This window comes from Cucurbita pepo, chromosome 11, assembly GCF_057944985.1.
Source record: "Cucurbita pepo subsp. pepo isolate OVF chromosome 11, ASM5794498v1, whole genome shotgun sequence".
NCBI lineage: Eukaryota > Viridiplantae > Streptophyta > Magnoliopsida > Cucurbitales > Cucurbitaceae > Cucurbita > Cucurbita pepo.
The window spans coordinates 15,578,110-15,697,605 of record NC_141808.1 but is presented as its reverse complement, the minus strand read 5'-3'; the positions used below and the strand labels follow the sequence as shown (position 1 = coordinate 15,697,605).

At 37.4% G+C, this 119,496-nt stretch overlaps 22 protein-coding genes across 29 annotated transcripts in view; 12 read left to right on the top strand and 10 right to left on the bottom strand.

Moving 5' to 3' along the window:
• The first annotated feature begins 6,927 nt into the window (after nucleotides 1-6,927).
• CNI1 (carbon/nitrogen insensitive 1) lies at nucleotides 6,928-8,365 on the top strand. The gene has a single exon (XM_023689812.2). It carries the CDS (start codon nucleotides 7,177-7,179, stop codon nucleotides 8,308-8,310), a length of 1,134 nt encoding a protein of 377 aa, XP_023545580.2. The 5' UTR covers nucleotides 6,928-7,176; the 3' UTR covers nucleotides 8,311-8,365.
• Nucleotides 8,366-11,545: 3,180 nt separating this feature from the next.
• On the top strand, nucleotides 11,546-15,756 carry LOC111805149 (Signal peptidase subunit). Its single transcript, XM_023690066.2, has 6 exons — nucleotides 11,546-11,824; nucleotides 11,957-12,004; nucleotides 13,966-14,028; nucleotides 15,123-15,176; nucleotides 15,265-15,351; nucleotides 15,442-15,756. The coding sequence occupies exons 1-6, from the start codon at nucleotides 11,699-11,701 to the stop codon at nucleotides 15,565-15,567; spliced, it is 504 nt and encodes a 167-aa protein (XP_023545834.1). The 5' UTR covers nucleotides 11,546-11,698; the 3' UTR covers nucleotides 15,568-15,756.
• A 1,307-nt stretch (nucleotides 15,757-17,063) lies between these two features.
• On the top strand, nucleotides 17,064-21,462 carry LOC111805148 (alpha-crystallin domain-containing protein 22.3). Of its 2 annotated transcripts, none has more exons than XM_023690064.2 (3): nucleotides 17,064-17,211; nucleotides 20,247-20,608; nucleotides 20,796-21,462. In XM_023690064.2, exons 1-3 carry the CDS (start codon nucleotides 17,195-17,197, stop codon nucleotides 21,029-21,031), a joined length of 615 nt encoding a protein of 204 aa, XP_023545832.1. In that variant the 5' UTR covers nucleotides 17,064-17,194; the 3' UTR covers nucleotides 21,032-21,462. The 2 variants fall into 2 exon arrangements, with proteins under 2 accessions (XP_023545832.1, XP_023545831.1); XM_023690063.2 differs by having other exon boundaries at nucleotides 20,793-21,462.
• A 328-nt stretch (nucleotides 21,463-21,790) lies between these two features.
• MEF19 (mitochondrial editing factor 19) lies at nucleotides 21,791-23,599 on the bottom strand. The gene has a single exon (XM_023690058.2). It carries the CDS (start codon nucleotides 23,597-23,599, stop codon nucleotides 21,902-21,904), a length of 1,698 nt encoding a protein of 565 aa, XP_023545826.2. The 3' UTR covers nucleotides 21,791-21,901.
• Nucleotides 23,600-23,767: 168 nt separating this feature from the next.
• On the bottom strand, nucleotides 23,768-24,933 carry LOC111805147 (uncharacterized). Its single transcript, XM_023690061.2, has 2 exons — nucleotides 24,183-24,933; nucleotides 23,768-23,905 (listed from the first exon to the last, which is right to left on the bottom strand). The coding sequence occupies exons 1-2, from the start codon at nucleotides 24,841-24,843 to the stop codon at nucleotides 23,898-23,900; spliced, it is 669 nt and encodes a 222-aa protein (XP_023545829.2). The 5' UTR covers nucleotides 24,844-24,933; the 3' UTR covers nucleotides 23,768-23,897.
• A 720-nt stretch (nucleotides 24,934-25,653) lies between these two features.
• LOC111805146 (RING/U-box superfamily protein) lies at nucleotides 25,654-29,788 on the top strand. The gene is made up of 7 exons (XM_023690059.2): nucleotides 25,654-25,825; nucleotides 27,149-27,243; nucleotides 27,335-27,414; nucleotides 27,510-27,565; nucleotides 27,639-27,751; nucleotides 28,742-28,803; nucleotides 29,415-29,788. The coding sequence occupies exons 1-7, from the start codon at nucleotides 25,702-25,704 to the stop codon at nucleotides 29,704-29,706; spliced, it is 822 nt and encodes a 273-aa protein (XP_023545827.2). The 5' UTR covers nucleotides 25,654-25,701; the 3' UTR covers nucleotides 29,707-29,788.
• Nucleotides 29,789-29,909: 121 nt separating this feature from the next.
• MK (mevalonate kinase) lies at nucleotides 29,910-34,305 on the top strand. The gene is made up of 5 exons (XM_023690057.2): nucleotides 29,910-30,368; nucleotides 31,522-31,765; nucleotides 31,849-32,102; nucleotides 33,046-33,459; nucleotides 34,092-34,305. Exons 1-5 carry the CDS (start codon nucleotides 30,131-30,133, stop codon nucleotides 34,208-34,210), a joined length of 1,269 nt encoding a protein of 422 aa, XP_023545825.2. The 5' UTR covers nucleotides 29,910-30,130; the 3' UTR covers nucleotides 34,211-34,305.
• Nucleotides 34,306-37,213: 2,908 nt separating this feature from the next.
• LOC147790426 (uncharacterized) lies at nucleotides 37,214-41,028 on the bottom strand. The gene is made up of 7 exons (XM_087128684.1): nucleotides 40,847-41,028; nucleotides 40,084-40,711; nucleotides 39,829-39,974; nucleotides 39,223-39,490; nucleotides 38,567-38,809; nucleotides 38,242-38,419; nucleotides 37,214-37,641 (listed from the first exon to the last, which is right to left on the bottom strand). The coding sequence occupies exons 1-7, from the start codon at nucleotides 41,026-41,028 to the stop codon at nucleotides 37,214-37,216; spliced, it is 2,073 nt and encodes a 690-aa protein (XP_086984810.1).
• Nucleotides 41,029-41,924: 896 nt separating this feature from the next.
• LOC111804813 (Glycoprotein membrane precursor GPI-anchored) lies at nucleotides 41,925-44,032 on the top strand. The gene is made up of 2 exons (XM_087128119.1): nucleotides 41,925-42,079; nucleotides 43,387-44,032. Exons 1-2 carry the CDS (start codon nucleotides 41,998-42,000, stop codon nucleotides 43,896-43,898), a joined length of 594 nt encoding a protein of 197 aa, XP_086984245.1. The 5' UTR covers nucleotides 41,925-41,997; the 3' UTR covers nucleotides 43,899-44,032.
• A 1,103-nt stretch (nucleotides 44,033-45,135) lies between these two features.
• LOC111804804 (uncharacterized) lies at nucleotides 45,136-51,105 on the top strand. 2 transcript variants are annotated; one of them, XM_087128743.1, is made up of 10 exons: nucleotides 45,136-45,968; nucleotides 46,522-46,836; nucleotides 46,928-47,236; nucleotides 47,332-47,397; nucleotides 47,746-48,237; nucleotides 48,321-48,389; nucleotides 48,659-48,820; nucleotides 49,241-49,457; nucleotides 49,541-49,867; nucleotides 50,968-51,105. In XM_087128743.1, the coding sequence occupies exons 1-10, from the start codon at nucleotides 45,300-45,302 to the stop codon at nucleotides 51,045-51,047; spliced, it is 2,706 nt and encodes a 901-aa protein (XP_086984869.1). In that variant the 5' UTR covers nucleotides 45,136-45,299; the 3' UTR covers nucleotides 51,048-51,105. The 2 variants fall into 2 exon arrangements, with proteins under 2 accessions (XP_086984869.1, XP_086984868.1); XM_087128742.1 differs by lacking the exon at nucleotides 50,968-51,105 and adding an exon at nucleotides 50,365-50,964.
• On the bottom strand, nucleotides 51,100-55,010 carry LOC111804805 (peroxisomal adenine nucleotide carrier 1). The gene is made up of 5 exons (XM_023689599.2): nucleotides 54,597-55,010; nucleotides 53,174-53,405; nucleotides 52,483-52,629; nucleotides 51,732-51,889; nucleotides 51,100-51,653 (listed from the first exon to the last, which is right to left on the bottom strand). The coding sequence occupies exons 1-5, from the start codon at nucleotides 54,737-54,739 to the stop codon at nucleotides 51,380-51,382; spliced, it is 954 nt and encodes a 317-aa protein (XP_023545367.1). The 5' UTR covers nucleotides 54,740-55,010; the 3' UTR covers nucleotides 51,100-51,379.
• A 913-nt stretch (nucleotides 55,011-55,923) lies between these two features.
• On the top strand, nucleotides 55,924-65,501 carry LOC111805412 (mitochondrial Rho GTPase 1). The gene is made up of 15 exons (XM_087128744.1): nucleotides 55,924-56,141; nucleotides 56,445-56,676; nucleotides 56,942-57,074; nucleotides 57,279-57,428; nucleotides 57,766-57,942; nucleotides 58,126-58,377; nucleotides 58,925-58,993; nucleotides 59,214-59,269; nucleotides 60,736-60,817; nucleotides 61,023-61,234; nucleotides 61,335-61,404; nucleotides 61,954-62,066; nucleotides 63,007-63,157; nucleotides 63,716-63,902; nucleotides 65,074-65,501. The coding sequence occupies exons 2-15, from the start codon at nucleotides 56,459-56,461 to the stop codon at nucleotides 65,145-65,147; spliced, it is 1,944 nt and encodes a 647-aa protein (XP_086984870.1). The 5' UTR covers nucleotides 55,924-56,141; nucleotides 56,445-56,458; the 3' UTR covers nucleotides 65,148-65,501.
• A 975-nt stretch (nucleotides 65,502-66,476) lies between these two features.
• On the bottom strand, nucleotides 66,477-70,106 carry LOC111805046 (cyclin-P3-1). 2 transcript variants are annotated; one of them, XM_023689908.2, is made up of 4 exons: nucleotides 69,864-70,106; nucleotides 68,876-68,984; nucleotides 67,711-68,123; nucleotides 66,477-66,835 (listed from the first exon to the last, which is right to left on the bottom strand). In XM_023689908.2, the coding sequence occupies exons 3-4, from the start codon at nucleotides 68,109-68,111 to the stop codon at nucleotides 66,589-66,591; spliced, it is 648 nt and encodes a 215-aa protein (XP_023545676.2). In that variant the 5' UTR covers nucleotides 68,112-68,123; nucleotides 68,876-68,984; nucleotides 69,864-70,106; the 3' UTR covers nucleotides 66,477-66,588. The 2 variants fall into 2 exon arrangements, with proteins under 2 accessions (XP_023545676.2, XP_023545675.2); XM_023689907.2 differs by lacking the exon at nucleotides 69,864-70,106 and having other exon boundaries at nucleotides 68,876-69,795.
• Nucleotides 70,107-73,010: 2,904 nt separating this feature from the next.
• LOC111805674 (putative UDP-glucuronate:xylan alpha-glucuronosyltransferase 5) lies at nucleotides 73,011-77,559 on the top strand. Its single transcript, XM_023690838.2, has 3 exons — nucleotides 73,011-73,854; nucleotides 75,444-76,088; nucleotides 77,051-77,559. Exons 1-3 carry the CDS (start codon nucleotides 73,011-73,013, stop codon nucleotides 77,344-77,346), a joined length of 1,785 nt encoding a protein of 594 aa, XP_023546606.2. The 3' UTR covers nucleotides 77,347-77,559.
• Nucleotides 77,560-78,620: 1,061 nt separating this feature from the next.
• LOC111806153 (mitogen-activated protein kinase kinase kinase NPK1) lies at nucleotides 78,621-83,730 on the top strand. 3 transcript variants are annotated; one of them, XM_023691522.2, is made up of 19 exons: nucleotides 78,622-79,090; nucleotides 79,204-79,245; nucleotides 79,767-79,832; nucleotides 79,912-80,022; nucleotides 80,104-80,184; nucleotides 80,275-80,352; nucleotides 80,427-80,509; nucleotides 80,718-80,799; nucleotides 80,881-80,981; nucleotides 81,140-81,179; nucleotides 81,360-81,419; nucleotides 81,500-81,549; nucleotides 81,633-81,834; nucleotides 81,941-82,165; nucleotides 82,283-82,584; nucleotides 82,681-82,751; nucleotides 82,891-82,990; nucleotides 83,076-83,449; nucleotides 83,626-83,730. In XM_023691522.2, the coding sequence occupies exons 1-18, from the start codon at nucleotides 78,791-78,793 to the stop codon at nucleotides 83,125-83,127; spliced, it is 2,046 nt and encodes a 681-aa protein (XP_023547290.2). In that variant the 5' UTR covers nucleotides 78,622-78,790; the 3' UTR covers nucleotides 83,128-83,449; nucleotides 83,626-83,730. The 3 variants fall into 3 exon arrangements, with proteins under 3 accessions (XP_086984866.1, XP_023547290.2, XP_023547291.2); XM_023691523.2 differs by having other exon boundaries at nucleotides 82,684-82,751; nucleotides 83,626-83,729; XM_087128740.1 differs by lacking the exons at nucleotides 83,076-83,449; nucleotides 83,626-83,730 and having other exon boundaries at nucleotides 78,621-79,090; nucleotides 82,684-82,751; nucleotides 82,891-82,994.
• On the bottom strand, nucleotides 83,585-86,111 carry ATN (cyclin family). Its single transcript, XM_023691524.2, has 4 exons — nucleotides 85,861-86,111; nucleotides 84,963-85,105; nucleotides 84,801-84,865; nucleotides 83,585-84,607 (listed from the first exon to the last, which is right to left on the bottom strand). Exons 1-4 carry the CDS (start codon nucleotides 85,954-85,956, stop codon nucleotides 83,721-83,723), a joined length of 1,191 nt encoding a protein of 396 aa, XP_023547292.1. The 5' UTR covers nucleotides 85,957-86,111; the 3' UTR covers nucleotides 83,585-83,720.
• A 668-nt stretch (nucleotides 86,112-86,779) lies between these two features.
• On the bottom strand, nucleotides 86,780-91,825 carry LOC111804984 (kinesin-like protein KIN-14S). Its single transcript, XM_023689834.2, has 12 exons — nucleotides 91,659-91,825; nucleotides 91,459-91,542; nucleotides 90,979-91,118; nucleotides 90,693-90,789; nucleotides 90,334-90,597; nucleotides 89,977-90,256; nucleotides 89,541-89,702; nucleotides 89,131-89,346; nucleotides 89,008-89,045; nucleotides 88,758-88,921; nucleotides 88,505-88,618; nucleotides 86,780-87,930 (listed from the first exon to the last, which is right to left on the bottom strand). The coding sequence occupies exons 1-12, from the start codon at nucleotides 91,663-91,665 to the stop codon at nucleotides 87,097-87,099; spliced, it is 2,400 nt and encodes a 799-aa protein (XP_023545602.2). The 5' UTR covers nucleotides 91,666-91,825; the 3' UTR covers nucleotides 86,780-87,096.
• Nucleotides 91,826-92,770: 945 nt separating this feature from the next.
• LOC111804812 (DUF1995 domain protein, putative (DUF1995)) lies at nucleotides 92,771-97,969 on the top strand. The gene is made up of 9 exons (XM_087128741.1): nucleotides 92,771-93,151; nucleotides 94,431-94,518; nucleotides 94,980-95,093; nucleotides 95,283-95,365; nucleotides 95,471-95,585; nucleotides 95,825-95,916; nucleotides 96,125-96,190; nucleotides 96,853-96,946; nucleotides 97,626-97,969. The coding sequence occupies exons 1-9, from the start codon at nucleotides 92,862-92,864 to the stop codon at nucleotides 97,728-97,730; spliced, it is 1,047 nt and encodes a 348-aa protein (XP_086984867.1). The 5' UTR covers nucleotides 92,771-92,861; the 3' UTR covers nucleotides 97,731-97,969.
• On the bottom strand, nucleotides 96,816-100,747 carry LOC111804718 (Tetratricopeptide repeat (TPR)-like superfamily protein). Of its 3 annotated transcripts, none has more exons than XM_087128739.1 (3): nucleotides 98,626-100,747; nucleotides 98,489-98,549; nucleotides 96,816-96,955 (listed from the first exon to the last, which is right to left on the bottom strand). In XM_087128739.1, the coding sequence occupies exons 1-3, from the start codon at nucleotides 100,636-100,638 to the stop codon at nucleotides 96,948-96,950; spliced, it is 2,082 nt and encodes a 693-aa protein (XP_086984865.1). In that variant the 5' UTR covers nucleotides 100,639-100,747; the 3' UTR covers nucleotides 96,816-96,947. The 3 variants fall into 3 exon arrangements, with proteins under 3 accessions (XP_086984865.1, XP_086984864.1, XP_023545246.2); XM_087128738.1 differs by having other exon boundaries at nucleotides 98,489-98,545; XM_023689478.2 differs by lacking the exon at nucleotides 96,816-96,955 and adding an exon at nucleotides 97,665-97,803 and having other exon boundaries at nucleotides 98,489-98,545.
• A 1,544-nt stretch (nucleotides 100,748-102,291) lies between these two features.
• On the top strand, nucleotides 102,292-109,411 carry LOC111805573 (putative linoleate 9S-lipoxygenase 5). Its single transcript, XM_087128737.1, has 9 exons — nucleotides 102,292-102,491; nucleotides 103,356-103,648; nucleotides 106,555-106,795; nucleotides 106,888-107,226; nucleotides 107,309-107,394; nucleotides 107,502-107,609; nucleotides 107,714-108,018; nucleotides 108,104-108,367; nucleotides 108,496-109,411. The coding sequence occupies exons 1-9, from the start codon at nucleotides 102,332-102,334 to the stop codon at nucleotides 109,247-109,249; spliced, it is 2,550 nt and encodes an 849-aa protein (XP_086984863.1). The 5' UTR covers nucleotides 102,292-102,331; the 3' UTR covers nucleotides 109,250-109,411.
• A 461-nt stretch (nucleotides 109,412-109,872) lies between these two features.
• LOC111805572 (linoleate 9S-lipoxygenase 6-like) lies at nucleotides 109,873-112,725 on the bottom strand. The gene is made up of 7 exons (XM_087128683.1): nucleotides 112,524-112,725; nucleotides 112,280-112,405; nucleotides 111,716-111,801; nucleotides 111,520-111,627; nucleotides 111,130-111,434; nucleotides 110,777-111,040; nucleotides 109,873-110,695 (listed from the first exon to the last, which is right to left on the bottom strand). The coding sequence occupies exons 1-7, from the start codon at nucleotides 112,723-112,725 to the stop codon at nucleotides 109,933-109,935; spliced, it is 1,854 nt and encodes a 617-aa protein (XP_086984809.1). The 3' UTR covers nucleotides 109,873-109,932.
• Nucleotides 112,726-116,938: 4,213 nt separating this feature from the next.
• Nucleotides 116,939-119,496, bottom strand: part of LOC111805571 ((R)-mandelonitrile lyase 1-like) — a 3,475-nt gene continuing 917 nt past the window's right edge. Inside the window, exons 2-4 of the mRNA XM_023690686.2 lie at nucleotides 119,296-119,496; nucleotides 117,204-118,050; nucleotides 116,939-117,133 (exon numbers count right to left, since the gene is read on the bottom strand). The exon at nucleotides 119,296-119,496 is cut by the window's right edge and continues 447 nt beyond it. Coding sequence (XP_023546454.2) covers nucleotides 117,094-117,133; nucleotides 117,204-118,050; nucleotides 119,296-119,496 — 1,088 coding nt within the window. The 3' untranslated portion in view covers nucleotides 116,939-117,093. The remainder of the gene's footprint in view (nucleotides 117,134-117,203; nucleotides 118,051-119,295) is intronic.

Here is a 119,496-nt window from a genome sequence, read left to right as displayed (position 1 = left end):
AAGCTCCATGTTTGTCCAAGGTAGAACCACCCGACCCAACATTCATTGAATATATTATATTAAACTAAAATATAATTTCATTTTTATTGAATCCATTTTTTATTATTTATGTTTCCAAAATAACTATTAAATAGGTTCTATTTTGGTTATTTTTTATTATTTCATTTAAAAAATTAAATTAATTTTCACTAATTTTGAAAAAAAAAAAATTAGAGGGGTGTGGGCTTTGTTGCATGCATGCAAAAAAATGGTGGTGAAAGAGTGGGACCTCTCCTTGCCTGATTAAGGTTCGCCATACTGTGACTGTTTGATTCGTCACAAAGTGATTTGTCATTTTCTTATTGGAAGTCTATCATCTCTCATCTATTATCCTCCGTACACGTGGCTGCTTTTCGTCACCGTAAGGTCTGCTTAAAAAAACTCCGGACTGCCCTCCCTCTGCCACCTCAGTTGGGACCCACCTGGATTTGAACCAATCAAATGATTTCCTGCCACCTGGGTCCCCCGTTATCGAAATTAAAATAGGGAAATATCATTTTTTTTTTAATTTTTTTTATAATATATTCTCTTTTATATTACTTTAATTAGAGATGCCCATTTTAACGGTGGGCTCGTGCCCAGCTTGAACGGAGAGCCGTTACTAGTTTAAATAATAAATAGAGAAAGAAGTGAGAAACATCTTTTTCGGTTAGATAAATGGGACCAAAGACAGGATTATGTTCTCCATTCTAGTTGCTTTCAATCAGCTATATTCTCGGTTCATTTATGTACCTTTCATTTACTCGGGTGTCACAAATACTATTATACGTGATATTTTAATTATTGAACGAATATTCACTTAAAAGTAATTTTTCAAAAAAATAAAAAATAAAAAATCTTGCTTTTTCAAGTTTTCAATTGAATCCCACTTTTTCTAATGGAGCCTCTTGTTAGGTAAGCTTTGAAAAAGAATTTAACCTTATCATCATTATTTATGTACCTTAGCCCGCTTTTACGTAATATTTTAAACGTGAAAAAAAAAACGTTTTAAATATTTATCGTAGGTTACTGAAAATGAAAGTATATTATTGAGAATCCGATGATTAACAAAGCTCGATGGTTCGTATGCAAGGTTAGTTGAAGAAGAGTGTCAAGTCAATGGTATATCGATGAACAATGTGATAACCATCCAACATATCGATTGAAGACTAAAAATTTAAACGAGTAAGTTTCATCTTTTAAAATGTCTGAAATGCATCGAAAAACCCTAAATTGAGTATGAACGGAATTTGCTTGGTGTAGCAATCTAGATTGGATGTATTCACACCATAGGGCTATTGAATTCATTTAATCATTGGGATTATTTAGAATTGGGTTCGTCAAATTGAGGTCATGTTCTTTGTACAGGTTGTACTTCATATGACAACAACGAGTTGAGCCTCTAGAGATGTGTGACCTAGTGACTCACGCGTTTCTTTAGCTTTCGACGTGTCGAGTAGCAGCATTATTCCGAATGACACGATGCTTGTGAGATTCCACATTGGTTGGAGATGAGAACGAATCATTCCTTATAAAGGTAAGGAAACCTCTCCCTAGAAGCGTTTTAAAATCATGAGGTTGACAGCAATACGTAACATGCTGAAATGGACAAAATGTACTAGCAGTGGACTTGGGCTATTACAAATGATATCAGAGCCAAATATCTGGTGTGCTATCAAAGACACTGAGTCATCAAGGAAAGTGGAATATGAGATCCCACATCAGTTGGAGAGAGAAACGAAACATTCTTTATAAGGGTATGGAAACGTCTTTCTAACAAACACGTTTTAAAATCGTGAAGCTGATAGCGATATATAATGAATCAAAACAAACAATATCGGTGAACATTTCTAGTAGGAGATTGTCGTTTAGTAGATGGTCGGGTTTTCTCTTATGACATAAGTTTGAAGGTTTTGTTGTTGTCTCTATTACAATGAGGTTTTAGATATGAACCAAAAGCTTTTACCCGTGGACATGAATGTCTCCATGATATTCACAGCAGGAAAGTGGGTAAGAATGGTATAGCAGCCGTCAAACATGACGACAGGGTCGAGTGGCCTGACATGATGATTCATGTAACGCTCCATGTCTAAGATTTAGACAAGGATTTGAGTGTGGTTAGCTCGAAGCAATTTTAGGTTAGTTGACCTCATCGAAATTTTTCTCGAAAGTACGTGAATGAGGATAAAGTATGTTGAAAGAACCCGAAAATTCTTCAAGACAAATAGATAACGTAGTTATGTCGCAAGGGATGCAAGGAAAAGTTGAGATAACCATGTGTCGATCGTGGTTCGAATCTTAGACATAGGATGTTACAAGCCGCAAATATTCCTAATGGTTTTGGTTGGTCCGGCTTTGATCAAAGCAGATTATAAATTATTTGCTAACTCACTAATATGATCAACGGAGCTTAGTTGAACTTTTTACGATAATTAATATTCGGTGGTAGCCAAGACTAGTAGCACGGTCTTCTCTTAGGTTTTCTGACAATGGAAATATTAGTTCATTTTCGAGTCAAGTCATTGTAAAACGAAAAAAAAAAAAAAACGATCATTTCTCTTCACTAGTCAAACATGGACTCGTTCATAGATCTTGAGTTTCGACACCAAAAATAAAATCATTAAATATTAACGTTGAAAAAAAAAACTGACATAAAAGTCAAAGCATGTTAAACTCATGAAAGTCAAAGCATGGTAATTCTCCAATAAATGTTGAAAAAGTCAAAGTCAATGCTCATTGGGTAGGTCACCACCATCCAATCCATTTTCCAAATTTAATGGGGATTTGATTATTACCACAAATCTTTAAATGGACTTTTTCTTTAATATTTTTTTTTTTTAATTATTCATGAGATCAAAATTATGTCAATTTCACTATGTAAGTACTCAAAACCATCATTAGTAGATATTGTTCACTTTAGCACGTTACGTATCGTCGTCAACCTCATGACTTTAAAACATGTCAGCTAGGGAGAGGGTTTCACTCGAAATGTTTCATTCCTCTCTCTAGAACCTCAAAATCTACCTCCCTTGGGAGCCTAGCGTCCTCGCTGGCACACATCCTGGAACCTGCTCTGATACTATGTGTAACAGCTCAAGTCCACCACTAGCAGATATTATCCACTTTGACCCGTTACATATCGTTGTCATCCTCACGGTTTTAAAACATGTCTGCTAAGGAGAAGTTTTCATACCCTTATAAGGAATACTTGGTTCTCATCTCCAATCAACGAGGGACTTCACAACACCATTCCAAATTCCAATATTTTTCCATTATTTTAACAAATTTCTACTCCAATAGCAATTTTTCAAATAAATTGAAAAATTCAGTACTTTTTTAATTTAGCCAAAAAAAAAAAAAAAAATTGCTCGTAGTATTACTTTAGGAAGGGACTTGACGTACTCCAATAACCAGCTTCAAGAAACATCGAGAATTGATCACCAGACCTAACAAAAATTTCTCGAGCATTCCAAACTTAACCCTAGGATTACTCCTCGAGGTCGGTTTTAGTTTTGAACTTCTAAATGAAAAACAAAAGGAAAATTCTAAGCAAGTTCAAAAGTTTTTTTTTGGGTATAAAATAACCTTATCTAGTATAAAAGGAATTTTTAATTTTTCCATTTTTCTTAGAATTTGTCTTTATCTTCAAATCTTTGAATGGAATATAATCATATCAATCCAATAATTTAATTTTTATTCTTTTTCTCTTTATTTTCTTTTTAATAATTTTAAATCCACTTCTTGGAAAGAACCTATAAATATAATATAAATTATTTTATTTGGTTTGGTCAAACTTTGGTTGCTTGGTCAACGGCATAATTCAAAACACTCTCCCAACTTTGGGCGCCTAATGCTTACAACCAAACACACCTTTATTTTAATGTCTTTAGTCAAACCCTAATTTATTTAATTCTATTAAAAAAAAATTTGGTCTTTTTAAGTTTTTTTTAATAAATAAATAAATTTTAATTTGGTCCCATTGACATTATCTAAGAGAATATAAAATTTATTTTAATTAATTAGGATAATAAATAATTCTTAAGATTTTTATAATATTATGGACACATTATTCATCACTTAAATGTTCATAAAGTTAAAAACATTGATTTTTTTTTAGTATTTTTAATATTATAAATATGAGCTATAAAAATTACCTTTATTTAAAAAGAATTAAAAATAATTATTACATAAACTCAAGTAAATTTATAATTATTACATAAACTCAAGTAAATTTATTTTTTTAAATCGGAATATTATTTAATTTCTTATTGATGAAATATATTGAATAAAATTTTTAATTTTATATCTAATAAATCTCTAAATTTTTTATTTTACGTCAAACGAGCATATAAAAAATTAATTTTTTAAAAATTAAAACTTTCATATTTTTAAATTATATATTTTTAAAAAAAAAAAATTAGAGTGTGTGGCAAGGGAAGCGTGGAATTAAAATTTAAAATATATATATATTTAATGGTTCATAGGGGAGGTGGGACCAGGCAAGAGGGGGGCAAAAAAGTCAAAGGGAAATTTAAAAAAATTAGTGAATTAAATAAATAAAAATAAGCGGCAGAATTGGCTTACTCTACTTGTACATTCCGCCACCTTTAGCTGAGCAATTTTTTGAATTTACATTTTTATTATTATTATTATTATTATTATTATTATTTAAATGGAATTTATATTTATTTTTCTTCTATTCTTCTAGAAGCTTATCCTGTGCTTTCTTTCTCACTTGCAACCTCCATTTCATCACCAATGATCTAATCATGTTGACTTTCTCAAGTCCCTATATTTCATCGAACCCCTAACGAATATGTAAATATCATGATCGTCTCAATTCGGTAATGTCTGACGTGGCTTCCTCAGACCTTTTGCTGTATTAAATTACTCAAATTTACCTCACGTGCTTGTGTTGAGAAGTTTCTTGATCTCACTTCTGATTGCAGAAGCGTACATAAGTTGGGTTCGGTTGGGTTAGAGAAATCTTTTGGATCAACTTGAAATTTTAGGTTAGTTTGGCTGGTGACCCGAGCAATCTGAATAGAGTTCCCATCCTAACCCTATATTTAAAAAGAAAATGTCACTTATCTAATGCACGTTACATTAATAACTAAAATTTCATACGGCTCAAATATTAGACATTCAGATGTCACAACAAATCCCTAACATCAATTACAAAAACTAATTTTCATAATTATCTTCAAATTAGGGTTGAGTTGTAACTCTATTTTCAAGTTGGTCAGGCTGACTTGGAAAAAAAATTTCAACTTGCGAATCGACCCAAATTTTTCGATTTTCCAAAAATTCAACCTAACCAATCCAACTTTTATCGTTTGGGTTGGGTAATTTGAGTTGGTCGGGTTCTTGGATCATATGAACGTTCCTATTGGATTGTACTCTTTAGAGCTAGCGTATACATCGATAGAGTTAGGGTGACACTTGTGTGATATCAGTCAAAAAACACTTTTATGACTATGTTAATTCGAGACAAAAATACCTGCAGAACAATAGATTCAACCTAGACTTTAACATAAATTAGTTCAACATGACACATTTTCTTTGAAAAGTCAATAAACTATGGAAGATTGGCCCGGTTAGGTTTCTAATGAGTACCTTTAATTTAAAACGAAACTTACTCTCGTAGAACAAATTCAAGAATGTTCGATAAGTAAAATGATGTAGAACTCGTAAGTTAGGTATTCTCATTTAATTGGCCTATAGTATGTCTCAAAATTATTGAGTAGGTGACCTAACTAAAAAGAGGAATGCATTAAAAAAATCATAAAAAAGTTAAGCTTTTTGTAGAAAGATTAGTGTTTAGAGAAAGCAATCAACTTTTGAGATATTACATTTATTTATGAAAAAAAAAAAAAAAAACCCCGATTGTTTTCCTAGTTGCTCACAGTCCACTTCTCCACTTCTTTAGGGGTCAGCGTCCTCACTACTGATCCGTGTCTAACTTTGATACTATTTGTAACAGCTCAAGCCCACCATATATAGTCTACTATGACCGGTTACGTATCGTTGTCAGTCTCACGATTTCAAAACGTGTTTACTATAAAGAGGTTCACACATTTATACGGAATATTTTGTTCTCCTCTCTAATCGATATAAGATCCCACGCTAAAAAAAATCGAAACAACTAAAAAGAAATAAATAAATAAAAAGTGAAATTCGTGTATAAGAATTCCACCACATGGAACGCCATCCACGACAATTGGCCACCATTCCAAGTTGTCACTCTTTCACCACCGCCACCCACTCCCCATCTTGTCGTATCACATTCATTCTCTTATTTATTTATTTTTTTAATATATATTTAATACATTTAAATCTTCTAATTTAAATATAATTCAACTAGTTGAGATCATAAATTCGATCATAATTTGAATTTTTTTAATTTTATATCGGTGCAAAACAAAATTATTTTAATCGTTAAAAAATATTTTCCATGAATGTGATGAAAAATCTAATCAAAATTTAAGGTTAATTTTAATTATTTAATAAAAAAAATTTATGCTTTATAAAAAGTTGTATAATAATATTTTTCATGAAAAATACTGAATTGTTTCTCGAACTAAATTGTTATAATTTTATAAATTAAACTAAAATCTTGAATTTTGCTAATATTAATAATTTAGAGAAATAATAATTTATATTCTCGAAAATTAATAAATTAGAAGGACCCAAATCTAATTAATGTAAATTAGTGAGTAATAAAAATTTGAGTGGGTTTTTTTTTTTTAAAAAAATAATTTTATTTAAGTGATTTTATTCTAATTTTAAAAAATAAATTATCTAAATTAAAAAATTTATAGAGGAAAATTAGAAAATTTGCAATAAATAATAGAGATATAAAATAGAATTGAAAAGAAAAATACAGATAAAAAAAAAATAGGTATTTTTCTCCCTCATACGTGGGGCCCACAATTGAAGTCCAAATCACCCTCGACTTTTTCTTGTTCAACACGACACCGTTTCCAGCGTCTTCCTACTTCCTCCTCCCCCACACTGATTCCTCTCTCTGTTTTTAAACCTTCTACCTTCCCTTGACTTTCCTCCGCCGTGGCTTCCTCCTCCACCAACCTCCACTTTCTCCCATAATAACCCGCTCCTCCTCTTCACCCTCCCTCCAATTTACGAGCAAACGAAACCATGGCCTCTTTCAGCGCCGTCCACGCCGCCCTCTTCTTCCTCCTCTCCGTCTCCGTCTCCGCCCAGTCCCAATTCTCCCCTGACCCCAGATCCGACCCCTACCAGTATCGCCTCAGCGGTTCCATGGCTGTCATCATCGTAATCCTCATCGCCGCCCTCTTCTTCGTCGCTTTCTTCTCCGTTTACTTACGTCACTGCAACGATTCCCAATCCAACTCCATCCGCCCTGTCACCGCCGCTGCTCGGTCCCGTCGCGCCGCTCGTGGTCTCGATCCGGCCGTGATTGAAACATTCCCGACGCTAATTTACTCCGATGTGAAACAGCATAAAATCGGTAAGAGTACCCTAGAATGCGCCGTTTGCTTGAATGAATTCGAAGATGATGAAACGCTGCGTTTAATCCCTAAATGTGACCATGTGTTTCATCCTGAGTGTATTGATGCTTGGTTGGCTTCTCATACTACTTGCCCTGTTTGTCGCGCTAATTTATCGCCTCAACTCACTGAGTCCGTCCACCGAGTTGAAGATTCCGCCGCCGTAGTCGACTCGGATGAGAACAGAGGAGATATTGAATCGCAGAACAACGACGTCGTTTCTGAGACTAATCCAACTGCGGCTCCACCGCCGATTCAAATACCAGTTGAATCGGAGTTGAATACGACGACGGCGGCTAACAAGTCGTTGAATCGTAACCGTACACGTGGATCCCGCTCCAATAGATTGCGGTGGTTATTCCCCCGGTCTCACTCAACTGGCCACTCCTTGGTTCAGCCCGGGGAGGACACCGAGCGGTTTACTCTCCGGTTGCCACTTGAAATAAGGAAGCAAGTAGTGAACCGGAAACTGAACCGGGCGACGAGTATGGTAATTCTGGCAAGGCAAAGCAGCTCAATGAGAGGATACCGGTTCGGTTCAGGCGAAGGGAGTAGTCGAGGGAAGTATTACCGAAGACTTGAACGGTTGGACCGGACATCGAAGTCAGACCGGTGGGTGTTGTCAATTACACCGCCGTTTTTTACTCGTATGTCATCGATGAAGACTCCCCGGGGAGGGAGTATCCATGGTGAACCGGGTTTGGGTCGAGAACTTGGACAAGGAAGTTCCACGGCCGAGTCGAGTAGGCTTCCGGTCTGAAATGGTTTATTTTTTTTTGCCACAATTCATATATACCAAAAAAAAAAAAAAATAATACTTAAGAATTCTCCAAGGGAAATTTGTTTTTTGCTTCATATAAATTCATATACACCAAAAATGTGTATAAAATTAAATTTCTTGTTTATTAGTATTCTTTGTATGGTTAGCATATAGTTTTAGTTGTGTCAAATGTGTATCATAAATAATGTAATAATTATTTTTTAATTAAAATTAATAAAATTTTAATTTTTTATTGCGTAGATATGAAAATGTTAATTGGGATTAGGAAATTATTTAAATTATTTTCAAAAAGGTTAATTAATTATTGGATAATTAATGAATAGGTTGTCACTTTAATCCAGTGTTTGGCAATAGTATTATCTGTAGAACACGGAACTATGTTCACAAAGACATACTGAAATCAGATCAGTTTCGAGTGTTTTTGCAGATTTAATAGCTAGTCGTGATTGACTCCTCATCATCGCATGTTGTGTCCCTCTCAATTCCAATGCAATATTAGAAAGGTCACCAACCCAGCTTTACGAAACAAAGGACAAACCCAGACCTTGTTGTGTCCTTCTATTCTCGTTTAGCCTGTAAGAAATTCTCCACACCCTCCCCAAACCCAAAATGACCTAATTCAACGTAATATTTCGATTCATTGATTGGACGTGCACTCTATTCCATACCAATTTAGTTGAATTTTCATAAAAAAAGAAAAAAAAAATATATATATTGAAACGACTTTCCAAAACTCAAATATTAAATCTTTATTTTAGGGTTAGAATTTAGGGTTTAGAGCATTAATTAATTAATTAATATCTACACTAGAAGACACGTTACATTTAAGCGACAGTAACAAAGTCATAAATTTTATTTTCCCACAAATTAAAGTTATAATTTTTTGTATTATTTGAATAATGGAGAATACAAAGAAAATCCAGCTGTCACCTTTTGACAGTTTTCTTATAAGAATATATTCTAAAAATCTCTTCTTCTATGAAATTTCCTCTTTATCAATCATCATACTTTTTTTTTTATTATTATTATTAATTTTAATATTAAAAAAAATATTATTCCAAAATTTTTAATTTTCTAGCCATGTCAAATTCACGAAAAAAAAATTAATTTTTATTCGACTTTAATTCAACTTAAAATTTTTAATTTCGTGACTTCGAACTCTGAATATAAATAATTTAATTTTTCTAATGTAAAAAAAATTATAAATTCATTAATTTTAATAAAAATAAAATTTTGCACAAAAAAAATAATAAAAAACAAAATTCATAATTTTCAAAAAAAAAAAATCTCCAATTGATATTTAAATATATATTTTATACTGAACGTAAAAAAATTATGATATTTTCAAGCGAGAATTTACGAAGGGTTAAAATTAATAAGTTTATGTTAAAATTGCAATATTTATCTAAGTTTGTGATGAATTATAGAAAATTGAAAGTTAATCCTTAAATACGAAAAAAAAATTTATATATATATATATATATATTTTATTGGATAAATGCATAATTATTATTTTTTGTAACCTAAAAAGGAATCAGAATCTTTAATTTAGAATTAGAGAGGATTAAAGATTTATTTGATAAAAAAATATAAGAAAATTTAAATATATAATCCTATAGAGAATAATCTTTAAAAAAAATAATTGTATAAATGGAGAGATATTATTATTTATAAAAACTTTGGAAAAGTTAAATAAAGTGTGCATTATGTAAAGTGTGCAACTAATATATCTTTTTAGAAATTAATTTTTAAAAATAATATTATAATTTAACCATAAAAGAAAATCATTTGATTATGAAATATTGTAAATGAAGAATGTTTTTATATCTAAATTAATTGCGACACCCGAGTAAATGAAGGATACATAAATGAACCGAATCCACATTCGAATGAGCGGTGGTTATGTATTGCTGTTAGCCTCAATTTTTTAGTTTTAAAACGCATTTGATGCCCTTGTAACCCTCTCTAACCAATGTGAGATCTCACAATCCACCTCTTTTAGGGACCAACGTCCTCTTTGGCACACACCCCAAGCCCATCGTTAGCAAATATTGTTCGCTTTGGTCAATTATATATTGTCGTCAGCCTCACGATTTTAAAATGCATATGCTAGGGAGAGGTTTCCACACCGTTATAAGCAATGCTTCGTTCCCCTCTTCAACCATGTGAAATCTCATAATGTGAGTGAGAAGAAAGTATGTTGAAAGGATCTGTATTAGTGTGTGGGGATAATCTTCACTATATCATAGGAGATGTTCTCTCGAGATCGAATGTTTCAATTTTCATACTCCACATTTTAAAAAAAATATATATCGTAAATTGAAAACATTGATAATACCGAACGTGGGTTTATAAACAAGAGGTCAAAATTTTGAACTTTTGAGGGGTCTTTTGAGGGGTTGAGTACATGCCAATTGTCGTTGAGTTACGCTTATTTTGCCCCAATACTAAATTTTACTGAAATAATATATTGAAAACATGAGTATAGTTCAATAGTAATTAACATATTTTTCCGTGCGAGCATTACTTACTTTTTCGCTTCTAAGAGTGAAGACTATCCCCACGAATCAACACGAGTTCATCCAATATGTTTTGTCCTCACTCACATGCATCTTAAGAAAATCGTGTAGAGGAATTCTTTTAAGCATTTCTTAGTTATCATATCCTCATGATATCTCTTATTCAAATGTGATATCAATTCATTTATATACCTTCTTTTACTCTCTTAGCCTAGGCACAACGACGCAATTATCAAAGGTGCGCTCTACCACTGAGCTAATAGCCCGTCGTGCGGGCCTCCTGCTGGGACCCGCTATGCCAGAAGCAAGAGAAACCCCATCCCAAAAGGGATCCTATCAACTTATTCGGACCTAGGATAATCAGCTCATGAGCTTAGTCTTACTACACCGTCAAGAACACAAAAGAAAACTTCCATCTCCAAGTTTAACTCAGACGTAGTTCGCTTCTTTTTGGGTGTGTAGCAATATCAAACCGAATATTACAATTTAACTTTTTGATAGAGTCGAGTTACACGTTAGGTTATAAACCTAATAGGTTCATTCAAGTAGCAAATTTAATCGAAGAAATTTTGGGTTGAAAAAAATAGGTTACCCAAGAAAAAATGAAAAATTTTCTTCCTTGGAGTGGGTACCACCATTGATTCAACGTATTTCCTCCAATCAAAGATCTCAAAATTGCCAGATCATGCGACCCCTCTCTTTCTCTCTGCCCTGTTCGAGCGAGACTCCATTTCCTTTCCAAGTCTCGCATTGTTTCTTCTCCTTTCTTTTCCCTCCCATTGCAAGTTCATAGAATTTCGAGACGGCTGAGTAATTGGGTGAAGGAGAATCAAAGAAACCAATTCAAAATGCATTCATTTGGGTACAGAGCCAACGCTTTGCTGACCTTTGCGGCTACAATACTCGCCGTCATTTGTGCTATAGCTTCCTTCTCCGATACCCTCAATTCGCCTTCACCCACAGCACAAGTTCAGGTCTCTCTTCTTGTTCCCCTTCTTTCTGGGTTTTCCCCCTTTAGATCTGTGCTTGAATTCTCTTGGATTTTTGGTTCGATTGCGAGACCCATTTGGTGATTTGATTTGGTTTTCTTGTTTTTTGGGTCTTAGGTTTTGAGCATCAACTGGTTTCAAAGCCAACCCAATGGAAACGATGAGGTATGATCGATTACGCCTGTTTCTTGTCTCTTGAGTTTGTGAAATATTGTGTGTGAAGAGGGATTTTTAGGTTAATTATGTAGGGCATTCCAGTTTCCTAACGTGTTGAGTTTTATGACCCTTTTCTTTATCTTGTGTACTATATGATTTGCTATTTGATCTGATGAACTGGGACAGTTGTGTCTTTAAAAATTATGTAGAAGAACCAATTTGGTTATTGGAGACAGGTAGGGCATGTAGCTTAGAATGAGCAATGATGTGGTATTTCCTTGTTCGAATCCTCTCTCGACCACAGCGAGCCAAAAACGGTAGATTTTTCCCTTGGGTGTATGAAAATCATGGTTGGGGAAACTTTTCTGAGCTTCCTTGACATGAAATGTTTACGAAATGGTTAGGATATGGGAACGATGTATGTAGTTATACGTTGTAATATAATATGAGAATGATATGATATAAGTTATGGTACGATAGGTTTGATGAATTGATATAGCTATGATAAGATATGTTGAAGACACGTTTGGGATATGCTATGTGACTGTTTATGATATGATATGATATGTGCATGATGTGGAGTGTTATGTCTGAAATTATGTAAAATGATATGATATGATATGGATGCAAATGGTTTAATGGAGTCTCAAAGCTTGTCAAGGCTGATCATCTCCTCTTTGAAGACCCTCTAGCTCCTCTCAAGCCAAAACTTCCATAGCCTTGCCATAGTATCATTAGGCCAAATAACTATGGCCTAACTCCTTACTCCTTAAAGAAGTACAAAAAACGTGAGATCCCACATCGGTTGGGGAGGAGAACGAAGCATTCTTTATAAGGGTGTGGAAACCTCTCCCTAGCAGACGCGTTTTAAAATCTTCAGGAGAAACCCGAAAGGAAAAGCCCAAAAAGGGCAATATCTGCTAGCAGTGGGCTTGGGTTATTACAAATGGTATAAGAGCCAGACACCAGGCGATGTGTCAGCGAGGAGGCTGAGCCTTGAAGGGGGGTGAACACGAGGCGGTGTGCTAACAAGGACGTTGGATCCCGAAGGGGAGTGGATTGGGGGATTCCACATTGATTGGAGAAGGGAACGAGTGCCAACGAGGACGCGGAATCCTCGAATGGGGGTAGATTGTGAGATCTCACATTGGTTGGGAAGGAGAACGAAACATTCTTTATAAGGGTGTGGAAACTTCTCCCTAGCAGACGCGTTTTAAAACCTTGAGAGGAAAATCCAAAAGGGAAAGCCCAAAGATGACAATATCTACTAGCGGTGGGCTTGGGCTGTTACAACTCTTCGTCCTATAAAATTTTAAATACCTTTAGATACACAAATCATGAATTTTAAAGTATATGAAGAGCAATTTATTAAATACCTTAAGGTACATGAAAGTAAAGATCTTATGGGATAGTATAATAAAGGGGTCTTTTTCACTCATTCGTAAGCAAGTAAGTAAAGATCAAGGAAGGCTTAAACTAAAAGAGGATTCTTTTTTCTTGACCTTTTTTGAAAGAACAGGCTACTTTTAACGAATGTGTCGGTACGAGATTGAGTACGAATACTTTTTTCGTGGAGTCGATAAACTTCCAGCAAAATTCCCCCATAAGCTAGACTTCCATGACTCCATCATCTTCATGAACCAGTCAATTTTCAAGGCTTTTGATGAATATGTATGCAATTTTATCTCCTACCTTGTACAGTTACTGAGTAATTACTAGATTCATGATCAGATCTCTAAAGAGATGATATATGATTCTTGTGTTCTTATTTCATTCATGAAACGGTGGACTCTGTGCGAGAGCGATCGATAGCTAATTATCCCGAAACAATGTAATCCTTTTTTCTTGAGGATACTTTAGTTCTTCGCTGCACTTTTTTCAACCAAAGTGCTTGATAATGAGATGATAATCATAAAACAATGCAAGCACCTTTTGTTGATTATTTGAAAGAACGTGCCTTCTTTTTGCAGGTTAGCATGACTTTGAACATATCAGCTGACTTGCAGTCATTATTTACATGGAATACAAAGCAGGTGCACTGGCAACTAATTTTCCTCTTTTATTCTCTAATAAGCCTTCGCATAGAGTATTGTTGGTTATTTATGATAGTTATAAATAATGAATTGATATAACTTGTTTGTTTATTCACACGATACATAGTTGAGGACGAATTCGATCTAAAACTTCACTCAGATAGTGTAATGGTCCAAGCCCACCGCTAGCAGATATTGTCCTCTTCGGGCTTTCCTTTTGGGCATCTCTTCAAGGTTTTTAAAATGCCTTTGCTAGGGAGAGGTTTCCACACCCTTATAAAGAATGTTTTGTTTTCCTCCCCAACCGATATGGGATCTCACAATTCACTCCCTTTAGGGCCCAACGTCCTTGCTGGCACTCGTTCCCCTCTCCAATCGATGTTGTTCACCTCTCCAATCAATGTGGGATCTCACTATCCACCCCCCATTTGGACCCAGCGTCCTCGCTGGCACACCGCCCGGTGTCTGGCTCTGCTACCATTTGTAACGGCCCAAGCCCACCGTTAGTAAATAGTATCCTCTTTGGGCTTTTCCTTTCGGGCTTCACCTCAAAGTTTTTAAAACGCGTGTGCTAGGGAGAAGTTTCCACACCTTTATAAATAATGCTTCGTCCTTCTCCTCAACTGATGTGGGATCTGACAGATAGTATCCTCTCTATCATAATCATTCTTTTTGCTACATACTCTCTGACTTGAGCCCTCCCACCAATCTAACTCACTAGTTACATTAAAGCCCACCCCTTATGTTCAAGCTAAATGCTAAGTCATTCTCCCTTCACTCTCTTCTAATTACTACCATCGGGGTCTTTTATCAGCCTCGAACAAACTTTCGTCACGCCTGAAGTTAATAGCATTTCTAATAGCCAGACGTCCATTCTACAGAGGGCGGTCATCGTGGCTTCTTGCCAATATTTGTGTATTCTGTGAACTCCGTCGTTCAAGTCAATAATAGTGTCGGGAATCGCATTGGTTTGATCTGTTTCCATTCATATTTCGTAAACTATAATGAAACCTTTCCTTGTTGAGATTTGTCAGTGTTATATTTTACCAAGCAGTGAACTGATTGCATAATCTTCATTCTAATATGTGGAACAGGTTTTTGTGTTTCTTGCTGCTGAATATGAAACCCCAGCAAACTCCTTGAATCAGGTGAGTTTCTGTTTCTTTTTAAGTTTCATCTCTTTTGGCAACTCAAACTTCCCATCAATTTAATCCCTTCCTGAAATATCCTCTGCAGATCTCACTTTGGGACGGTATCATACCTTCCAAAGAGATAGCCAAATTTCAGATCCATACTTCCAACAAGTATCGTTTCGTTGATCAGGTGCGTCGCCTCCGACCCTTTTGCAAAACTTCTCCAACCAATTTAGTTTAGCCAAGAGTGACTAAGTTGGATATCTATCTCCTTATGCAGGGAAGCAATCTGAGAGGCAAAGAGTTTAACTTGACATTGCATTGGCATGTGATGCCAAAGACAGGCAAGATGTTTGCAGACAAATTGGTGATGTCTGGATACCACTTGCCAAAGGAATATAGATGAGGAGATTTCTCCATTCATTGTAATTTCTGAACTAAACTTTTACATAGGCTTTAGCATATCACCTTATTAATCAACAACGTTACAAACACTGAACATTTCCTGAAGGGAACAGGAAGAGGAGGAATTGAAGTGTGGCGTTTTCCAAGGCCATTATGAATTGATATAACACAGTTTGGTTCTTTTTTCCCCCCTCCATGTCTCAATTACATAGTCTTTGTGGTGGCAGATGGCCCTAAATTTAGTTACTGATCTACATGAACTCCAAATATGACTCATCTCTTCTTAAGATTTGAGTATTTATAATTACACCACCATAACTGAAGCAATGGAGGAGTAAATCTTGTACTTGTAGCAGCTACTATTTCTTTTCCACAATATTAGAGTCAGATGAGTATTATGTGAAACACTGTGAACAGATGTTTGTAACAGTTGAGTTGTAGATCATCAGGAGAGAACGGTTTATTTGATGTTTTGTCTGTAGGTTCAAAACCATTGAGTGAATGTACCAGCTTAAGTCCACCGCTAGTAGATATTGTCCTTTTTTATTTTTCCCTTCCAGGTGGTTAGCATCTTGGTTTCGTTGTGTGCAATCAATCGCTTTGTAGTCGGCTGGCGACATTTGAAACATATTCCTGTTTCCATCAAGCACTCGCCCCTGTGCTTGAGGCTGCACCTATGGCACATAGGTACACCTTCACCTTCCTGCTCACGGTTACCTGAGTGTCCACGAAGGTTTCGTTTCGTTCTAGCGGTATTCCTATCTGATCTCTTTCCTTGCTTTGGAGTGTCGGGGCATTTTGGAGTGTCGGGGCATTTTGGGTAATCTCTGTCTGTTTCCCCTTTCTGTTTATGCATGTCCATCAAAATGATAATATGCAGTGCTTCTGCGTATACAGAGGAAGCTTGGGCTATGACAAAGCTCTGTAACTCATATGAGACTGTCTATGAAGCGATTCGTCTCCATCTTCTCTGTACTAACAAACTCTTGAGCGATCATGTTGTAGGGCAATATTTGACCATCAAATGACCAATCCAAATTATCCTAATTTAAATCTTGGGTATGAGATAGTCTTATCGAGGTGTAGAGGAATGTCGGGGACCATCAAATGTCTAAGCCGAATAGAGCGGACAGTGAAAAAAATTATCTTATAGTTTAGATATAAAGTCAAATGTTTGAATCTCTTCGATATAAAGTCAAATGTTTGAATCTGTTCGATATAAAGTTAAATGTTTGAATCTCTTCCAAAGTTTACTTTCATTAATTAAATTATTAATTTAAGAATTTAATTAAGATATTTTCCATTTTCTGTGTTAGTTTCAACTTAACTAAGTGAACGTTACAACAAATCGGTAAATTTAAAATTTAAAATTTAAAATTTGGATATTGAATGGATAATGCGATTTAAAATCCAAATTTAGAAATTAGTCGTATTTTTTTTTTAATGAAACTAAAAAATAAAATAAAATAAAAAACCGACGTGGCCATCTCAGCCCTATTCAATGCTGCTTATAAATTGAACATCCACGATCACTTCTCTGTCAGTGTTACTCGATACGTTGACGAAATCGGAACTTCCTCTTCCACCTGCTACTGCCACAAGCTTTCAAACTCTCCGGCAGCTCTCCGATGACTTCTCCGGCTAGGTATATTCTTCTCTTGATGTTTGATGTGACTATCGTATCTTTGTCTCTGTATCTGTCTGTTCTCTTTTAAATCATCGGTTAATGTAGCGAAGGGGGGAATATCTCTTCTCTGATTAATTATGGCCTTCTTGTTATTTGTACTTGAACATTATATTTATGAAGAAGATGAGTATTCGGGTAAAGGTTTTTGGTGATAATGAGAAATGAACTGTAGTTTCAGATTTTTACGAAGAATTGATGGAAATTTTTGCGTTCTGTTCGTTTGGAAGTGAATGTAGGTATATGTAGGGATCGTTTTTATGTGTTTTTCTTCTGAATTAGTGCTTAATGGTGAGTGAGAACTATTGGTTTTGGGTTTGCTTAAGAGGGGAACGTGGTGAGATCTTAACGTGGTGAGATGAAAATCTGGGAGAGCTTTGTTTAGTATCTGAAGCATTCCTTATAAGGGTGTGGAAATCTCTCCCTAGTAAGACACGTTTTAAAACTTTGAGGGGAAGCTTGGAAGGGAAAGCTCAAAGAGGACAATATCTGCTAGCGGTGGGCTTGGGTTGTTACAAATGATATTAGAGGCAGACACCGAATGGTGTGTCAGCGAGGACGCTAGCCCCCAAGGGGGGTGGATTGTGAGATTTCACATTGGTTGGAGAGGGGAACGAAACATTCCTTATAAGGGTGTGGAAACCTCTCCCTAGTAAACGTGTTTTAAAACCTTGAGGGGAAGCTCGGAAGGGAAAACTCAAAGAGGACAATATCTACTAGCGGTGGGCTTGGGCTTGGGCTGTTACATCTATAGTAGATGTCCGGGGATGAGCCATAAGTGCTCTCATGTATGGTTCTGTTCATATTTTGGGACGAGTTATGCTATTTGGTTGACATGGAATCGAATCGATGGTAAGACGACCCTATTCAATACACTTATTACCAAAGGGAATGAGAACCTTCCAACCAGGCAGAATGGAAAATTCTTCCAAGTGGAAATAAGATCAGTGAGATTCTGAGAATATAGTCCTTTAAAGAATTTGTACATTTGCACCGACTAAAAGCAGTAAAAAGCACCTAGTCTAAGAAGTAGTCAAAAGGCTTAGCTTTGTCATTGAAAAGGCGGTCGTTTCTTTCTCTCCATAGAATCCAGCCAAAAGCTTTGTCCGAAAGATTCAGTTCATGGGTTCATGAGTTCTTTAGTGTGCCCGTTTTAAAAAGACTCGGACCGGGGAATACTGTAATTTCTCATTTGGAAAGTATATTTTCAGACTTCCCTTAAATTTTGCCTTAGCGGGTCAGGTCAAATAAATTAGTGTTGAACCATGAGGTTTTGCATAAAAGCATAGAGGTATGTTTATTGAGATGCATTCTAATTCGTTTGGTCCATATCCAACTTTTAAGAAACTTTCATATATTCTGGAATTTTCACTGCTTCTAGATGGTGTTTAGAGAACTTATATGCTTTTTGAGACACGTTCTAATTCGTTTGGTCCATATCGATGTTTTTAATTGCCTGTCCTTGTTGAATTTTGTAGGCTTATGTCCATTTGACAACAGATTTTAAAATCTAGTTGAGTTTTTTTTTTTTTTTTTGCTTGACATGTCTCAGGTTCAGAAGCCAAATTAGGCATTATAATCTTAACCCTTACCCCAAATGTCACCCTAAATGTGAGATGTTTGAATCTTTATCCACATCTTGACCTAAGAAAAAGGTCGACTCGGGGCAAATTATCACTAATAATCTTAAATTTTAAGATATTTTCTTCTTAACCTTTTCTTAATCATAAACGACAAGCTTCATATATTCTGTATTACAGCATAAAGTAAACGAGTGTTAGTTTCTTAAAAGTCGGCTATGATACAAGGGAATTGCAAATGCATGTACATTGTAATGAAACATGTATTGTTCTGATTATCTGTTTTCTGAGGACATCCTATATAGGGAATGTTAACAACTTATTATTCAAATTAACTGTTATAACAGTTAACCAAATTTGATAAATTTTGTTCTTTGTTCACTTGCAACCCCAGTATGCACCTCTTTCTTATGGAAACTCACACCTTTCTCTATTTTAAGAATTTCTATTTGTTTGTCTCGTTCTCTCTCATGCTCATGAATACTCACCCAGACATCCAAATTCACATAATATCTACTGATAGCATAGGCCATCGTTACAGTATTTGATAGTCCAAGCATATCATTAACCTCGTGCCATTTTTCGTAGCGTTGGCATACTCATTTATATCTGTATCTGTCCCTGTAGCTTAGCCTCCAGGCATTCGCCTTTGTCTTCTTATGTAGTAACGTGAATACAACGCTGGCTTTGGAAAGAAACAAGTACATTAAGTGAATCCTCTCCGTGACATTTTGGCCGCTGTTTGAGAAAAAGTCATTTGTGCTTGAGAAATTTATTTTTTCTAAGAGACTGTGTAAGGAGAAATTGTTGGAGGTGGGTGTCGCAATCTGCTTGTATTTCTTTCACAGCCCATCTTCCATCTGTTGTTTCAACCATATCAGCTTCAAGACTAAAATATCCTTTCTTTTTCCCACAAATTTTCTCTTGACCAAATTGAAAGCTTAGGCCGAATTATATATTTTTGTTATGCTATCATACTTTCCTATCTTTTACTTTCTACTTATGATTATGCCTTTGTTCATTATGTCATGTGTCTCATATCATGCTGGTGACATCTTTTATGTTCTTCTCCCTACTCTGCGAACAAGATACTATATCACATGCACACAAGAGGATAGAAATTTCTAACACAACTTTTGCTTTTGGCAACGACTGTGTATTAATCTCAGACCTCTTATATTGAGATTGTATTCGATGTCTATGTTTCCCTCCTCACATTACCATTAAAACACTTCCAGGGCGATTTTTTACTTATGAGTTAATTGTTCTTATTGGACTTGAATGGTGATTGAACATCCTGATGTGAGGGAGATCCTTCTGTTTTTTTTTTTTTTTCGTCCTTTATGTTTGTTCAATGAATGGTATGACAGAGAGCCAGCAGACTATGTTGAGATCATATTGCTCCTTGTATTGCAGGGTTGAGGAAACAAGAAAAAATGAGGCAGAATCATTAAATATTCGACACCGCATACTCAATGTGGCTCCCATCAATAGCATGCCATATATTGGTCCACCTCTACCACACAGCTACGTTCCTTCTTCTCCACGAGTTGAAGATCCGGAGGCTATAGTGAAGGTTGGACCAGCTATGGTATATTGTCCTCTCACGACCAGTAAAAAATGGGATCATATTGTATCTGCCTCCAAAACTGGGGTCTCTCTCACTGGGACTGCAGCCATGGGACAAGTTGGTCCAGTCATTGGACGTGTGGACATTGGCGAGAACGAGAATTCGTACTTCTTCCGTGTTTCTCTTCCAGGGGTGGCTAGAGATCAAAGTGAGTGTTTGTTGAAACTGATCAATTTTCTCACTTCGCCACCATAATGTGCAATGTTTCGTGTTATTTGTAATATGGGCACAAGATTAGTTCTCTTTTCTGTTTTTCATTGTCGCAATCACATCGAGTTCTGTTCGGTGCACATGAAAATTATCTATCTGACCAGACTATTGTTTCATGGCAGCAGACAGCTTCAGTTGTGACATGGAGCCGGATGGGAATGTCAAAATAAAAGGAGTAACAACAACAGGGGAGAGCATAGTATGTAAGAATTCACAAGTATTTCGGATGCAATCTAAAAATCTATGCCCACCAGGTCATTTCTCTATCACTTTCCAGCTACCTGGTCCTGTCAATAACCTACAATTTTCAGGTGCTTTTGGTGCTGATGGGATTTTAGAAGGCACTGTACCTAAAAGGTGATAACAGGCTTAAATGATTTTGGGGTGGAGGGTGTGGTAGTGGGTTATAATACAGAGATGATTTAGGCTCATTTTGGTATGTTGTTTAGGAAAAGGCCTTTCTGTAGAAGACAGTCATTCATTAAGAAACATGGCCTATTAGGAAGGAAGTTAGATCATTTTCTCCCTCACAGTTCATAGAAGGAGATGCTTTGAAAGGACCAGCTTAGTTTTCTCGTCCAATCTCCCAGAAATTCATCACAATGCTATGGAATTTGTGATTTTGTTAAAAGATCTGATGTATAGATAACAAGCGACTAGTTCATTTTACTATCCAGTTTCATGATCTCTGGATCTCTCTCTCCATCTGTGACTGAAACTGTGTAACAGGTCACATAGCTGAAAGAACCTCACTTTTGTTACAAGCATCAAGTAAATCTGGTTTCGTTTTTACTCTGAGAAAACGAAACAATTGAAATCGTAGCAGAAGTAGAACGATTCTGGATTCAAGTCGATTTCAAGTAAACCTTATGATCCAATTAAAAATGGTTGAATGATTCTAATCCTTACCTGCAACTGTGTTGTCCATTCTGGCACTTTTGACATGCTCATGACTAGCTTTAAGAAGAATTCAAGTCCTATATATATTTTTTGCTCGGGTTTGTGTCTCCGGCGGATCTTAAGCGAGATTTGTCTTTGCCAACCGAACATCGCTTGTGTGGAATTCAAGCTGGTTCGACAACACACGCATTGAAATTGGATATTTAAAAACAATCAGTACTTGCTATGTTGAAGATTGATCGATTTGACTTGCCCGATTTGATTGTTTTTTCAGTTTCTTAGTTTCGACACGGTAATATGGAACTATTGATGGGTGCAATACTAGCATTAGCTATGAAGGCAGCAACTTTACTTCAACAAAACTGTGCCCAAGAGTTTTTCCTATTCTTTTATGCTTTAACATATCTCTAGCCAGCTTCATTTCCTGCCAATTACTGGCTCTAGCATATATATTTGATAGAAGTACATAAACACCACTGCTGGAATGCTTTAGCTCTGCTATGTGACTTTTCACTCTGTTGGCAAGGCCTACATTTCCATACATTTCACAGCCATTCAGAATAGAACTCCATATTGTTGCATTAGGCTGCATTGGCATTTTCTTCAGGAACTCCTGGGCCTCTTCGAACTGACCTGCTCGACTCAAGAGATCGATCATGATGCCATAATGCTCCATAGTAGGCTCGATACCGTAAACCTCAGTCATGGAGACGAACTGTTGCTGACCTTCTTCAACCAGCCCGAGATGGCTACATGCCCATAGAACTCCAATGTAGGTGACCCGGTCGGGAGCAACGTCAGCTTCTGCTTTCATTCTTCTGAACATATGCAGTGCTTCTTCGCCTTTGCCGTTGATTGCTAAGCCCAGTATCATCGTCGTCCAGGCCATTACGTCTTTCTTCTGCAACTTGCTGAAGATCTTCAACGCAGTATCTGCATCTCCAGCTTTGGCGTACATGTCCATAAGAGCAGTTACAATGGCAATGGATTCACCAAAGCTCGTTTTTAACACACGAGCATGTAGACTTCGCCCTGTTGATTGAAACCCCAGCTGGGTGCAAGCACTTATCACACTCAGAAATGTTGCTTTATCAGGAACAAACCCAGCCAATCCCATGTCATTAAAAAGACCTAACGCCTCCACACCTCGACCATATTGACTATAAGCACCGATCATCGAATTCCAAACGACCAAGTTCCTTTGAGGCATTTTGTCAAACAGATTCCGAGCAGTCCCCAACTTGCCACATTTTGCATACATGTCCATGATTGCAGTTGCAAGTATTACATTGAAGCAAGAGTTTGTTTCGAATGGATCGTAACCAAGTTGGCAGAGACGATTGTGAACAAATTTTCCAGCGTCGATATCCCTGCAACGAGCGGCTGCAGCCAAGGCAGTGGCCATGGTGATTTCATTAGGCTCCACACCTTCATTCTCCATATCTTGGAACAATCTCAAAGCTTCACTAGCCTGATCATTATTCACAAACCCTGCAATTAATGAAGTCCAAGCGACCACATTCCACTTGGGAATAAACTCAAACACCTTCAGCCCAGAACTCAAATCTCCACAAGAAACATACATATTAAGCAAACAAGAACAAGTATACGAATCTAATTCAAACCCAGTTTTCACAATTCGACTGTGAACGCCTTGCCCGTATCGAAGAAGATTGATTATGGAGCACACTTTCAACACAAAAGGGAAGGTGAAATGGTCTGGGGAGAAGCCTTTACGCTGCATTTCTTCATACATAAACAGAGCTTCAAACTTGTCACTGCCATTGCAGTAGCCTTTGATCATCGAGTTCCATATGTATACACTGCGCTGATCAATGCCATCGAAAACTGATCTTGCGTATTCGATGTCACCCAGTTCGGAATTTGCGCAAAAATCAATCAGTCTGCTGCAGGGGATTATGTTCTTGATGAATGAAGTTGTAACCATCAGGCTGTGTATTTGCTTCAACTCCTTCATGGTTTTGCATTTCTCCAAGAAACTTATAATACTGTAATAACTCTGCTTCATTATCTTCGTTTCTCAAGCAGATGGGCAAAGATTGAAGATCATAGAAATGGACTAGAAGTGAAAATTGGATTTTTTTCTTCACTCGAAGAAGGGGAGCATTGAAAATGGAAATCGAACAAAAAGGTTCCTTAAGTAGGACCTACCGGTCTTTACTTGCAACTCTAGTCGAGGTTCTTCTATCACTATAGTTTACTGCTCTTCAGTGCTATAGAAAAAAGGGGACGGGTTGCCGGACTCGTTGAACATATACCCTTCAAAGAGCAGGAGTTTCGTTCTTTCAACACTCGAACAAGACCTGTTAGCTGCCTGTTCGAGAAGGAAATCACAAATGACTCTCTAGATAGAGTGCATTGGTTGCAGCAGCAGTGTTCTTGGCTGCTTGAAAACTTGGCTTTATCACACTTGATAGCGGGAAACTTTATAATCACTTTTAAAACTAGTAAGAAAACTAAGGAGAACAGAGGTTTCTATCTATCAATTACGGGTAGGTACACCCAGTCCCAATCATTTCATTTGAGAAGAAAAAAATTGCTTATATATATAATATGTAGGTAATCGAAGAGCTATCAGAAAATTTTCTTACCTTCAATTTTTCTTCTCAAACTCTTGATCTTTGGACGGTAAAACCCTAATTTTCCAGCCCATTTTTGCACCTCAGATCTTCTCAATCCCAAGGCAATCAAAATGCCGAAAAGGCCAAATCCCCAAACGAAATGTTTCGAAATCCCACTTCTCTGCCACAATTGAATCAATGCAACGCTAAACAGAGCAAATCCAAGAGCTCCACAAATCGCATGGAGCTCAAAATCAGTGAAAACGCACAAAGCAAGACCACAAAGAATCAAAAACCCAATCAACAATGGGGTTTTCTTCCTCTTACCTCTCCATCCATCATAGCCGCCTCCACCAAATCTCCTCCACAACCGCGAACCACCTCCATTCCCATTTCCGCCGCTCAATTCCGCAACGACCAAATCCAGAGGCGGCGGTAAGATCTTAAGATTGGAGGCTAAGAGAGACGCCAATTCAAGCACTAATTTGGTCGATCTCAGAAACACGGGTCTCCTCCTCTTCTTCCTGGCGCAAATGATCGATGTTTGAGCCCGAAATCCATCGGAAACTGCAACAAGGGTCGAGAGAAATGGCGAGTTGGATGGAATTAAGGGATTTGAAATGGTGAAATTGAGAAGTGGGTTGAAGAAAATGGAGGGATTTGAAGAAGGAGCTATGGCTGTGGTCTGCATTTTACTCTGATGCTTTGCCTCTCGGCCGAAGGGATCCAGGAAATGACCAATGAGAATGACCGTTGGGATCCACTCTTCGGAGGACACAAATTTTTTAAAATTTTTTTACCCTAAATTTGATATATATATATATATATATATAATTTAAAAATCTAATAAAATGAATTTTACCATTTTATTTATATTTAGATGCACATTAACCCATATAAAATTAACTTTTTTATTTATTTATTTTTTTTATTTTTAACGAGTTAAATTACCCGACTGTATTTGTATTTAATCTCGACGTTGGATCTTAGCACGCCAAAAGTCTCGTCGGTACAAATGATTTAGGCTTGTAATCAATTTGAAAAGCTACGGAACTATCGAACACAAAAGGTTAAAGACTTATCCAGTGTGAAATATCACAGTGTTCGAGGGACTACTGGGGTATCTGATCTCATCCACTCCCCTCGTGTTCGTCTCTCAATGTCAGGTTGGCCAAGCATTTGGGATTTTTATGAATTCGGTAAGATGGAGTTGATTGTTGCTCGTAACAAGGAAGGTCTAGTAAATTCTTTTTATTTTGTATTTTATAAATCTTTAATATATTCTTTTTTTTTTATTTTAAATTAGTTACAAATATAAACATACCAAATTTTATTATTATATAAATTTTAATTTATATATAATATTAAATTATTTTTGTAAAAAATTTGGGTTATATAAAAAATATAATTCTAAAAACTAAAAAAATCTAGAGTTATTAGTTGAAATTTACGTTATAATTATAATTTAATCTAATTTATATAAATTGTGAGTCGGCATGTCGTTCAATCGAATTGTCGTTCTCATTGTAAATCCTTGTCGGAAAGGGCCATGGAATTGCAGGGCACTGCGCCATTGGAGATGGAGACAAGCAGTTCCTCTTCCGACGATACGAACCCTTGCCCGATCTGCCTCGGACCCATAATTCAACCTTCCTATCTCGACAAATGCTTCCGTACGTCCTTTTCTCTCTCAATCTGATTGTTCTTTCGTATTTCTTGAATTTTCCGGACATCTGAACGGATAATTAATTTAGAAAATTTGTTTGTTTGTATGAATTAGGGTTTTTTTTTTCGTGTTCTTATGGTGATTGACTTGGAAATTATCCCTTTATGTGTTACTGTATCATCAAAAGAACCACTCTGTTGTCCTTTTAGGGGATTTCGGCTTTTAGCTCTCCCCAGTTATTGAGGTTTCCGCTACTGTTCTTTATATTCAATGGAAGAAACTGATGATTATATTATCATGAATGATAGAATTAACTGGTTTCATTGGTGATGAAGATAAATTAGCTAATTCTTTAGCTTTGGAGTGGACATAAAGTTTTTCTGGAGATGCTCTATTCGATCCAATATTCAGTTCTTTAGTGATGTACGTTTTAGGCAAGCAATTTGGAGTGTATATTATGACATCTTCCTGTTCGGGAAAAACAGAAACAGCTGCGAGAGTGCTATGGATTTGAGAGATCCCATATCGGTTGGAGAGGGGAACGAAACATTCTTTATAATGGTGTGGAAACCTCTCCCTAGTAGACGCATTTTAAAAACCTTGGGGGGAAAGCCCAAAGAGGACAAAGTATCTGCTAGCGGTGTGCTTGGATTGTTACAAACAGTGTAAGAGCCAGACACCGGACGGTGTGCCAACGAGGACACTAGGCCCCAAAGGGAGGTGGATTATGAAATACCACATCGATTGGAGAGGGGAACGAGTGCCAGCGAGGACGTTGGGCTCCGAGGGGGGAGGGGGTGAATTGTGAGATCCCACATCGGTTGGAGAGGGCAACGAAGCATTCTTTATAAGGGTGTGGAAACCTTTCCCTAGCATATGCGTTTTAAAAACCTTGAGGGGAAGCTGAAAGGGGAAAACCCAAAGAGGACAATATCTGTTAACTGTAAGCTTGGGTTAAGATGATGAATGTACTCAAAGATAAACTCCATTAACGTCTTTGAGATGAATATCTTCATTTAATTTACTTTTAATGTACTTCCTTTTGTCTGGGCTTGAATATTACTTTCTGTTATGTTGTTCAATGCATGGAGTATCAAAATGAAAGAGGAAATATCACATAGCTTCAGATTTTGCATTTGGCATCAGGTTGATTACCAGTAATTTCAAAAGTTTAAGCCATAAAGTTTGGGTGAACTTGATCATTTAATTCGCTCTAACGAAATTATTCGATCATTCATGTTAAGTACGATATACTATTTAGCAAAAAGGAACGTCAACAAACTTTGCTAAGGAGTTCGAAAGCTTTTAATTCTATTTCTCTGTCTTGTAGATAAATTTTGTTACAATTGCATTGTGCAATGGACTAAAGTGGTTTCTGGAAAGCACTCCTGCACACTTTCATCCATTAAGTGCCCTTTATGCAAGGTACTATTTTCTTCCCCTATTAATCTTGTTTCAGTTTAGCATTCCATACTTCATTGTATAGCATTTCTTATTTTTTACATTTAATCAACAGACAGAGAGTCCTTCTATAATACATGGATTAGATGGACATTGTTTCCAAAGACACTATGTTAATCAGGATTTTCAGGATAGGTATCTTCCTGTTGATACTTCCCCTAGGTTTTCCTGTTCTATTCTTATTTTCTGTGTTTTAATTGACTATGGATTATAATTGATGTTATTTGCAGCTTTATCTTATCAAAAGCTCAAAAGTATAGATTACAGTGCTATTATACTGAACCAGGTTCGTTTCGGCGTTGATGCTCCTACATTTACATCAGGATTACTTGGATTAATGAATTTCGCTGTACGTGTAGGTTTCTTGGATGACATATTCAATGTACAGAAGTATTGGAAGTTACGGAAGTATCTCCAGGCAAACCAGTGGCTTGAAGTTTGGTTGAAAAGGGAACTTCAAGCTTTGATTCAGGTTCCTGACTGAGTTTCTTACATTGCATTTGTACTTTTCTATGGGTGCTGCGTCCTTTGCCCCCTTCTTTTTCCTGGAGAATGTTTTACACCCAATGTCAAACATTCTCAAGACTAAAGAGGCGGGTGGAAAGGGAAAAAGCTTTCTTTTCCTCGTTCCTAGGTTATCCTATGGTCGGATTCTTGGGGAAAAGGATTCTATCACTGCGCCAGTAGTTAATGAAATTCTTAATTACAAAACGGGTCGTGGGCATGTAAAAAGGTAGGAGAGGGATGGTGTTTGTAACGGCCCAAACCCACCGCTAGCAGATATTATCGTCTTTAGGCTTCCCCTCAAGGTTCTTAAATTGTGTCTGCTAGGAAGAGGTTTCCACACCCTTATAAAGAATGTTCCGTTCTCCTCCCCTATCGATGTGTGATCTCACAATCCATTCCCCTTCGAGACCCAGCGTCCTTGCTGGCACACTGCCTTGTGTCTGGCTCTAATACCATTTGTAACGGCCCAAGCCCACCACTAGCAAATATTGGCCTTTTTGGCCTTTCCCTTTTGGGCTTCCCCTCTAGATTTTTAAAACGTGTCTATTAGGGAGAGGTTTCAACATCCTTATAATGAATGTTTCGTTCTCCTCTCCAACCGATATGGGATCTAATAGTGTTTCTCTCATTCGTGGCACAATAACCCTTAGCAGGTTTCACTCCCTCTATGGAGGATTTATCTGTTGACTGAGGATTTGAGAACTCTGTTTTATTTCAATGCTTGAGAAAAACTATGTGTATTGTGGACGTGGGTGTTGTGGCTGTCGAAAGTAGGCAAGATGAGGTAAAGATATGTCTGTAGACTGTGGGGATGGATTACTGTAGACTAAACAGGATAGCAATAGCAGATGTATGATACCGTTTCTATGCCATAGCTTCTTGATTGATCCATTCTGTTCATATGTATTACAGTTCCTTGTGGGTGATGACTGATAGTCTCCTTCCCTTTTTACAGGAAGAAGATGTTGACATAATTATGCACCACCTACTTGGTTCAATTCATTCATTTTTTAGTAGGTAATAACCATCCGCTATTGCATTTCTACACTTTGATGCATAGCTGGCAGCAACGCCGCTCCACCACCATACCCTGCTCCCATATATACCTATCATTAAACGTCATTTTTATGCTTTTCATTTGGGTTTGGCTTGTAGAGTATCCATTTTCGTTCATCTATCTCACATCCTCAGCCCACCGCCAGTAGATATTGTCCATTTTGGCCCGTTACGTATTGTCGTTAGCCTCACAATTTTAAAACCCGTTTTATGAAAACCGTGAGGCTGACATGAGCCATAATATCTATTAGCGGTGGGTTTGGGCTGTTACAAATGGTATGAGAGCTAGACACCAGGCCGTGTGCTAGCAAGGACGCTGGGCTCCCAAGGGAGGTGGATTGTGAGATCTCACATCGGTTGGAGAGGGGAACGAAACATTCTTTATAAGAGTGTGGAAACATCTCCCTAGTAGACGCATTTTAAAATCGTGAGACTGATGGTAAGGCCAAAGCGAACAATATCTGCTAGCGGTGGGCTTGAGCTGTTACAATCACCTATCCACACGAATGTAAATATGCATGGTACCTGATTACACTCTGAAACCTGCTTCTTGTCTTTGTTTTTCCTCAAAGAAATGAACCTAGGTATCAAACAGAAACTCCTCAGCTGAAGAGGGAAAGGTTTAGCAGCATGATCCTTGATGCAGCAAAGCCATTCCTGTCAGAAAGAGCGGACCGGTTCGTGCTCGAGTTGGAGCTGTTTCTTGCTTCAGGTTTAAACATCGAAGCCTATGATTCGGTTTACTTGCAACGGCTGGGTTGGAACAAGCCTGTCGGGCCCAGCATGGCGGTCGAAGATCTTGGACTCGAACCTGTAACTCCATACTTGTTTATCTTTGACTATGACCCTGATGATGGTGATTAAACAAGTTCTTATGAAATTGAATTGTTTTTTTTGTGATAATAACTCCTGTGTTATCTCCCGGTAGCTCTTTGCACTTGAATCTCTCAAGTTGTTTGTTGAAACTTTCAACTTTTTATTCGATTATCGGTTGACTGCGTATTAACATTTCGCTCGTTAGAGCGGCTGCTTACCAGACCCATCAGACACAAATAGGGAAATGATTGGTTCGGATTCTTAGGCAATATGTCTGTTAGGGTTATTCATGGGTCGAGTCGGGTTGTGTTGTATTAAAACATTTTGTAGACTCAAACCCACGTTGTGAAAACTACCAATTTTTTGGGAAACAAACAAAACAAGGAAGCAGTATTTTGGCATTTTGTGGAAGCTGGTGTTGGGCTAGAAAGTCACATGAAACACGAGGAATAAACAAAGCCTTTTGGTTTCAATGATTAACGAATCAGCGCCAACGATTTGTTTCGTTCGCTGTGGTGGACAGTGCAGAGGCACCCCAGAAAGGCTAGAAGCTTTTGTGGAACTTCATTACAAAATAATGGAAGTTAAAGCCAGAGCTCCTGGGAAAATCATACTCGCCGGTGAACACGCCGTCGTCCATGGATCCACCGCCGTCGCTGCTTCCGTCAACCTCTACACTACTGCTTCAGTTCGATTGCCATGTTCTTCAGGTGCTCATTCTATCTCTCTCACTCTCATTTGAGGTTGACTTTTATTTGGGTGTTTGGAACTGAAGCGTATGATTTGGAAGGTGAATTTGAAGATTATTAGTTTCCTTCATGTGCCTGTTCTAATTGCTTGATTCCCATTTGAATTTTGATGATATTTCTATGTCATTTTTATGGGTTGTTATTAATGCTTCATTTTGTAGATATTACATCTCGGTTAGGTATCATATTTGACCCTCTGGTATGATATTTAGTCTTCGATTACGATTTACCATAGGTACCATATTTAACCTTGTATGATATTTAGTCTTCCATTTCAGTTTACCATAGACATCATATTTGACCTTGTATGATATTTAGCCTTCCATTACGGTTTACCATAAGTATCATATTTGATCTTGTATGATATTCAGCCTTCCTACAGTTTACCATGGTATCATATTTGACCTATATTTAACCTTTCATTACGGTTTACCATATCATATTGGACACACGGTATGATATTCAGTCTTCCATTATGGTTTACCATAGGTATTATATTTGACCATTTATGATATTTAGCCTTCCATTATGGTTTATCATAGACATCATATTTGACCCTTCATGAGATTTAGTCTTCCATTACGGTTTACTATAGACATTATATTTGACCCTTTATGATATTCAGTCTTTCATTATGGTTTACCATAGGTATCATATTTGACCCTTGTATCATATTTAGCCTTCCATTACGGTTTACCATAGGCATCATATTTGACCCTTCATGATATTCAGCCTTCCATTACGCTTTACCATAGGTATCATATTTGACCCTTGTATCATATTTAGCCTTCCATTACGGTTTACATATGTATCATATTTGACCCCTATTTGATATTTAGTCTTCCATTACAGTTTACCATAGGTATCGTATTTGACCCTTGTATGATATTTATCCTCCATTACAGTTTACCATAGGTATCGTAAAAGACAAATATCTTGTATCCATTTATTGTTCTTTCTATTTCCATTTCCTTTATAACTTATTTGATTATGTAAATGATTATAAACAGAGGACTTTCATCACCGTTTAGGTACGGTGATTTTAGCAAATATTCTCACCCCCACAACTCTTTACCCGCACTTTTCCTCATCAAACTACATGCTTTCTTATCAGACAAGGATGATGATATTGTGAAACTCCAACTGAAGGACCTGGCACTTGAGTTTGCATGGCCAGTTAGTAGAATCAAGGAAGCTTTGGGTGGATTCGTTGGTCCCATCTCGACACCCACGTCATGCCCTGCAGAGTGCTTGAAAACAATTGCATCTCTTGTTGAGTATCAAAACATTCCGGAGGCGAAAATTAAGCTTGCCTCTGGAGTGTCAGCATTCCTTTGGCTCTATTCTTCCATTCTAAGGTTTGTATTTCATTCATGAAAGGTTTGAAAGATTGTAACCTGTGCATCCTCCATTTCACTTTTTCTGCTCTCTTGTCTTTCAGATTTGTGCCTGTTGATGTAGCCATCACGTCTGAGCTTCCTCTTGGATCAGGCTTGGGCTCATCTGCTGCATTTTGTGTTGCCATTTCAGCTGCTCTGCTTGCTTTATCAGGCTCTGTGCATGTCGATCAGGAGCAGTGTGGATGGATGGTATGTGAAGAAGATGAGCTAGTTTTGTTGAACAAGTGGGCCTTTGAGGGTGAAAAGATAATCCATGGAAAACCTTCTGGAATTGACAATACTGTGAGCACATATGGTATGCAAAATCCATTTTCTTCTTACCATAATCCTCCCACTATTAGCATCCCACGTTAGTTGGAGAAGGGAACGAACCATTCCTTATATATAAGGGTGTGGAAACCTCTCCCTAGTAGATGCGTTTTAAAACCGTGAGGCTGACGGCGATATGTAACGGGTCAAAGTGGATAATATCTGCTAGTGGTAAGCTTGGACTATTACAAATGGTATCAGAGCTAGATACTGGGTGGTGTGCCAGAAAGGACGCTGGACCCACAAGGGGGGGTGGATTGTGAGATTCCAAATCGGTTGGAAGGGGGAACGAAGCATTCCTTATAAGGGTGTAGAAACCTCTCCCTAGTGGATGCTTTTTAAAATCGTGAGGCTGACGGCGAAATGTAACGGGTCAAAGCGGACAATATTTGTCAACGGTGGGCTTGGGCTGTTACAAATGGTATCAGAGGCAGACACTAGACAGTGTGCCAGTGAGAACACTGGACCCTCAAGAGGGGTGGATTGTGGGATCCCAATCAGTTGGAGAGGGGAACAAACCATTTATAAAGGTGTGAAAACCTCTCCCTAGCAAACGCGTTTTAAAACCATGAGGTTGACAGCAATACGTAATAGGTCAAAGCAAACAATATCTGCTAGCAGTGGACTTGGACTGTTACAAATGGTATCAGAGCCAGACACCAGGCGGTGTGCTAGTGAGGATGCTGGACCCCTAAAGGAAGTGGATTGTGAGATCTTACGTCGGTTGGAGAGTGGAATGAAGCATTCCTTATAAGGGTGTGAACACCTCTCCCTAATAGACGCGTTTTAAACCTGTGAGGCTGACGGCGATACGTAACGGGTCAAAGCGGACAATATCTATTAGCGGTGGGCTTGGGCTATTACATTTTCAAATCTCAATTCGTATCGATGTTCTTGTCTATCTCATACAAGAAAACCCTATGTATCAGGCAGCATGATCAAGTTCAGGTCAGGCAGTTTGGATCTCATTAAATCCAATATGCCATTGAAAATGCTTGTTACAAACACAAAGGTTGGAAGAAACACAAAGGCTTTAGTGGCTGGTGTTTCAGAAAGGGCCATCAGACATCCTGATGCAATGAGCTCTGTGTTCAACGCTGTCGATTCTATCAGCAAGGAGTTATCAATCCTTCTTCAGTCATCAGCTCATGACGACATGTCCCTAACTCAGAAGGAAGAACAGTTAGCAGAGTTGATGGAAATGAATCAAGGCTTACTTCAGTGTATGGGGGTAAGCCATGGTTCTATCGAAACCGTCCTCCGGACGACGTCGAAATACGAGCTAGTTTCCAAATTGACAGGAGCTGGAGGTGGAGGCTGTGTTCTTACGCTGTTGCCTAACTGTATCCTTTTTCTGTCATGGAATCTTATGGCTTTGACTCTTCATATGCTCTTACTTCTATCTTTATTTCCTTCTAGTGAGTATTGATGTTCTTATCGTTCATTGGTTCGTGGTTAATCCATATTTTCCCTTTCTATCTAACAACATTGTCACGGGACCCTTATGATCAATTAATGGGACTTAGTCGGTAAATGTTTTTGTAAGATCCCACATTGGTTGGGGTTCGTTGAGCCTCAAAGGGGAGTGGATTGTGAGATCTCACGTCGGTTGGGGAGGAGAATGAAGTATTCTTTATAAGAGTGTTGAAACCTCTCCCTAGAAGACACATTTTGAAACCTTGAGGGAAACCCCGAAAGAAAAAATTCAAAAAAGACAATATCTATTAGTGGTGGGCTTGGGTTGTTACAGTTCTTACTCCTATCATTAGCTCAGGTAACCGTCGTTTTTGGCGTTCATGTCACATTTTAATGACTCCCTTAAGAATTTACCTCGTCGAGTGATGGGAAGTGATAAGTTTCTAAATATTATCAGTTTTCTAACTGATACGTTTTCATTAGATGCAATGATAAGTGATTTATCTTATTGCAATTACAACCAGCATATAATATGCATTTTCTTAACTATGTGGAACAGTGCTTCCAGGGACCATTGTTGATGAAGTAATTGCAGAGCTTAAGTCATGTGGATTTGAATGCTTCATAGCTGGGATTGGAGGAAAAGGGGCCGAGATCTCGTTCCATGATTTAGCTTGAAAATTTTTCAAGCGATTCTTTGAACGAAATGAACTCTTTTCCTTTTCCTTTTGTTTCTTTCCTTTTACGAAGTCTAATAAACTTGCATGTCATTTGAAGATTTCTTAAAATCATGGTTCACTTCTCGATAGACGTATTAGGTTGGTCTCACTTTGATATTCATACACCTTGACGGTATATTTATAATTTGCGAGAGATAGACGAAGTGCAAAATAGAGAAAAACAGTGCATATTAGTATGGTACTTGTCACACTGACCCAGGTTAAATATAACAAGTTTAGCGCCGAATTTAGTCTTTGGGTCAAAGGCCTAAAGAGATGGTTAGTAAATGATCAACTCGATGATTAGCTCGTCTTCACCCGAATTCGTCAAGCACAATTTTACTCATAGAGGATGAAATACTTAAATGTCAACTAAAGTTAGCCTACTTTAATTACTTCATAGTGTGATTCGGCTGAATTTCATTAATAGGCAACCTAGTTTGAATGACTGGAAAATTATCTTATACATAACGATCCTAAAAGGTGCAAATATAATCCATATTATTTAAGACCTATTTGGAGGTAGAGGTAGCAATGATAGCGATTCAATGTATCGAAGTCCAAATTTTTACAATTCATACATAGATAGGTTTAGAAAGATCTTTCGAGTTCTAAATCTTAGAGGTATACATGAGTTGGGTTGGGTTAGATTGAGTTGAGAGAATTTTAGACCAACTTAAAATTTCGGGTTGGTTGGGTTGGTATCTAACCTAACCTAACCTTAGTTTTATCGAATTTTCGAGAAGACAACAAAGGACAAAATGGTAAAGGATGAAAACAACTAAAGAGTTGTCAATTCAGCATCCTAAATTCCATTTACTCCATCAGGAATGGATGTATAAAGTTGAGCAGGAACCTCATACCCTTCATGAATAAAGCAAATATTGCTACAACAAGCAAATTATAAAGCTACCAAAATGGGAGAAGAACCAAAAAAGATAAGTACCTTATATACCGGTTATTTGCTCAACTCTTCCTTGTCCAAACAAACATGTTGCCTGCTCCTTGTCCTTGCAGCAGAATCATGGCCTTGGCCTCCCAGAAACTTGGCTTCTTCCTCTGCAGCCTTGCCCATGTCTTGCTGCTATTGGCAGGCTTAGTGCATTGTGATGGTTATCTCTCTCTCCTCTAGTTCCACAGCACTATACACACAAACACGAGTTTCGTACCTCCTAATCGGGTTCGGTTAGAAATCACGACTCTCCATAATAGTATGATATTGTCTATTTTGAGAATAAGCTTTCATAGTTTTGCTTAGTTTCACCGACCAAAAAGCCTAAACCAATGATCTTCTCCTTTAGTTAGCTAAGGTGGGACAACTTCCCTGGCTCTGTTTGGCGGTCTACAAACACACAAACAGTTCCATAGTTCCCATATCACTTTCTCAATGCTGCCTCACAAAAGCTTACACCCAATTATATCTATCATTTTGCAGTGAAGGAAGCGCTTTTCAAAGCCATGAACGGGTACAGAGAGTCAAGTAAACTTCCCTCCATGAAGAGGAACCCCAAAGCAGACTGCCTCGTCTCGCAAATGGCTTGGGAATTCGATGACCAGTCGACCATCATCAGCAAGTTCATCAGCGGCTCCACCATCTCTCCAAGCAACCTCACCCAACTACCCAGTCTCCCCGACTACCTATTGCAGTGTAAGATCGAGCTCAACAACACGAAAACGGGTCTGATCTTGCCCCTCTACATCCCCAGCTTGGTGTTGAATCTTGTTCTCGATGGATGTACAGGTTCCCAAATGACCAAGTACTTGAGCAAACCTGAATTCACGTCGGTGGGAATTGGGTATTATCAACAATGGGCAGTGATCGCTTTGGGCACCGATTCGCCCCTCGGAAGCTTTAGTTCTGCCGTGAATTTGTCTGATCTGGGCCTTACATATTTTAACTTCCTGTCGTCCTTGTTGGTAGGGTTGTGTCTTCTCTCTGGTTGAGACCGTTGTGTGCTGGTTTCCATCTGAAACGACATGTCGGCACGGTTAGGAAAATTTGAAGGCGTGGTTGCACAATAATTGACTTCTTTTATTTTAATTAATTATGAAAATGTCCATGATTATCACTTTTTATTTTTTTTATTTATTTTTTGGATAAGAAAAGCATGCTTTATGGATGCGTTTATGTTTGGCTAGAAGTTAGAAAGATTTTAATTGTTTTTTAAGAGTTACACAGTAATATTTATATTAAAAAATTGAAATAGATGACACTATGTTAAAAGTGTCGTGAAATCTAATTACATTTTAGAATTAAAAATTCAAAAAAGTCATCATGAAACATAGTCAATTAAATAAGAATAGTACCTAAGCAAAGTTGATAGGTATAGAAATAGATACTATTTAAAAATGTAGTTTAATTACTAATTAATTAATACCCAAGTAGAAAAGTCAAACTTCATTTTCACTTTTATTGTATTTAAAGAAAAGAATCTTCAATTTTGATATCTCGTGTTCGTTTTTTATTTTTGGTGTTTGGTGTTAACGTTTAATAAATTAAGTGATTGAAAAGCAACACAAATGATTAAAACTAGACATTAGTGAATACTCAAGATAAATGTATAAGATATTTGTTAATGTTTGCTGAATCCACCACACCTAAATGGTGGTGAGAGTTCTCTTATTTATAATCATTTACATAATACAAAAATATGGTAAATTACAAATAATATGGAAATAGCGATAAAAGGAAATAATAATAAATGAATACAATATATTTGCTTTTAATAAAATGGCAAATATGGTACCCCGTAATGTAAGGCAAATATCTAGATATTTGCCTTATAATGAACGGTCAACTATCCTAAACACCCCCCCCCCCCCCGCAAGCTGAGCGTCGGATTTGAACGAACGTGAAGCTTGGATTTGAAAAATTCAAAGAGAGGTCGAGAAATACTCTTTGTGAAGATGTCAGCAACTTGGAGATGAGAGGGTACATATTGTGTGCGAAGTTTGCCACAAGTTATCGAAGGAAATGATAATCTAGTTTAACATGTTTGGCCCGCTTGTGAGAAACGGGATTAGAGCTCCAAAAAATAGCACTTTTGTTGTCACATAAGAGTAAGGGCTGCTGTGAAATAGGGACCTTGAGGTCATGCAAAAGATGCGTAACCCAAAGAAGTTCAGCAGCAGTTGTGGCAAGAGCACGATACTCAGATTCACGGCTGGAGCGTGAGACAATAGGTTGCTTTTTGGCACTCCAAGAAACGAGATTGTTACCAAAGTAAATAGAATAGCCGGATGTAGAACGACGAGTATCGGGACAACCAGCCCAGTCAGCATCCGAATAAGCGACTAGCGTACTAGGAACAGTGGATGGACGAAAGGTAAGACCAAAGTGGAGTGTTCCTTTGACATAGCGAAGAATACGTTTGACAGCAAGAAAGTGATCTGTAGTAGGGGCATGCAAGAATTGACTGACAGAATTGACAGCATAGGCAATATCTGGACGCGTAATAGTCAAGTACTGAAGGGCGCCAACAAGAGATCTATAGAGAGTAGGATCAGAGAAAGGAGAACCATCAGCAGTTAGGTGTTGAGAAACAACCATGGGAGTGTGAACTGGTTTGCTATCGAGCAACTGAGCACGAGTAAGAATATCTCGAGCATATTTTAACTGACTAATAAAGAGACCATCAGGAGTGGGTGAAGCTTCAAGACCAAGAAAGTAACTGAGAGAACCCAAATCTTTGGTAGCAAACTCAGAATGAAGCTTGCGAGTAAAGCTGTCAATAAGAGATGAGTTGTTGCCGGTAACAATAATGTCATCAACATAAAGAAGCAAATAGATAAGGTTAGATTGCTGATGAAAGACAAAAAGGGACGTGTCAGCGCGACTGCAAGAAAACCCAAGTGTGAGAAGAAATTAGCTAAAACGCTGAAACCAAGCACGAGGAGCTTGCTTTAAGCCATAGAGAGCTTTCTTTAATAGACAAACATGAGTGGGAAATCGAGGATCAATATACCCAGGAGGTTGTTCCATATGAACACGTTCAATAAGAGTTCCATTGAGAAAAGCATTCTTGACATCAGGTTGTCGAAAAGACCATTTATTTGTGACTGCAATAGAAAGCACAACACGGACAGTGGTAGCTTTGACAACCGGACTGAAAGTATCAGTGTAGTCAAGACCAGGAACCTGAGTATAACCTTTGGCAACAAGACGAGCCTTGAAACGCTCAACGGATCCATCAGGTAAATATTTAATACGAAACACCCATTTAGAGCCCACGATGTTGGTGTTGGCAGGGTGAGGAATCAAAGTCCAAGTATCATTTTGTTGTAACGCTCGAATTTCTTCATCCATGGCAGCCACCCAAGCAGGATTTTTAGCTGCAGATTTGAATCCTTTTGGCTCAGTGGATGCAAGAAGAGCAGAAAGAAGTCCAGACGAGCCCAAAATACCAAGATTTGCTGGATGACGAGTCTTGAATATACCAGCTTTGGCTCGTGTGATCATAGGATGAGTGCCCAAAGAAGAGAAATCAACAGGAGGTTCAATAGAGGTCGAATTAGAAGTCGAGGGTGGCAAAGTGGAACCTGCAAGAGAAGTATCAACCTGCACAGACTCATCTACAAGGTCAGAACAAATATCACACGGGGATGAACTGGATCGAGGAATGTGCGGTGATGAAGTGGTAGGGGGGGATGAATCAATATGATGAAGATGTGGTTCCAAGAAATTTGAAATAGGAATAGAGGAAAGAGGTTGGGCCTGGGAGCTAGGGATAGCAGGAAAGTGAGTTTCATCAAATTGAGCATGGCAGGTGATATATAGCTTAGTGGTGGCAGGATCAAGACAGCGGAACCCTTTGTGAGCAGAACTATAACCCCAAAAAATACAAGGAATGCTGCGGGGAGAAAGCTTGTTAGGCATATAATCACGCAAATAAGGATAAACACGACAACCAAAGGGATGAAAATTGTCATAATGTGGAGTGTAGCCATAAAGGAGTTCAAAGGGTGACTTACCTCCAAGAAGTGGAGTAGGCAACCAGTTGATAATGTAAGCTGCAGTGCTGAAGGCGTCAACCCAAAAACGAGGAGAAAGATGAGAGTGAAAGAGAAGGGCCAAGCCAAGCCAGTCTCAGTCACATGACGATGTTTTCTCTCAGCACGACCATTTTGAGCAGGTGTATATGGACAAGAGAGTTGATGGTGGATGTCAGAATTACGTAAATGAGTTTTGAAACAAGTACTAGTAAATTCGGTACCACCATCGCTTTGAAATACCTTGATACTAGAAGAATATTGATTTTCCACAAATTTTTGAAATTGAAGAAAAATATCAAAAAAATCAGATTTAAATTTTAAAGGGTAAAACCAAGTGAATCGAGAATAATCATCAATAAAAATAGCATAATAAAGAAAACCCGAATTTGATTTGACGGGAGAAAAACCCCAAAAATCACAATGAATAAGATCTAACACATGAGACGACCTACGTTCATTGCGGGAATAAGGCAATCGATGACTTTTCGCAAGCTGACAAGTATTACATAATGATGGAGAAGGCAATAAAGACGTAAGAGAAAGATGACCTTTTCTATTTAGAAAAGAAATAACAGAATGATTCACATGACCCAGACGAGCATGCCATAAATCATATGAAGCACGTTAGATTTGTTTCTAAGGGCTGAAATAAAAGCAGAGTTGCCGTGCTCCAGCACATATAGACCTCCATCTCTTTTACCGGTTGCCACCACCCTTCCTGTTTGACGATTCTGGATAGTAAGTAATAAGATTATTAGTAAATATAACGGAAAGAGGAAAATCATACGTTAATTTACTTATGGAAAGAAGATTTTTAGTGAGGTGAGGGACAACCAAGACATCTAATAAGTGAATATTTGGAACAGGAGAAAGAGTACCGGTGTGGGTAATGGGTAGGGATGCACCGTTTCCTACGATCACAGAGTCCTTACCCGTGTAATTTTTAGATTGATCCAGAATAGATGGGTCGGCAGTCATATGGGTCGAAGCTCCAGTGTCCAGAAACCAATCAGCAGCATCGGGTCCAGCAATAGAACATGACGTGTTAAAGGCTTCAGCAAGGTGAGCATGAGAAGAATCAGGTCGAACATACCGTTGGTTGCAGCGGTCAGCATAATGGCCCTCTTTGCGACATATTTGGCAGTGAGGTGGTCGACGACCCTGACTTGAGTGGGTTCGTCCTCGATTAGAAGAGTTGTTTTTGTGAGAATAAGAACGACCTCGCTGGTTGGTAAAGGAAGCAGGGTGGCTTCCATGGGTGCGACCACGATTAGTGGCTGTGAATGCTGTAGGAATGGTGTCAGAGGACTCAAGGGAGCGCTGGAACAACTCAAAACTTTCAGCTTTAGAGACTAAATCTGCAAAACAGGGGATAGGCGTGAGAGCCATCTGAGCAGTAGAAAAAGCTGAAAATTCGGTGCCGAGTCCACGAAGGAACCAGTGCACTTTATCAATGTCCTCGACGGGTCTGCCAATGGCATGAAGTTGGTCACAAATTTTTTTGAAGGCACAGGCATACTCAGCAACAGGTTTGGTGCCATGTTTTATCAATTGCAAGTCATCCTTGAGTCTCAGTTCACGAGCTTTCGACTAATGGCTGAACGTAGTTTCCAACGCAAGCCAAACACCACGTGCAGTAGAGAGACCAACGACAACAGTCATGGCTTCCTCAGTGAGAGAGGAGAGCAGGAGACAGAGAAGTCGTTGATCGGCTACTCTCCATGCCAAATATTTGGGGTTGAGTGTTGAGGAGGTTTCTGGTTCAAAGCGAGGAGGTGGAACCATAGTTCCATCGACATAGCCCAGCATGTCTTGACTCTCAAGGAGAGGGAGAAGTTGGCTTTTCCAAAGAAGATAATTGGAGGAAGAAAGTTTGATGGTGATCATATGGAAGAAGATGATAAGAAGATTCGGAAGCCATAGAGAAGAAAGGATCAGGGTTGTTAAACCGAAAGGGCTCTGATACCATGTTAATGTTTGCTGAATCCACCACACCTAAATGGTGGTGAGAGTTCTTTTATTTATAATCATTTACAGAATACAGAAATATGGTAAATTACAAATAATATAGAAATAGCGATAAAAAGAAAGAATAATAAATGAATACAATATATTTGTATTTAATAAAATGGCAAATATGGTAACCCGTAATGTAACGCAAATATCTATAATAAACGGTCAACTATCCTTAACAATATTGATGTCTATAAACCAAAAAGAAACTAAATTCAACGTCCGAGTAAAAATGTTACATTTTGAAAGTTAAGTGGCAAGTAAAAGCTAAATTCAAAATACAGAAAATAAAAATAATATTTTGAAATTTAAAGATCAAACAGAAATAATACTCAAAATCTAAGGCTTAAGATCAAACAAAAATCGTGTAATATTTTGAAATCTAACATCAAATTGAAACCACACTCAAAATCTAAGAATATAACATGAAACAATACTCAAAATCTAAAGATAAATACTTTGATCCTATTTGACATTGTTAAAGATTGGATAAGTGTTAAATACAAAAGCAGGAGAGAGGGGAAGGAGGTGCGAAAATTGGGATGGAGATGCATGGGAAGAGGGGCAGGTGGAAGAGGTTGGAAGAAGAAACGTGTCTTTTTAGGCTGTCAAAATTGCTCTTCCAAAAGGGCACCTGGAATGGCCACAACAAAACACCAACCCTATCTACACTCTCTTTTCTTTTATAAATAATAATAATTCCCCACACCCTCCAACTCTTCATTCATCCACTTCAACATAATGTCTTCTTCTTCTTCCTTTTCCATCTTTGGCGTTTTCGCCATTGCCTTCCTCCTATTCTCCTCTCCTGTTCTCTCCAAAGGTAATCTCTCTCTCGCTCCCTCTCTCTCTCTCTCTCTCTCTCTCTCTCTCTCTCTCCCCCTGCTTCTTCTTTTCCAGTTGTTTCTGTGCTTTGCATGTATATTTGAAACTACATACCTCTACCGTGAAGTCTAATTCAAAGAACAGGGGACCAAAATTGGTACTTTAACCTAAAAAAATTTCCCTCGTAATCTTTGGGTTGTTCTTTACCCCACCCATATACATGTTTCGATTTTTTTTTTTTTTTCCTAATGGGAGGGAAAGGGACAAATCCGAGGGTAAGTCTATGGATGAGTATGATATCAAAATCGATGGGTAGAATCTCTCACTTCTTTAATTCTTTTTAACTTAAAAACAACCCCCACTTGAGCTATTTGGTTGTTTATATCCCCCATGTACACATTTGGTTCCTTTTTTTTTTTCGATTGAAGATAAGAGGACAGTTCAAATTTAAAGCGGCTATGTGGTATCAATTATCCTTCCATCATCGATATAGTTGAATCCCAACTCCTAAGCTAGCGTTCTAGGAGAATCAGCCTCTGATTCAACACCTAAGCTAGCGTTCTAGGTGAATCAGCCTCTGATTCAACACCTAAGCTAGCGTTCTAGGAGAATCAGCTTCATTTGAGAGAAAAATTGAAGGCAGATATGACTAAAATATGTATATTAAGAACTAAATTGAAAAGAAAAAAGAAACAAAATCTTAATGTAGGAAGATTTATTAGAATATTACACAACACCAGGAGGTGGCTTTGAACCTCTAAAAAAAACACCATACCTAGGAGGTGGATTTGAACTTGAAGGATTTCTTAGTTTAGGAAGATTTCTTAGAATATTACAACATGCCTAGGAGGTGGATTTGATCTTGTTAAAAAAGACAAGAATAGGATTTTTGTGGTATATTATCCAATAGCTTTGTGTAACCCAAATTTCTAAGCAGGACAGTTTAATTAACAGATTGTTGTAAATTTGTATGAACATTGTAGAAACGTGCCTAGATAATTGTTTCCTTTTTTAATTTTAAATCATATCTGATTTAAAGAAACTGTTTTCTTAAAATCTGATCATGACTAGAGTTGAATTATGCATATAATTAGCATTTTATTCCAAGGAATTCCCATACTTCCCATGCCTTACCAGATCTTTTGCACTTTCTTTTTTTATTTTTATTTTTATTTTTGTTAATTCTTACCTCGAGTAAATTTATCATCACCAATTTTTAAGAGAGTGAAGTAATTAGACAAATAAGAAATCGAAGGCACCTCATTAGTTGTGTAAAAAAGAAAAATACCAATCACCTGATTGCAGATGAAGAAGACAACCTTCTCCAAGGCCTAAACAGCTACCGACAAGCACAGAACCTCCCACCGCTCGCAAAGAACGCAAAAGCCGATTGTATTGCTGAGGAGATCGCGGACGACAACAAAGACCAACCCTGCGCTGTCACCACCGCCAAATCAAACGTGGTGCCAAGCCGCCCGTCGCAGATCACGAAGTTTATGGATTACGCCGAGAAATGCAAGGTGGACATCAACAGCACCACGGACGCCATCGTGATGCCAGTATGCGTGCCAAAGCTGGTCCAGACTCTTCTGCTCGCGAACTACACGCACTCGCAGTACGCGAAGTATTTGAACGATTCGAGGTTCGTCGGCGCCGGTGTCGGCTCGGAGGACGACTGGATGGTGGTGGTTCTGACGACCGGAGCATCCGGCGGGAGCTTTGAAGGATCGGGAACGGAGTCATTGGTGGCTTCGGTTTGGGGATGCGTGGCGTTGGCTCTGTTAGGTCTTATGATTGGGGATTTCGTGAGATTATAGAAAAGGAGTTTAGATTTTGGCGCCAAAGTTTGTAGTTTCGTTTGCTTTTATAGGTTGGAATGTGTTTGAACGACGTCGTATCATATCATTTTAATGGGACAGTTTTGATGGTTCAGCGCTTGTAGGACCATGTACATGTGCGTAGGTTTTATACTTTTGGAGTGTTTCATTATTTTTTTTAAACACCAAAAGGAAATAACCTAATAGGACGAACCATGACGCTCGGACATTCCTTTGTAGGGAACGAAGCATTATAAGGGTTTGGAAACTTTTTTTCTAGCCACGAATTAAAGTGGACAATATCTGCGAGCCATAAGTTCGGGTTGTTATACCTCTTTTCGTTGAAAGACCAAAGTTTAGTTGAATTTGAAGTGCGTCGGAGCACAGATTCGTTACGTGTTCATATGATTTAATAATTCGATTCGTGATTTTTTTTATGGTCCGATCTTATGCAATACTCATTGCATAGGACACCTCCACTCACATGTGTTGCATAGGACGTCCCCTACTCACAGTACAATTTAGTGATCATATCATATAATGTAATGATCATATACAAAGTGGGCCTCACTCACATGTGTTACATAGGACGTCCCCACTTACCTGTCTCCACATGTACAATTTAGTGATCATATCATATATAAAATGGGTCGTATCCATAGTGTCCCCAGGATAAGATACTCAGCCTTATCCCTATACTATAAATCATTTTAACTATATACTTGATCTAGAGTTCAAGTATGATAGATCAAGTAATCATACTATAGTGAGAGTGTTCTTAGTTTATTGGATTTAGATTAATGGTCCTAAAATTCACTTTATTCAATAACAACATCAATAATAATTTTATTGAAAATAGAATATGTTTTTGTTTACTAATAATGAGTTTTAGGACATAAAACTCAAAAAACTCCACTTGGACTAAAACTAGCGTGGAGATTTTTAAACTACGACATCATGTACGCATGCATTTTAATTGGCGGGTTTATCTTTAAAAATATTTTACCTTATTTTTAAAGAATAAAAATATTTAAATTATAAAAATTTGTATAAATTCTAAATTATTTATAGTAAAATTTATCAATTTTTTTTTATAGGGTGAATAGTTATTTTATAGACCAAAAGATTATTATTATTATTAAATAATAAAACAATATTTTTTTATTTTTTATTTTTTAATAAATAACCTATAAAATGGAGCGACTAATAGGAGAAAAAAAATTATAATTTAATATAATGAGTCCAAATAACAGAGACCAGTTGGATACACTCTGTATGTTCCGGCTAAGATGCGCGGCGCGCGCATTTGCAGAGCATCAGAGCCTTGAATCTCAATTCTACCGACGCCGACGGTGAGAACCGGCCGCAGAGGAGAACACAGGGATAGAGAGACTCTTCGCTATGGTGGAGGATGATGACGATTGGGGCGATTTCGTCGACCATTCCTCTCAGATCGGCGATGGTTTCGATCTCTCCGGTGGACTCTCCTGTGCCCGGCCTTCTCCCAATTCAAACACCTCCGCCGACATGTCCCCGAAGATTCACTGGGCGAAGTCTCAGGGGGCTATTCCGCTTTCCATTTTTGGGGAGGAGGAAGAGGAAGAGGAGTTTGGATCCGGTGTAGTTGGTTCTAGTGTTGGGTTTGGAGAAATTTCGTCTGTTGGGAAAGAGAGTGGTTCGGCGAAGAAGGGAGGGGGTTTGGGTGTTGGGGTTCAGATTGATGATTTGATAGCGAATTTGTATAGTCCAAATCAGCAGATCAAAGTGGGAAGTCCATTGAAATCGAACATGGAATTCGATTCTTTGAACTTCAGTACTTCGTTGGATTTTAAATCTAGCGACTCCAATTTGAATGTCAATGGGGTACATTCTTATGCTAGCCAGACCAATTTCGAAAGCGATTTTAGAGGTTTTGAAGCTAATGGAGTGAAGTCTAATGGGTTCCATTCTGACTTGACAAACGTCGGTGAGAGCAATGAGGATGACGGGGAGGAGGTGGCCGATTTTGATGGCTGGGAATTTAAGGCTGCAGAGTCAGCTACGCCAACGGGTGATGCTCAGAAAGCCAAGGTAAACGAACAGGGGAAGTTGAAATTAGACTTCATAAATTGGTTTCGTTTTCAAATTTCTTGGAGCTCCAATGAATTGGAGTGCAAGTACTAGTTTCTTAGAGTTCCAATATATTAGAAGTAGAAGCTAACAAAACAAAGTTCAAAGATTAGATAGGAGTTCAGAGTTTTGTTGTTGTTCATTTTATTAATTTCAAAATAACAATAGGAGCTACTCATTTTCATAACCATACCAGGAAGAACTGGTTTTTGAACTATTTCATTTGAACATAGGGCCTCCAATGCAAATTCAAGGTGCAATTCAGGCGGGTATTATTGTTTTATATACTTCACAATTACCAACTCTTTATTGTTCAAGGTACCTGGAACATGCTGAGAAATTTATAGATTTCTGTTAACTACTAGCTATTCTCGGTTTGTGCATTACTTCCAACTTATACTGGAGATTCCTAGTGTTGTGCTTGATTGGTTATTCGAGCCTTTTAAAATAATGTGTATGAACTGCTATGTGTATAAGAGATGATACTTTAAGATTGACATTCTATAATCTGAAGGTTGACACAACAAGACAAGAAGCTTTTGATGGAGTAGCACGGGCATTTGAGTTTGCAATCAATGGACATAACCATGGAGATTTAATTGTAAAATCAAATGGAGCTGTTAACAACATAGATGAATGGGACAACGGATTTAATCTTGATGCAAGCCCTGTGGTCCAACATGGTGTCGTATCAAACTCGCAAAATAAAAATGGTCAGAATGATCTAGATTATGGCTTAAATCCTTCTCCTATTGATCGGAATGCCAATGGTGATGGACATGTTTGGGATTTCAAGGATGCTTTTTCTGATGCATCAGACTATAAGTTGGTGAGTTGGTATGAATTTTTTTAGCATTATATTGAGAAGTTTAAGATATTTAATAAGTTGGATCATGCTACAACTTTTATTTTCATTGTAGGAAGAGTTGAAGCCTGTCATCATGCCTCCTCCTAATGGTGTAGAGGTGCTTGTTCCAAATGGTAGTGTCGATGTTTCTTTGTTCGCTCCTGGGATTTCTGACAAATCTAATGAACAACAAAATTTTGACTTAAGTTTCAACCTGAATTGGGGGAAAGAAGACAATAATCTTTTGAATGGAAACCAGGATGGCAACTTCCATGATACTGGGAGAGATTTAAACACTTCTCTAGCTAACGAGAATGATGATTTCAGTGAGAATATTTGGGATTTCAAGTCTGCACTTTCAGATTCTGGATCAAACAATAAGGTTTTTTTTTTTTTTTTAAGTCTGTGAATTCATGATATTTAAGTTCCATTTTCTCTGTATTTGAAATTGATGTTCCACATCTTATTTGGCTGTAGGAAGAGCCAGTTGAATCTGTGGCTGGTCTTGAAGCTCCTGCTTTTGATTTTAGCTATAGTAGTCAGGTGGTTGCTCATATCTCCTGATGTGTGATAAATTTTTATGGAGTTGCTTCAATTTTTTCCTGTGTTCTAGATGGCAAAGTTTCCAATAATTTGAAATTTTTACCTTTCCTCTTATATTGGTGTCAGGGTCAGGGTCGATTCCCCAAACCTTATAATTGTAAATACTATGAATATGGATTATCTAACTATTTTTGTTCTAGTTTTGTGCACCTGACCTTCTGTGCATGTTGTACTGTATATTCTACTTTATATCTTGTCAACCTTGAACTTTCCGTGCTTCTTTTGTTTCTATAGAAATATTGTGCTTTGGGTTGTAATGATTGCTTCTTTCTAATTTTTTTCTTTCAGAGGAATTCAGAGTTATTGTCCAGTCACCGGAAGGCCTTGCCCTTGTCAATTCTTGAAGATGAAGAGCTGGAAACTGCGGATGATTTTACAATGAATCAAGATGCTTCTACCTTTATATCTGTCACCAGTGAAGGACGTGATAACAAGAATCCTGGTTCTAATGTATCTATCAATGACATGATATCAAGTCTATATAATCAAGCTGAGAAAAATGGTTCCATCAATTATTCCCCTGAAGAAAATGAAAATGGAATAAATTTATCATCAAGGATGTCACATTCCGATTTAGGCAATGATGATGATGATGATTCCTGTGAATTCAAGGATGCATCACCGAATGTTAACGTGACCGATCAAACTTACGTTACCATTCTTGGAGATTTACCCAAGCCGTCATCTACTAAGCTACAGTTTGATTGTTACATGGATTTTTATCACAAGTTAAATCTTGTTTTGAACCATGTTGTTCACGGCCTTCTTGGGAATTTAGAGGTCGGTAATCTTATGAATATATCCTTCCACGATATGTGTTATTAACGTTGTTTAATTTTAATTTAAATTTTCTTCCTTGATAGAATGCCCAAAGTAATACCTCTCTTTCTGGTGAAAGTGCAAAATTAAGAGCCATTTGTGAAGAAATTCGGGTTTGTAACCATGCTTGCTTCTTTCTTACTGGCTTTTCTTTTATTATCATCTCTTCAATTTTAAGCAGTGATGTATACTTTTTTTGATTGTTTGTGTAAACACTAAACACTAATTGTTAAAACTTGTTGTTTACCTTATGTATATGCATCTCTTTTCATAATCATTATGAAACATAATTGCTATGAGATGACAATCCATGTCTTTCATATGGAATGTGTGGTATTTTTCCGTGAACTCCTGTACATAATTTTCTTATTTCTTCCTTCAGAATTTCAGTGCCGAACTGTCCCAAGAGAACTTCACGACTGATAACTTCTCATCAGATGTTTTCCTTCCAAAAAATGATTTCAGTGAAATCTTTGAAATGTTGCGGGATCCAAGGTTTCATATTCTGGATGAAGAATTCCAGTTGTCGGAAAGGTTACCATTGGTAAGACTATCTTGCATTAGGATGATACATATTTCTTTTTGACGGAAACAAACGCTAATTATTATCTTTTAGAAATTTGAATTTCCTAGTGTTCATGTTCCAGAATCACTCGCCATTTCCTAACTGTTGAATGCACAAACCCAAATTTTTGTTTAATTCCTTCTGTTTCAAGCATGAATGCCTTTTTTAATTACAAATGATTTAGGATTGTCTTGATTGATGCAGTGAATAAGGGTGTTCTACTCTGGTATATTTTCTAGAGTTTTGAATTTTATGGAATATTTTTTGTATTTTTTAAGTACATGTCTAAATTACACTCTTATGCACTACAGTAATTCTTTTGGCTTCAGAAGCTAACTGTTTGAATATTTTTTGTCCTTGGTTATGGATATTACTTGACATTACTTGTTCTATGGATAGGCAGAAAATGATTTGACATCAGCTGTTGAGCTCTCGAAACACGTTGTGTCAACTCTGAAGATTCTCAAACTTGTGTCAGTGGAGAAGCAACCTAATTATGTTTCCATATGGAACAAAATGATGTTTATTTGCTTTCAAGAACTAAAACATGGTGCTTCGATTTGGAACGAATCCATACAGAGAAATGTTGAAAGTTGCATATTATCTGAACCTCAAGGTACTGACTGCATCATTTAGCTCTATGGATAATATTGCAAGTTGCAAGTTAGCTGACCAGTTCTTAATCTGTCATTGTTTCAGGAAAACGGTATATCTGCGCCCTTGGAGAGATTTATAGGGTAGTTCAAGTGCTTAGAGCCTCAATTATACTTTACAAGCCATGGATACTGTTGGGTCAGGTTGATCCCAGTGGCTTGATTTCTCTTCTAAATGAGTGCTCCAATATTTGGACGAGTTCAGGACTCGTTGAGGCTCTCTGCAAGACTGATGGTCCTATTGATTGCAAGGCATTATTGGATTCTATCAATTTTATTCAGAATCTTGATGAATGGGGTCTGAGAAAGCATGTTCTCTTCGGACAACAGCCTACTTGTAATCTATCACTCATAAATGCTGAATCAATTCCAGGTATCCACGATTCCATTATACTCTCTTTTTTCGAACTCGGAAATCGAACTTTAATAGAACCAAAGATTACAAAAGAAGGAGAGATGAGTTATCAACCCACCCACTGATGAATGAGCCTACAAAGAACCTACTCCAATGTGCTTGAATATATATAGAAATAGAAATGAAAAGAAAAAAATGGACAATTACAAACGAAATGCAAGAGTATATACCAAATGATCCCCAAAGAGCTAACAAGATTCCAAATTTCCAATTACACCTTACAATTGAGACCTCTAGATTTCTGTTGATATCGACACCTTGATTCCACCTTAGTGTTGTGCATGAACTCAAAATTTACTTAGCACTAGATTTTATGGATTTGCTGGGATTTCAGTAAGAAAAAAAAAACATAGAATTCTGTCAATCTAATACTATTTCCATTTCTATCTTCTTTATGCCCTATGTAAAAATCATTTTTACAGTTCCATCTTCCTGATATTTTGATTTGGCATTAGGCTTGGATTTGGTGGTCTGGGATGGGGAGAGCTACTTTTTGAAGCTTGCAAACTTGTGGGCAAATCTAATAGACCGCGATCCTCCATTCATTCAGCACCCAAATAATAGGTGATAAGAGGGTTGAGTTGATTTGTATGATTGTCTGGATGATGTGGCTGTTGCTATTTTCTCCAAACAAGGTTTCGTCAGCTTTCGTCCCAGATGCTTGTCCGTGTCGATGTTTAATAGGAAACACTAGATAATTTCACTTCTTGAGATGAAAGTAAGAAAGGAGAATACTTTCTGGCCTTTCAAGAAGATCCAAATAAATCCATCTGGGTCTCTTGGGAACCATTCTTTAGAACAGCCGCTACATAGCAATTGAAGATGTTTGATATTTGTATCATATGGTGCCCAGAACTGGATGGATTCAGAGCACCGCATTGATAGATAGAAATTTCCTTTTATTCCTTCTGGTTCTTGTTTAGATGTGATATTTCTAGTTCAGAATCCCAGAATCAGAGTGAGGTTTGTACACTGTATATATAGGTTTTTTCCAGAACCATTGTGGTATTTTTAGTTTGTGAAGGTAATTGATTCCATTTTTCCCATTGTTTTAACAGTTTGCACCAAGATATTGTCTTACTGCTGCAACGCCTCAGATGAATGGGTATGCTCTGAAAATCTTTCATGTGTAGTGTAGCATTTCATTACTAAACATATTAGTCGATTAACAACTCTTGCACATGATCAAGTCTATTAATAAGAGCTTGATTGTTGATTGTTGAAATGGTAGGGTTACAAACTATGTTACAAAGAGTAATTGCGTACAAAATTTATGGCATTACCTATGGTCATGCTATTATTGAACAGAACCCTCTAACAAAAACTCCTGCATTTCAACCTAAAATATGGAACTCTCCACAGAGGATATATTAATTTCTTCTGGTAAAAACCAACAAGATTGCATTGTTTCCATGTTATTGCTTCTTCTCCTTCTTCTTCTTCACAGGTTTTTGGCCTTTATTGACACCTTCAGCTACTCTTTAGTCTAGGCTTAGTAAGAAATAGATACCTTCTGGTTGCAAGTATTAAAACCCATGCACTTGAAGTGATCTTCTCTTTTATCATCAAAAGCAGAGCTGAACTAAGTACCGTTTTCAAGATCTGTGCTTGCAATCCCTTGAAAAATCCTAGTATCCCTTCTTTTCTCCATATAGAATGGACAACACCCGGAACTGTTCGGCGGACGTTTGGACGATGTTCTTTTGTTTCATTGTCGTGTGCAGCTTGGATCATCACCTTACACCTGCGTGCGGAGAAAAATCTTTAGTGTTTCAACATGCCAGTGTGAGAAGGATAAGGATGTGAAAGAAATATAGTGCACCTGATTGCAGGATATGTCAAAACGGTGGCAATGCTTTTTGAAATTGCACCTATTACAAAGGCTGTAAAAGCAGAAAGGACTACTGGAGATGAACCTTGTTCTGTTTTGTTCTGCTTTCCTCTGAGGATGTTCTGCTTTAGCTGATCAAACACTGTGTACTGAAGTAAAATCATAGTTGTTGTGTTAAATCCAGAGTGCAGCCACAAAAAGGAATGTTTAGAAGAAGATAAATTGGCTGGATTGAACGGTATTGTTTTCTTTGGATTTTTCCTTTCGAGCTTCCCCCTCAAAGTTTTTAAAACGTGCCTGCTAGGGAGAGGTTTCCACACCCTTACAAAAAAGTGTTTCGTTCTCCCCAATCGTTGTGGGATCTCACAATCCACCCCTCTTCAAGACCCAGCGTTCTCACTAGCACTCGTTTCCTTCTCCATTCGATGTCCAACGTCCTTGCACACCACCTCATGTCCACCCCCTTCGGCACTCAGCCTCCTCGCTGGCAATATCGTCTGGTGTCTAGCTCTAAAATCAACTGTAACAGCCCAACCCCACCGCTAGCAGGTATTGTCCTCTTTGGGCTTCCCCTCAAGGTTTTTAAAACGCGTCTACTAGGAAAAGGTTTCCACACTCTTATAAAGAATGCTTCGTTCTCCTCTCCAATCGATGTGGAATCTCACTGACCACTAATGATCTCAGTCTCACCGGGTACAAACAAATGGATGGCTGAAAAAATTAGCATGGACAGGAGAAGTACCTGAATGGCAGGGTTTGAAGTCAGCAGCAATGAAATTCCAAGACCATCAAATGCATCACTCCAACTGCCCTCTGTCACGGTCTGGAAAAGCCCTTTCGATTTTCCGAAGGCACTAGTCTGCATTCGTGAGGAGGCTGTATCCAAGGGCTACACAATGAAAAACCAAGAAAACCATTTTTTATGTGTTTCAGTTAAGCCATTAAACTTCAATATTTCATCTCGAAGAGGCTTGGAACTTCATATACCGACAACGTTCATCGAACTTCTCAGCTCGATGTTGCACTCAATAATAAGCAAGCCACTCTTTTAACAAGCAGGACTGCTGAACTGAGAAACTATAACATATGAATGAATAAGAAGCCAAAACCATATTCTGCTTTACAAGAACTAAGCCCAATCAATGACCAGAATCCCAAACACAATTCCTACTCACTCTTCTAGGTAGCCAAAACAATGATATGCCAGCCTCAACAAACATCGTATAAGATGTCGAGATCTATGATTTTCTTTCCTTGTTTTGTGATTTTATCTCATTTTCAGGAATTGCAACATCAAAAGAACATGTCTTACGGATCATAAACAAGAATCTACGATGTCGTAAAGTTGGCAATTGAAGTAATAGTATGCTTTCTTCTAAGAACTCAAATTCAGGGCCTGCAAAAGTGGAAAGCTAAAGTTTTGATATTTCAACCTGAGTTAAAATGGCATTGCAAGCTCCCGCAGCAGCAGCGAGTAAGAGGTTTGCTTTTGTTCCAATTGATTTAGCCCCAGTTTTTGCCAGATATAGTCTTTTGAAGTAGCTATACCCATAGAAGTACAAAAACTGAGAAACAAAAGATTGTAGATTCTTGGTTCCCAGTCCCTGGTACAGCGAAAGAACTTGATTTGATTTTATTGCTTCCCACAACACATCTGAAAGATACCTACACAAGCCAAACCCAATGGAATTAATAGAGATGCCAAAAAGAAAACAACATCCAACGTTTTTATGGCATTGAATTAGTTTTCTAGCAGAAAAGCAGCACCATTTTGAACCAGGAGGTCATTGCAGTGATTATGTTGTGTTGTGTCAAAGGTGTTAATCAATAGCAAGTTTTGTGTATTGATTCGTTCTTCCACAAGCATAACTTCATTGATGATCTAAAAGCCATGAACCCAAACAAGCCTTTTTTTTCATCCATACTTCAATTTAATCATCTCATCCATCTCATCCAACTCACAAGATGTGAGATCCTATATCGGTTGGAGAGGGAAACGAAGTATTCCTTATAAGGGTGTGGAAACCTCTCTCTAGTAAACACGTTTTAAAACCTTGAGGGGAAGCGGGGAAGCCCGGAAGGAAAAGCCCAAAGAGGACAATATTTGCTAGCGGTGGGCTTGGGCGGTTACAAATGGTATCTGAACCAGTCATCGGACGATGTGCCAGCGAGGACACTGGGTCCTCAAAAGAGGTAGATTGTGAGATCCTACGTCGGTTGGAGAGGGGAACCAAAGGGTGTGGAAACCTTTCTCTAGATTGTGAGATCCTACGTCGGTTGGAGAGGGGAACCAAAGGGTGTGGAAACCTTTCTCTAGCAGACACGTTTTAAAACCTTGAGGGAAAGTCCGAAGGGGAAAGCCCAAAGAGGACAATATCTGCTAACGGTGGGCTTGGACTGTTACACAAGATTCCTACGAGCCTACAACACGGAGCTAGCAAAATACATAACAGGGGCTTTTCCAGATTCCAAGCAGGCTGAATTAGCCACAGATGCTTTCAAATTATCCCAAAACTCCCACCAACCGCTTCAGAAACGCTCAAACACTCTAGATCATTCGATTCAAACTTAAAGAGAAGGAACAAGCCTTACAACCTGAAATTCACTGAAACTACAACGTCTGAACAGTCATGAGATCAATGACGTGATGGATTTTCAATTATCTTAAGATCGGATTAAGTCCATTTACTATAGATTTTCCTTCAAAAACAGGGAAACAACAGCAGCAATGATAGCCCAGATCACGATTTGAAAGCAAAACGAGAAAGTTCCCAAAACAAGGAAGAAACCGTCGAGATAACAGGGGAATACACAAAAATCCAGATCAAGAAAAGCAAATACGAAGCTGTGGGCAACCTGTATTTCTGTTGGCCATGGGCTTGAACCTCGGCTTGGTACTTAGACTTGCAGGTATCAAGCGGGTACAAGATGGTGGTGCTGACGAGCGAACCGATCGCACCGGAAGTAGCCTCCGAGAGCGATTCGAGATCAAGACTCATGGCTCTCTCTTTCTATGAATGAAATTTCAAGCAATTTCAAATGGGTTTCTCTCGTTTGGGTGAGTAAGGCTTTAAATAGGCACAAGCACATGAAGAAGACGGGGAATTGCGTAGCAAGAGAATTTAGCGCGTGATGGTAGTGACATCTTTTGAAAGAATAAGCGCCACCGTTCGGCGTGTCGGCCGTCGGATTATGTTCACGGCGACTGGATCGACGGAGAAGATTGATCCAATTCTTCGGCCCCATCTAGCCTTCGTTTCCGATTTGAAGAGAAACTCTCAGCTACCCTCTTTGAACACTAGTGGTCGCTAGCTGCATGTTCCACTTGTATTATATATTTACGTGACTCTCCAGAATGGTATGATATTGTCCACTTTGAGCATAAGCGCTCATGGCTTTGCTTTGGGCTTTCCCCGAAGGCCTCATATCAATGAAGTTAGTTTTTCTCTCTTATAAACCCATGATCATTTCCTAAATTAGCCAATGTGGGACTTCCATCATCCAAGAGTCGTCAGTCTTATGCTTCTAAAACACGTCTGTTAGAGAGAGATTTCCACATCCGTATAAGGAATACTTCGTTCTCCTCTACAACTGATGTGATATCTCACAATCTACCCTCTTGTAATCCAGCGTCCTCGTTTGTAACAATCCAAATTCACTGCTAGTAGATATTGTCTATTATAGCCCGTTACTATCACTATCAACCTCACGATTTTAAAACGCTTATGCTAGGAAGAGGTTTCCAAATTCCTATGAAGAATGTTTCGTTCTCCTCTTCAACCAATGTGGATTTTCACTAGGACTGATGTCTCGAGGAAACAAAATGAAACATGAGCTCGATTTTGTCCAAATGAATTGTATCGTAGATTAGCCCAAATTAGCCCGAGGTCCAAACTAAAAAGATTAATCCAACATAAATTAAGCTCGTTGGGTCTCCAAACTCCCGATAATCAAATACCCTTTTGAGAACCAAAAATACTTCAAAGATCATGGAGCTTAGAAGCCAAATTTAAGCCAAATACTTTAAAATAAATAACAAATTTTGGAGAGATTTTTAAAAACAATTTAGAGAAAAAAAAGGAAAAAATCCCGAATTTGATTGAAAATACGGAAATTCTGTGCACCTCTCGGTAACCTTAGAGTGGAGTACATTAATTTTATTTATTTTCATATTTTGAAAAATAAACCAGGAGAAGAAGAGAACGCATTTTTGTCTCTCTGCGTAATCAAACACTTCTTTCTTTCTCTCTCTCTCTCTCTTCTTCCCGACGCATCCATAGCCGCCGCGCCGCTGCCACTTCCGCCAGCAGCTCCACCCCATCGCCGACGCCGCTGCTGCTGACGCCTACGCGTCTGGTGGCGCTTTACAGCTTTCCACCTTCAGATAGAATAATCCCAAAGGTCAGTGGATTCCCGGTCGATTACCTTCAATACTACGATATCACCCTTCAATTGTTGTTTGTTATTTCATTATTTCACTGATTACTCACACTCCGAAAAACGTTTTGATTTGATTTTATTTTGAGTCTCTATACGGAATTTCATTGGATTTGTGATTTTTTTTTTTAGGTGTTGAAGAATTCGGTTTTTGTTAGAGATGACTGGATTTTTTTATTTGTGTTTTTATGATGTTAATGTTTTTGTTGTCTGTTCTGATGAAATTGTCAAGTCACTGAAGGTTCTTTTGGGATTTCGCTTATGCAGTCTTTGGTCTTCCAATGGCAAGAGCGCCAGCTGGTAATGTACAATCAGGTGGCAGGAGCGGGGTTCGTATAGTTATCGCTGGGGACCGCGGTACCGGAAAGTCGAGCTTGATCGTAACTGCCGCGGCTGACAATTTTCCAGTGAATGTCCCCCCAGTATTGCCACCGACGAGGCTGCCCGAAGACTTTTGCCCGGATCGAGTTCCCACCACAATCATCGACACTTCATCACGGTATTAGTTGCTATTTTTGTTTTGTTTTTTTTTAGTCTGTCTCGATGCGGAGATAGTGTGCGAAAAGAATGTTTGTTTCAAATTTCTTTGGTTTCCTAGACTGATAGTTCACCATCCCGCTTGATTTAATGCGAGTTTTCCCCTAACTTCCAACTGGAAAATATAGTTCAGGAATTCTTGCTAATAGAGTTTTGCCCAAGGTATTCAAGGGAAGTTTTTGAAGACTCAATGGTTTTCTTTTTGTTTGTTTGTTTTTCCCTCCCAGCACTGAGGATAGTGCAAAAGTTGCTGAAGAACTTAAGAGAGCTGATGCAGTGGTGCTAACTTATGCTTGTGATCAGCCTCACACCCTTGATCGGCTGAGTACATTTTGGCTTCCAAAGCTTCGTCAATTGGAGGTTAGTTAACTTTGCTCCCTCCTTGGATCTTGGTGGATGGAAAATGACTTAGTAATAAAATCCCCGATGTTGGTGCTAACATAATAAGATTATATACGCAAGTCTCTTTAATCTGAAAACCTAAGTTACCCCTTTCCCAAATCAGTTCAGTATTTTCTATGTTATTTTTTTTATTGATGTGATTATAATGGTCTAAATGAGCAGGTGAGGGTTCCAGTTATAGTGGTGGGCTGTAAACTGGATTTGAGAGATGAGAATCAGCAGGTGAGCTTGGAGCAGGTTATGTCCCCAATAATGCAGCAGTTTCGAGAAATTGAAACATGCATCGAGTGTTCAGCATTTAAACATATTCAGGTATATTTCATCTATCAATGGAATTGTTGATCTTCTAAAAAAATCAGGTATATTTGTTGCTCCCTTACTCAGGACTGTATAAAAAAGAAAAAGAAAAAGAAACTGTCCGACTATTGTGCTGCATCGGTACCTTGTTTCCATTTCGTTGAAGATTGCAATTGCGTCCATTTTCATTTATTGTTCCATGCTAATTTCTGGCTGAGTTATGTTTTCGTGCTTATATGAAAATCTTGCCATCTATGCCTAGTAGATATTAATTTTCTTATCCCACAATTTTCCGTAGTTCATTTTTAAAGCAACAGAATCATATGTTCTCAACGTTGTATTCCATTTGCAGATTCCTGAGGTCTTTTACTATGCCCAAAAAGCTGTACTTCACCCAACAGGCCCACTTTTTGATCAAGAAACTCAAACTCTAAAACCTAGATGCGTTCGGGCGCTGAAGCGGATATTTATTCTTTGTGATCACGATAAAGATGGTGCTCTGAGTGATGCCGAACTGAATGATTTTCAGGTCTTCCTTCCCATAGTCTACAATTTTTTTTGGCAACACCTCATCAAGTATTTATTTATATGTTAGTTACATTGCCTGACATTTTGTAATATCTGTGCCTAAAAAGGCTGACTTGACTCTATGGAGCTCTTATTAATGTTTTTTTTTTTTTTTTTTTTTTTTTTTGGTTAATCTTGTCATCAGGTCAAATGTTTCAATGCTCCTTTACAACCTTCTGAAATTGTGGGTGTTAAGAGGGTTGTGCAAGAAAAACTTCCTGAAGGAGTGAATGATCGTGGGCTCACTTTGACAGGATTCCTTTTTCTACATGCTTTATTTATAGAAAAGGGGCGTTTGGAGACAACATGGACTGTGCTCAGGAAGTTTGGGTACAATAATGATATCAAGCTTGCGGATGAACTTATTCCAGCTCTTGGAAAGAGAGCTCCAGATCAGGTAATGAAAAATCATATAGCAGTCTTCTCAACTTCTGTATAAAAGGTCGACTGCACCGCACAGATAAAAGACTTTTAAATCTTGCTGAACTTAATAAATATTGATTTTTTACAGTCTATACAATTTATTTGTTCTCTCATAGATTTTTCTCGAAACAGTTATTTCTTTCACTTTCATGGAGCAGGCTTTAAATTAAGAATGTACATGTGGACAATACTTTTTGAATGGAAACAATTTTCTTTTCGTGGATGGATGGCTGACTTTTGGGCTGTGAAATTTGTCACTTTCAAGTGGAGTGATTTTCCTTAGCTAGGTATAGGAAAGATTTCTTGTTCTCTTGTTGTTTGTATTCTTCATTTCAAGATATGCTATAATCTTATTAAAAAAAGGGTTAGGATTTGCTTAGTATTTTTTCCATCGGGCTTCTGTTGATTTTGTAAGATGGTATACTACATTTAGTAATTGTTCCATTGGTTTTGTTTAAAGTGTTCCATGTTATTCTAATTCTAGTTAAAAATTTCTTATTTGAAGTCTGTTCTTTTTGTAGAGTGTGGAGCTCACAAATGAAGCCATCGAGTTTCTACGGGGAATATTTGAACTCTATGATGGTGATGGTGTATGTCTTAGTCTCTAATTTCCTAATTATAAATTCTTAGTTTATTTGTTTCTTTCTCAACCGAGGATTTTTTTTTTTTTTTTTTTTTTTTTTTTTTTTTTTTTTTTTTTTTTTTTTAATTGTGAGAATTGAATCTAGCTTATGCATCTGTTTTCATTGCCAAGTGCTTATCACAAAATACCTGAAGCTATCACCTGCATATCTTTTCTTTACCCACCAGGATGGTGCCTTACGGCCTCGCGATCTTGAAGAACTATTTTCTACAGCACCAGAGAGGTATTAGCTTCACAGCTTTTGATAGTTTTCTTCATGTCATTTTGGAGGATTATGGTTCAAACATTTATAAGCTTAGAATGGCATCCTCATGCATTGAGAGAGAAAATCATTTGTCATATTTTTTCTCTCATTCGTTGGTTTTTTGAAATGTGTTATTTTTATTAATTTGTTAAAGTTAAATTACAAGTTTAATCCTTGAACTTTCTGGTTTATGTCTACGTAGTCCTTGAATTTTAAAAAGTTTTAATGTCCTCAAGTTTTCAATTTGAAGTTTAATTTTTTTTGTCAAGGTCCTCGACCTAAAATTTCTAGACCTAATAGACATTAAATTGATAGTTTCGAGTCTTATTAGACTGTTAGTTGACCTTACCAGTGAGAGTGTTATTTGTTCCCTTTCTATACTGTCTCTTCACATAGCCCCCTAATTTTTACCCTTAGTTCTGCAATATTCTGATAGAAATCCTATCAAGATTTTTGTACGCCTTGCATTCTTTAGTTTGCCTTTTTTTGTGTGTGATGTATTGTTGTATTTGTATGCTTTGTATTGTCTCTCTCTCTCTCTCTCTCTCTCTCTCTCTCACACACACACACACACACACACACACTTTCTCTCTTCTTAATCAATGTTCGATTATTCATTTAGAACGGAACTTTATCAAGATTCTAGATAGGAGCTAGGAACGTTATTATAAGAGTAAGGATATAATAGTACGGTTGGTTATAATTAGAGGGGGTGGGATCAAGGTGAAGACAGAATTATTTAGTTAGTTAAGGTTCGAATGATTCCAAGAGAGGGAGGGTTCAAGTACCTCGAATTACAGAGCCTTGGGGGCTATTGTACTTTTGACTTTTGAGTGGTATCTCAAAATAGGGGAAGTTCTAAGTACCTCGAGGCTGTTATAATATAGTTCTATCGTTTGCATTTCAATATCATTCTAGTTTTTTGGGTTCTATTATGTTCTTACTAAAAAGTAGTCCTTTTGCCCCTGTAATGCTTGTTTTCTAAATGTTTTCATGCTTACCTTGCGACTAATTAATACTCCAAATCTCATGTAATGTTGTTTCAAATATGCTAATGCAATTGTGATAGAACATTTCCCTTTTTGCCTAGTCTTGTATTTATAGTCTTAATTCCGTCATGAAGACCTGTCATATTTAACTGTTTAGATCCTAGGTCTATACATTCAAAAGAGGTTTTTTAGATTTACTCCAACGTTTATTAGAACATTTCCCTTTTTGCCTAGTCTTGTATTCATAGTCTTAATTCCGTTGTGAAGACCTGTCATATTTAACTTGTGGCTGTTTCGATCCTAGGTCTATACATTCAAAAGAGGTTTTTTAGATTTACTCCAACGTTTATTAGTTGACTAATTTGGCAATCATTATTTTTGTCGACATAATTTATTTTTTTGGCATACCTATGAGCTTCCATGATTTCTTATGCAACATTTTCTTTGAAACTCCAGTCCTTGGAATGAATTTCCATACAGAGATTCTGCAGAGAGAAACGCAATGGGAGGATTGTCGATTGATGACTTTTTATCACTGGTATGTTTGTAACCTGATTTTTTCTACCATTTCCCTGATAACCTGATGTCTTTCATCTCTCTCTAACTTTTTGGTACTTGAAGGTGCATGTATACTCTTCTCATTTAACCCCTCCCCCTCTCCTCAACCATGCAGTTTTTGATACAGATAGGTTTTTCTTCTAAAAGAAGTGTATTTGTTGTATATTCTTCTTGAATTGCTGCAGTGGTCCCTCATGACACTCCTAAACCCAGTTTACACCATAGAGAACCTGATATACATTGGTTACTCTGGTGATCCTGCATCTGCTGTTCGTTTGACAAGGAAACGGCGGTTAGACCGCAAGAAGCAACAATTGGACCGAAGTGTTCTTCAGTGCTTTGTGTTTGGGCCTAAGAAGGCTGGAAAATCTTCTTTATTGGATGCATTTCTCGCAAGGTTTATTTTCAACATTCTCTACTTATCTAGTTGTTGGATGCATTAATTCTACAGTACTTGTTACAGAGCATGTCATTTGTTAAGAAAATTTGATGCACAGGTCATTTTCTGAGACTTATATTCCTACAACTGAAGAACGCTATGCTGTAAATGTTGTGGACCAACCTGGAGTAAGTGCTGCTATGTCCTTGTTTTGAAAAATTGACCATAGATTCAGATTCCAAATTTCTTGGTTTTAATATAACCTATGTCCACAATTTGTAAAATTGGAAGCAATTAAACCTGGTGGAGGAAGTTAATGATTATTTTTCAGATGGTACGTCAAGTTGGTGAAATATGGTTTAGCTACCATATAATATGCTTGCGTTTAGATACTTTCGGTAATTGATTGAGTAACTAAAGTTGTTTTAGAAATTGATTCTTTTCTAGAATATTTATGGTTCACATTTAATAGGCATTATTGAATTCCGAAAGGGAGTCCTGACTCCTGCTGCTCAGATTTAGTACTTGTTCACCTTTAGCAAAGTTCCATATACTGATCATTGAAGTTGTTGCTCTTCTGATTATTTTTCTCTACATATATTCAAAGATCAGCAAAATGATAGTCACTTTTTGGGATATAAAATCAAATGATCGACATCAGTTTTTGTTAAGAAATTATGCTGTCTGCAGTTATCTGTTAGTTTCTTTGTCTATAAATTTCTTTATTTGGTTTGAAGGGAACAAAAAAAACCCTTATTTTGAGGGAAATACCTGAAGATGGAGTGAACAAACTGTTGTCTGGCAAAGAGTCTTTAGCTGCTTGTGACATTGCACTATTTGTGCATGACAGGTAACTTCTTTTTTTTTTTTTTTTATGGAAACGGCCATTGCTTATTAACAATGTTATGCTATATTAGGATGATAATATTTTTATTTTTGGATTGGAAAATGGCATTTGTATTCCGAAAAAGAGGAAAGCCTGGGTGTGACAAATTTATATAAGCTTGTGCCACAGTTTTCTATTTTGATGGCCACTTTTTTTTTTTTTTTTTTTTCTCCATTATAATTTCATTTTCTGAGCATGTTATTTTCATTGCTACGTGGAAAAATCAAAAGGAATGGGACACTCACCCAACCTCTTAAGGGAGATATCAAGATGCTACGCCAGTTGGTGTAAATCAAAAGAGAGTCATAATTATGAAAGGACTTGGAAAGATTATACGAGGAAGAGCTACTTTATGCATTCCCAATAGTTAAAAAAATCTACAAACAAATTTCCCGTTCCTCTCCAACCAACGTTTCTAAATAAGGGCTATAACCTCTGATGTTTTAGATTTGTACATCATCATAAGTAGGGTTTACTAGTTTGCTTAAATAATTAATCTAAGAATGGTGTGCCCCAAGGCTTCAGTTACAAATTAATTCAAAGTCTTATCTTCTTTTCTTCTTTCTCTGTTTTCTTCTTGTTAATGATTTGTTATCTAGTTGCATGGATTACCAGTAGTTCCTTTTCCCCTTTCTTCTTGTTAATGATCGGTTTTCTAGGTGCGTGGACTAATTGGTTATTAGGGCAGTGAGCTTCTACTTGTGCTGCACATCACTCCAATAAAACATACCTTTAAATATTTTTGTTATGAGTTCTCTTCGATCTTTCTGTAGAATACCTGTTTCTATTAACGTAATGAAGAAGAAATATGTATTTTGATATTATTATAAACAATTCCTTACATGTTTATGCCAATGAACTTTTGAATCCAAATGTATAGCACCACCTTTGTTTTCTTTTCCAGCTCTGACGAGTCCTCCTGGAAGAAAGCAACTGATTTACTGGTTGAAGTCGCAAGTCATGGTGAGGATACTGGCTATGAGGTGCCTTGTTTAATTGTTGCTGCCAAAGATGACCTCGATTCATTTCCCTTGGCCATACAAGATTCTACGAGGGTAATTTTTTGTTCTCTATGTATCATACAAATTCGATTGTTCACACAGGACATCATTACCGTTTTGATATTTACCCTGAATTCGTATACAGTATAAAAGTAAATCTCCACTGAATCAGAATGTTGTAGATAACAGGTTTACCATAAACATCTCTATGTGAGGATTTCTATTCTAATGAGAAAAAATTATTTTTGTTTACAAATTGTTTAGTGCTCATGGTCACTTCACTTCATCTCTCCTATGGAAACAACGATTCATCAACTATTAGAATCAGTTGCTCAAATTCTTTATTTGAACAAAAAATTCCTTTAGTAAGTTAAGTACTTGCATAATTTTGTTCATTTGAATGAAAGTTGGTTTCGCACTAAAAAGTAAACAATACAATTTCCTTAGCAAGTATTGAACCTGTTTATGGTTTTTCTTTGTAATCCATATTTTGTTGGGTCCACCATTGCCATGTAGTATTTTAAGTATGATTGCCATTGAAATCCTGAATCTTTGAATATCATCGTTCTCATCATTTTTGTTTATCATAATAGTCTCGTTGCAATTTTGTAGGTGAGCCAAGATATGGGTATAGAAGCTCCAATACCTATCAGCACAAAATTGGGTGATTTCAATAATGTATTCCGAAGAATCGCATCTGCTGCAGAGCACCCTCATTTAAGTATCCCTGAAACGGAGGCAGGCAGAACTCGCAAGCATTATCACAAGCTCATAAACCGCTCTCTTATGTTTGTTTCAGGTATGTTGATTTCTATAGTTTTGCCATCCACTCAGGTAACATGAAAAACCTATTCGGGAATGAATATTAGATTCCACTGCTGTGTGACATTTTTCTTCATTACTCCACGTGTTAAACTTTTACAAGTTATTTAATCACTGTTTATAAGGTATATTTCCATGTTTGATATCATAAGTAGAAAACATTTTTGAAAATGGCTCAGGCAAACTCCCTACCCGATTCAAGTGTCAATGGGTTATCTTTGCTATATAATCATAAACTTACTAATACTTGGTTCGATACATATCAACCTGATAGGTATGATTCTCGCTTCCAGATGTCTTGGAAAATCACTTTAACTTTTCCCTTTCCTTTTCTTGGTGGAAGTAATGAACTTTATTCTCTTGGGATATCATCAGTAAGGACATACTTCAGGATTCAGTGATTTTTTCAAGAATGACAAGAGGATATACTGGATTCAGTGGTTTTTCAAGAATGACATTCTTGGATCATAGTACCAAATTGATAAACCTTTGGGTTTGAAAGGAAAATCTTTGATTTCATTTTAATCGCTAAGGAGGTGGTTGATGAGCCCAAGTGCAAGGATAAAATTGGATTGTGATGAGTGTTTATCTTTTTTAAACCTTGTCTTGATGAAGATTCAAAATTGACTCACCTTTCGGAGAGGACCTTTTTCGCCAAGGGTTTGTCGCCCAAGTTGGGATTACTTGAGTTAGCTTGGTGTTTAATCTAGTTGGAAACTAAGACTATTGTTCTGTGTTGAAGGAGAGGTTTTTTTGCTTTTCTCTCTTTCTTTTTTCTTTTTGAATGTGAATTTGTATTTTTTTTTTTTAAATATTATTTTGTCATTTTATGATGAGGGTTAGATCCAGTGGGGTGCTAGTTTTTTCATTGTGTTATGAGACCCATCGGATAGAGAGGAACAACATGATGTTTACCGCAGTGGAGAGATCTTTAGAACAGAATCTGTGGCCAGGTTTAGTGCTTCTCTTTTGAGTGTTCGTCACCAACCGTTTCTAGTGTTGTTCTTTTGGATTGAAATCCTCACTTGTATTGATAGTCTTAGTTTTTGTTCGACTCATCTTTTTATGCATTCTTTTTATATGCCATTTGATGGCCTACCCTATCCTTTAAAACATTTCCGACTGATTTTGTAACGTGCTTTCTTCAGTTGGAGCTGCTGCTACGATTGTCGGACTGGCCGCATACCGTGTTTACCTCGCGAGGAAGAATTCTTCCAGCTAAATGATGAAGGGCTCTATGAATCGTTTCGCTTTAGATATGGTTGGTATCCTAAATCCTTACACTTTTATCTGTTCAATGCTCAGACCTTTTGCCATTTCTCTGATTCTATTGGGTTTCGAGTTGGCTTTATTAGATATAATAGATGATAGATAAGTTGCAATTTTCAATCTAAGGAGCACGCTTTAGTTTTAGCACTCTGGTTTTTCTGTATGATAATTTTATGTTAACAGTAAATTGTCAAACCCTATTCTGCTATAGGGTCGTCCCCCCTCCACCCAAATAATGTTAGGATTTATGGTTGTACAATCAGACCAGTTATTCAAGAAGGGAAATGAGAAGTTTTTGCTATGGAAATATTCAATTGTTTCTTCCTTCAATTTTGCTTGAACAATGTTCATTGATCTCTATATGTCGAAAGAACTTTATTTGGTGGAAATAATTTTAACTTTTGAGGGGTCAGGGTGAGTTTTTGCTCTATAAATTACTAGCCCAAAGACACATGGATGATCTATATATGCATAAATTGTTGGACAAAGAAGGTTAATGAATTCATTCATGTGTTAGAAACTACCTTGTTGGCTGTCATTTTTTTGTCCATGGTGTTAAACATGTGTACTGAATAGAATAGTTAAAGTTAATTTGAGATGCATTTGGAAAATTTTAAAGATATGGTTTAATATGCTCATAGTCATCATTTAAAAAGAGATTTTCAGTACAAGTTTCATAGATAAAAATAGTCATTTCTTTCTTTGGTTTGGTGTAGTCTCATAAATATATATGGCATATTACATTTATTTTAATCATCAATAAGATTATCTCTTATAAAAAATACATACATACATATACGTCTGCATTATTCCTCTTCAAAAACTTTACCTTGATGATGCGTTAATAAATTAAAATTGATTCTTTTAATTAAAATAAGCTAGTTTTACGATCTAGCTCAACATGTTCCATTCAATATCGGTAGGAAAAGAATCCAATCGGTATTAATTAAAAAAAAAAAAAAAAAAAAAAAGAGAAATCAGAACTAGGCTGATTTACAATAAATTTTCATTACTATTTGAATACAAAATATATAGGATTTAAAAAGTTGATTTTAAAAGCAACCATTAGCATAATTTTGTAAGAGTAACCAAAATGGTTCTACATAAACTAATAATTATTCAGTTTTATCAAATCCCAAAAATAATTTTAAAAAATTCAAAATTGTTTTATTTAGTGAAATAGATTTATTATTATTATTATTATTATTATTTTAATTGTCCAGTTCTGAAAGACAAGGATTTGAAGTCATGGACTCCCAAAAAAATTACAAATATTTCTCAGTTAGCATAAGGAGAACTGATTAACCATTATTGAATTATAAACTTTTCCAGTTCACTTGATAAAGATCGAACACTAACTAACCATGAAATTCGAGAGAGATCTCTTGGAATGTTTAAATGGCTCTGCAAGTATAGCTTGCAATTTGAGGTAAGCATCTCGTTCGAGTCTTGTTCCCGGGTCGTCGATCAATTTGATTCTCCCCCAGACCTTCCTTTTGGAGCTGCAAACAGTGAGCTCTGAACACATCTGCAGTGACATGAAGTCTGAAGCCCAAATTGAATAGCAATTCTATCTCCATGCTGTTCATTTCTTTGGTGCTCACTCCTCCTACCTTGGCATAAAAGGCATTGTTATAGCACCTGCATAGCATAGCATAAGTTGTGTATAACATCCCAGAAATCAGGAGGAAACAGGCATGCCATAATATGACAGATGAGATGCACGATATCGAGTTTAGTAGTATCGAACGAGCGACTCAATGGTTTGAGTTGCATGTCGGTGTCTTCTAGCATTACTATTATATTGCACAAAATTGAAGAATGAATCAAACATGAGGAACTAAATCATCTATTTAATCCACTTTTTACTAAAAAGTTCAACTATATTGTGAGATCCCACATCAGTTAGAGAAGGCACAAAATTGAAGAATGAATCAAAAATGAGGAACTAAATCATCTATTTAATCCACTTTTTACTAAAAAGTTCAACTATATTGTGAGATCCCACATCAGTTAGAGAAGGAATCGAAACATTTCTTATAAGGGTGTGGAAACCTCTCTCTAGTAGATGCGTTTTAAAACCTCGAGGGGAAGCCCAGAAGGGAAAGCCCAAAGAGGACAATATTTGCTTGCAGTGGGCTTGGGCGGTTACAAATGGTATCAGAGCCAAGAGCCAATCTCTGGACGGCGAAGATGCTAGCCCACAAGGGGGAGTGGATTGTGAGACCCACGTCGATTGAAGAGGGGAATGAATCATTTCTTATAAGGGTGTGGAAACCTCTCCCTAGTAGACGCGTTTAAAAGTTTGAGAGGAATTCCAAAAGGGAAAATGCAAATAGGCTAATAACTGTTAGCGTAGACTTGAACTGTTACATATATAAACCTGAACCGATGAAGGGTAAGTAAGTGTTGTGCATGAATTGAAAAAACTAAGCTGCAGATAATCTCCAAGCTCAAAATCTTGTCATCTCGAGTTAATTACACAGTTAAGCTAACGAGGCGATATTAGAACTTACCCGGCATCGTTAAACTTTGCTGCAACCATGATGCTAGTGATCAGAAGGCGGTGGACGTTCAAAGAAGTAAGGTAAGCACCCATCTTTTGAAGATACCTTTCGATATATATGTAGGCAACAACTAAGCAAGGCGTGCCACAACATGTGTACTTCGAGATGCGATCAATATATTGTCCCGTGCTCATAGTGGGCGCTCGGGAACCATGGAAAATTGTGACACTGTCTTTCTTTTTGAGCCTTTTCAACAATTTTTCGTTCTTCTGAATCGATCTCTCAAACGTAGAGGAAAGTATCGATAACACTCGAGAAGAGCTTGGTATAAGCTTCCCAGATTCACTCAGTCCAAGAAGTGAATCTGTTTCTACTTGAAAATCCTTACCATTATCTGCCATCTTTCTCATGTTTATCTAGACCTGCACATTGCACAAACATTATTTACTTAATTCATACATAATCCTTAGTGAATGGCAAAGAAACAATCAAATAATACCCATGGGTCCCTCTTAATCTAATATTAGAACCTACATTATTGATATCGTCCTCCCCTCTTTGGACCTTTCCTTTCGGGCTTCGCCTCCTCGCTGGCATATCGCCCGATGTCTGACTCTAATACCATTTGTAACAACCCAAGCCCAAGCTCACTGCTAGTAGATATTGTCCGTTTTGGGCTTTTCCTTCTAGATGACATATCGCCCGGTGTCTGGCTCTTATACCATTTATAACAGCTCAAGCCCACCGCTATTAGATATTGTCTTCTTTGGGCTTTTCCTTCCGAACTTCCCCTCAAGATTTTAAAACGCGTATGCTACGGAGAGGTTTCCACACAAGAATGCTTCGTTCCCCTCTCCAACCGACGTGGGATCTCACACAAACTATTTTCCAACAGATTCAAAAGCCAAATTCTAAAGCCTTACTCATTTCCCTAAAACATTTTCAGAAATTTAAGTCACTGATTGATTCCTATGACCAATTACTTAGAATGGAAGAAAAAGGGAAAAAGGTTTAACCGAGTTTATGTTCTTAGAAGTTCAAAATGATTCTAACAATATCAGATGAGGAATCTCCTCTTTTAAAGCCATTGAACACTAAAGTAATAGCTTATGAACAATTTATTCATTCCATCAGAAATCATCTCAAACACATGGAACAAGAATCTAAATCTTACCCAGAATTCTTTGAAAGAAATCAAGTTCTGGAAGCAACTGCTCGTGTACTTCGACGAACAAAGAGGGGACGATCCGAGGAGAACTGAATACAAAAGTGGCTCACACACCCTGAAATGCATCAGAAAAAGGGGTTTGTAAGTCAGAGCTTCTTCAATAGCCTTCTCTCAGGCTATATTGCTTGAGCATTCTTCAGAAAAGCTAGGCAGTTCATCATGAGCAGAGAAAGGTAAAGTTGGTATTAAAATCAGCTTCTTCATAACGTTGGCCTGTAGATAGCAATTTCTCTAGATTCTGGTTTGGTTCATTTCTTGGGAATATTAGAGAGGAATATGAATAAAGTAGCTTTAATCTATTTTTATTCTTTCCTTTCAGGTATAGTCACCAAGGACAACTATTTCATGTCCTTTGGGTCCATTTGGGCACACAATTATTGAAGCTTTCAAATCACAATGGAAAAGTGTTGGGCATTTGGAGCATTCTTCTAAGAAACCCATTGGGGAAAAAAGCATCAAATACACAACTGAGACATATATGCAACACAGAGAAAGAACACAGAGGATTCGATGAGATATTCGATCGACAAGGTAATCTGAATCTTACTTCCCTTGTAGTAGTGATTCCTTATCATTTGGTATTGATTCCTTATCAGAAAAGCTCAGATTAAATTACAGGCAGAGGATGAACAAACAAGAACAATAATGGCTTGTTGGGAGGCCAAAACTTCCAAGAACATCACATAAAGCTGTAAAATCTCCTTTTCCATGGTAGTAATTTACAGGATTATTACGATCTCTCATCTTTTGGGGACCCCAAATTCGAAACCAAAACGTGGGTAAAAATCATTACGCAATCGAAAGCGATGTAGAACAAGAATCGTCACATTTCTTTATCATTTTACTTTACACACTCACAACAATCAGGCAAGAAAAAGAAAGAACAATAAAAACCCATCTGAATTCTGAAGTTGGGAACGAAGAACTCGCTTACAGATTGATGGATTCTGAGCTATGTGATCAATCTGGAGGCAGGGCTTTGCGCCAAAAGATGGGGAATCCTGTTTTTGGATTAAATGGGTATGCAAAGAAAGGGTTGAAAGGTTCCATGGAAATGGTGGAAGTGGTGTAGGGTAGAGGAATTTTGTTTGTTTGCCCAGAAAATTGGTGGGAAAGGGAAGTTTTTCTTACATGAAAATGAATCGGGTGGAGAGGAAAGCTTTGGGGTTTGATGGTTTTGTTTGAATTTTGGAGTGTAGCGCAAGAAATGGGGTTTGAGCAAAAGCATCACACGTTCCTAAGAATCAGATTTGGGTCGGACTCATTTGGTGTTGGTCGGTTTTGTCCAATTTGATCGTTTTCCCACGGCCCACGTCCACTGCTAGCAGATATTGTCTTCTTTGAATTTTTACTCTCGAGTTCCTCCTCAAAGCTTTAAACTCCGTCTGCTAGGGGAAGGTTTCCACACTATTATAAAAAGTGTTTTGTTCTCCTCCCAACTAACGTGGACATCACGTGCACTCTACATTACATCATTATTTTTTTTTATGAACTATCAAAATTCTCGGTTTGTTCAATTATACTCTCGAGCTTTGTAATGTTTGAAAATTGAAGTTTGTTTTCAAACATGTGATATCGGGTACATCAAGATTTGAGATTTTATCCGAATGAGAGAAATCCTGAGGATACAATAGCTAGGAAAAACTTAAAAAAATTGAAAGTCACTGCATACACAAAAAAAAGATGCAATTTCCTTTTCGATGGCTAAATTGTAAAAACTTCATGGTAAAAATATTTTACCCTGAACAATTTGGGTGATCTCCTCGTAATTTTTCCAAGATACATGTGAGTGAGAACAAAATAGTCCAAAAGGACTCAAGACAAGACATTTCGAATGCTAGCCATGGGACGTCGCAAGACAATTGTTTTCTACGTACGTATTTAGATTCGTTGTAACGTTGTAAGGCATAACTTCATTTACGTAGTAAATAATTTTAGATAATTGAAAGGAAACATAAAAATTCTTTATAAATAAATAGTAGCTTTAAAGAATGGAATTAATTCTCGAACATTGTTGAATTATCAAAAACATGATGTTAAGGGATAGTTCCTTTCGTGAGAATCCAAGATTCCTATGAAATGGACCTCTTTTGTATTCTATTTGATTTGCACGAATGTATGATTTATACCTAGGAATCTCGAACTACTCGAGCATCTTAGGTTGACCATACTAGAGGCATCTCAAGAGTTTTAAATTTTGGATGGCGTTTTTAATAATCATATGAAATACACATCTAAAATAATTTATTTAGTTTGCACGAATATAAGATATGTACTTAGGAATCTCGAGTTACTCGAGCATCTTAGGTTGACTATTACTTAGCTCTTAATTTATTTCGAAAATCGGTTGCTTCTAGAGTTGCATGTCTTTATCGGCCAAAATTCATCTACCCTAGTCTCCTAGTTGTTGTGCAACAGTCTGTTTCTCGATCATGAATTAAAGGAGGAGATAGTTATGGAGACATTCCAACCTAACATACTCGGGTAAATAGGTTGAGTACATTAATCCCATCTTCAAGGAGATGACTTTCCTATCGAAGGAATCATTTGTATTAATTAAAGGAAATGAAGTGACCGGTCTCACCGGAGATGATAGTTTTGATCACGAGGGAGGACGGGGTCGACGACAACTCCAATTCATCACAATCTTACGATGCAACTCTGAGACAATTTATTCACTGGACTGTCAAGACACTGAGTCGTCTAAAGTTGATATGGTATTACCAATTTCAAAAGTTACCACCGTTATACTTCTCGAGAGACGAAGAGAGTCTAACACCCGAAAATAATGGTAGAGTAAGGGGTGACCCGACTTTGTATAATCCGATATTCCACTCTTCTATTATTAAAATATATATAGGTTTTCTCTAATTAAAAAAAAAAAAAGAATAAAGATAATAATTTTTTTTTTATTCAAATAGTCTCCTCCACGTTCCCATCTACCAATTTTTTTTTTTTTTAAAAAAAAAACGTGCTATATTTTATCACTTAATCCCATAATTTATTTATATAAGATTATATTAATTATTAATTATTATAATTGAATATTTGAAATTATTAAAGGGAACATAATTCTTGTACCTTATTGTAATAAAAATAAATAAATATTTAAATTTTTTAATAAAAACGAGATGTTTATAAAAGTAAAAAAAATCAAATATGTCACAGTCATTATCGATGTTTCTTAACTAAAACGTCGATCGTAATGATCGTGTAATAACTTCTTGAAGCATGACGGAAGACTATCGTAAGTTATTGCAGATGATAAGTTCGGATTTCATAAACAAATGACTAGATTTTGTTATTAAAATGATTTGTTTAAGTTTCAACAGTAAAAAACAAACATTTTCTACGAGAACAGTCAATTCAAACAACATTCAATATATCAAACCACGAGCATCGTTTCACCGTTATAGTTCCTAACTATCACACGCAAACTCGCATACAACAATGCCTGTCGGTATTTATGGATTAATCACGAGCATAACTATAATTAGAGCTTTTTTATGTCTTGCGCTTAAATCTCGTAATATTTTCTAATTTTTTTTATTTATCGCCAATTAAAAGAAAATATTTTCTCAATTTTCGTTACAATTATAGCAACTATTAGCCCGATAATAATATTTCAACAAAAAAATAAAATAAAATAAAATAATTTTTCTTTAATTAATTTCATACCTAAACTATATTTTATTTCCGTTAAATGCAGACGATAATAATATTTCAATGGATAATATTAAAGAAAAAGATTATAAAAAATAAAAATTGCTATTCTATTGTAACTGTTTTGCATTTAATAAAAATAAAAAATTTAAGATAATATATATATATATATTCGTTAATAAAATAATTGTGTGGAAAGTAAGGTACACGCACCAGAGAGGCGCGTGAGAGAGTAAGATAGAAAAGTCCACCAAGATTCATAACAACAAAAGGAAGGCACGCAATTCTTCGTCCATTAACAACTGCAACGTGCTGCCATGCAAATTCCATTACTATCTAAAACCAGAGCTTCCATCTCCATGGCTTCCTCTCACCTCTAATTCTCTCTCTCTCTCCTCTGAATCTCCGGCCATCCTTCATGGCCTTCGCTAAAGCTCCCTCCACTTCCAAGCAATGGATCATCAAGCCTTCTCAATCTCCGTCGTCGTCTCAGAATCTCTTTGTAAGTACCAAACAATTTTCTTACAGCAACAGACGAAAATCCTCCTCCATTCTCATCTTCTTCTTCTTCTTCCTCCTCTGTTTGTTCCTCTCTCTCATTCTCCTCTCCTCTAACTCCAACAATCCTCCGATTATCGCCGCTACAACCACTAACAACAGGCCTCAATCCGCCGCCAGCGAGAAGGAATTTCGAGGTCAGGAGAAGATCAAAATCGGATTAATCAACATAAGCGACAGCGACGAAGGAATCGACGATGTATTCGACCTTCTCGGCTTAGCGGAAGAATCGAAACAAAGAATCGAAACCGTTCCGATTCATTTTGAACGTGTCGGAAAGGATGTCGAATGGACGAGTCTATTTCCAGAGTGGATCGATGAAGACGAGAAGTTCAAATCGCCTAAATGTCCGGATATTCCAATGCCGAAAACTGAGCTCTACACTGATCTAAACCTCGTGATAGTGAGGATTCCGTGCAAGAAAGGGATATTCAGAGACGCGTTTCGCTTGCAGGCGAATCTCGCGGCGGCGAGAGTGGCTCTGGCGAGCGGGTGGGTGGAGGAAGATCTGCTTCAGACGGTGTACGTTGCGTTTGTGGGAGCATGTGGTCCCATGAGAGAGATTTTCAGATGTGATGATCTTGTGAATCCTGATCATACGGTGGAGGGAGTTTCGGTGTATAAACCGGAGTTGAGGAGATTGAAACAGAAAATCTTGATGCCTTTCGGATCCTGCCAGCTTGCGCCTGTTTATGCTCGGACAGGTTGGTTTTTCTTCGTTCGTTTCTGGAAATTATTTTTTTCCTTTAAAATCTATTTTCCTAATTCGTCTTGTTTTTCATTAATTCATTGGCGTTACTGATTTTCTTGGAATATGTGATGATTATATGCTTAATTCTTTCATTTTTCATTTTTTTTTAATGTAGAAAAAAGCTTAGTAGAGTGGTTATAGCCTATACATAGGTCCGAAAAAGAAGATTAAGCTACCTTACCATAGTCTGTCTCGGTCAATCTTAGTCAACTAAGCGAGTGAGACGAGTAGACTACTTAGAAGGATAGTCCGAGAATCTCCCTTCCTAATTAGTTTACCATGTTTTCTTGTTCAAAATTCTCTGTATGGTATTCATTAGTACTTATTTTCTGCTCACATATGCTCAAAGTCGATACCTAGTCTGATTTTTAAATGATTAAAATTGTTGGATGATGAAAGTCCCACATCGGATAATTTAGGGAATGATCATGAGTTTATAATCAAAGAATACTCTCTCCATTGGTATGAGGCTTTTTGGGAAGCACAGAGCAAAGTCATGAGAGCTTATGCTCAAAGTGGACAATATCATACCATTGTGGAGATTCGTTATTCCTAACCTGGTATCAGAGTCATGCCCTAAAACTTAGTCATGTCAATAGATTGGTAAATCCGAAGGAGTCGAGGGGAGGTGTTGGATGATGAAAGTCTCACATCGACAAGGAGAAGGAGTCGAGGAATATTCTCTCTATTGTGGTGTACATTAATTTCTGTATTGAAATTCATAGTCAAAAGAAACGTTTTCCGAAAATGTGCAGATTTTGGCAAGTTCATTATTAATTTATTGATTCTTTCTTTGCTAAGTTTGGTAAGTTAATAGCTGTTCATGAGAATCACAGCCATTGGACTGCAGGAGAATTATTCTGTTTTTATCTTTTTTTTCTTCTTATTGTTATGTTCTTACTATATTAAATATAAATATGAATCTGATTATTCATGTGTTGATTCTAACATTAAATTATAATAAATAAAATATATTTGTATTTTTTTAAAAAATATTCTTGTGCCTGAAACTTAAAAAATTTACTGTAAATCCATAAATATTTGATTGTGTGGATTTGGATTAAACTGTTTAAATCTTTAAAGTTTAATGTTTTATTTTACCCCAAATTTAGAATTGTTAATTACTTTTTAGGAGTTTCTTGTAATTTAGCTATTAGTTAAATACCATAGTATTAGATCAAGACAAGAAATTTATGATTCATAGTTGAATTTCAATGATATCTAGCTGTGTATTGTCGGGTAACCCCATCCCAGATAATCATTATTAGATGAACACGATTCTCTACAATGGTATAATATTGTCTATTTTGAGTGTAAGCTTTTGTGACTTTAGTTTGGGTTTTGACTCATACAAATAAGATAGTATTTTTTTATTATAAACCATGATATTTAGTGGAGGTGGGATTTTCATCCAACAATCATTATTTTCTTTCTCTAAGATTAGAAAATAAGAACTCAGTTTCGATGCAGTTCGATAGATCAAGACAGGGAATTGTGGGATAAAAAAAATTTGTGATAAATATATTTTTGTTGGTTTTGCAGGGAGAGAAGTTTGGAGGAATTTCTTGTTACAAAAAGCACCAAAAAACAACTCAACCGACCAACAAATTAGAATCATGCCAAAAGAAGCGTACGTGACAATCCTCCACTCCTCAGAAGCCTATGTCTGTGGCGCCATTGCCTTAGCTCAAAGCCTCCTCCTAACAGACACATCCAAAGACCTGGTACTCTTGGTCGATAACTCCATAACCAACAAATCCCTGGACGCCCTCGAGGCCGCCGGGTGGGACATCATGAGGTTCCACCGCATACGCAGCCCTTTTGCCGAGAAAGGCTCATATAACGAGTGGAACTACAGCAAGCTCCGAATATGGCAGCTCGTGAAGTACGACAAGATTGTCTTCATTGATGCTGACCTCTTGGTTCTCAAGAACATCGATGAGTTCTTCGCCCTCCCTCAGCTCTCTGCCGCGGCTAACAACAAAATGAGGTTCAATTCTGGGCTTATGGTTGTTGAGCCATCAAATTGCTTGTTTGAGGACTTGATGGTTAAGAGCTTTGAGTTGAAGTCTTATAATGGTGGTGATCAAGGGTTTTTGAATGAGGTCTTCACGTGGTGGCATAGGCTTCCTTCTAGGATCAACCATCTCAAGATCTTTCAGAAGGAAAACGTTGAGAATAATTCAGGTAATTCTATTTAACCTTGACTTTCTGAATCGTAATCCTATGATTTTAGATTAAAACTACTTCCTTTGGTGTCATTCAAATTTAGATTCTTTTTAACTTTTGATTAAATTTTGATATTAGTTTTCAAATCTTAAAAAGTGTCTGATATTTATAAAACTCAATGGACATAGTCTGATTTATATTATTATATACTTTATAAGGCAATAATCAAATAAATGTTAGGAACCAAGCATCTCCTATGTGTTCAGGCTTGGTTGGATGTGAGTCCATTATTGGCTAATTTTGGGTTTATAAGTAAATGAATATATCTTCATTAGTGTGAAACTTTTGGGGAAGCCCAAAACAAAACCATGAGAACTTATGCTCAAAGTTGACAATATCATACCATTACGAAGATCCATGATTCCTACACATGGTATCAGACTCATGCCCTAAACTTAGCAATGACAATAGAATTCTCAAATATCGAACAAAAATTGTGAGCCTCGAAGGAATAGTCAAAAAGTGATTAAAGTGTCGAACAAATGGTGTATTTTGTTCGAGGGCTACAGAGAAAGGAGTTCAAAGATTGTGAGCCTCGAAAGTATAGTCAAAAGGTGATTACAGTGTCGAACAAAGGGTGTATTTTTTTCGAGGGCTACAAAGAAAGAAGTTGAGCCTCGATTAAGGGGTAGACTTATAGTGTATTTTGTTCGAGGGAAGGATTGTTGAGGATTGTTGGGTGTGAATCCCACCTTGGCTAATTGCCATGAGATGATATTGTCAACTTTGAACCTAAGTTCTTATGGCTTTGCTTTTGGTTCCATGTCGTGATCCACCCCTTAATTAGACGAGGTAGGACTTCTCTCCCAACAATCCTCCACAATAAGTACCCGTTTATAAGTTCATACATTAAACACCAAAGCTTAGTTTAGTTAATTTTCAATAGTGTTTGGTATTATAAATACATTGTTTATGAACAGATCCTTATGCAATACATTACCTGGGGATGAAGCCATGGATGTGCTATAAGGACTATGACTGCAACTGGGACAAGGAAGACCACCAAATTTTTGCAAGTGACTCAGCTCATGCCAAATGGTGGGAAGTCTACGAAGCCATGCCCGCAGAGCTGCAGCCCTTTTGTGGACTGACGAAGAAGATGGATTTCAGGCTAAGAAAATGGAGAAGTTTTGCCAGAAACTCCAGTTTCCCTGATGCCCATTGGAAGATCAAGATCAAAGACCCTAGACGACGCCGTTTTATGGATCAACAATAGGCACAAACAATCAAACGAAAAGAAAAAGAAAAAAGAGGCAACTATCTCATCAACAAATCTGTAAGTTCCTTACCTTTTTTCTTGCAATTGCTTCTTCTCTTTGTTTTCTCATATAAACTTAGACAGGTTTGAGCTTTAGAAGTTCCTCTTTGTTCATGTTTTTTTCACAGAGAAATGAGATTGTAAAGTAATAGAAAAATTTGGGACTTAAAATTGTAGAGTAATTAACGTTTATAACCTGTTTTTTTTCGAAAAGTGTCTAATAAGTCTGTTGGATGATGAGAGTCCCACATCCGCTAATTTAGAGAATGATCATACGTTTATAATCAAAGAATACTTTCACCATTGGTAAGAAGCTTTTTGGGGAAACACAAAATAAAGGCACGAGAGCTTATGCTCAAAATGGATCGTGTACATCTAACAAAGTCTACTAAATATGAAAACTCCTTGTAATAGACTACATCTGACTAGGTGATTGATAGATTGATAGAGTGAATAGATCTCCAGAGATCTCTGTTGAATGAGAAATTTTGATAGTTATTTTTTTTTCAAATTAAAGACAGAAATTACAAATTATTAAGCTTGTGATAAGACCACATGATGTGAACTTAAACTTCTAAGAGAATAAAAAATGTTACAGAAAATCGACATAAATATAGAGCGATTGTGTGACACTTGTTCTAATCCAACGAATAAGTCAGACATAAGAAATTCAAACTTCGCAGACATCGTCGACATATACTTGACCCTCGAGTCACATTTGTAAAAAATGTTTTAGAAAACGTGAGCGAGAATATATGTTTGAAAATAATTTAAAAGAATATAAGCTTACAAACTAAAACCAAACAAAGGCTTTGATAGGAAATGCAAGCGAGAATATATGTTTGAAAACAATTTGAAAGAAAGTATGCTCATAAGCTAAAACCGATTAAACAATAACAATGACTTTGATAACATATAATTCAGATAGAAAAAAATAATATATAAAGAAAACCTATAATTTAATCAAATTCATGTTTGATGATAAAAGTCCCATATCCGCTAATTTATAGAATGATTATGAGTTTATAATGAAAGAATACTCTCTCTATTCTATAACAAAGTCACGAGAACTTACTTCGAATATTATTATTTTTATTTATTTATTTATTTATTTTTTTGAGACCTCTCCCCCACCAGAGAGCGGTTCCTTCAAAATTAAAAAACTGCACTGTCGGCTTTTTTATTATTTATTTATTAATTTTAAAAATAATGAATTTCCTTTTTTTGAAAATTATTCTCCACTTTCTTTTCCCTCCGCTCTCTTTCTCTCTCCAGACTCTGACTTTCTTGGCGACCGCCATTGATCGAAACTCTTCGTTTCTCTTACAATTCACTCTCCCTTTTACCCTGTTCGTCGCAGATTCCTCATTTCCTCACTCTCTACTCTCTTCCGATCCCTCAAATGCAAGATATCTTCGCTTCTGTTCGCCGATCATTGGTGTTTCGCGCTCCTCTTGAGAATGAAGATCCTCATTCCCCTGCAATTGGAGTTGGAGCCCTAGTTGATAAGATTAACTCCAGCATTCGGAAATCCAGAGTGTTTTCTAGGCACTCCCCGTCGTCCTCGGCTCTTCCTCCCATCCCCAAGGAAACTGACCCTCCGATTCGATGGCGCAAGGGCGAGTTGATTGGCTGCGGCGCCTTTGGCCGGGTGTATATGGGTATGAATCTTGGCTCTGGAGAGCTTCTCGCTGTTAAGCAGGTTTGAGCCTTTGGAGTTCGGTTTCATTGCTTGTTGGTGAATTGTGCTTTTGAAGATTGGTTTTGGAATTGTTGGATCTCATTTTGATCGTTTTCTGCGTCGTTCTCGTCCAGGTTCTGATTGCTGCAAATGGCGCTTCGAAGGAGAAAGCGCAGGTTTGCTTTTAGTTTGCAGCTGATTCTAATAATATGATTTTGTTGTTACTCTCCTTTGATTCTCGTCTTTGAAGCTATCAAATATGATTTTGATTAATTTTTCTCAATATATAGTCTATATATTGACGCCTTTGCAAACTTGATGATCCTGGATCGCCGGTAACTGACTATAGCTGCCATTTTTCACCAACCACATTCCTGATCAACATTTCCTGGACATATTTCGCTTAGTTAATTCCAGTTAGTTTTGAATTTTAATGAACTTGAGTTAGATACTCGAAAGTTATAATCTTCATTTTTGTTTTGCTTAATACTTAAAGCACAACGATTTCTTAAACAAGGCCTCATTGTTTTTGTTTTTTTTTTTTTTTGTTTTTATTCTCTTATTTGTGTCACATATTATATGGCTCACCTCACTAAAGCCCTTAACCTCCAAAAGGCTATTGCACTTCAATGCTCTTCACACTCTAAAAAACATTCCCACCTCTTACATGGTGTTTTGTTTTTGTTGTTGCAACCAGACTCACGTTAAGGAGCTTGAGGAAGAAGTGAAACTTCTCAAGGATCTTTCTCATCCAAATATTGTTGTGAGTATGGCCTTCTGCTTTTCATTTACGTAAATAAGTCCATTAGTTTGCCCACTGAATACATTGTGTTGTTTGTTAGAGATACTTGGGGACAGTCAGAGAGGATGATTCTTTAAATATATTATTGGAATTTGTCCCTGGTGGATCAATATCGTCACTTTTGGGGAAATTTGGAGCCTTTCCTGAAGCAGTAAGTCATTCTATTTACTACGTTCAACATGCTTGTGTCAGATGCACCGAGTGTCTAATCCTTAATATCAACTGTATGTAGGTTTTGAGAACATATACAAAACAGTTATTATTGGGATTGGAATATTTACACAAGAACGGTATCATGCACAGGGACATTAAGGTCGGTTTTTATGATTTTTATCATTGCATGCAGTTTACTTATTCCCCGTGTCAGTTATAAATAGGTTGTGTTTCTTGTATTCTATTGCAGGGGGCGAATATCCTTGTAGATAACAATGGATGCATTAAGCTTGCTGATTTTGGGGCATCAAAACAAGTTGTCGAGCTGGTAAAGCCAGTGATCCTTGACTTTTATTTAGTTTGAAAGCTATCTGGCTTCTGATCAAAATTCCTTTGCTGTAGGCTACTATTTCAGGAGCAAAGTCTATGAAGGGCACTCCATATTGGATGGCTCCTGAAGTAATTCTGCAGACCGGGCATAATTTGTAAGAACTAACTGATGTCAAGCTCTACTTAGAATCTACAATCTGTTCTGGATATTTGGATACCAATTATTAACTGTAAAATGTCGTTTTCAAATCCTGTTGACAAGCTTAAATTCGAGGCAAATAAGTGGTCTTAAGTAGCTTTGCCTATAGCAAAATATTAATTTGGTGAGATGGATGATCATAAGTATGTGATAATTATTCCTAGCTCTGCTGACATATGGAGTGTTGGATGCACTGTTATTGAGATGGCTACAGGAAAGCCTCCTTGGAGCCAACAGTATCAAGAGGTATCTTATAACTTGAAGATGTTTTAGTGGTGGGTGCATTAAATTGTTTTGTAAAGTGAACTGACAATTCTTTTCTTTTAGGTTGCTGCTCTTTTTCATATAGGCACAACGAAGTCTCATCCACCAATCCCCGAGCAGCTTTCGGTTGAAGCTAAAGATTTTCTGTTGAAATGTTTGCAAAAGTAAGTCTCATTTCTTTGCATTTCTAACCCCGATCTTCAAGAAGCTAATCCTAGCTTTACAATGTCGAACTTTGAGATTCGTTGGAAATGTTCTTCTTTTGCTTTCTCTTTGCCACTATTTCTCATGGAAAGTCAAATCAATGTGGGTCAAATTGCAGGGAACCAAACTTAAGACCAGCTGCCTCTGAACTCTTGAAGGTGATTTTTAACTTGATTGATATTTTTGTTGTACTTGATAAAAACAAATAATAAGCTGCAGAGGCTCTAGCGGCGTGCTTCCTCTTTTATTCTAGCAATAACGTATTATACACTGAGAAATTGTGCCAATGGCGTGATTGTTTTAACTATCATCTAACCTTCCTGTTTTGTTGCTTTAAGCATCCGTTTGTTACCGGGGAGGAGGCAGAATCTCAACTCGTGTCACGTGATGCATGCACGGTTAGAGGATTAAAGAACCAGAATAATTTATTCATGATTGTTTGTTTTCCTATTTATAACTGTAAATTTGCCATCATCAGGACCCCTTGGAAATCCATTCACCTTCGTATACTTCAAATTTTGAAATGAGGTGAATCCAAAAATTCGACTAGAAAAGATTGTGCATTTACCTGCTTACAATTATTAAGGTTTTTGACATTCTTTTCTTGACAGTAAAACTCCAACACATCCTGGATCAAGTGATATTTGTAATTTGGATAGCCTGATCTGCTCAAAGGTATACACTGCAAACAAACTAGAAAGCGATATATGGGCAGCAAACAGTGATGATGAAATGTGTCAGATTGATGATAAGGATGATTTAATGTTAGATGAAGTAAAAATCGGTTCTTCTATTGTACATGAGAATTTGAAGGTGAGGAAACTGTTATTTTTTCTTCTTTTTCAATGCCTGGATGGCACTTTAGTTCGTTCACAAAGCTCTTGAATTAACTTGGCTATTTTTTTTCTTTTGGTGATAGAGTTATAACCCAATTTGTGAGCCCTCCGATGATGAGGATTGCAAATTTGATAGAAGTCCAGCAGTAGACCAAGGAAGCAATTTAGAAGAGGAAGCTCTTGCAGCTAGAAGCTGTTCAGGAGTTTTTGACGAGGACCAGAACTTCTCATTTCCTAGGGGACGATCACTCTCTGAAGACGAGGATGAGCTTACTGAATCAAAAATTAAAGCTTTCTTGTATGAAAAGGTTTGGATTTTCAGTTTGAGTTTGCAATTACTTTGTCTTTATAATATTCCCCTTCACTGCCGTTTTATTGAAGAAACTTGTTTGCTTAATTTGTTATGTTTGATTTCAATGCCTTAGGCTCTTGAATTGAAGAAACTTCAGTCACCGCTTTATGAGGAATTCTACAATAGTTTGAATGCATCCTGCTCTCCAGTTTTTATTGAGAGTAAACGAGATGAAAGTACTCCCACATACTTGAAATTGCCTCCGAAAAGCCGGTCACCAAGTCGAAGTCCTGGTAATCCATCCCCAGCAATTGATGTTTTTGGCACTGGTAGCCCAGCTAGTGGTAGCAGGGGTAATGCAAATGATCAAAGATCACAACTCAGCGATTGGAAAGGACTTCTAGTTGATGGTCAGTCAGAAGCTGGTAGCCCGAGGTTCGACTTTTGGGTGTCCTTTTAGCAGGCTTAGTATCATTGACATCTGTTGTATTCTTGATATTTGGGTAAGTGACGTTGTGTGTTATCATCTAGCAGCAAGCATTATTCTGATATACAAAGGAAGTGGAAAGAAGAGCTTGACCAAGAGCTTGAGAAAAAACGAGGTAGATAATGTTATTATTCAATGCCTTTTTAATAAAATCATAACAATCATATGACCAATACATTTACAGGAGTCCACCGTGGGCTGTTAGAAACTCCATAGTGACTATTCTATTTTGCAAATTTCTTGATTGTTCACAGAGATGATGCGTCAAGCTGGTGGGGGAGGCAAAACTTCATCACCAAAGGATAAAGCCATGGGCCGACACAGAGAGCGGACAAGATTTGCATCTCCATTACGGTAGATGTCTAAATCTCTTTTTTCCTTCACACAGTGTGTGTAATCTATTATTGCAATATGCATGATTGTGAAGAACCGTTGACAGAGATGATGCATCGGGCGCTGGAAGGGAGAACAGGGAAAACATCATCTCCTGAAGGAAGTTATGAAAGAATAGCATCTTCAAACTACATCAGCTGAGTTTATTTGCTCATTTTTCCATTCCTCTGCAGTCCTTGTGGAGTGTATGAAATGCAGAGGTCCCTTGCTGACTCATGATCAGATTCTCAAAAGGGGGGAAGGAAAAAGACGACACGTTGAGCTATATGCTAATCTGTTTTTGTTCTTTTTTCATTGATTTTGTTGGGGGGTGAGGAAGCTTTTAAGGATACATATTTTTCAATTTTGTATCCGGTGGTGAATAGAAAATGTATCATTAGTGTACAATATTCTGGTTTGATGATATATGAAATGGCACAGGTTTGTTTCTTTCCGTGTCTGTATCATTTTTTCATCACAAACAACACAACCACTTGGATGGACATTGAGAAAATATCAAACAAAATGTTGTTTGATAGTACTTTTACTTCATATTTTGTAAATGGGTCTCATCTGTTCTTGAAGTTAACCGAAACTTTCTTTATTGATTTTCACAGGCTGATACAATGTGATGGAATGAAGGAAGAACACAAGAAACACACTATGGACATTGAGAAAATATCAAAGAAAGAATAATTTAGAGCAACTTCTTTCAAATTCTCATCTGTATTATATTGGTTGGTCTCTGTTTCAGTCCACTCAGATTAGTGTTCCCATCATATTTCTGTACACTTTTTCTGCTTTTCAGGGGAGACACCAACCTAGCAGCCAGTCTTGAAGGTGAGAAAGATTGCCTCAGCTTCGAACCTGTAAGTCTTGCAGGCGAGAATGGTTGCCTCAGCTTCGAAGTTAACAGCCTTGACGGTGAAAATGACCGACGCAGCTTGGAGGCAGTGGATCCCTTTGGAGGAGACTGCTTACTCGAGAGTACTGGTTTTGTTGGCGACCGTGTGATCACCACCGGCGGGCTCCTAATCTTCACCTGAAACTTTGAAGCTGACGCTGGAGACTTGATCAAGAACTTATGTGGAGTTGTTTGCTGTCTAGTTTTTGTGATGACTGGAGACTTTGTTCTGCAAAACTTTGGTTGTTGGGAGTTATCTGATGATGATAGGAATATAGGATTTGGAAAAAGTATGGTCTTTTTCGTCCATGGCCTGCTGTTCCTAGGTGACACTCGGTTTGCTAGATACCGCGCATTCTCTTTATCGACAACATCTCTTTTGGTCGGAGGTGAAACAACCTTGAAATTGATCCGGGACCGAACTCGTTGAAGTGACGGAGAATGTGATTCAGTTCGTTTGGATTGTAACTTCTCTTGCTTCTCTCTTTTCCTTCTTGCTCTTAGTTCTGAATCTTCCAGGTTTGGTCTTCGGTTTCTTTGTCGTGTCAATGGAGTTTTTGGGTCATCCATCGACGTGCTTTTGGTGTCGATGGTAACAGCTTCAACCATCTCTCTTGCAAATTTGCTAGCAGTCAGTATTTCTCCAATGGTTTCACCTACAAGCATTGCTGGTAAAGACATCCTCTTCCACTCCCCTGCTCAAAATGAAAATAATGAATAATCTCGAAACTTATTAAACGTTTTTAAAGTTCAAGAACCTATTTAACACAGAATTGGTAGTTAACGAGCACATTAAACCGTTCTTGAAATTGAGCGACTGAATAAACTCATCCAGCAAGAACAGCAAGAACGGGAAAGATTCAAGGCATTAAAAGTTTAGAAAGAGACCTCCTCCTGCATTAGCTGGAAACTTCCCCACAGGAGATTTCCTGCCTCCACCACCATTTTTGATCCTTCAAAAATGGAAACAGAGAAGAACCCATTTGAGTATTAAACAAAAAAAGCTCAACTTGACACAAAACCGATCAAATTGATAGCAAGAAATTAAACCTCAAAGATTCCTGTTTACATCTGAGGCTTGTCTTAAGATAGCCTCTGGTACTACGTGGGCTGAGGCTCACCCCTGATATCACTTTGTTCCCTCCTGTTACTGTGAATTGCAGTTCTTGTAGCCTTCTCATGCACATTTCCACCTACACAACCCAAATTAGTCCCAAGAACAAGAAAAAGAACGAGCTGCTAAAATATTTGTTCAATCTTGAAGTTTTAATGGGAGTGGAGTATTAAAATATATTGGATTGCAAGTTCTCATTGAGCTGAGGTTGAGTCTCTCAGAAAATGAACAAGAACGAATGTATTTTCGTTTACATCACTGGATGAAGATCCATTTGAGGATTGTTGGGAGGGAGTCCCGTCCAACGTTGGCTAATTTAGGGAATGATCGTAGGTCTATAAGTAAAGAATACATCTACATTGATACGATACAATTTTGGGAAACTAAAAGCAAACCCACGAGAGCTTATGCTCAAAGTGGACAATATCATACCACTGTGGAGAGTCGGATTGGAGGGTTTGTTTCCCCGAAAGTGAGGAAGAATTTACATTTTCAACCTTCTAGCTGAGAAAATGTATTGAAAATGAAGAACCCAGATTGGATCTACAGCTTTCCTCGCAGTATTTTCAGAGAAATGAAACAAAGATAATGAAATGAAAGAAAGAACCTTTCTGAAACTGTTCCACCAAAAAAAGAACAAAAAAATGGAGAAAGCTAAAAGATCCAATGAAGAACAATGTAAAATTTTCAACATTTGAGCTGAAAAACTATGCTAAAAATGAAGAAATACCCAAATGAGATCTGCAAACTTTCTCCAAAAACTTAGAACACAATAAAAAACAGAGTCCTTATGCAATTCAATCAAAACAGAGTCCATGAACTTTGTGTTCTTACCTTCTTGAGCGTTTCTCTCACTTGAACTGGGTTGAGAGTGGCTGCTGCTGCTGCTGCTACCATTTTCTTTTGCTTTGGTGGGGTTTTGGCTACCATTTTGATTGAATTGAAGAATCACCAACGTGGGTCTTCAACAAATCTCTCTATTTCTCTCTCTAAATAGCCATGAGAGATTATGAGGGGTCGAAACTGATTGAATTGAAATTCTTGTTGCCGAACCCCTTTTTGTCTCACAAGTGGGGAAGTCAAAGGAGAGGGCTTTTTTAGATAATTGGTAACGTATCTTTGTTGTTCCAACGGTCGATTTTCCATTCAATCCGAAAACGAAAGGGCCAACGGCTACTTTTTTTTAAAAAAATATTTGATGGGCCTTCCATGCACACCCCCAATTCAGCCCTAGTTTTTAAATTTTGGGTTCTACTTACTATGTGGGTCTCTCTTCTTCATCGTTGAAACAAAAGCTAAAGATGGCAATATTTTTAAATTAGGGTTTGCTCCATTTATTTATATTGTCCTATAAAGGTGTAATAATGCACTTTTTTTTTTTTTTAAAAAAAATGTTTTGTAGATAAGTATCTTATGAGTTAATTATTGATTATGTAAATTAATGATAATTACTCGGTTTAGATTTTCCATTTAGTCACGGTACTTCGAGTATTATGTTTTGTGAGATCTCACGTCGGGAAGAGAACAAAACATTCTTTGTAAGGGTGTGAAAACATCTCCCTTGAATGGAAGCTCAGAAGGGAATGCTTAAACAAGACAATATCGGCTTGTTGTGAGCTTGGGGAAGCTCGAAAAAGAAACTCCAGACTATTATAGGGTGGGTTTGATTTATCTTCCGCGTTCAAATTTAGGTTTTTGGGTTATGTTCACATAAAATGTTTATTTGATAAATTTTGGCTAAATTCACATGATGTAATATAGAACATACCCTATAGAAATCATCTATATGTTAACTTGGTTTGTTTTCTAGACCTCATTTGGTAAGCCAGAAGCATACAATTTAGCTGTAAGTAACATCCAAGAAAAGAACAATTCTATGAATCAAAAGACAAATACACAGAGAACATGTTGTAGAGAGTGCAGAGGTTAGAGAAACACACTGTTGTACAAAGGTTGAAGATGATGTCTATCATTGAAACACGGTGGAGGATCGAGACGTTATTAACGATGGCCTCCTCCTGCAAGTTTTGAGCCTTGTATCTTGTGTACAGAAGGTTGAAGATGATGTCGTCATTGGAACTCGGTTGAGGACGATCGAGATGGTATTAAAGATGGCCTCCTGAAAGTTTTCAGCCCTCTCAATTTGAGAGGACTCCACACAATTGGTTTTCTTTGTAATGCAATAACTTTGCCATTTCTTGAACCACCACCACCTTGTTGTGTTGGAGGGCTCCCCATGAACTTGCTACTGCTCCTCATGGCAGCAATAGGTGTTGCTGCCTCTACTGCTGTTTGGAATTCTGGTAATGGAGAAAACAACTTTGAGTATCTTGCTTTCCTTGTTGCAAATAATTGTGGCCCCAATGCAGCACTTCCATTTCTTAATTTTGAGGCAGAGGTCTGGAGTGGGGTTGCCATGTGAGAGTGCAACTCGGGACGAGGACGAAGTGTAGCAATCGAGACCCGTCTCTTTGGTTGAAAAACCTGTGTCATAGTCGTTGTTGTTGTCGTTGTCATCGTTGGAGTTGGCCTAACAGCAAGCGAATTTCGTCTTGGTATAAGAAGGCTTCTTGTGTTCGCTGCTGCTGTTGTCATCATTTTGGGGACATTTTCTTTGCCTTCTGTTGGATGAGCAGTGTTTATGAATGAAGAGACACGCCGTTTTTTGGATGGCAAGGGGGACGACGTTGGCGGTATGAAATTGGTTATCTTTCTTAGGGGAAGCCTTAGCTTTGAAGGACCTAATGGTGGTTTCTTTTCTGTAATTGTTTTAGGAGCTGCTAGCTTTGGAAGAGAGAGCATTGCTGAGGGCTGAGAGGCACCAGCGACAGTAGCAAGAGCTCTACTTTCTTGTTTTAGTCTGGCTTTCCTCTCGTCTGCGAGGTGGCTCTCGAGATCTCGAACCTGTTTTTAGTACACAAACAATAAGCAAATTGTGCAATGATGTAAAAAGACCAGCAAAAATAAACAACTTCAATTTTTTTTAGGATTAGAGGTTATAGCTTACTGTTAGGAATCACGACTCTCCACAATGGTATGATATTATCACTTTGAGCATAAGTTTTCATGGCTTTGCTTTGGGTTTCCCCAAAAGACCTCATACCAATGGAGATGTATTCCTTACCTACCCATGATGATTTCCTAAATTAGCTAATGTGAGACTCCCTCCCAACAATCCTCCCTCCCCTCGAACAAACTACACTCTTTGTTCGACACTTGAGTCACTTTTGACTACTTCTTCGAGACTCATAAATTCTTTGTTCGACATCTGAGGATTCTTTTGACATGGCTAATTAAGGGCATGACTTTAATACCATGTTAGAAATCACGACTCTCCACAATGGTATGATATTGTCCACTTTGAGCATAGGCTCTCAATAGCTTTGCTTTGGGCTTCCCCAAAAGGCCTCATACCAATGGAGATGTATTCCTTACTTATAAACCCATGATCATCCAACTTAAACTTTATATTAATTACCTTCTCTTGAAGAGTCCTGCAAATATGTTCCCTAGCCGTGAGTCTTAATTGCAAAGATTGCACACTGTCTTGTAACTTCTTCATTTCCTTCTCATCATGCTTGGACTTTTCTGCCTGTATGTTCAACAACAACAACAAAAAAAAAAAAAAAAAAAAAAAAAAAAAAAAAAAAAATTATAAACAAGGTCAAAGCACCAAAAGAAGAATCTTCAAGAAGTACAATCCGAACTTTCTGGTGTTAATGTTCATATACCATTTGCTTGAACTTGAACAGGTCTGTGAGATCGGTCTGTTTGCGAGCCGGGGCATTCTCGATCCCCCTAACACGGCTTGCAAAATTCAGCGAGCAGAGTGTCTCTCCAACATCGGCTGCACTTGGACTAATCTGTACAAACATCAGGGTTTTGCAATCTCCTCCTACATGTAGAAGAGTTTCAATTAGTGTCTATGAAGCTTCACAGTAAAGATTAAGGAGCAAAGTATTAAGGCAATAAATCCCCCACCTAGGGAGCTTTGCAGCAAGTGAGTGAGTTTTGAGTTTCTGGTACAAGAAAAAAAATCAAAACTCAATCAGATATAACAAGAAAATTTCCAGAGAAAACAGGAGAAGTTGGATGGAGAAATGCCTGTAAGGAATGTGAGCTGTTTTAGAAGCCAGGGCAGATATAACATCACCCAGAGCCGAAAGTGATTTATTGATGAACTGAGATTCCTTTAATCTTTCACCATCAACATCAATCCTCCCCACACGCTCGCTACCAGCCAAGTCCACTAACCAAAGATGACTCTTTGTCCTCTGTCCATTAATAAGATTCTCTCCCTTGACAGTGACTCGCAACAAGCTGCATACAAATGGTGAAAGGCGTGCATAAGTATATTTGTATGTCAAATCATATTGTAAGAACAAAATTTACTTAAAACATATTTAAGAAGTAATTGGCGTAAGAAAAGTGTATCACTTTGTTATAAAAGATGTTAGTAGAGGATTCTGCATGTTCCTCAAGATGATTCAGCACATGGTGATCAAGAACTTTACCAGTGGGAGCGGCTGCTCAGCTCATTAGCACTGGTGGACCCAACAGATCTTGCCCGATTTCCAGATTTAAGTATTTCCCACACTTCTTCAGTTCCATACACTTGAGCTTCAATCAATCCAGGGACTTCCTGTGTTCCTTCTGCTGCTTGCTTGATCTCCAACCTTAAAACAAACCTCACATTAACAATCTCTCCCAACATTTTTAACATTACTAATCATTCAAATGTTTCAAGTCTGGGGGAGGACATGTTGCAATGAACTGATAACAAATATCTTAGAACACTAATGCAAGAAATTGTTTCATATGATTATTGATTTTTTTGAACCAAAAGCATTCTGCTCTGTAGTGTTACCAAAATCACAATCACGAAATATGCCATGTAATATAGACATGTGTAACCATCCACGAAAAGTTATGGGAAAAAAGGAAACTCACTTCTTCAGATTTGGGTTGGAGTTGTCTGCCAAGAGATCCCTGATTTTCTCATTGTAAACCTCCAACATGCTGACATACAATTCATATTTCATAACACCATCTCTCTCTTCTGAAATCTTAAACAGCTCCTTTAGAGTTCGGTAGTTGACTCCTCTGTTTTCCGGCGTTCCCTCCATAGTAAATGTCTTCCCTGTTCCAGTTTGTCCGTAAGCAAATATGCAGACATTGTAGCCATCCATCACTGAAGCTACGACAGGTTTAGCTTGACTGAAGACAGCTCCTGCACATTTGAAAAACCATCATCAATACATGGATTAAGAATTCACAGTAACTTACAGCACTAATTCTCACAATTACCTTGGCCGTCCTCAATCTTGAACACATGATCAAATTTAAACTGTTTTTTAAAAGAATCAGAAGAAAGAACTTGAATCTCGTTTTCCTGAGACGAATCAAATTCAATTACAGAGGTAGATCCACTTTCCAATTCGCTTTCATTTAATGGTCTACATCGGCAGAAAACTCTAATATTCCCTTTCAGTTCAATCACTTCATTGTAAAGTCTCTTTCGCTCAGAGGACTCTTCAAGGTATTTCTTCTTCAAAAGTTCATGTTCTGTACCTAAAAAACAAAAAACAGCCCAGGATTCATTGCTAAGGAGTGATTATTAAAAAACGGCAATGATGGGAAATGGTTGGCCAGTAGAAGAAAGCTACCTAGAAGGTGAAGAGTTTTCACAACTTCAGGGCCTGGAAAAGCATCAGAGTCCAGCTTGAATCGTTCAGTTAGGAGAATATGCTGATTCTTCAAATTCTGAAACCATAAATCAACAAAGTAAGAATTGCCAATTTTGCAACTGGAGAAACGAATAAACTAGAAATTTACCTTGTAAACTATACTCACAATATAGAGCATAAACTTTTTTATTAAAAGATAATTACTGCATACCAAGAATTTCTCAGCAGCCACTAGAAAAAGAAGACCTCAAGTATTTCTCATTACCTTAATTTTGTTGCTCAAGTCAATTACTTTTTGCAGAATTGGAAGAGTATGCGCTCCATCTGGTGATGCTAATTCGACTTCACTGGACAATTCGTTCCCCATCTTATCATCACATTCAAAAGATTCTCCCAAAGCCATATCTGGACCGCTCAGAAATTTAGTGAAACAAGTTAACGGAAAAGATAATCATAAACATTTGAAGTGATCATGAAGAAAGACAGTCCATGAAATTCTCAGTGGCCAAACTGAAACCAAGGCAAAATTGAACAATGAATTGATCGTTTTCACACCACGACAGAAAACCCTAGGTCTCCAACTGAATGTAAATGTATCAAACTGATTGCTCTTCCGAAATTACATCCATAAAAAGAACGAAAACAGAACCACATCTTCCTGGTCGGAATAGATCCATCAAAACAAACATTCTTTCACACATCGGAACCAGAAAGAATCGTTAAGAAAATGAAAGAATTAGCGAACCTGAACCGGCAATTGAAGGCAGAGGCCTCGAATCATGACTAGGAACAACCGGAGTGCATAATTCTGAGATAACTTCCATTGCAACTGAAATTGAAACAACACTTCCCCAATCATTAAATCAACCAAATCAACAACAAACCACCTCGATCCACTCCTTTCCCCCCACAAGAGCCCACCCCAGAAAGCGAGAAAGAGAGTACCTTCCATGGCTTCAAAAAAGAGAGAACGAGGACGTGAATTTCGAGAGAAGCGCAAGAATTTTGATGGAGAAGAAGAAGAAGAAGAAGAAGAAGAAGAAGAAGTGACAGAGCACTGAGTGTAGAGAGAGAGAGAGAGAGAGAGAGAGAAATGGTAACGTAGGGTTTGAGATTGAATTCGAAGATTTGAAATGGCGAGCGGGCTATTGACGCTCTTTCAAACGGCTATAAATTATATCAAAATTACGCTTTTAGCCCTCCGTTTTCTCGAATCTCGAATCTCGCCCAATGGATCTCCGACTTCTTTGATTTTTTTATTTATAATTTTTTATTCTAGAAGTTATTAATAATATATACATACATATATATATATATATAATAGAAATATTATAAAAAACTTACAATATTTTAATTATAGTTATATATTTCTTTATTTTTTGAATATTGAATGTTATATACTATTGAATTTTAATTTAAATTATATTTTTTGTATTTATTACAATATTTTATTCCTTCATAAATATTATATTGAAAAATAAAAATAATTGATTAAAAAACTTTAAAACAAATATATATATCAGAAAGAAATTCTCTAATGGGAATTGATCCCAACTAATTCTCGGTCTTAATTTCTACAAAAATAAATGAAATATTTTCCTTGGAGATGGAGACAAGAGCGAAAAAGACTTCCTTATCCCTGCGCGCAACCCGTGGATACCTCTGTGAGCGTTATTTATGTGAACAAATCTAAAACACAAATGAAAAACAAATTTGTGTTCTTTTTCTTCGCACAAGTATGTATAACTTCCCATCTATGAAATTAATAGAAGTGTTCGTGGGCTGAGTTAAATTTGGTTGAAACATTTTTTATACCCAACTCAATTATTAATTTTTTTTCATTATTAGTAACTCTCGTTAAATAACGAACCAATTAATGATAAAATATTTGGATTGCGTTTGGTCGTACGTGTCTAAATTATAAGTTCCAATTCTTTGTGTTTGAATTTTAATATATAGTTTAAAATTTTTAAAAAATTAAAATTTGATTTTTTATTTTTATTTTTATTTTTTAAGAATTTAACCCATACAAAATGTGACTAAATTTCAGGATAAGCACTTAGCAGCGCCACAAAAAATCCAGAACACAGAGTGAATTCATTCCTCATTCTATGGCTGACAGATTGGAGGAGAAATAGTGATCTGTTCATGGCTTCCTCATTCCCAAACCCTTCCTTCGGCCATTGCTCCTTCGTAGCACCATCCAATCCATCCTCATCTACGCACTTCCCCTTATCTTTTCCTCGCCCTTCTTCCCTCACTGCCTTCCCTCCAATTTCATCCACCAAAAATGGGTTCGTTTCAAAAATTCGTGCCAAGTTCGAGAAATTTCAAGGCGAGGTTCCCCAGGATGATACACAAGAACCCAATCCGTCAATGTCGTTGCAACAACAAGAACAACAGCCTTCTGTGAGTCAAGAGGTTGAAGAAGATGACAGGTTTTCAATTTCTCTTCCTCCTCAATGTTTGTTTATTGAATCTTAAAGTTGTTTGAACCCTAGAAGTTAATAGTGGAAAGATGGAAAGAATCTCATGGTGGCTCTTATTTGATTGATTAATGAGTTGCATATAATTAAGAGCTAGGTGGTATGGATTTTTTCAAGCTAATGGAGGATTTGTGACCCATAAGTCTCTCAAAATGGTCTTAAATTATGGTTGAATGATGAAGAACTAAGTTCTGTAAACCCCAAGGGCTGGCCATGGTGGATTTCTTGGTCTAGAAAGTTCATTTATCCCCTAGGAGTGATCCTGAAGTAGCGGCTTGAGATGTTTTGGAGGGTAAGGTGATGCTGGTAGTAAGATATCCTCAAGAGGGAATATGTAACAACCAAGACCACCGCTAACAGATATTGTCCGCTTTGGACCGTTATTTATTGTTGTTAGCCTCACGGTTTTAAAACACGTCTACTAGGGAGAGGTTTCCACACCCTTATAAGAAATGTTTCGTTCCCCTCTCCAGCCAATGTGGGATCTCAGAATTCACCGCCCTTGAGGGCCGACGTCCTCACTGGCACACCGCCTAGTGTCTGGCTCTGATACTACTTGTAACAGCCCAAGGCCACCACTAGCAAATATTGTCTGTTTTGGCCCATTATGTATCACCGTCAGCCTCACGGTTTTAAAACGTGTCTACTAGGGAGAGGTTTCCACACCCTTATAAGGAATGCTTTGTTCACCTCTTCAACCGACGTGGGATCTCAAAGAATCGGACCATGAGCATAAGGCAAGAAGTTGATCCTCTGTAAGCAAGAAATGCTTTTAACTAATTGTTTTTACTGTTTGATCATCTATATGACTATTACCAACCACCATAGGTTGACCTAGTAGTCAATAAAGACCTTGTCAATAATAAAGAAGTGGGAGAGAGCAAGTTCAAGCGATGGTAGCCACCTACGAACATGTCATCTATTCTTTTGCAAATAGACTAGACATGTTCAAATTAGCTAGGGAACCCTCAGCTTGACTGGAGATATTGTTGAGGATTATTGGAAGGAGTAGTCCCACGTTATTTAATTAAGAGGAAGATCATGGGTTTATAAGTAACGAACACTATCTGTTCACTAGAAGTAAACGTTCTCAATTGATACGAAATGAAAGGAGGAACAGTATTGGCCATCTTTTTGTTTTGTTTTATAAAGATTTTTGTGAAATTGAAATATCCATTCTCATTTGGTTGGTGAAGCAGGACTTTCTCAATGTTTTTACTCTCACTTTCAGCTGCTTGCCTTCAGACTTGGAGGGAGCAGTCAGGCAATCTGGTGAAGCTGCTGGTTTGTTTGTGTCTTCAGGAGGACTAAGAGCAATAGTATGATACTCTTTTTGCTAATCTTTGCCAAATCTTATGCCACTTCTCTATAAATATGCACAAATTATGACAGAACTTGAAAACGCTTGATATTTCCAAATTGCAGCCTCCCCAAATCACCTGAGTAGTATGTTGCTGTAAATTTAGATTCTTCCTGTATAATTTGCCATGCTTGGTCGGACAATTTGCAAGGGATCCATTGCTACTAACTCTGAAACGACCTACTTGTTCGAATGCCAGTTTTGAGACATTTCATGATTCCCCGATTCATTTCTATATCTCCCTAAAGAGCTCCAGGCTGTGCTCATGATATTGTCCTCTTCGGACTTTCCATTTTGGGCTTCTCTTCAAAGTTTTTAAAACGTGTCTACTAGGGAGAGGTTTCCACACCCTTATAAAGAATGTTTCGTTCTCCTCCCCAACCGACGTGGGATCTCACAATCCACACCTTTTCTTTTCAGGTTGAGCTCCTTATCCCCCAGCTACAGTTTCTGGACGATGAAGGTGCTCAAGCTGAACTCTGGGAACTGTCCAGAGTTTTCTTGGAGTCAGTCATTGAGGAAACAAAATGTGAGGTAAGTAGAATATGGAATTATCACTTCAAGGCCCTGTTTATCAATCAAGAATTGAATTTGGAGAACACTTGGAATATATTATACCATGGAATGTGTTACAAAGTAAACGGTACAATTTCAAAGTTCTTAGGATGTTTATTCACTAGCTTTGTAATATACATATCTAAGTAATGCAAATTTAATTGCTAGAAAGTTAAAGCTGTGTTTCCAGATGCTGGGGCCGCTGCACTTCTTGAATATCGATGGAAAGATGCTTCCTTCAAAATTTCCAGGTAAGTTCCATGTAACATACAAGTTGTGTACTCCAAAAGGTTGAGCTAAAGTCGATTTTCGCAATCTGAATCTGTATGTTCCCTTCGTATGGTTGTCGTTCTCAGCTTAAGCGACCGAAAACCTGTAGATACTGCAGATGAGATAGTTGTCATGGTTGTTCCTGATTACCAAATGTTGGAAAATGTGGAGAAAATAGCAGCTGCCCTCTCGGATGATCCGGTAAAAATCTGAACCATTCCATTTGCTGTTGAAGTACAGATGTACTGCCTAATGGGGTATATATATGGTTCAGTTTACTATAATATAGATTAACCAGATATAATCATCTATTATATATAACTATCTACCATATATATCTTTGTGACCATTTTTCATATATAACACTTGAATAAGTTATAAATAAGCAGCAGACTCTATAACCCAACATCCACCTCTTTATTTTTCTACATTGATGGCAGCCAAGGCCTCTTATCATGTGGAATCCCCGTCTCATCAGCGAAGATGTAGGGGTCGGATTTAACGTTCGAAAATTGAGAAGATACTTTTTAAGGTAAATTTCAAAGCTCTTAGTAGACATCAGCATTATGAAACAGTTACTTACAAAAGATGATCATCATAGCTCAATAAAGTGTTCTAATGTGAAGTAAGGTCTAACCTCATACATAAAAGTTGCTAAGGAGAAAAGAGGTCTCATATACAAGAGGCTCTAAACTTAGGATTTGTCCAACTCAACCTCTACTTTGTTCTTTTTTGTGCAGCACATTTACAACAGTCTACTCCATGAGGCCTTTGCCATCTGGTGCTGTATTTAGAGCTTATCCTGGGTAAGGAGATTTTAACATCTTATGAGATTCTTTAGATCTATTCACCGTGCTGAAAATGCAGAAAAACTCGGTCCAATCTGTTAGGATCACACAACAATGCACATACTCAATCTAGATGAACACAAAAAACAAGAGAGAGAAAATGCTAAGAGGAATAATAACTAGAGGTTTATATTGATGACTTCAAGTATATACAATAAAAGAGAATACGAAGAAGATAGAAAGTACATTTTCAAATCACTGTCTAGGGATATATATATAGTTCAGTTTATTATATATAGTTTTACCAGATGTAACAATCTACCATATATTGATTTACCAACTATATAAAACTATTTATCACATCTAGTTTTACGGTATAACAATAAGCAGCAGACTCTATAACCCAACAAGTCATATAGAACAACCCAGATTGTCCAGATTATAGTTTAGTCCTGAACTAACTTAAGAAAAGAATAAAAAATTATGCTATATCTTACTTGAAAGTAACGGAACCATTAATGTGAAATAATAATCAAACTCAAGGCCATGGTCACTCATCTTACAGAAAATATCCATGGTTGAACTTTCTCCAACCACTTTCTTCTTCTTGTTCTTCCTTTTTTTTTGGGGGGTTTTTCTTTTTTGAGGAAGTGATTGACATCTTTGCAATTGTTAACCAGGTTGTGGAAAGTGTTCTTTGATGATAAAGATAGGCCAGGCAGATATTTGCTTGCCAAAGAATTAATAAGCCGACCGGATGCTGGAGACCTCGAGGTCAGTTACCTAAGAAAATAACATATGAGAAATTATCATCATACTATTAATGTAATAACCCAAGTCTACTTCTAGCAAATATTGTTCGCTTTGGCCCGTTACGTATCACTGTTAGCTTCGCGGTTCTAAAATGCGTCTATTAGAGAGAGGTTTCCACATACTTATAAAAAATGTTTCATTCTCCTCTCCAACCGATGTGAGATTTGACAATATTTGTAACAGCCCAAGCCTACCGCTAACAAATATTGTCCTCTTTGGGCTTTCCCTTCCGAGCTTCCCTTTATTGTCCTCTTTGGGCTTTCCCTTCCGAGCTTCCCCTCAAGGTTTCTAAAACGCGTCTGGTAGGGAGAGGTTTCCACACACTTATCAAGAATGCTTTGTTATAAGTGGAAACCTCTCCCTAACTTATAAGTGTGTGGAGACCTCTCCCTGACATCCACGTTTTAAAACTGTGAGGCTGACGGCAATACGTAATGGGCCAAAACGGACAATATCTATTAGCGGTGGATTTTGGTTGATTTTGGTTGTTACTATTAATGTGTCTTTTACTTACCTCATAATGTATGATCAGAAGTTAACATCTAGATTATGGAGCTTTCACAATTTGAACTTTATAGTGGTTCTTAAATCCATAAGAGATTAGTTGGAGCAAAAATGTAAGCCTAAGTATCTTATGCAGATAATATTTGGAAATGTAGCAGAGTCAAACGACCCGTCATTTTTCGACAAAGCAGCTGGAGTTCTCTCTTCCGTAACCCGATTCATGAAAGCAATTTCACGATAAGCGAAGCGAGTTTCCTTGATATTATTACAACTCATGTGTCCTTGTAAGTTATGAACTCCTAATGCATTGTATTCTGTTCCAGAAAGTAAAGAAGAGTCAGTTTTCTTGATAAATATGTTCTTATCTGTCTCTTAGTTGAGTAAACTATAGATAATCAAGCTACAAGCATTGGCTATCAGTTTACTACTACAGCTATCTCATCAAATTTTCCTTATGGTAAAGCCAAGATACATTGATAAGTGAATCTTCTGCAGACAAGAATCACATATCCAAAATCAACCTTGAAGAGAAATACCTTAAATGAAATGGCATGACAGTAATCTGAACTTTGTATTATATGCTATCAGTGAATAACTAGGGGTAAATTTTAGCTGAACTTGTGGAAATTACCTTTTTCACCTATAATGTAGCATTCTCATGTTATCTTTGGTGCTCAAGAACAGTATACAATGGTTATTAAACTTATGGTACTCTAACCATGGCGAAAAATGATTAATAGTTTTCTTTAAAAGATGAAGAAAACGTGGCCCATATTAAGTTTTAACATCTCTCGTTATGAAATTGCAAAGGTGTTAACATAATGTCTACAACTTATGGGGCATGAGTCAGTGAACTACAATATGAACATGTTAATCCTAGCTTCGTCGTAATTACAAGAAAGAAATCGAGAAATCATCATTAAAATGATAAACATGTCATAAACCTTTTGGTGATGCACCCAAATTTGAAATTATAATTGATTTATTACTCTAACTAACCTTGAGTAAGTGGCCCTGGCTGGCCTGGTGGAAGAAGCAAAAGTGAACATGGGGAGCCTATCTACACAATAATATGGGTAGCCTTCATAAGTGGGAAGGACGTCATTATAATAACAGCTCATGTCTAGTATTCATACCAGAGAGGGGAATAAGTTTGGATCGTTAACACGACCGTTATCGTTATCGATCGGTTCCTTCTTGTCATCAGGATCTAAGTAGAAGAGGATGAATTTCTTATCTGGTACATATCCTTCATCTACCATGAGTACAAACAGATCCATCAAAACTCCATAAATGATATCAGCTTGTGGATGCCTTTTGTCTCCAACAGTAAAACTATGGACTTTCTTGTCTATCTCTATCCAACTGATACCAGTTTCTTTGGCCATTCCCGTCTCCTTCATCTTCCTAATTGTCCTTGCTCTTTCCTTCCAATTCCCTTCAGAAGAATATATGTTGGCTAACAAAACATAAGGGACTGAGCTATACGGCGTTTCCGAAAACAGATGTTCGGCTGCATATTTCCCCATTTCAGAATCACCGTAGAGGCTGCAGGCGCCGAGCAACGCCTGCCACACGAGTAATCCTGGCTGTTCAGGCAGTTTCTCAATGAAGGTTCTAGCTTCAGACAGCAGTCCTGCTCTACCCAACATGTCGACAACACAAGCATAGTGTTCGCTCCTAGGATTCATCCTGTGATCTTTTGTCATTGATTCAAGGAACTCCATACCTTTATTTACTAACCCAACATGACTACAAGCATGGAGTAATGATAGAAACGTGATGTCTGTTGGCTTTGCACCTTCCAGTTTCATATTCTCGTAAAGATGTAGAGCTTTCGAGCCATCTCCATGTCGAGCAAACGCTGCAATCATGGAGTTCCATGTGACAGAGTTCCTATTTTGCATCCTATCAAAGACCTTCACTGATTCATCCAGTGCTCCACACTTGGAGTACATGTTTATAAGTCCATTGCTCACAAAAGGATTGCAACTAAAGTTCTTTTTGACAATAAACGAATGAACTTGTTGACCCAGCCTCAAAGATGTATCAGCACCAAACACTCCAAGAACAGCTGAAACAACATTTTCGTCAATCTCAATCCCCACTTTCAACATTTTCAGAAAGATTTGGATGGCTTCTTCCTCACATCCATTCTGTGTGAACCCTGCAAGGATAACAGTCAACGAAACCATATCGAGTTCCTCAGCCGATTCAAAAATCTTCCAAGCATCTCCAATGCTTCCACATTTTGAGTACATATCCATCAGAGCACTCCCAATGCACAAATCTGACTGAATTCCCAACTTCAAAATAAGACCATGAATTTGACATCCTTCCTCTAATGCCTCCAAACCAGAACAAGCAGTGAGTAAGCTCAAATAAGTTAAAGAATTTGGCTCCACAGAGCCACAACTCATCATCTCCCTAAACAGCTCTAGGCTGTGCTCATGATGCCCATTTTGAGCCAAACCAGAGATCACAGCCGTCCAAGTAATCACATTTCTCTCCTCCATCTCATAAAAAACTTGCCTCCCAAAACCAACACATCCACATTTAAAATACGAACTAATCAGAGCATTTCCCACAGTAATTTCTTGTTCATATCCACTCAAAAACGTCAAACCATGCATCATTTTAATGATGCAACACATCTCCAAGCCATCACAAGCAGATAAAATCGTCGTCAAAGTAGCTTTATCAAATTTACAATCACCAACTAAACACATAGCCTTAAAATAGCTAAAACCAGCATAGAACTCCCCATTTCTCATAAACCCACCAATCAATGCGTTCCACGAAACAGTATCTCTCGTGGGCATTTCATCAAACACCTTGACAGCATCCGGCAATTTGCCACACCTCTCGTACATGGAGATGAGAGAGTTCATTATGACGACCCCATTTTCATGGTTGGAGAGCTCGAAGCTCCTGATGATGGAGGCATGGAGGGAAGAGCCCAAATAGAGGTGGCCGTGTCTTCCACAAACGGACAGAAGGAAGCTTGGGTCTACATGGTTGAGGACGAATGATGAGGAGGTTTCTGCAAATGGGTTTTGATGGAATTGGTCTCTGAATGGGGAGATTCGAGAAGAGGCCCAAGAGGGAAGCTTGGAGCTCAGATTTTGAAATACCCATTTGAGTTTCATCCATGAAAATGGGACTCGGAGACGGTCGCCGTCGAATTGGCTCCAGTCGGATGAAGAGGGATTGATGTACCCTTGCCGCAAGTTTCTCTTTCCTTTTTTATTTTTTCTTTAATTCACCTAACATTGAAATTTAAAATGTTTAAAACATGTTATTAGTTGGTTGAGTGAAATTTGGAACATGTAACCTTTTGATAGAGGGTGTGAAATTTAGAACATGTGACATCTTGGTCGGTTGAGTAAAATTTGGAATATGTAACCTCTTGATCGAGCGAGTGAAATTTAGAACATGTGACATCTTGGTTGGTTGAGTGAAATTTGGAACATGTGACCTCTTGATTGAGCGAGTGAAATTTGGAACATGTGACCTCTTGATCGAGCGAGTGAAATTTAGAACATGTGACATTTTGGTCGGTTGAGTGAAATTTGGAACCTGTGACCTTTTGATTGAGCAAGTGAAATTTGGAACATGTGACCTCTTGATTGAGCGAGTGAAATTTAGAACATGTGGCATCTTGGTCGGTTGAGTGAAATTTGGAACCTGTGACCTTTTGATTGAGCAAGTGAAATTTGGAACATGTGACCTCTTGATCGAGCGAGTGAAATTTGGAACATGTGACCTCTTGATCGAACGAGTGAAATTTGAAACACGTGACATCTTGGTCGAGTGAGTAAAATTTGGAACTTGACAAGTGTCTTTAGTAGTAAATTCCTAAGTTGAGTTCAAACCTATCATCATAATGTAGAGTGTAATAGGGGATATTATGCGTGCTCTATACCCTTCGTGGTGTATATACCGACAGTGTGAGTGTATGCTAGTTGAAGATCAGATTTAAGGGTAAGTATACGAGATTAGGTTCAAGGCTTGGTATACGAGCTTAAGTTCAAGGGTAGGTATACCAGCTTGCATGGGTCCATGTACGCGTACGTGAGCCGTGTAGAAAAATTCTATACTTCCAATTCTATTCCGACCGGAAGCTAAGGCCATTGTCATGAAATGATGTTTTATGACATGTCCCAAACACAATTGTCTACAATTGTATTTCTTGACCTCAGTAGTGGGGAGTATTTTCCTAAAATACTCCAGTCACATACTACTATTACTTTTCAGGTAAATAAATAAAAAATCTCTACACAGATGACAACATCACAGACCGTAGCGAAATTAAAGTTAGGATGGATGCATTTCGTTTTGTTTATAGCCCTCAGATTATATCACGAACATTATTTTATTCTCTTCTTTATTTTCCACTATATTGTTTAACGAATTTATTATGAACATATAAGTCGATGACACGTTCTAAAATGCTTTGAAAGGTTTTTACATAGAACAGACGCAAATATAGATATATTTATTTATTTATTTATTGCTCGAGTAGCACAGGTGGATTGTAGCCTTTAAAAAACTACCCTACACATTTAAAATTTCTTCATTTAAATTCATAGTTGGTAGATAATAATAATAATAATAATAATAATAATAATAATAATAATAATAATAATAATAATAATAATAATAGTCATAATAATAATAATAATAATAAGTGGTTGAATCGGGTCGGGTCGGGTCGGGTCGGGTGTTGAAACGGGTACAGGTCCATTAAGTTGCCCGGCTGTGTGGGTATAAAAGGGTGTTTTTAGTTCTTACCTTCTTAAACTTCTTGAGTTTTCTGAAAAAGGAAAGAGAGAGTAAAAAATGTTGTCCAAAGAGAAGAAGATCAAAGGCGAAGTGGTTTTGATGAAAAGCAATGTTTTGGACTTCAACGATTTTAATGCTTCTTTTCTCGATCGTCTTCACGAATTTCTTGGCCAACGAGTTTCTCTCCAACTTGTTAGTGTTGTTCATGGCGATCACAGTAAGTTTTCTCTCTCTTCTTTCATCAATATAATCTCTCTCTTTCTCTCTCTCGGTCTTTGTTCTCGAGAGATTCTTCAAGGAGAGGCCAAACGATGTTACTGACGGTTTTTATACTGTCTAGGAATTTTGATTTAATTGCATGTCCCGAGAATCAGGGTTAGGACGACAAATCACAATTTTTCAAAACAAGTCCTGTGACAATGTCTTAGTTTCTTAATTTCTCTCGTAGATTCAATTATAGGTCAAATGTCAGCTAGGATGCTTTGCTTGAATAATTTCTCCGTCTTTTTGTTTAAGTTTATACGACCTTTTTAGCAAGATTCTCTAAGAATATATTAGTGGGTATGAAAACGTAGCGTGAGATTGAATTTTAATGAAAAAAAAAAAAGAAAACTAATACTTCAATTATAAGTTTTGCTTTTTATCTTAAAAGCATACTTTTGCTTTATAATTATTTCGTTAAATTTTCTAAAAAAATTCTATGTACTTAAAAATAATTTTTTTTTTATATAGCTTAAATATTATTTTATTAAATATATATTATATAAAACCACATTTTAATTATTATTGCTAATTTTTTAACAAATTATATTATGAAAATTTAGAGATCTAAAAAAGGTTTAAATAATAATAATAAAATAGACATTATTTCTAAATACTATTATTTATTTTATTTCTTAAAATAACTTTATGCATAAATAATTTAAAATAAAAAATAAACCAATAATTTTTTTCTCCTTAAAAGGGAAAAAAATAGTCAACATTATTATTTACAGAAAATAAGGTTTAATTTGGTTGAATTATTATCATTTTTTCAAAAAATTATTCTTATAATTGATTTTTTTTTTCTTCTTTTTGGAAGGCAATGGGTCGAGGGGTATATTGGGAAAAACAGCTTATTTGGAGGATTGGATCACTACAATAACTCCATTAACGGCTGGGGAAGCTACCTTCAATGTTACATTTGATTGGGATGAAGAAGAGATGGGAATTCCTGGTGCTTTCTTCATTACAAATCATCATCATACCGAATTCTATCTTAAATCTCTAACACTTCGACACGTTCCCGGCTATGGAAGAATCTATTTCCTTTGTAATTCTTGGGTTTACCCTTTTCGTACCAGCAAAAAAGATCGGGTTTTCTTCGTCAACCAGGTTCGGGTCCTTTTCTCTTCCTACTAGATATTGTAATGCGTTGGAATTAGAATATGTTTTTTTTTTTTTTTCTATTCTCGTTCCTTGATTCCCGTTTTGTATAAGTAAGCGAGCCCAAAGTTTAAAAAATTACGATACCTACGATTAAGATCGATTGAAATAGTAAAATAACTTAAAGGCTAAGCTTCTATGACCAACGCTATGTGTTCATGTTTCTGTGTTTTGAAAATTAGGTTATGTGTAAATCGAGTTAGGGATTATACTGAGTTTTTATTTATTTACTAATTTTTTTTATTTTTGATATTAGTCTCGTGTTTACTATTACCACTGTTCTTAAATTTTGAATTTTATGTCTATTAGTTTTTGAACTTTCAATTGTATCTAATATGTTATGTGAGATTCTACATCGGTTGGAGAGGAGAATGAAACATTTTTTATAAGGGTGTGAAAACCTATCCCTAACAGACATGTTTTAAAGCCGTGAGGATGACAACGATATGTAACGGGCCAAAACAGACAATATCTATTAGCGGTGGGCTTGGACGGTAACACGCCAAGGGAATGGATTGTTTATAAGGGTGTGAAAACCTATCCCTAATAGACGTGTTTTAAAGCCGTGAGGTTGACAACGATATGTAACGGGCCAAAACATACAATATCTATTGGCGGTGGGCTTGGACTATAACACACCAAGGGGGTGGATTGTTTATAAGGGTGTGAAAACCTATCCCTAACAGACGTGTTTTAAAGCCGTGAGGTTGACAACGATATGTAACGGGCCAAAACGGACAATATCTATTAGCGGTGGGCTTGGACTGTAACACACCAAGGAGGTGGATTGTTTATAAGGGTGTGAAAACCTATCCCTAACAGACGTGTTTTAAAGCCGTGAGGTTGACAACGATATGTAACGGGCCAAAACGGACAATATCTATTAGCGGTAGGCTTGGACTATAACACGCCAAGGGTGTGGATTGTTTATAAGGGTGTGAAAACCTATTCCTAACAGACGTGTTTTAAAGCCGTGAGGTTGACAACGATATGTAACGGGCCAAAACGGACAATATCTATTAGCGGTGGGCTTGGACTATAACACGCCAAGGGGGTGGATTGTTTATAAGGGTGTGAAAACCTATCCCTAACAGACGTGTTTTAAAACCGTGAGGCTGACAACGATATGTAACAGGCCAAAACATACAATATCTATTAGCGGTGGGCTTGGACTGTAACACACCAAGGGGGTGGATTGTTTATAAGGGTGTGAAAACCTATCCCTAACAGACGTGTTTTAAAACCGTGAGGCTGACAACGATATGTAACGGGCCAAAACATACAATATCTATTGGCGGTGGGCTTGGACTGTAACACACCAAGGGGGTGGATTGTTTATAAGGGTGTGAAAACCTATCCCTAACAGACGTGTTTTAAAACCGTGAGGCTGACAACGATATGTAACGGGCCAAAACATACAATATCTATTAGCGGTGGGCTTGGACTGTAACACACCAAGGGGGTGGATTGTTTATAAGGGTGTGAAAATCTATCCCTAACAGACGTGTTTTAAAGCCGTGAGGTTGACAACGATATGTAACGGGCCAAAACGGACAATATCTATTAGCGGTGGGCTTGGATTATAACACGCCAAGGGTGTGGATTGTTTATAAGGGTGTGAAAACCTATCCCTAACAGACGTGTTTTAAAGCCGTGAGGTTGACAACGATATGTAACGGGCCAAAACGGACAATATCTATTAGCGGTGGGCTTGGACTATAACACGCCAAGGGGGTGGATTGTTTATAAGGGTGTGAAAACCTATCCCTAACAGACGTGTTTTAAAACCGTGAGGCTGACAACGATATGTAACAGGCCAAAACATACAATATCTATTAGCGGTGGGCTTGGACTGTAACACACCAAGGGGGTGGATTGTTTATAAGGGTGTGAAAATCTATCCCTAACAGACGTGTTTTAAAGCCGTGAGGTTGACAACGATATGTAACGGGCCAAAACGGACAATATCTATTAGCGGTGGGCTTGGACTATAACACGCCAAGGGGGTGGATTGTTTATAAGGGTGTGAAAACCTATCCCTAACAGACGTGTTTTAAAACCGTGAGGCTGACAACGATATGTAACAGGCCAAAACATACAATATCTATTAGCGGTGGGCTTGGACTGTAACACACCAAGGGGGTGGATTGTTTATAAGGGTGTGAAAATCTATCCCTAACAGACGTGTTTTAAAGCCGTGAGGTTGACAACGATATGTAACGGGCCAAAACGGACAATATCTATTAGCGGGGGGGCTTGGATTATAACACGCCAAGGGTGTGGATTGTTTATAAGGGTGTGAAAACCTATCCCTAACAGACGTGTTTTAAAACCGTGAGGTTGACAACGATATGTAACGGGCCAAAACATATAATATCTATTAGCGGTGGGCTTGGACTGTAACACGCCAAGGGGGTGGATTGTGAGATCCCACATCGGTTGTAGAAAGAAACAAAACATTCTTTATAAGAGTGTGAAAACTTGAGGCTGACGACGATATGTAACAGGGCAAACTAGACATCAGTGAACTTGAACTATTACAAGATTTTAAATTTAGTGACCAATAGGTTAGTGACACATTTGACAGTAATGAGACCCGTACATTATCGGGTTGTATTTATTATAATTATTGAATCAATTTAAAATTCAAATTAATAATTGATCTATTAAGTAATTTTAAAGTAATGGGACCATAGAGTATCGAGTTGTATTGAGTAAAATTTTAAATTAATAATTATTTATCTATTGTTTAAATTTAATTTGAAAAGGCTATTATTTAATTGATGACGTCAAAATTGAAGTTTAAAGGTATAAATAAATGAAAATTTAATTTTGTTTTACCCTAATTGAAACAGACCTATCTTCCAAGCGAAACACCAGAGCCGCTTCGTAAGTTGAGAGAAGACGAGTTGCAGAGCTTGAGAGGAGATGGCAATGGCGAACTCCAAGAATGGGATAGGGTTTATGATTATGCTCTCTATAACGACCTTGCTGATCCAGATAAAGGTTCAGAATACGCTCGTCCCGTCCTTGGCGGCTCGATCAACTATCCTTACCCTCGGAGAGGAAGAACCGGACGACCGCCGACCAAATCTGGCAAGAAAATCAAAATCTCTTCCTAATAGTTTTGTAGATTCAATTTATTGGAAGTGTATCGGAATTGGAATCGATTTTTCTTTTTCTTTCAGATCCGGAAACTGAGAGCAGAATACCACTTGTTCAGAGCTTAAACATTTACGTTCCGAGAGATGAGAGATTTGGTCACGTGAAGTTATCCGATTTTCTTGCTTATGCGTTGAAGACAGTATCGCAGTTTATCAAACCTGGCCTCGAAGAATACTTTGATGCCACTCCGGGTGAGTTCGACAGCTTTCAGGACGTTCTTGATCTCTATGAAGGAGGATTTCGAGTGCCGGATGGTTTGTTTAAGGTTATCAGGGAAAACATTGCGGCTCCGTTGATCAAGGAAATTTTTAGAACTGATGGTGAAGGGCTCTTCAAATTCCCTATGCCTCAAGTGATTAAAGGTATTTGAAGTTTGTAGTCTCTGATAACTTAGGTTCTTGTTAGCTTAAATTTCTGATGATTTAATCAATTTTTTTGTAACAGAGGATAGATCTGCATGGAGGACCGATGAAGAATTTGGTAGAGAAATGCTGGCCGGAGTGAACCCTGTAGTCATTCGTCGTCTCCAAGTAATCTCAGCAATATATAATAACCTCGTTTTTCAAATGTATAAAAATTTGGGATTAAGAAAATCTGAAATGTTTCCCAAATTGAATATTCATACTTTGAATTGCAGGTGTTTCCACCAACGAGCAAGCTTGACCCTGAAGTTTATGGTGATCAAAATAGCAAGATAACTGAAGAACACATAATTCATAACTTGGATGGATTTACGGTAGAAGAGGTGAATTATCATCATTGAGTAAATAATCCCAAGAAAAAACAAGTTTTGATCCTCGGAAGATATTATTTCTGCATTCTCATATCTTGTATAATTTGTTGGCTTAGGCAATCAATAAGAACAGGTTGTTTATATTGGATCACCACGATTCACTGATGCCATACCTTAGACGAATTAATACAACTTCCACAAAGACTTATGCTAGTAGAACCCTACTTTTCCTTAAAGAAGATGGGACTCTGAAGCCATTGGCAATCGAACTGAGCTTGCCAAATCCTCGGGGAGATGAATATGGAGCGGTTAGCAAGGTTTTTGTTCCAGCCGAACAAGGGGTTGGTAGGTCAATCTGGCAACTTGCCAAAGCTTATGCGGCGGTAAATGACTCTGGCTACCATCAACTCATCAGCCATTGGTATTATTCTTCTGTGATATGGACTGAAAATTTGAGTATAGTTCTAGTCATATGGATTCTTGAATTTAACTTCGGTATCTTGTAGGCTGAATACTCATGCTGTAATTGAGCCGTTTGTGATTGCAACGAACAGACAACTAAGTGTTCTTCATCCAGTTTACAAGCTTCTCCATCCCCACTTTCGAGACACCATGAATATAAACGCGCTTGCTAGACAGATACTCATTAATGCAGGTGGCCTTTTAGAAGCAACAGTTTTTCCGTCCAAATATTCCATGGAGATGTCAGCTGTTCTATATAAGGACTGGGTTTTTCTTGAACAAGCGCTCCCTGCAGATCTCATCAAGAGGTAAAATATTCATGGTAGCATTTGTTATCGAGCATTAGTCTGGTTAAGGAAGATTTTCTTTTTCATACAATGTCCTGATACTTTGCAAACTAGTCATATAACTTGCTCAAGATCTTTGGTTCATTTAGAGGAATGGCAATTGAGGATTCAAATTCTCCACATGGAGTTCGTCTCGTAATTGAGGATTATCCATATGCTGTCGATGGACTTGAGATCTGGTCAGCAATCAAGACATGGGTTACAGATTATTGTTCTTACTATTACAAGACTGATGAAACCGTGCGGGATGACTCGGAACTTCAGTCTTGGTGGAAGGAACTTAGGGAGAAAGGTCATGGTGACAAGAAAGATGAACCGTGGTGGCCTAAAATGCAGAATATTTCTGAGTTAATAGACACATGTACTATCATTATATGGATTGCTTCGGCTCTTCATGCTGCAGTGAACTTTGGACAATACCCTTATGCAGGTTATCTTCCCAATCGACCGACTATAAGTCGGAAGTTCATGCCAGAAGAAGGCACTCCCGAGTATAAAGAACTTGAATCAGACCCCGATAAAGCCTTCTTAAGAACAATCACTGCGCAACTACAAACTCTTCTCGGTGTCTCGTTGATAGAGATTTTGTCAAGGCATTCGTCTGATGAGGTCTATCTCGGCCAAAGAGACTCCCCTGAGTGGACTACAGACAAAGTACCACTCGAAGTGTTCGAGAAGTTCGGGAAAAAGTTGGCCGAGATCGAAGAAGCAATAACCAAAAGAAATGAAGATTTGACATTGAAAAACAGAGCTGGACCAGTCCTGATGCCCTACACTTTGCTGTATCCATCTGGTGATGAAGGGCTCTCAGGGAGAGGAATTCCCAACAGCACCTCCATTTAAACCTCTTCTTTGAATAAGGTACACAGAAGTGGCTATTATCATTCACTAAAGTATGGTAAATTATGTTCAATAAAGTGCAGTATGTTCAATAAGTATTTGAAGCAATGATATTTTAGTAAATTATGTTAAAATCAGGAAAGTATGGCGAGATTATGACTCTAACATTTCCTTGCATCCTCGATGATGTGATCTCGTTAGCTACTTGATTTGAACTGCTTCATAGATTGACAACTATCCCTATAAGCCAACACGGATTCTTTTAGCATGGTTTGTCTAGAAAAAGTTACAGATGATATAGTTATGAACTATCAATTCTTTAACTATCAAAGAACGAAGGTGGTATTTTATTGGTATAGTTAGTAACAATAAATTATTTTTAAGCCTTTCTTAGCTATCATATGCTCATAATCACTCTTATTTGGATGGGTATATAAGTAAGGGACTTGTGCCTGAAGTGGACAATTTCATATCATTCTAAAAGTTTCTTATTTCTTCGGTGGTCTTGAGAGTGCTATTCGAAAATCTTTATCTAAAAACATGATCTAAGAAAGAACTATGTTCTTTTAATGGTTCACTGAAACATGAATCAATTTAAACATGAATCAATTTACAAGAACCACAAACGAGAGTAGATGACATAAAACCAAGAACTAAACACAAACCCATAACCAAGCTATAGGTATTCAAATAGAAATACTGTTGGGAATTCCTCGCATTGTAATCCCATCTTTGCTGGTAGGAAGTAGTAAAGTGTACGCCATGCTCATGGGTCGTCCAACACGATTCTTCAACGTGAAGTTTTGGTTTCTTTCCGCTATCATTATTTCAATTTCAGCAAGTCGTTTCTTAAATCTCTCAAATGCATTTAAAGCCTCTTGATCAAAAGTCCAATATAGATCACTTCTTTCCCCTAAATAGGACTCGTCTTGAGAATGCGTAGATAGAAACTGAATCGTTGAGATATTTAAAATATCAACTTCTGGTAGTTCCGAAGTGATTGTTTTCATGAAAACCTTTTCGGGATCAGACTGCAGCTCTAGATACTCAGACGTCCCTTCTTCGGGTAAGAATCTTTTGCTGAGAGACGGCCGGTTGGGAAGGAAACCACCGTAAGGGTATTGTCCAAAGTTAACTGCAGCATGAAGAGCTGAAGAAATCCATATGATAATCGTGCAACTGTTGATTAGTTCTTCAAAACTCTCCATCCTTGGCCACCATGGTTCGTCTTTCTTATCTTCATGGCCTCTTTCTCGAACCTCCTTCCACCATGATTGTAGCTCTTGATCATTACGAATCATGTCATCATTCTCGTAGTAGAGTGAGCAATACTCTAGTACCCATGTCTTGATGGCTGCCCAAATGTCAAGTCCATCAACAGCATATGGATAATCCGCTATTAGTAATCGGAGTCCATGTGGGGCGCTTGAGTCCTCAATAGCAACTCCTCTAAACGTATCACAAACCAAGAAGAACTACATCAATAAACCAAGAAGAGCTTATGATATCATGTTCGATAAAAGTTGTTACCTCTTGATTAGATCAGCAGGGAGTGCTTGTTGAGTGAAATTCCAACTTCGATAAGCAAACGAAGACATCTCCATTGAATATTTAGAGGGATATTGAGTTTTCTCGACAACGCCATTGGCATTAATGAGGTTTGCTCTCGCAAGAGAATTAATCTTCATGGTGTATCGAAAGTGAGGAACAAGCAACTTGTGAATTGGATGAAGAACACTGAGTTGTCTGTTCGTTGCAATCACAAATGACTCAATTACGGCGTGAGTGTTCAACCTGCAAACAAAGTAAGTAAAATTCTAACTTTTTTCTTATGATGAATTGATCAAATTCTAGAGAAAAATCAAGGGATTAGAGAGTTTCACCAATGACTAACGAGCTGGTGGTGCCCAGAGTCATTGACACTAACATAAGCCTTAGCTAGTTGCCAAAGTGCTTCTCCAACCTTGTCTTGATGTGGCAACAATGTTCTACTAATGGCTCCGAGTTCATATCCTTGAGGGTGCGGCAAGCTCAATTCAATTGCCAAAGGCTTCAAAGTCCCATCTTGTTTTAAGAAGAGAACGGTTCTTGTAGCGTAAGTTTTTCTCGAAGTTGCATTTATTCTTTTAAGATACGGAATTACTAAATCATGGTGGTCTAGTATATAGAGCTTGTTCTTCGCAATGGCCTACATAAAAATGAACGTAATAGAATAGTAATCAATGATCGAAACCAAATTTGAACAACAAAAACCCTAATACTAAATCTCTTACCTGATCTATCGTGAGTCCATCTAAACTATTAATTATGTGTTCTTTGGTAATCTTGCTGGTTTGATCACCATAAACATCAGGGTCAAGCTTGCTAGTTGGTGGGAACTCCTGCACGTAATAAGAATAAATATTCGAAAATGAAGTAAATTTAAATAGTTTTATATAAAAATTAGAAAAAAAAAAAATTGACAGTTACTTGGAGACGACGAATGATCATCGGGTTTGCTCCTGCTAACATTTCTCTAGCAAATTCTTCATCGGTCCTCCATCCGAATTGATCACCTGTTTAATTATACCATAACCTTTGTTATCACTTTTAACCCGTTCGGTAAGTACAATTAAACTATTTTGATTCAGAAAGTCTACTTAACATTATTCTTAGAACTAGACGAGATTGGAGTGGAAGTCTAAAATAGTGTCGCAGTGACCTAGATCGAAAATTGGGTCTCGAAGACTGCACCACAATTAAGTATAATAATTTAAACTTACCCTTATTTTTGATTTTTTTTTTTGGAGAGATTGAATCAATAACGTTACGTATTATAGTTCAAAGACTAAATTGTTATTGAACTCTTTTTTGACCCATCATAATTTTCAACTTAAAGACTAAGGTTGAGAGAATGCTACATACCTTTGATCACTTGGGGTAGTGGAAATTTCGATCCTCGAAAGAAGGAACGCGGTCGATAGAGTGCAAAGAAATCTTCGAGGGAGTCGAATCGTTTTGGAGAATTTTCAATTAATGTAGCTTTAATTTTACCTTTAATAAATCGATATGCTGATTTAGCTTGATGAAAAACAAAATCTGATTCCTTCAAATCACTGAATCTTTCATCACTCGGAACGTAAATGTCTTCGATAAAAGGTTCCGTCTCATATCTATCATCTGTCAATTCACAACAAGAATATTAATTAATTAATTTTTTTTTCCGTCGTTATTGTTGTAAATGTATCAACCTTTTATCAATAGAATGGTACTAATATGAAAATAATAAAAAATAAACTTAGGAGATTAAATTGTTTCTTTCCTTTCCGTGAACTCGGCCTCCCCGTTCTTACTCTACGAGGATAAGGATATTCTTTTGACCCTCCAAGAATGGGTCGGTTATTTGTAGAGTTAGAATCTGGATCGCTAATATCATTGTAGACGTCGTAATCATATATGTTTTCCCAGCTTTGGCGTTTCTGTTTACCATCTCCTCTCATTTTCACCAATTCATCTTCTCTATACTTTTGAAGTACTCTCGGTGTTTGATTAGGAAGATATGCCTATAAAAACAACAAAACCAAAACAAATATTCCGTTATAATTGTAACATTTAAAATTAAAGATTATGTTGCAAAATTTCAATTTTTAAAAATTATGTCGGTAGATTGTTTGTTTATAAAATACATTGATTTATTATAACTTTTTTGTTTTACAAATTTTTAATAAAGATTATATTGAAAAAAATGTAAACTTTACCATAACTATTTTTTTTAAAAAAATGATAAATCGGAGAAAATTACTAGAAAATAAAATAGGTGACGAGAATGGGAACACAAAGTCTCAGTCTCTACCAAGCTTCCTGAACATCTCTCGAACATCTTGAGAAGAGAGAGAAAGAAGATAAGTACGAACGTCAAGAGGAGACCAAATAAAGAATAAAAATATTTGGTCTTAGAAAACAAATATAAAACGTCACGTGATATTAACATAAAAATTAATGTTCGAGATTCTAACGGTTAAAATATTCGATTAAATTAAATGAAGAAAAGTAGAATTTTTTTCAAAATTTAAATCTTATTTTTTTGTTCACGATCTTGAAAGCATAGAAAATATTTACCTTATTGAGAAAGAAAATGCGATGATGTACGTACTTCTTAGGCTGAATCCAGGAGTTGCAATTGAAGTGAATGTTTCCCCAATAAGGGATATGAAGAGTGATAGATTTGAGGAAGAACTTGGAAGAATGGTTGTAATTTGTAACCAACATGGCTCCTGGGTACCCAATCTCTTCATCCCAATCAAACCTGATTAGCCCTTCATCTTCGACTCCTCCAATCTCCATCAAGTGTTCTTTCCCCACTTTCCCTTGCATTCCATTTGCTGTGTATACAAAGGCCGATTAAGTAATTAGAAACTTTAACGGGTTTACAAACTAATCAGGTCGATGAAGTGATGAGAAACTTCTAATCAGGTCGATGAAGTGATGAGAAACTTTAACGGGTTTAGAAACTAATCAGGTCGATGAAGTGATTAGAAACTTTAATGGGTTTCGAAGTTCATGATTCAAAACACGTCTATAAATGAGAGGTTTATACACCACCCCTGTAAAGAAATGCTAACAGATTCCCCTAGCTGCAAACACGTCTATTAGGGAGAGCGAGTGTGTAAACCCCACTCCAATCGATGTGAGATCTCATAATCCACCGCCCTTGGTGGCAAACACATCTATTAGGGAGAGATTTCCACACCCTAATAAAAAACGCTTCGTTTTCCTCTCCCGATCTCACAATCCATTGCCCTTGGTGGCAAGGTGGCAAACACATTTAGGGAGAGGTATCCACACCCTAATACTTCGTTCCTCACTCCAACCGATGTGTGATCTCACAATCCACTACCCTTGGTGGCAAACACGTCTATTAGGAAGATACTTCGTTTCACTTTTCAATCAACGAGAGATCTCACAATCCACCGCCCTTGAGAGTCCAACGTACTCGTTGGCACACTACCCAATATCTATTAATAAATATTGTTCTCTTCTAGGCTTCCTCTCAACGTTTTAGAATCTATTACACAGAGGTTTCCACATTCTCATAAGAAATGTATCGTTCTCCTCTCCAACTAACACGAAACCGCACAAAAACATTCATTACACGAATTAAACAAAAGGGTAGAAAGAGTTAAACAAAATACAATGCTCAAAACCAAGAAACTTACATGGATCACCATTCATGCAGCTAATGAGTTGGAAGGAAACATTTTGTCTATCCTTACGACATAGGTTCGTCAAACTCACATGACCTAAAAGCTTCTCTACTCCCAACATCTTTGTCTCTCTCTCTCACACCTATAATCATGCAATGTTTCATATTTATAACCAAATGTTTCATTAAGTGAAAAACTAGAAATATTATTCATTATATCATATGATCAAAAACTATATAATATAAATCCACTAGAAATTAAAATATAGAGAAAGTTCATATAATATATACTCTTTTCCCAAGATTATTCAATGCTTAATTATTTTTCTACCCTCCTATTGTTATAAAAAAGAACACATTTTGTCGTTTTGAGGAATTTAATATTTACAAGTTAGTAGTTTAAGGATAACCATTTGTAAGTTTATTTATAATTTATTTGTAGTCAACTCATTATTGATGAAAGTCCCAATTATATATGAGTGTGACAACTTTGTTATGAACATATTAGGGGTATGCTTTATATTTAATCTACCAACAACTAGATTATAATAATAAGATTGATTATTTTATTTACTATTTGATATTATCCCTTGTTTATAAAATTTAAGGACATTAGTATAAAATAAAATAGTGAAAAATTGGAAAAATGGGTCAAAGTTAGCCTCGGGATAAATGATCGGAGTTAAAATGTCGAAGTTTTTTTTACAAGATATACTCAATTGGTTGAGGACATCCATTTTAGGATTTTGAATGGCTCAATTCCGTCGAGAATCGAGAAAGAACATGGGTTTTGAGTTTTTTTAACTCAGTTTGTTGAAACCTTTTGTGATGATTTCAAAGAATGGAATTACCATACCAAATAACTCGAACACTTTCGTATCAATAACACGCCTGACGCAGTCTCAAATTTTATAATCCCACAGTCGAGTTAAAATCACGGCAATGCCTCCTTGTTTTCCGGTCAATTGAACATTAGGTTTCCAATAAACGCAATTTATAACAAAATCGAAACTATGCCTTTGATCAAACGTTTTACGAGGACGGAGTTTCACCGAAACTACGAAATGCTGATATTTTCTTCTCTTCTACTTTCTTCCTTGGATGATGGTGCTACTGTGAAAAGAATGAAGTAGGACGTGTAGCAATATCAACAATAGTGCTATTGTGAAAAGCGACTGGTAGTGGAAGTAAGGGAACACACATATGAGACGACCTACTTCATATGCCTTGCGGGTGCAAAAATGTTGTGTCAAGGAAACTAATGAAACGCTGCGTTTCGTGTGCATTCTGAGAAGCCATATTGTTATCAGAGATGTTTAATATTTATTGATATTAGAGTAATATATTTAGTTAAAAATTTAAAATCAAATGTTATATAAAGTTAACTTTGGTGTAAATTCTCAACCTCATTCAATTATATACACTAATTTTTTAGTAAATAAAAAAATACAACCAATTTTGGTTCCGGAGTAAGTCTGTCTTCATGGACCTTAAAAGATCAATGATCTCCTCAATTGACATGTTTTTAAGGTCGCCAAACTATTCGATAGAGGTAACAATCTGCATGAATCTTGGGGGAACAACTCGAAGGAACTTCTTAATGACAGGGATCTCCTCCACTATGTCGCCTAATGAACGGATGCCGTTGACGATCGTCGTCAACTTCATGGCCAAGCCGTCTATTGACTTACCATCCTTCATGCGAATAGCCTCGAACTCACTCTTCAAGGTCTGCACCTTTGCTTCCTTGACACGTTCCACACCCACATGCATTGTTTGTAGCGTCTCCCACGTTGCCTTTGTCGAGTCCTTCTCTGCCAACATGAGAAAAACATCCTCCGAGACTACTTGGTAGATGGTGGCAAGAGTCCTCCTATCCTTATTCTCAATCAACGCCACCATGCTCGATGGTGTCCCACACGCCTTGTGCATGTAAGTTGACACGCATCTTGATCGACCATACTGCGTAGTTACTCTTCATGAGTAACGTGTACTAGAACATTACACTCCCCTCCTTTCTACTCTTCATTGTTGTCACTTCTCCTCCGGTGACTTTATATAGTGACGACATATGTTTCAGCATCCTGACTCTATACCAAATGTTGAATATGTCCCTCGATCAAAATATGTCGAAACAAGTAAAAGAAGCAAAGAACAACTTGAAAAAGAGATCTTTTGGAGCAAAGAAACGTTAAGCACTTAACTTTTCAATTCTATTTGTTAGTGTTACAGTCAAATGAACATTCATCTAACCAAAAAATTTGGTTCACAAACACAAAACTTGTCCATAATTTATCAACTACTACCAATTCTAGTTGCTCCATAAGTTAGTAACGTGATACTAGCTAATTATTTGCAAGCGCTTCACCATTTTATATTTTACCAACTTTCACCCTTATTCCTCCTTTATCCACTCTGATCAACCCGAGTTTAGCCATTTTTATTGAGAAATTCTCGAACGTACTTTCAAAAAGTTCACTTCAGCTGAATTCCTCTACAAATGTTAAGAATATCCCAATTGTTCGATTCAATTATTATTTGAATCCTAACGATCTCGCACATGGCGTTAAAAGGATTACAAAAAGTGGGAGATTTGCTTAAAACAGTAATTATCAAACTGATATTGTCACGAAATTATTATTAAAAACAAGATACATGCATGTTCTTAACTTGATCTTTGTTGCAGCATCTGAAGGCCAACATACCTGAAGAAATAAAATTGAAAATGATTAAAAAAACAAAATTATATGTAATATTATAAATTTAATAACTCACCGGCCAAGCATCATGACGGTGGCCATCGGATTAGTTCCCGGCGAGACAGCGAAAGTTGAGCCATCAACGACACGCAAATTTTCGACTCCGATGACTCGGTAATTACTATCGACCACTTTTCGGACCAAGCATCCGCCGTGGTAATGCCAATAAGTGGTCACTGTTTCCTTACAATACTCTTCAACGGAGCTATTATCCGACAAGTTTTCCGGCAAGGGAGGCCCCAGAAACTGAAACCGTTTATTACCCTTCAAATCTTGCGTCTTGATCTTTTCCATCGTTCGGGTTTTAAGCAAATCTCCCACTTTTCGTAATCCTCTAACGCATCGTACAAGATCGTTAGGATTCGAATAATAATTGAATCGAACAATTGGGTCATTGTTAACATTTGTGGAGGAATTAAGGTGAAGTGAGCCTTTTGAAAGCACGTTCGAGAATTTGCCAATAAAAAGGGCTAAGCTCGGGTTGATCATAGTGGATTGAGGAGGAAGAAGGCTAAAAGTTGGTGAAATAAAAAATGGAGAAGGGCTTGCAAATGTTTCCAAATAGATATTGCCGTCTAATATTCCGACCACTTGTGATGATGAAGCTACCAGTGGGAATGGAAGCACGATGGCGGCGGTGAAACGGGGATTGTCGGACATGAACTCGCCGACGTCGGGTTGGTCAAGAACGACGGGTAGTTTTAACGATGAAAGATGAGATTTTGAGCCAACCCCACTTAGAAGGAGAAGCTGAGGGCTTCCAATGGCTCCGGCACTCAATATGATCTCTCCTTTCTTGCGGATGAATGCGGTATGAGTATTTCCTTTTGAATCGGAATATGAAACTCCAATTGCTGATAGATCTGTGATGAGTTCATGATAATCAAAAGTTAGTGTTTTAATGTTTCAATGTTTGAATGCAATGAAATTATGTTTATTATCAAGTTCGTTTCCTTTTCTTTTAACCATTTATAGCTTTAATTCGAATAGATTTATGAATCTTGTGATAAGTACGGATCAACTGAAATGTCCACGGGGGACGGGGATAAGGAAAGTTTTCCCATGGAACGGAGATAGGAAAGGTTTTCATGTCCCCGACCAGTGCCTGTTCGGAGTGAGTCTCACCTTGGCTACTTTAGGGAATGATCATGAGTTTATAAGTAAAGGAATACATTCCATTCGTATCAGTGACTTTGGGGAAGCCCAAAGCAAAGCCACGAGAGCTCATGCTCAAAATGGATAATATCACACCATTGTAGAGAGTCGTAATTCCTAACGGTGCTCGGTTTAGTTAAAAGGGAGAATGTAACAGCCCAAGCCCATAGCTAGTAGATATTGTCCTACTTGGGTTTTCCCTCTCGGGTTTCCCAAGGCTTTAATTTTCACACCGATTCGAAAGGAGAACGATCCCATGGGGAGGAGAACGAAATATTAATATTCTTTACAAGGGTATGGAAACCTCACGCTGGGCCCTGAAGAGGTAGATTGTGAGATCCCACATCAGTTTGGGGAGGAGCTAGTAGATGTTGTCCTCTTTGGACTTTCTCTCTTGGGTTTCCCAAAGCTTTAATTTTCACACCGATTCGAAAGATGAATGATCTCACATCGGTTGGGGAGGAGAACGAAATATTCTTTATAAGGATGTGAAAACTTCACGCTGGGCTTAATTTTCACACCGATTCGAAAGGAGAACGATCCCACATCGGTTGGGAAGGAGAACGAAATATTCTTTATAAGGGTGTGGAAACCTCACGGTGGGCCCTAAGGGGTAGAATATGAGATCCCACATTGGTTGGGGGAGGAGAACGAAACATTAAGGGTGTGGAAACCTCTCACTGGTAGATGCATTTTAAAACCTTGAGGGGAAGCCCAGTAAGGAAAGCTCAAATAGTACAATATATGCTAGCGATGGGCTATAACAGCCCAATACCGTCACTAGCAGATATTGTCTACTTTGACTCGTTTCCACACCCTTATAAGGAATGTTTCGTTCCTTTCTCCAATGGCTATTACAGAGAATTTCTCGTTCTCCATTCCTTGTTTAAATTAGAATTTTTTTAGTGAACCGGGATTCCCGTCGTACAAGTTAATTAGACATTTCTACTCACCCGAAAAAATGATTTTCTCAACGATAGCACGAACGGCAACTTTAAGATTTTGAGGTTCAACCCCATTAAGAAGCTCCACAGCTCCATGTCTATTTCCTTCCACATCAAAGATAGAACCTCCAATTTTAGTCCCCACAAGATGTCTCAAATCAAACCCATTATAAGGCCCAACACCACCTTCCAACAAAGCACTTCTAAAAG

What these genes read in the sequence shown, in the direction of transcription:
- CNI1 (XM_023689812.2), top strand. Translation starts at nt 7,177, where the DNA reads ATGGCCTCTTTCAGCGCCGTCCACGCCGCCCTCTTCTTCCTCCTCTCC.
- LOC111805149 (XM_023690066.2), top strand. Translation starts at nt 11,699, where the DNA reads ATGCATTCATTTGGGTACAGAGCCAACGCTTTGCTGACCTTTGCGGCT. An exon ending in CACCCACAGCACAAGTTCAG is followed by an intron (nt 11,825 to 11,956) that starts GTCTCTCTTCTT and finishes TTTGGGTCTTAG; the next exon opens with GTTTTGAGCATCAACTGGTT. An exon ending in TTACATGGAATACAAAGCAG is followed by an intron (nt 14,029 to 15,122) that starts GTGCACTGGCAA and finishes TATGTGGAACAG; the next exon opens with GTTTTTGTGTTTCTTGCTGC.
- LOC111805148 (XM_023690063.2), top strand. An exon ending in AGGGGTGGCTAGAGATCAAA is followed by an intron (nt 20,609 to 20,792) that starts GTGAGTGTTTGT and finishes GTTTCATGGCAG; the next exon opens with CAGACAGCTTCAGTTGTGAC.
- MEF19 (XM_023690058.2), bottom strand. Translation starts at nt 23,599, where the DNA reads ATGAAGCAGAGTTATTACAGTATTATAAGTTTCTTGGAGAAATGCAAA.
- LOC111805147 (XM_023690061.2), bottom strand. Translation starts at nt 24,843, where the DNA reads ATGCAGACCACAGCCATAGCTCCTTCTTCAAATCCCTCCATTTTCTTC.
- LOC111805146 (XM_023690059.2), top strand. Translation starts at nt 25,702, where the DNA reads ATGGAATTGCAGGGCACTGCGCCATTGGAGATGGAGACAAGCAGTTCC. An exon ending in CTATCTCGACAAATGCTTCC is followed by an intron (nt 25,826 to 27,148) that starts GTACGTCCTTTT and finishes TCTGTCTTGTAG; the next exon opens with ATAAATTTTGTTACAATTGC. An exon ending in AATCAGGATTTTCAGGATAG is followed by an intron (nt 27,415 to 27,509) that starts GTATCTTCCTGT and finishes TGTTATTTGCAG; the next exon opens with CTTTATCTTATCAAAAGCTC.
- MK (XM_023690057.2), top strand. Translation starts at nt 30,131, where the DNA reads ATGATTAACGAATCAGCGCCAACGATTTGTTTCGTTCGCTGTGGTGGA. An exon ending in CAATACTGTGAGCACATATG is followed by an intron (nt 32,103 to 33,045) that starts GTATGCAAAATC and finishes CCTATGTATCAG; the next exon opens with GCAGCATGATCAAGTTCAGG. An exon ending in TCTTACGCTGTTGCCTAACT is followed by an intron (nt 33,460 to 34,091) that starts GTATCCTTTTTC and finishes TATGTGGAACAG; the next exon opens with TGCTTCCAGGGACCATTGTT.
- LOC147790426 (XM_087128684.1), bottom strand. Translation starts at nt 41,028, where the DNA reads ATGGTTCCACCTCCTCGCTTTGAACCAGAAACCTCCTCAACACTCAAC. An exon ending in GCCTACTCCACTTCTTGGAG is followed by an intron (nt 38,810 to 39,222) that starts GTAAGTCACCCT and finishes GAGTCTGTGCAG; the next exon opens with GTTGATACTTCTCTTGCAGG. An exon ending in CAATGGAACTCTTATTGAAC is followed by an intron (nt 37,642 to 38,241) that starts GTGTTCATATGG and finishes CCCCTACTACAG; the next exon opens with ATCACTTTCTTGCTGTCAAA.
- LOC111804813 (XM_087128119.1), top strand. Translation starts at nt 41,998, where the DNA reads ATGTCTTCTTCTTCTTCCTTTTCCATCTTTGGCGTTTTCGCCATTGCC. An exon ending in CTCTCCTGTTCTCTCCAAAG is followed by an intron (nt 42,080 to 43,386) that starts GTAATCTCTCTC and finishes ACCTGATTGCAG; the next exon opens with ATGAAGAAGACAACCTTCTC.
- LOC111804804 (XM_087128742.1), top strand. Translation starts at nt 45,300, where the DNA reads ATGGTGGAGGATGATGACGATTGGGGCGATTTCGTCGACCATTCCTCT. An exon ending in TGTCGGAAAGGTTACCATTG is followed by an intron (nt 48,821 to 49,240) that starts GTAAGACTATCT and finishes TTCTATGGATAG; the next exon opens with GCAGAAAATGATTTGACATC. An exon ending in AAATGCTGAATCAATTCCAG is followed by an intron (nt 49,868 to 50,364) that starts GTATCCACGATT and finishes ATTTGGCATTAG; the next exon opens with GCTTGGATTTGGTGGTCTGG.
- LOC111804805 (XM_023689599.2), bottom strand. Translation starts at nt 54,739, where the DNA reads ATGAGTCTTGATCTCGAATCGCTCTCGGAGGCTACTTCCGGTGCGATC. An exon ending in CATGGCCAACAGAAATACAG is followed by an intron (nt 53,406 to 54,596) that starts GTTGCCCACAGC and finishes TGGCTTGTGTAG; the next exon opens with GTATCTTTCAGATGTGTTGT. An exon ending in TTGACATATCCTGCAATCAG is followed by an intron (nt 51,654 to 51,731) that starts GTGCACTATATT and finishes CTCCGCACGCAG; the next exon opens with GTGTAAGGTGATGATCCAAG.
- LOC111805412 (XM_087128744.1), top strand. Translation starts at nt 56,459, where the DNA reads ATGGCAAGAGCGCCAGCTGGTAATGTACAATCAGGTGGCAGGAGCGGG. An exon ending in CAAAGCTTCGTCAATTGGAG is followed by an intron (nt 57,075 to 57,278) that starts GTTAGTTAACTT and finishes CTAAATGAGCAG; the next exon opens with GTGAGGGTTCCAGTTATAGT. An exon ending in CCATACAAGATTCTACGAGG is followed by an intron (nt 63,158 to 63,715) that starts GTAATTTTTTGT and finishes GCAATTTTGTAG; the next exon opens with GTGAGCCAAGATATGGGTAT.
- LOC111805046 (XM_023689908.2), bottom strand. Translation starts at nt 68,111, where the DNA reads ATGAGAAAGATGGCAGATAATGGTAAGGATTTTCAAGTAGAAACAGAT. An exon ending in GCAAAGTTTAACGATGCCGG is followed by an intron (nt 66,836 to 67,710) that starts GTAAGTTCTAAT and finishes TATGCTATGCAG; the next exon opens with GTGCTATAACAATGCCTTTT.
- LOC111805674 (XM_023690838.2), top strand. Translation starts at nt 73,011, where the DNA reads ATGGCCTTCGCTAAAGCTCCCTCCACTTCCAAGCAATGGATCATCAAG. An exon ending in GCCTGTTTATGCTCGGACAG is followed by an intron (nt 73,855 to 75,443) that starts GTTGGTTTTTCT and finishes TTGGTTTTGCAG; the next exon opens with GGAGAGAAGTTTGGAGGAAT. An exon ending in AAACGTTGAGAATAATTCAG is followed by an intron (nt 76,089 to 77,050) that starts GTAATTCTATTT and finishes GTTTATGAACAG; the next exon opens with ATCCTTATGCAATACATTAC.
- LOC111806153 (XM_023691522.2), top strand. Translation starts at nt 78,791, where the DNA reads ATGCAAGATATCTTCGCTTCTGTTCGCCGATCATTGGTGTTTCGCGCT. An exon ending in CTGTTGAAATGTTTGCAAAA is followed by an intron (nt 80,982 to 81,139) that starts GTAAGTCTCATT and finishes GTCAAATTGCAG; the next exon opens with GGAACCAAACTTAAGACCAG. An exon ending in CTGCCTCTGAACTCTTGAAG is followed by an intron (nt 81,180 to 81,359) that starts GTGATTTTTAAC and finishes TGTTGCTTTAAG; the next exon opens with CATCCGTTTGTTACCGGGGA.
- ATN (XM_023691524.2), bottom strand. Translation starts at nt 85,956, where the DNA reads ATGGTAGCCAAAACCCCACCAAAGCAAAAGAAAATGGTAGCAGCAGCA. An exon ending in TGAGAGAAACGCTCAAGAAG is followed by an intron (nt 85,106 to 85,860) that starts GTAAGAACACAA and finishes TGGGTTGTGTAG; the next exon opens with GTGGAAATGTGCATGAGAAG. An exon ending in TGTAAACAGGAATCTTTGAG is followed by an intron (nt 84,866 to 84,962) that starts GTTTAATTTCTT and finishes CCATTTTTGAAG; the next exon opens with GATCAAAAATGGTGGTGGAG.
- LOC111804984 (XM_023689834.2), bottom strand. An exon ending in GCCTTCAATTGCCGGTTCAG is followed by an intron (nt 91,119 to 91,458) that starts GTTCGCTAATTC and finishes TGAGCGGTCCAG; the next exon opens with ATATGGCTTTGGGAGAATCT. An exon ending in TCCAACCCAAATCTGAAGAA is followed by an intron (nt 89,703 to 89,976) that starts GTGAGTTTCCTT and finishes GTTTGTTTTAAG; the next exon opens with GTTGGAGATCAAGCAAGCAG.
- LOC111804812 (XM_087128741.1), top strand. Translation starts at nt 92,862, where the DNA reads ATGGCTTCCTCATTCCCAAACCCTTCCTTCGGCCATTGCTCCTTCGTA. An exon ending in CAGGAGGACTAAGAGCAATA is followed by an intron (nt 94,519 to 94,979) that starts GTATGATACTCT and finishes TTTTCTTTTCAG; the next exon opens with GTTGAGCTCCTTATCCCCCA. An exon ending in CTGCCCTCTCGGATGATCCG is followed by an intron (nt 95,586 to 95,824) that starts GTAAAAATCTGA and finishes CATTGATGGCAG; the next exon opens with CCAAGGCCTCTTATCATGTG.
- LOC111804718 (XM_087128738.1), bottom strand. Translation starts at nt 100,638, where the DNA reads ATGAAACTCAAATGGGTATTTCAAAATCTGAGCTCCAAGCTTCCCTCT. An exon ending in CAAACTTATTCCCCTCTCTG is followed by an intron (nt 98,546 to 98,625) that starts GTATGAATACTA and finishes TTGTGTAGATAG; the next exon opens with GCTCCCCATGTTCACTTTTG. An exon ending in GCCAGGGCCACTTACTCAAG is followed by an intron (nt 96,956 to 98,488) that starts GTTAGTTAGAGT and finishes TTATTTTCTTAG; the next exon opens with GTAACTGACCTCGAGGTCTC.
- LOC111805573 (XM_087128737.1), top strand. Translation starts at nt 102,332, where the DNA reads ATGTTGTCCAAAGAGAAGAAGATCAAAGGCGAAGTGGTTTTGATGAAA. An exon ending in TAGTCATTCGTCGTCTCCAA is followed by an intron (nt 107,395 to 107,501) that starts GTAATCTCAGCA and finishes TTTGAATTGCAG; the next exon opens with GTGTTTCCACCAACGAGCAA. An exon ending in CCTGCAGATCTCATCAAGAG is followed by an intron (nt 108,368 to 108,495) that starts GTAAAATATTCA and finishes TGGTTCATTTAG; the next exon opens with AGGAATGGCAATTGAGGATT.
- LOC111805572 (XM_087128683.1), bottom strand. Translation starts at nt 112,725, where the DNA reads ATGAGAGGAGATGGTAAACAGAAACGCCAAAGCTGGGAAAACATATAT. An exon ending in ATGGACTCACGATAGATCAG is followed by an intron (nt 111,435 to 111,519) that starts GTAAGAGATTTA and finishes ATTTTTATGTAG; the next exon opens with GCCATTGCGAAGAACAAGCT. An exon ending in CCTGCTGATCTAATCAAGAG is followed by an intron (nt 110,696 to 110,776) that starts GTAACAACTTTT and finishes TGATACGTTTAG; the next exon opens with AGGAGTTGCTATTGAGGACT.